General features: G+C 38.6%; 10 protein-coding genes and 1 long non-coding RNA gene across 20 annotated transcripts in view; 5 read left to right on the forward strand and 6 right to left on the reverse strand.

Annotated features, from left to right (window-relative positions):
• Window positions 1-3396: 3396 nt before the first annotated feature.
• agr2 (anterior gradient 2) lies at window positions 3397-6371 on the reverse strand. 2 transcript variants are annotated; one of them, XM_055021936.1, is made up of 9 exons: window positions 6308-6333; window positions 5692-5773; window positions 5107-5235; window positions 4937-5000; window positions 4809-4861; window positions 4640-4716; window positions 4296-4359; window positions 3713-3796; window positions 3397-3625 (listed from the first exon to the last, which is right to left on the reverse strand). In XM_055021936.1, the coding sequence occupies exons 3-9, from the start codon at window positions 5213-5215 to the stop codon at window positions 3576-3578; spliced, it is 501 nt and encodes a 166-aa protein (XP_054877911.1). In that variant the 5' UTR covers window positions 5216-5235; window positions 5692-5773; window positions 6308-6333; the 3' UTR covers window positions 3397-3575. The 2 variants fall into 2 exon arrangements, with proteins under 2 accessions (XP_054877911.1, XP_054877910.1); XM_055021935.1 differs by lacking the exon at window positions 5692-5773 and having other exon boundaries at window positions 6308-6371.
• Window positions 6372-10026: 3655 nt separating this feature from the next.
• On the reverse strand, window positions 10027-20210 carry ppp1r10 (protein phosphatase 1, regulatory subunit 10). The gene is made up of 19 exons (XM_055021858.1): window positions 20142-20210; window positions 19698-19983; window positions 16367-16475; window positions 16184-16270; window positions 15821-15956; window positions 15682-15733; window positions 15516-15605; window positions 15310-15438; window positions 15110-15215; window positions 14901-15004; window positions 14677-14807; window positions 13658-13817; window positions 13279-13422; window positions 12861-13107; window positions 12700-12775; window positions 12408-12614; window positions 12103-12226; window positions 11673-12032; window positions 10027-11533 (listed from the first exon to the last, which is right to left on the reverse strand). Exons 3-19 carry the CDS (start codon window positions 16471-16473, stop codon window positions 11376-11378), a joined length of 2418 nt encoding a protein of 805 aa, XP_054877833.1. The 5' UTR covers window positions 16474-16475; window positions 19698-19983; window positions 20142-20210; the 3' UTR covers window positions 10027-11375.
• A 1471-nt stretch (window positions 20211-21681) lies between these two features.
• LOC129352761 (uncharacterized) lies at window positions 21682-24753 on the reverse strand. Its single transcript, XR_008604932.1, has 2 exons — window positions 24642-24753; window positions 21682-22813 (listed from the first exon to the last, which is right to left on the reverse strand). It is a non-coding gene; the product is annotated as an uncharacterized LOC129352761 (long non-coding RNA).
• Window positions 24670-28065, forward strand: mrps18b (mitochondrial ribosomal protein S18B). Its single transcript, XM_055021861.1, has 8 exons — window positions 24670-24762; window positions 24857-24999; window positions 25070-25226; window positions 25583-25680; window positions 25760-25828; window positions 26437-26503; window positions 26579-26638; window positions 27781-28065. Exons 2-8 carry the CDS (start codon window positions 24919-24921, stop codon window positions 27978-27980), a joined length of 732 nt encoding a protein of 243 aa, XP_054877836.1. The 5' UTR covers window positions 24670-24762; window positions 24857-24918; the 3' UTR covers window positions 27981-28065.
• abcf1 (ATP-binding cassette, sub-family F (GCN20), member 1) lies at window positions 28061-46774 on the reverse strand. Of its 2 annotated transcripts, none has more exons than XM_055021860.1 (24): window positions 46606-46774; window positions 44980-45026; window positions 44808-44885; window positions 44372-44495; window positions 44250-44281; window positions 43727-43813; window positions 43421-43513; window positions 43248-43343; window positions 41984-42106; window positions 41685-41785; window positions 39619-39704; window positions 39404-39543; window positions 36969-37117; window positions 36152-36235; window positions 34848-34972; window positions 34418-34530; window positions 33923-34097; window positions 32443-32517; window positions 32192-32262; window positions 32083-32115; window positions 30546-30714; window positions 30401-30465; window positions 29325-29397; window positions 28061-28378 (listed from the first exon to the last, which is right to left on the reverse strand). In XM_055021860.1, the coding sequence occupies exons 1-24, from the start codon at window positions 46664-46666 to the stop codon at window positions 28212-28214; spliced, it is 2367 nt and encodes a 788-aa protein (XP_054877835.1). In that variant the 5' UTR covers window positions 46667-46774; the 3' UTR covers window positions 28061-28211. The 2 variants fall into 2 exon arrangements, with proteins under 2 accessions (XP_054877835.1, XP_054877834.1); XM_055021859.1 differs by having other exon boundaries at window positions 43248-43346.
• Window positions 46775-50860: 4086 nt separating this feature from the next.
• cunh6orf136 (chromosome unknown C6orf136 homolog) lies at window positions 50861-63882 on the forward strand. Of its 2 annotated transcripts, XM_055021960.1 has the most exons (8): window positions 50861-51045; window positions 52331-52516; window positions 56963-57661; window positions 58885-58973; window positions 59058-59258; window positions 60502-60571; window positions 61613-61659; window positions 62095-62162. In XM_055021960.1, exons 2-7 carry the CDS (start codon window positions 52418-52420, stop codon window positions 61619-61621), a joined length of 1167 nt encoding a protein of 388 aa, XP_054877935.1. In that variant the 5' UTR covers window positions 50861-51045; window positions 52331-52417; the 3' UTR covers window positions 61622-61659; window positions 62095-62162. The 2 variants fall into 2 exon arrangements, with proteins under 2 accessions (XP_054877935.1, XP_054877933.1); XM_055021958.1 differs by lacking the exon at window positions 61613-61659 and having other exon boundaries at window positions 62095-63882.
• A 4135-nt stretch (window positions 63883-68017) lies between these two features.
• si:ch211-152p11.4 (regulator of G-protein signaling 2) lies at window positions 68018-77964 on the forward strand. Its single transcript, XM_055021869.1, has 6 exons — window positions 68018-68359; window positions 70378-70910; window positions 73709-73758; window positions 73915-74048; window positions 77104-77270; window positions 77483-77964. Exons 2-6 carry the CDS (start codon window positions 70422-70424, stop codon window positions 77651-77653), a joined length of 1011 nt encoding a protein of 336 aa, XP_054877844.1. The 5' UTR covers window positions 68018-68359; window positions 70378-70421; the 3' UTR covers window positions 77654-77964.
• A 1713-nt stretch (window positions 77965-79677) lies between these two features.
• atat1 (alpha tubulin acetyltransferase 1) lies at window positions 79678-102835 on the reverse strand. Of its 7 annotated transcripts, XM_055021866.1 has the most exons (13): window positions 99788-100727; window positions 99195-99255; window positions 98861-98952; window positions 97918-97975; window positions 97726-97839; window positions 96404-96505; window positions 93154-93199; window positions 92244-92312; window positions 89039-89258; window positions 86038-86123; window positions 84579-84633; window positions 83921-83964; window positions 80612-80700 (listed from the first exon to the last, which is right to left on the reverse strand). In XM_055021866.1, the coding sequence occupies exons 1-12, from the start codon at window positions 99877-99879 to the stop codon at window positions 83922-83924; spliced, it is 1038 nt and encodes a 345-aa protein (XP_054877841.1). In that variant the 5' UTR covers window positions 99880-100727; the 3' UTR covers window positions 80612-80700; window position 83921. The 7 variants fall into 7 exon arrangements, with proteins under 7 accessions (XP_054877840.1, XP_054877837.1, XP_054877838.1 ...); XM_055021865.1 differs by lacking the exons at window positions 83921-83964; window positions 99788-100727 and adding an exon at window positions 102632-102835 and having other exon boundaries at window positions 79678-80700; XM_055021862.1 differs by lacking the exon at window positions 83921-83964 and having other exon boundaries at window positions 79678-80700.
• A 27547-nt stretch (window positions 102836-130382) lies between these two features.
• Window positions 130383-133520, forward strand: tnfa (tumor necrosis factor a (TNF superfamily, member 2)). Its single transcript, XM_055021952.1, has 4 exons — window positions 130383-130608; window positions 130711-130738; window positions 130962-131018; window positions 132947-133520. The coding sequence occupies exons 1-4, from the start codon at window positions 130432-130434 to the stop codon at window positions 133414-133416; spliced, it is 732 nt and encodes a 243-aa protein (XP_054877927.1). The 5' UTR covers window positions 130383-130431; the 3' UTR covers window positions 133417-133520.
• Window positions 133521-137080: 3560 nt separating this feature from the next.
• The window catches only part of gtf2h4 (general transcription factor IIH, polypeptide 4), a 16682-nt gene continuing 11262 nt past the window's right edge, over window positions 137081-142500 (reverse strand). Inside the window, exon 15 of the mRNA XM_055021880.1 lies at window positions 137081-137685. The gene's annotated coding sequence lies outside the window, so the exon portion shown is untranslated. The remainder of the gene's footprint in view (window positions 137686-142500) is intronic.
• LOC129352772 (uncharacterized) overlaps window positions 140507-142500 on the forward strand; it is a 6604-nt gene continuing 4610 nt past the window's right edge. Inside the window, exon 1 of the mRNA XM_055021888.1 lies at window positions 140507-141680. Within this exon, the coding sequence (XP_054877863.1) occupies window positions 140795-141680 (886 nt within the window). The 5' untranslated portion in view covers window positions 140507-140794. The remainder of the gene's footprint in view (window positions 141681-142500) is intronic.

The following is a 142500-nucleotide window of genomic DNA, read 5'->3' on the forward strand; positions in this document are numbered from 1 at the left end:
TATCTATCTATCTACCTATCTATCTATCTATCTATCTATCTATCTATCTATCTATCTATCTATCTATCTATCTATCTATCTATCATCTATCTATCTATCTATCTATCATCTATCTATCTATCTATCTATCTATCTATCTATCTATCTATTTATCTATCTATCTATCTATCTATCTATCTATCTATCTATCTATCTATCTATCTATCTATCTATTTATCTATCTATCTATCTATCTATCTATCTATCTATCTATCATCTATCTATCTATCTATCTATCTATCTATCTATCTATCTATTTATCTATCTATCTATCTATCATCTATCTATCTATCTATCTATCTATCATCTATCTACCTATCTATCTATCTATCTATCTATCTATCTATCTATCTATCTATCTATCATCTATCTATCTATCTATCTATCTATCTATCTATCTATCTATCTATCTATCTATCTATCTATCATCTATCTATCTATCTATCATCTATCTATCTATCTATCTATCTATCATCTATCTATCTATCTATCATCTATCTATCTATCTATCTATCTATCTATCTATCTATCTATCTATCTATCTATCTATCTATCTATCTATCTATCTATCATCTATCTATCTATCTATCTATCATCTATCTATCTATCTATCTATCTATCTATCTATCTATCTCTATCTATCTATCTATCTATCTATCTATCTATCTATCTATCTATCTATCTATCTATCTATCTATCTATCTATCTATCTATCATCTATCTATCTATCTATCTATCTATCTATCTATCTATCTATCTATCTATCTATTATCTATCTATCTATCTATCATCTATCTATCTATCTATCTATCTATCATCTATCTACCTATCTATATCTATCTATCTATCTATCTATTATCTATCTATCTATCTATCTATCATCTATCTATCTATCTATCTATCTATCTATCTATCTATCTATCTATCTATCTATCTATCATCTATCTATCATCTATCTATCATCTATCTATCTATCTATCTATCTATCTATCTATCTATCTATCTATCTATCTATCTATCTATCTATCTATCTATCTATCTATCTATCTATCTATCATCTATCTATCTATCTATCATCTATCTATCTATCTATCTATCTATCTATCTATCTATCTATCTATCTATCTATCTATCTATCATCTATCTATCTATCTATCTATCTATCATCTATCTATCTATCTATCATCTATCTATCTATCTATCTATCTATCTATCTACCTATCTATCTATCTATCTATCTATCTATCTATCTATCTATCTATCTATCTATCTATCTATCTATCTATCTATCATCTATCTATCTATCTATCTATCATCTATCTATCTATCTATCTATCTATCTATCTATCTATCTATCTATCTATTTATCTATCTATCTATCTATCTATCTATCTATCTATCTATCTATCTATCTATCTATCATCTATCTATCTATCTATCTATCTATCTATCTATCTATCTATCTATCTATATCTATTTATCTATCTATCTATCTATCTATCTATCTATCTATCTATCTATCTATCTATCATCTATCTATCTATCTATCTATCTATCTATCTATCATCTATCTATCTATCATCTATCTATCTATCTATCTATCTATCTATCTATCATCTATCTATCTATCTATCTATCTATCTATCTATCTATTTATCTATCTATCTATCTATCTATCATCTATCTATCTATCTATCTATCTATCTATCTATCTATCTATCTATCTATCTATCTATCTATCTCTATCTATCTATCTATCTATCTATCATCTATCTATCTATCTATCATCTATCTATCTATCTATCTATCTATCTATCTACTATCTATCTATCTATCTATCTATCTATCTATCTATCTATCTATCTATCTATCTATCTATCATCTATCTATCTATCTATCTATCATCATCTATCTATCTATCTATCTATCTATCTATCTATCATCTATCTATCTATCTATCTATCTATCTATCTATCTATCTATCTATCTATCTATCTATCTATCTATCTATCTATCTATCTATCTATCTATCTATCTATCTATTCTAACAAGAGAAAAAATGAAGTTAGTGCATCAGTTCAGCAGCTTCTGCCCCTATACAAAAATACAACAAATAAATCTATACAAACTACAGAACAATAGTTACCACTGAACAGTTCAAAGAATGGTTCATGTTTGTAAAATGGTTCATGTTTGTAAAATGATTCATGTTTGTAAAATGGTTCATGTTTGTAAAATGGTTCATGTTTGTAAAATGGTTCATGTTTGTAAAATGGTTCATGTTTGTAAAATGGTTCATGTTTGTAAAATGGTTCATGTTTGTAAAATGGTTCATGTTTGTAAAATGATTCATGTTTGTAAAATGGTTCATGTTTGTAAAATGGTTCATGTTTGTAAAATGGTTCATGTTTGTAAAATGGTTCATGTTTGTAAAATGGTTCATGTTTGTAAAATGGTTCATGTTTGTAAAATGGTTCATGTTTGTAAAATGGTTCATGTTTTGAAATGCCTTAGTGCATTTCTCAAATGCACTAAAATGCTAAACAAATCCATAAAGTTTTAGCATTCAGTCAACAGAATTCAATCTGTTAATTATGTAAAAATGCTAAACTGTGAGCATGTGTCTCAAAACCATTCATACAAACAGCAAAATGCCTATTCATTCCTTCTCCATGTTGAGAAAAATTCCTCAATAAGGTTGAAGAGTGAGGAGCAGAATGAGAGGAAGTCCATCAGAATCCTGTTATGGGTCACAAACCAAATCTGGATGTTGGACTTATGGAAACTGCCAGATGTCCTCAGCCTTTTCTGACTCTTCTGTTTTCCTCCCAACTATTTCCTCCTCAGCCTCACTCCTCTTCCTCTTCCTCTTCCTCTCTCTAGCTGTTGACCTCGTCTTCCATTGTAAGAAATGTAAAATTGTGTTGCGCTCTGGCTATATTGACCATTTGCTTGCCAACTGATGGTTCATGAGAGCCACCTTCAATCTAGTTCAGAAAACTGATTTATCAATGGTTGATCTATATATCTATAATAGATATTCTAACATGAGACGATATACAGGATCTAATGCTCCTGAATAGGAGAAAGTCAAAATTCACCTGGGAGAAATTTACCAATTCAGGTCGGATTTAAAAAAAAAAAAAAAACTCTGATGGACACAGAAATATTCTTGATACATTATGACAACTTGTTCAAACCTTTTGCATTTTAGGGCTGACATGACAAATTTATGTTTACATGTTGTAAAGGTTGAAACTATTTAAGGGAGACTCTTGTAATTCCACCAGGAGACCAAAGGGCTGTCTACAGACACCAGGAACACTGCTGGAGCACAACAAAAAAGACACATTTTTTGTTTTGATGTGTTGTATTGACAAACAGAAGAAGTATTTTATATTACAGTATATTTTATTTATGCAACATAAATCAAATATATGTCCAGACGATTAGCTTCACAAATTGTAAGAATAAAGGTTAGTGGTAAACAGAGTTTTATGTGATGAGTGGCGACAGACGGGGTGGAGTCTGGATCCTCACAGTTCACTCTTCAGGAGCTTCTTAGCTGTCTGCATGTTGCTGATCACTGCGGGAGAAACAAGAAGCACAATGATTTTGTGCATTTCAGCTGAATACACACAGCCTGCTGGTCATGCACATGTGCAGCACTTACAGAGGTTGATGTCACCTGTTTCATAGGCGTACATGCGGTTAGAGTAGCGTCCATTGATGTCAGCCCTCACGGTCATGGAGGGGTCTGTGGAGAGACGAGTCCTCAATAAGCGCAACTAGTCAAGCATCGACTGTGAGCATCTACTTTGAAGAGATGTCTAACAAACATCCTGGATTTGTGTAGGAAGAAAAAAATATTTTGCCACTTATTGAAAAGGCAATTTGGTGACAAACTTTGTTAATTGCCTGGTTTGGGATTTGGAAAATTAACATCTTTCTGTGTTTGCTGATTGTGTGTAAACTGGTGAAATGGCTTTTTATTCTTCCACCTTTAACTTCTTCAAAGTTAAACTATGGTTTAGTCAGGCAAAGGAAATACTGCTTATAATAATCCTAAAACAGTTCCCCCATGGATTGGAACAGGTGGGAACTGTTTAAGTTCCCACATGTTCCCACATTCTCTAAAGTAGAAGAGAATCATACTGGCAACAAATCCATAAAGTTTTAGCATTCAGTCAACAGAATTCAATCTGTTAATTATGTAAAAAAAAAACAAAAAAAACTTCCAGACGCAAAGCACTTACCAACAAAAAGGATCCGGGGAACATATTGTCCATCAGGGGACAGATGCTTGTCTGTGGTTTCATACTGGAAGGAAGAAAAACGGCATGTTTGAGTTTTTCCGGACAAAAGCTCTTTGTCTAAACATCAGCATCTGTTCAAAACACTTCTATGTATGTATGTGATACTTCAAAAGGCATAAATGAACATTTGAGAAAGACAAACAAAATCAGTCAGAAAACTGAATGATAACTGAATGGGTTGTACTTGAAGACTGCACCTCAGTGTGAAGTATGAAGAATGAGCCATTATGCAAATTTAAATCTGGTTTCCAGGGAAACCTGACTTGATGAATTGCACAACCTACCACGAGATTGAGAACGATGAAATCCTCATCAAGAGTTTTCTGGATCTCATTGTTTTCAGAGAAGACCTTCTTCAGTGCTGCAGCAGGACATGGACCAGAAGCAGAGGCACAAGGTGAAGGCACAACATGACCAACATGTTTCCCAACCACTAAAAACCCAGAGCTTTACCTTGGCTGTGTGGACAGTCCTCAAGGTGAAATATGACCATCAGAGGCTTGTTCCTGAAAAGCAGCACATTTCATTTACTGCTCTATTCAAGAAGATCTGAGGCCATCTGCATTTCAACTCTTTCTTACCTTGACCTTGACCAGTAGAGAGCCTCCTCATATGTCTGAGCCCAAATCAGCTGGTCACCCCATCCTGGAAACATATAACAATATTAAAAGTTGTAAGAATCTAGTTGGTCCCAGCATCTGTCAGCATCCATATTCATTCAGTCATGCAGTCTCAGCTGGTTGTTACAGACCTCTCGACAGAGTCTGTGGGATCCTCTTGCCAGTCTTCGGGATGTATTTGGCAATTGTGGAGGAAATGACCACCAACACCAAAACAGCAGAAAGCACAGCTTTCACCATCCTTGAGGACTACTTTAAAGCTAAGAGTCAATACAAAGAATACATAAAAATAAACCACAAATTTGGAAAAATCACAAATTAAAAAGAAAAACGTTTGTAGATTTATATAACCATCACACTCCAACAACCTACCGGTGTTTCCATCCCCTGCTGGAACCGTTTTGTTCATTTTGAAAAACATTTTTGCTATTTTTACACCCCACTTATTTGCCCAGTTTGAAAATTATAAGCAGTTTATAAATATTAATTTAATACGATTAAATGTTATGCTCTTTAATCTTCTTTAAAGATAAGAATCAATACAAAGAATACATGAAGAGCATAAATGCACATACACATTTTGCATCTATTTTTGAGTTATATTACTCAGTTGTGCATGAATCAGTGTTATTTTATGTCCTTATTGCATACTATATAATTCCTAATTTTTTAAAATATCTATTTTGCAATTTTTGTGTGTGTGTGAATCTACATGCCTCAATGTCCCATCACTTTTCTGCTGCTCCACCTGGATGTCCCCCCGTCCCCACCGTCCCCACCGTCTCCACTGTCTCCACTCTGGGACAACATTCTAATCTGTTATTTCAGTTCTCCAACCTCCTTACACATATCTGCATTGAGAAGTATTTTTTTGTATCTCTGAATGGCAGACACTAAGTGAATGCCAAAAAGACAAACCTTCAGACAATAAGAAGGTTTATAAAACTTCTTTAAAGATAAGAGTTAATACAAAGAATACATTAATTATGAGCCATTAATTATGAAAGACTCAGTAACCCAGTGAAGCTACAATCAATAAAGATCAATATATTCCCATAAAAAGTTCATCTTTCTGTCCTTTACTTCTTACAATTTTCAAATCCAAGAAACAAAAGGTGGAGCACCCACAGACACTACATCCACACCAATCTTTTACAGTTTTTTGTTTATGTAGGAAATATTGTTTCTCTTATATAAAAACAAGCTGTTGGAAAAAAACTAATTTCCTTTGTCAAACTTCCATTTGCTATCAGTGAATTTGAGAAGAGTTTAGCTATTAGATCTGAAAGGGAAAAACTGCTTCCTTCAGGTGAATTCTCCATAAAGACTCACCTTCGTTGTTTGTGATTGGTCGGACCAAAGCTCAGTGATCTCCTGCATACGAAAGCTCACCTGTTCCCTTTTTAAGCACCTGTTCCCTGAGGATCCGCCCACTTCTTTCTCACTGCTCCCATTCTTTCCCTCCTCAGCTTGAATTCCCAGGAATGCCTCAAAAGTTGGCAAACTGAACTCTGTTGGAAAAGTGGGATCTGAAATTTCTGCACATTTTCTTATAGAATGGCAGATGTTACACACTGATTAGTTTTATAACTATGTACTAAATAGAAATGACTTAAGCCAGTATTTCTTTGGATTCAGCTCACTGGAATACCAGATCATTTCTGTAAAGCATTTTTCACATATTGAGCAGGATTGATACTCTGTCAGTTCTGTTATTTAATCTTATCTTGCTCCCAAGTCATTGAGTGTATTGTTGGGTCACAGGAAGAGCTTCGCTCAAATCCAGGGACAAGTCAGCATCCTGGGCTGAATGATGATGGATTTACTGCACATCATAACATATAGTTAGAATGATAAGCCAGCTTGTTGTAACTCAATGTGTAGTTCATGTAGTAATCACATTCATGAAAATATTTCCGGACAAGAAAATCACACTTTTCTTCAATGTTGATTCAGTTAATCTTCTTCCAGGTCCATGACTGTTTTGGGGAAAGAGAAGGAGTTCAACGCCATTCTAATGATGAGTCAGCACTGGAAGACTCCGTCATAACTGGTTTTATGTGATTTGCCCGATACACAAAGGTGCAACTCAGTACATATTTGCTGCAAAGCACAGACTGTTGATTTGTCCGGGAAGACGGATGCAGACACGTCAACCTAGACAAACGAGAATCTCAACGTTTTAGGTTGATTGTTCATTTTCTTGTCTACATGTAATATGTCTACATCCACAATTTTACAAAAGTTAGTATTTTTAAAATGTTTTAGATCGTGTTAGTTTTCTTTTGCTATTACTATCAGGGGTGTCTTCACAAAGCCTGTAAAGAGGCAGCTCAGTGCCTCCATTGTTCTGTCCCAGGAAGGAGTGAGTCTCTGGACATCCTATCCACCTTTTACCCACCTTTTCCATCAACTCTTTCTTTCTTTTTTTTCCAATATGACAGTGACTGTCTCTACACTCAGTCTGAACCCCTGCTTCTCATTTTCTCTGCACCATACAATATTCCCTGCTATAAAAGCACATCCTGCTTGCTGCTTAGTTTTGCAATGAAGCTGTTCTACTGTGCTGTTTCCAAACCAAGGTCAAATCCATTGAAATAAGTTAGGCCTAAGTATTTTAGATGGAGTTTTCAAAAATAAAGACTCAGTTCTAGATGTGTTGACTGAATTCAAACCTTTACTGATAGAAGACAATAAAGCTTTTAGAATGCCTATTAAATTTAAAAAAAGTTTTCATTGTATTCTTATCTAAATTGGTAGAAAAGAAAACAGATAGAAGCATTTTAAATATTTTGTGGAACTTCAGCATAAAATTCCACAAAACTTTATGATTGTACCATGCATCATGCCCAGTTGGTCATCAAATGCATGAGCCTTGTCTCTTCAAGGGCTTCTTTGTTCAAAAAAAATACATTCTTCAAAATGACCCAGTGTTCTGATGGACCTCTTCACTAGCTAAGAACTAAAACAAACAAATTCTGTTAACAGTCACTTGTAACAGGATGCGGAAGCTGATTAGTGCTGAGGTGTCCTAACTTTTCCTTTCTGTCCGTTTTATTGTATGTTTTAGGAGTATAATGGTCAATATTTGCTTTCATGGGCTTGGTTAACATCTCTCCCACTAACGTTTCATATTTATCAGCTACACACAGCCCCACCTTGTGAAGACGGATCTGCTGCTGTGTGTGTGTGTGTGTGCGTGCGTGCGTGTGTGTGTGCGTGCGTGCGTGTGTGTGTGTGTGGCATAAAATGCACACAGAAGCTTGTTTCCAAAAATCTCAGGATTCTCCGGGGTTTAAGAAGCAGAGCTCTTTAATTTAATGTCTGATAGATGTTCACACGTCTTTTTCTCACTATCTGAAGTTAAATCAGACCAAACTTTTCTTGATTTAGGTTGGTTACAATTACCAAAATGATTTTTATAATTGCCAGAAAACATAGAACATTTCTTAGCACTACTTTGTAAAGTTCTTTGACAGCATTATTATAGTATTTATATTCTATTTTTTTATTCAGACTAGAATATCAAAACTGTATAGAATTCATGTGTGTGTGATCTATTATTGTGGCAGAATATGAAGTAGTGTGACTGGGTCCGGTGATTTTTGGATAATTGCTGCCACTGTACATATTTTTAACGTAGCAATCAATATTACAGTGTCCACAGATACAATTTTGTGAAATCATTTGGAATATACAGTTTCCATGCACTGTTTCAATCTGTCCACAATAAATTCTGGATCCCTAAAGTATTTGTTCACCCATCCAAATTATTGGAATCGGGTGTTCCAATCACTTTCATGGCCACAAATGTATAAACATGAAGCACATAGGTATGCAGATTATTTTTAAAAACATTTGTGAAAGAATGGGTCACTCTGAGGAGCTTGATAAATTCAAGTGTGGAACTGTGTTAGGATGTCACCTGTGCAACAAATTCACTCGTGAAATTTCCTCACTTCTAAATATTCCACAGCTGTATTATAATAAAATGGAAGCGTTAGGGAAAGACAGCAACTCAGCCATTAAGTAGTAGAGCACGTAAACAGACGGAGCGGGGTCAGTACACGCTGAAGCGCACAGTGCATAGAGGTCACCGTTACACTCTGGTGCAATGGTCTCAATCACTACAGACCTCCAAACTTCATGTGGTTTTCATATTAGCTCAAGAACAGCAGAGATCCTCATGAAATGGGTTTCCATGGTGACCAGCTGCATCCAAGCCACACATTACCAAGAGCAATGCAAAGCGTCAGATGCAGTGGTATAAAGTGGACTCTAGAACTGTGGAGGCTCGTTCACTGGAATGAAGAATCACGCTTTCTGCATAAGGCAACTTGATGGATAACTCTGGGTTTGGCGGTTGCCAGGAGAACACTTGTCTTACTGCATTGTGCCAAGTGTAAAGTTTGGTGGAGTGGGGATCATGGTGTGGGGATGTTTTTCAGAAACTGGACTTGGCCCCTTAGTTCCAGTGAAAGGAACTCTGAATACTTTGACATACCAAGACATTTTGGATAATTCCATGCTCCCATTTTTGTGGGAACGGTCTGGACCTGACCCCTTCCTCTTCCAACATTACTGAGCACCAGAGCACAAAGCAAGGTCCATAAAGACATGGATGGCAAGGTATGGGGTCAATGAACTTGACTGGCCTGCAGAGTCCTGACCTCAACCTGATAGAACACCTTTGGGATAAATTGGAGCAGAGACTGAGAGGCAGGCCTTATTGTCCAACATCACTATGTGACCTCACAAATACACTTCTGGAAGAATGGACAAAAATCCCCTCCTCCTAAATATTGTGGACAGACTTCCCTGAAGAGTTGAAGCTGTTCTAGCTGCAAAGGGTGATATTGAATCCTCTGGATTAGGAATGGGATGTCAGTTAAACTCATATGTGAGTCGAGGCAGGTGAGCAAATACTTTGGCAAAATAGGGTATGTTAAAAGGTAATTACAGACATTTCTTCTTAATGAAACACTTTCAGACAGCTGATCAATTGGAGTTATAGCGAACTTAAAAGTACAAGTTATATTTAGAACCTCCAGTTCAATATCTTGAGCTTTATTTTCTGTGGAATATTTGCCATTGGTCACACTAACCAATTTAACCTCAGATGAGGCTTCTAAATTAATAAGTGTTTCAGCATTTATAAATTAAATATGGTAAGTTTTATCTTTGTAAAAGTTAAAACCCATAAATATAAACAAAAAGATCGAGGACACCAACATGTTTCTAGTTTAAACAGTCTATAATCTGAGGTTAAATGTAAAAAAAAATAAAAAATAAATTGGTCAGAGTTGAATATTACTTCATTTCTGCAAAATAACTGAAAAAGAACTCACACACACACACACATATATATATACACTATACATATATATATAAATTATATATATATATATATATATATAGATAGATATATATATATATAGATATATAAATATATATAGATATATAATAGTGTGTGTGTTATGTAATCATACAGAGATTTTGTTCTAACAATAGAAATGAAGAATTTCACACAGGTTCAAAGGCCAAGACTGTATCAAAAAAATAAACAAAAAAGTTTGGAGGGAGCAACGTTTAACATTACATTCTCAAAGTCCCACAAGAGACAAAAAAAAATCATTGTTTTCACAGAAAACACTTGTTATACGTGACCCACAGATGGATACATCATCTCTAACACTGACAACACAAACCCTTTCTGGGTTCACATGAGAGTACACAAGTTACAGACTCAACAATAATGACCACAGTTATGCCAAGATTGTCACTTTAGAACCACAAATACAGGCATGCAGAAAATGTTCATGTCCTCTGCTCAGCTTTTTTAGCATCTGCTAGCATTTCATATTAGCGACAGAAAAAATAAAAATTGAAAAAAGCTGGACCTGCTTTGTTGGATTAGAAAAAAAATGTATATTTGCTCAGGTAAGCCCAGTACAACGTGACTGCGTTCTGTTTCACTAACCTTCATCAGTGAACATCCTGGAGATGGGATTAACTGAAAAAAATCCTACAGCAGCATAATATTTGGCACAAACTCCAAAGTCAAATTAAGAGGGATGTTTTGTTCCAAAAAAATTCTGAAAAAATATTTTGGTCAATGATATTCACGACATGAAGCACAGAGGAGAGCGATTCTATAAATAGCTGCAGCAACTCAAATATAGTGGTCAGGTCTTGTCTCAGTCTCACAGATCAAGAAAAACAATAAAACAAAATCACAACAAATACACTCGAGTCCCATCTCTGATCATGTTTCACAAATTCTGTTTGCTGTAGTCTCTCAAAGCGTCTGTCTGCAGAGGCAGATCTCAGTGATTCATCAGCATAACTGCAGTTAGTCTCCCACTGTGGTTGTAGAAGACATGGGAAGTGACAGTGTCCCCTAGTGGCCATGCTGTGGGTGCTGGTTGTGTTGGTTAGCAGGGTAGTTGGGTGGTAGAGGTGGGCCGTTCACACCAGGGTGGTAGAACGCACAGTTGCTTTCATATCTGCAACTTCCCTTCATCATGAAGTGACGACATACCGGCCTTTTGGACATATCTGTGACAAGGAAAGACCGTTACACAGTGACATAAGCTGGTTAAGCAATTCTGGATGGCTTAAAACTCTCCAGTTCAATCTGTATGTTGAATAAGAAGAGGTAATGTCATCTCAGAAGCCGTGATTTTAGCTCACGTACCATTCATGTTGTTGTGTCCTCCTCTGGGCCCTCCACGGCCCCTGCCTCTGAAACCCAGATCTCCACCACGACCCCGGCCTCCTCGGTGGAAATGTCCTCCTCTGTGTGGTCCTCCTCTCATGGAGTCCTCTCCCCAGTAGTTCCCGTTCTCTCCTCTGCCCTGTCCAGGCCGGGGCCCCATCATGCGAGGCCCTCCAGGGTTGTTGAAGGGCGGCCCATGGTTGTGAGGTGGAGGGGGATGGTTGAAGCGAGGACCCCCAGGTGAGCTGTTGGGTGGGTAACCGCCATTCATGGGCCCTTGCATGTGCATGTTGGTCATGTTGTTCATGCCTGGGCCGTGTCCCAGCAACCCCAGGTTGACTGAGCAGGAAGAAGACATTAGTGTGTGTCGTGGCGGGAAGGCGCAGGATGAATCAGGACGTGTGTTTACCTGGAGGTGGTCCTCCCTGCGTTTGGATCTGGCTCTGCTGCAAGGAACCCAGCAGCTGCTTGATCTTATCGGAGAAGTCTGGCTGCTTTATCAGCTCTTCAGTAGACTGACCACCAGAAGCTCCCTGATGATAGAAAACAGCTAGTTGCTTAGCTGAACAAGGTCTGTGTGTGTGTGTGTGTGTGTGTGTGTGTGTGTGTGTGTGTGTGTGTGTGTGTGTGTTTTGTGTGTGTGTGTGTGTATTTTTGAGAGCACCAGAAACCGTGCTTAAAAAGGAGTATCTGTTGTTCAGATCCCAGCAGTACCATGATGGATGAGAGCAGCTCCTGCACGTTGACCACTGGAGCTGTAGGGTTGCTTGTGGCGCTGGAGGCCTGGGGGCTGCGGGCGCTGCTGTTCAGGTTGACCATGAGGTTGGCTAGGACCGGCGGCAGCTTGGAGCTCTCACTCTGGGCCTGCTGGGAGGCAACGTCTGCAGGTTCACCATAGTCCTCATCCATCATAGACGAATCCTGTCGGGAACAACACACACACAGCTTAGTAGACAGCATGAGACATCACAGTAGTGACTGAGTGCTTGTGGTTCTGTGTGCTAACCTCATCCAGAGGAATGAGACAGGGGGGCATGGGTTCATACGGCTCTGGGTCTGGCTCATGAGGGCTATCAGGTACACTGAGGAACACCACAGGTTAGGCACTCAAAGCTGCTTCCAGTATTACAAGCATAGTGCAGACTTCTGTTTAATATGCACACTTACCTCTCTTTACTGAGGAAGATTTCCTGTAGGATGCCCATCTCACGCTCTCTCTGGGTGTGTTTCTCTGTGCTGTTGGCCCCAGGCGTCACCAAGCTGCCCGCCAGCGTCAGGGGCCTAGGTTGTGTCCAGGGGACCCTTTCTTCCATGGTGTCATGTGAAAGCCGACGAGCCATCTCAAACGTTTGCCTGTCCATCATAAGCTCCCGCTTGGCCGCCTCACCAAAATCTTTGATCTTGTTGACATTGACTGTAAATTAAATTTAATTAAACTACTTACAGGTACTAGAAGGGACAACAAATTCCTTCTTTTGCAATATATTTTATACAAAGCATATGTTTAGATTTTTTTTTTGCAGCTTTACTTTGTGACGCTGATCAGTTTCCTCAGCAGGAAGCGTGTCTATTAGTTCACACATACCTCTCTCTGTCTCATCCAAATCAAAATAGAAGTAGTGCTTGAGCTGCTCTTCCTCGGCCCAGTGGACGGTTTTTTTCTTTTTGCCCTTCTTGGTCAGGCTCTCCTCGTCTGCACGCGGTTCTGCCAAAGCGTTGGGCTTCTCAGCTGAAGCACATAGGAACAGACATTGGTTTACTGTGCAAAGTTATACTTATTTGTCAGTAGCATTTAGCGGTCAGCCAGATAGATCATCTAGTCCTCCAGACACAACGTGTTTCACTAACAGGTTAGGCTCAGACTGCAACACACTATTAAGGTTTGTGACAATAATTGTTTCAAATTAAAAAGTAGACTCTTGTACAATGTCAGTGAGATGTAGGACAGATTGTTTGAACCGTACTGTTGTCAGCTGTGTCTGGATCCTCAGCAGGAATTGGGGTCAAAGGCTGCTCTGGCTCCTGGTTTTCATCAGCAGCAATCGAGGAAGCAGAGGTTTCTGGGGATGCAGGTCTAGCTGAAGATGGAGAATAGCCAGCTTGTTTGCTGTCAAATGGGTTTGTCTGAGGACAGAAAAGAAAAGAACAGTTAATTAGAAGAAGAACTGCAGTTTTATAGTTTAAAACATTCAAGTTGAGTCCACATAATGAGCTGGAGGGACTAGTCTTGCTGTGAGAGACACCTTAAGAGACTGCTGTGACTCCATTACAAATCTGTGCAAATCTTTGTTGATATTCTGCTAATTTCACAATTCTGGTGTTTCCATTAAATAAAAAACAACTACAATGAATGAGCTTGTTCACGTGATAAGTCTTTAAAAAGCAAAATTGCCTTGAAAAAAGAAGTTAGATGAAGCCAATCTACCAGACTGAAACCTTTTATCATCCGTCTTTGGTAGAAGGAAAAAGACAGGAGAAAAACAATCTATCATGTAAATGAAAATTATTGAGCTTGTTTCAATTTATCATGCGATTTATTGGGTTATTGTTCATTGCGACAGGCATAGTAGCACCAGTAGTGTGGAATCCATAGCATAGCATCAGTAGTGTAGCATTAGACGTGTAGTATCATTACACCAATGATGCTGTAGCATATTGCACTATGCTAATGATGCTACACTACTAATGCATCACTAAACAAATGATAGTGTACTGATGTTACACTATCATCACTACACTTAGCATAACTACACTATCATTAATGTACAGATTCATCACTGTAACACAGAGTTACAATGATGTAACTATGTTACACACAATTGCCACACTACAGTGATCACAGTAGTGTGGCATGACTAGTGAAGATTTAGTAGTGCAGCATCAGTAGAGTAGTGTTAATAATGTAGCGTAGCATCACTACTGCAGCGTGGCCACCTTAACAAAACCAAGACTCCTGTTAGAGTCCCATAAACTCAGTCAGTACCTTGGTTGTTGTTGGTGAGACAGCTTTGATGTTAGCAGGAGTAGAAGCACCAGGCGGTTTCTTCTTCTTTATCTTAATCTCAGGCACTGGGGCCGAGTTCAGGGCATCCAGAAAGCCTGTAGCTTCCATTGCTGCAATGAGGGGAAAAAAACAGCTCATCTCAACACTGTTATTCCATTAACTAGGAACACAAAACTCCTTTGTTTTTCTGTGATTAAGCTTACGTGGTGCAGGAATTATCTTCACTTTGATCTCTTTGGTTGTGTTTGGAGGCATATTGAGAGGTTTGTATTTTTTCTCCAGAGGTGGAGGATCTGAAGGACCAGAACTATTGGAAAAAAACATTTCGTGTTCAATTTGGCAGACTAAACTGGATTCATTATGACATCACACAGTGGCATTGTTTTAAAAGACAAAGAAAAACTGGCCTTACCTCGGCCTCTTGAGTAACGGGGGCTTTATGATGTATTTCTCACCCAGCTGTGGTGCAGAGGACGTCTTTTTAGGAGGAGTTGGGTTGGAAGCCTCCATCTCCAGACCTATGCAGTACAGAAATACAATTATTACACATACACAAATATACAGTACATGCTGTGTAACACACAGGATCATTGTTGCTAAAGTCAAGCATACCTATGGAGCGAATCTTTGTATGGCTGGGTGCATGAGCTTTGGATTTCTCCTTCTTCCTCCCCTCATCTCCACTCTTTTCCTTCACATCCCTCACTGGCATCTTGCTCTCTTCCCTTTTCTTTTTTTTATCTTAAAGGAAAACAGCAGTGTGTTAAAATGGTAGACTTTACAGTATGTAGAAGAGTGAAAGATAAGTAAGTCTGTACCAGCAGGGGAACTGCCACTGCTCGAGACACTCTGAGAACGAATTGTTGCCATCCAACCGTCTACCAAAACAGCTGCCAACTTTCTCAATTCTAAGAACAAAGAGACTGTGTTAGCACCCACTAACACAAACCAGCTTTTATTTAGCTTAAAGTGAAGTAAACTGACCTTCTGTTTCTGCACTTTTGCTCAGCTGCTTCACAAGTTTTGCTGTGTTGTTCTGGGAAAACAATGAAAGTCCACAGGATTATTAAAAGTAGCTACATGTGACTACATGTGTACTCTGTTGGAAAAATAAAGGCATTACCTGTTTGAGATGGTCCACTTTAAGAGGCAGCTTCTGCAGTGTGAGCAGGATGAGCTGAAGCAGAGGGCTGTTGTTGGTGGTTTTTGAGTAGGTAAGCCAGGAATTGAGAAGCCTGTAGCCACCAACTCTGATGAACCTGTATGAAGGAACTGCTGATTTAACGAAGACTACAACAGTGTCAATCTCAGCTGTGGTTTACGTCAGGATCCATTTGTACTAGCACATTTATACACTAACAGCCAACTGAACACATTTAGATCTTTTGAGAGTAAGGATACTTATGTGTAGTTAGGAGTTAAATGGTACACTGTATAATGCAGGATTAATAACGACATGACAAGATATGGCATGTAGAAGTCCCACCTGTTAAGAATATCATGAGATTTTGTCTGCAGCAGCACGTTGAGGTACATACACCTACTGACCATCTTAGTAGAGGCTTTCATCAAGCTGCAAGGAAAAGAAAACAAGCAAAACTATGTTGGCACATTTATTAACAAAGGGGGGGCAGAGGGCAAAGAGGTTCATCAGACTTGAACTTCTCACCTAAACACCTTCGGGACTCCCTCCAGACTGCGCAGCTCACCATCCTTTCCCAGCAGGGTTTCAACACCTTTCAGAATCTCTCTGGGGTCAACTGGTCCCTTTGCCATGTCTGAAACACACGCCACTCTATGAATACACACACCAACAAGTCAAAGGCAGTAAATGTTACATTTTTTACACACATGTGGTACTGGGCTCTATTATGTCTGCCTCCCAAATAAAATCAAAGCTAAAAACACAGACTGTTTTCTAAGACCATGAATAGCAAAATGCTTTGTGCTCTTCCACCGGGGGCTTCAAGACAACTTCAACAAGTGAATTTGGACCAACAAGGTTAGAATAGAATGACATCTCTGCATCAGGTAGAATGCAGAGTCTCTACCAAACAGAAAAGACTGTCTGACTACACCAACCAGTCTGACCTTTGGTTCAAAGGTCAGACAATAACAGCAACATTAGTGGAGAAGTGCTCTACATCTTTCAGAACACTGAACATCTTAGCTCATCATTTCTCTGGTTTAACAGGTTCCACGGGTTGAGACATCCACATAAACTTACACTACTGTTCTGACAAGCACTGGTAGTTTTGCTTCATACTCAAGGCATGTAGTTATTCCCTACACTCATCTGAAACCAGTCCAACAGGAATATGAGTTCAAAGTACTGCACAATCTCTCCTCCCACCAATTTGGACACAAGAATAAACATAATCCCATGCAGTGTATATTGTGTGTGTGAGACAACATATTTATTCTAGTTTAGGTTAAAAGTACAAAGCGAGAGACAGTGTTTATAAAATTAATCCAAGAAGCACGTCCAACAAAAATACATTTTATTGATTTTTTTTTTTTTTTTTTTTGTTTTTTATTTCGGTTGAAGGGAAAAAAACTATTTTCACTCTGTTACACAATGACAAAAATTTGGACACACCTTCCAACTTATTTTCATAAAATAAGTAAATTTTTCTTAGCTTTGTTTGTTGATAGAAATTAACAAATACTACACTACCTACTCTCTAACATTTTCTAAGACCGAGGCTGAAATAAAACATCTCTCTCTGTTGACCACTGGTCTGACAGATACTCAGACCTGCAGGGAGCAGGATGGGTCATCGGTCCAACAGGCAAAGATTTTGATGACAAAAGAAATGGCACTGAGATACAATATTTTGATTTGCGAGTATAAATTCTAACAAGGTCGGAAAATGTAGAAGTCTTATCAACTTGCACCCTTCACTGTGTGATCAGGGGAATGTTTCATTAATAATACACAACACTTGAACTTGTTAGAAATAGGGGAAAAGGTGTTTGTCACCATCATCAGAAAAGGCCCATATTATTCTTACCCCAGGCAGATTTCATTTTGCACTTTGTTTCTTCTAGTCTGAAATAATAACTTTTTGGAGTGGCCCAGCCAGTCCTGGCTTGAATCCCACTGACAATCTCTGAGGGGAGTTTAGTTTTAGGGTGACGACCAGGAGGCTTACCAGCCTCAGAGACCTGAAAGTCTTACAGTGCAAGTCGTAACAATAGTAGGAAAAATGCAAAAAGCAGGTTAGAAATTTGTAAGACATTGATTGCTATGATGTCCAATTTTTTTTTCCATTGACTGATGTTATAAATATTTTTGTTAAATTTACAAGGAATGCATTTTTTTAATGGAAAATTTATAATTATTTAAAAAAATTTCCTTCACCTTTTGAGCAATACCCATCTCATTTCCTCAGAGAAACAAACTTCTTGGGTCAATAAAAATAATTCAAAATCCAAATTTGCCAGGGATATAAGTAGTTTTGGACACAAATGTACATTGTTACTTTTAGATTTTCTTTACCATTATTATTATGTCACCTTTAAAAAAAGAAACACAGAAAGTAGCTATTGTTTGACTTAATACTGCCACATTACGTGGCGAAGACATAAATGGCACAAGTGAACGGTTGTGTAACAAGTTTATGAATACATAAATAAATTTTTCAGTATTTGACCTTGTTAAATCATTTTAAAGTCATTATGTAGGTGATGCTTTAAAAGCATGCATTTATCTCTTAATATTAATAATCAAACTGTTTTTGTGCCAGTGTCTATTCAAGTGCAGAAGCCGTAGTCCTGCAGGAAACAAGTTGAAATGATAATGTCAGATTCATCAGATCTTACCCGTGTAACAGTTGTAGTAGAAGTTTTATATTGTCTCACACCTCCACAACACTGCAAATACCTGACACCCTGTAAATGTCACAATAGTTACACAAATGCATAGTCATTAAAATAGAAAACATGACCGTAGTTTAGGTGGGGGAAATGTTATGGGTCACATCATGGTGTTACTGCACATATTCAAATCACCTGAGTGGATGTATTGAGCAAGACTGCCACAGAATGTTTGCTACAAAATCAAGCTACCAAGGAAGAAAAGAGTTTTTTTCTTGAGCACAATAACTACACTTAACAAAACCCATTTCACAAGCACCCTATCCTTTGAAAGGCTGTGCTGATTTGTCCCAGCAGAGGCAGCCTACAAGCCTGCATCACCACTTCTCAACTAGGGGGAGGGAACTGCAGTCTGACTTCAGCTAAGTCCCACCCCCACTTAACCACTTCCTAGGTACACCAGTCCCTCATACAAACAATGGGTGTTGCAAACACCGTGATGGCCGATATCAGACATATGCACCAGCGTGACCAACGAACTAGATCACAGTCTATGCTCGTTCCGAAGACATTAGAAAAAAACAAAAATAATCTTCATCCGGAAAGATAACGCCGAGTTGTCCGAGGACGGAAAGCAAATAAAGGCCAATCCACAATGTTTGTGCTTCGATGTACGGCTGGGCCACCATCCTGCAATCTTTATCCACAGATTGCCGTCTACACCACGCTCAGTGTCCATGTTCTAGATTTATCGACAAAACAAATTTCTATTTTAATGACTATTGTGTCCGGAACCCCAATACTACCGCAATCTTTATGTGCAGATTGCGGTAGATTTGCGATCGTTGAAAGAACCTCTATGAAACGCATTTTTCCACATAAAATTTCCGAATTATGTATTTCCTTTCTATCCTTAGGGCAATCTTTATAAACAGATTGCTTATGAAAATGCTACCATTATCCTGTTTAAACTTTTTATTTTAACAATTTGTCCGTCCTGTCTCACACACAAAAGAACGAGGCAATGCGCGCCCGTCCTCTTTAGCGTGTGAGCTCATACTAGAATATATTTGCCCAGAGCCAAACTATTATACGAGCTGTTAGCTCGCTACCGATAGCTAGCCGTAACCTACAACAATTTCATTGGAGTAATGTCGATTTAACTTCAAAAATGAACTTACTATTGATACTATAGATCCTCAGCGTCTCGGCTATATTATGGTGTACTTTTTCAAGCACTTATAGCTCATAATTCATTTATATGTCGTCAACCTTCATGGTTTTAATTATCATCAGAAAGACTTCTTATGGACTGGGCTGTGCTAGCTAAACGCTAGCCTTTTCTTCTGGACCAACTGGAGGCAAAAATAGTAATCAAATGTCCATTACTTGAAGGGAAAAAAATGAAATTGAGAAGAGCTGTTTGAAGTCCTCGACGGCTCAGTCTTCGGCAAAGCAATTTCAAACCTGCAGAAATACACAAAAACCACAAATTCACATTCAACTGACTGTTAAACACCCCCGTCCTTGATAATATTAAGGGATTTTATTATCCTTAGTAGTATTTTTCCCATTTAAAATCCACTGGTGTCTTATCGCTCCCCAATTTTACTGTCTTTACTTACCTTTGACCAAATCCGCGAATGAGTTCGGAAAGGAGGGACTTCGTTTTTATACTGCATGACGTATTTGACGTCATGACCAATGTTTTTGTCCATATTAGCACAAACAAAATGGTGGAAAACCGACCTTGCTTCTTTGCTCAAGGACGTAATGGCGAATCTCACATGGTAGGAAAAAAAACCCTCTAAAAGACTCAAAAGTTAAAATTAAAGTTGGTTGATCTTGAATCACTCTGTACATAATCAAACTACTTTGATATTCTGATGATTAAATAAAGATTTTAATTATTATTTTATACAGAAATTCAATTTCAGATTCTTTTTAAAATGGCGACTGGTTTGGTGGTCACACTCATGCGAGGTAAAAGCGTAGTACGTCAATGGAAGCTGCCATATTGGGGAGGCACTCATAGTCTGGATTTCCCCTCTGGATTTCAACACAGCACCTGCATCCTAGGAGATTCCTCCGCAAGATAGTTATGTTATATGTTTTTATGTACAATTGAGATCTCAATGTAATTTATATACAGTGCAGAGCACAACGATTACTGGTCTATTTTCCCCCAATATTTTTTCAGATATCATCAAGTAGTCATACTATATCTAAGCACTTTTTAACAACACCTAAGCTATATATTTTCTTTAAACTCTACTGTGCTTGTAATACGATACTTTGTTGGTAAAATGAGATGTCATATGCAAATTAAGGTAAAAGCTAAGTAAAACTAAATAAAAACTAAACATTTGGGGTCACCTGCATTTTTTGCTTCTACACTTTATCTCAATAGCACCAAGACTTTTGGCACACATTTTATGACCCCAAAGAGCTTCACATTAAGTTCAGACGTTTATGCGCAGATTATTTCACTTATAACATGGAAAATATGCCAGTGAAACTAGCTAGTTAGCCTAGTCTGTTTACTCGCTGGTTCCACTAGCAACTTATTTTAATTATAACTTCAGAAAAAGGTCTTGTTTTTAGTAAAATAATCTACCAGTGGAAATAGCGAGATGGCACAGTCTACTATCTAGCTAGTTAGCATAAGCCGTTTACTGACTATTTCCACTTATTTAAATAAGTGGAAGACCTTAGGAAAGGTCTTATTTCACTTATAACATGGGAAAACATTCCATATTTCCTGTTCTGCTTCTGCCTTTGCAGAATAAACTTTGTGGTGATACTTGCAGATTTAATATTAAACTGGGAATTGATTTCCATCAGGAAAGGTCTTAGAGGCAGGCAGCTGGGGATTTTGCATTAGCTATATACTTTCTGATTCAGATCCATGGCTCATAAAATAAATACAATGTCATTCTTCTGTTCTTTTAGAGGTTCCAAATTTTAAAAATATGTTTCAAATTCCATCTAAATTAAAATGTTTAGCAGTACCTAGTGAAAATTTTTGAATATTCTGTCTGTTTCCAGGACCGATCCCTGCTCAACAGATTACTGATAGATGAATATTTACTGACACCGGTTGTTTAAGCATTAAGATAAAAAAAAAAACTTCCTCTAAACAACATTTGCAAAATATTCAACATGACATGTTTTAAGGAGCTTTATTTTATTTCACAACTGCTCTTTAAATCACTCCACTGTCACTGTGTTAAAGGGCAGAAACCCGTTTCCAATTCAGCTCCAGCTTAAATTCTCTCACACATAATCATCTTGTCTTCTAACGGTTTATGTTGTAATTGGTATAGAGATAGAAAACTAACCACAAAAAGCAATAAATAATAGTTGAAAATCAGAATTACCTCCATGATAAGGAATCTGAAGCTAGTTCTGCACTAGATGGACAGACAGAAAAGTATGAGTGAATCAATGTTAAAATATAGTTAGACAGAAACACTGAATCCACGTTGAAGCCTGACACTGAAATGATTTTGAAAGTGGTCGGTGACTTGCATGTTGAATCAACATTAGGGTTTCAACCATAACTGACACAATATCAATGTTGAGTCAGCCATCATCTGAAAGTGGATCTGCATGCACATTTGTGTTGATTTTGTATTGAATCAAAGTTGAAGGATCGATACTGATTCATGTCCATTTTTGGTCTGATAGCTCTACATCAGTGGTGTCCAAAAAACATGCGTCCTGCATGTTTTAGTTCTATCTCTGTTTCATCATTTGCCACCTGGATCAAATAATGGCTCATTAGAAGGTCTAAGAGGAACATTGACATGCTGAAAAGGTTGTTATTGCCAACAGGGAGAGAACTGAAACATGCAGGATGCTGGCCCTCGAGGACCAACTTTGGGCATTTCTGGTCTATATCATAACATACCATTAAAAGTTTCCTTACTGGTGTTAAACACACAATTGTGTTGGCAGACGATGGGCATTATGTAGTTCAAAATTTTCTGACATTAACATATTTCCAAAAAGTTGTGTACACAACTTAGAATTTGCAACATGGCATTAATATTACAATTTATTAAAACAAGCATAGAAATGGAGACATATTTGACTCATTTTTGGCTGACAGAACAAAATTCTATTGTTTCATGGAAGAACAGCATCCATGAGGTTAAGTCTGGTACTCTATGAACCAGGGAAACAGTATGAGTTGGGGTAATCCAAGTTTGATGTCACTTTGGATCCTTGATGCCTTCCTCCAGTCTTCCTGTAGTCCTTGTCAGTCAGCTTTGGGTCAACTGCAGAGCAGCAGCTGAAAAACACAACAATAAGAGTGAGGAAGATGATGAAAAAATATTTGAAAAATATTCATGTACTGGTTGTAGGTCTAAGAACAAACATAAAAACCGTATGCATGGTTCCACTTAGTTAAATTAATAAGAACACATCAATGAATGTTCAATAATATCTATCTTAATATTACCTGACAAACATGATCATACTATTAAGCTATTAAGCTGCAGTATAGGAAAAAAACAATGTAGTTATTTTCAATAACTATTCAGACATATTCCCATATTTTTTCTATAGCTTTCTGTCTAGTTCTAGTTGATTAAAAACATTATAAAATTAGCTAAAAAAACAAACAATTAATCTAAATTTGAACTCAGTGATGATTAAAAGAAATATGTCTGGTTTAATAAAAGCACAGCATGTGTGGCTGCATGGTATGTATAGTGTTAAAGCAAACTTTGGGCCAATGAATTTAGTTCTCAGATGCATGATTAGCCAGTGTTTGTTATACATATTTCTGTGATGAACAACCATCTTCATTTCCATTTTTTTATTTGACAGTAAATATCAATATTCCACTCACTGTTTGGTCATTTATTTTCAGGTTGTTCCTAAGAAATCCAGACATCTTGCACTACAAGCCAAGTCATGTTCTATGGTGGTATTTTCTCATTCCATCTACATTGTGGCAAATGCCTCTTCTTTTATTTTGTGGAAAGGAAAAAGATGAGCGCCTTTCACATCTCTAGCAGGATTGGATGAAGAGGTAAAATAGAGCTATTTTCAGTTCAAAATAGCCCCTTTACCACAGCAATCTGTTAGATATTTTTGGAGCAACTGGTTAACTGTATTTCCTGCTTTAATACAAATGTAGTTTTAATTTTAAAAAAATTACTGTTTCTTGAAAATAAGGTCATTGTGAGTGACTACGCCCTGCACTAGTGGCGTATTACAATATATTTTTGTCAGATGACATGTCATGACATGTCAACAGAGCGATGATTTGGGATGCAACAATCATAGAGTTTGATGGTACAATTATAGTCTGGGGAAGAAAAAACAATTTCACAATGATTGTAACGTGTCACTTATTTACCAAAATGGATGAATAATGTATTTGTAATCTAAGGCTTAATTGTCTTTCCCTTTCATAGTTCATGTTTTTAGACAGTTGTTGCCTTGTTGTTAACACATGTGTAAAATAAATATTAAAAAAATGATTTCTTTGGCTTTAAGCCTTTTTAAAATATTTGTGTTGTTGTGGTTCTATAGTGACAACAATAATAATAGTTTCTGTCTGTCAGTGCTTTTAATAAAACTCAGATACTTTACAAAAACATAATTTATGAATGTAGAAACTGAACTCATTTGTTTATTATATACTTAAATAATAACAAAAATTAAGTGACATCACCACTAATAATAATAAGTAAAAGTTGTCAGAGACATCAGCTGTTGGGGTCAGTTTGAAAAGACAGATTTTAAGTTTGTTTTTAAAAGAGAGGTGTGAGTGAGCCTGGTTTTCTGAAGGTAACTCGTCCTCTTTACAGAACCAGCTTTCTTTGTCACGTTGTTGAGCCTTTCCAGGTCCATGGTTCTGATGCTGCTGCCCCCAACAGAAGAGATGAAACTCTGAACAACAGACTTATAGAAGATCTGCAGCATCTTGTGCAAACCTTGAAGTCCAATCTGCTCTGTCGCTTCATGTGAATAGAAACTTCCAGAGACCTCCTGTCAGCTAAATCTCAATGTGGAATCTTTCATTTTTGTATTTTAATTTTATGTGAGACCCGAAGCAGTATAATATGTTTATATCAGTCACCTTAGAAATGTTTTCCACCGCTTACCCCGGTGACTGAGCGTTGACGCTCCGTTCGCAAACCACGCCTCCCCGGCACCATGAGCCTCTCCGGCTGGAACATGGTGCGCACCCTCTGACTGAAAGCGGAGACTGCAGCCCGTCCTCAGGTACCAGTTAGATACTCCACGATTAGAATCTGAATAAATAATGTGTGGATTTATTTAACGAATAATATAGTTGATTAATATACGTTCTTTTTAGAAAATTATTGTCCGTTTGAGACGACCTTTCACCTTTTACCTTACATCCCATGTGAAGACAAAATGGCCGCGTATGTCTTGAACATATCCAGGATATTTTCTCGTGAATTGATTTCAGCTTCATTCCAGTTTCATCGATATCTGGTAGGATATCCCCGCCAACATGGCCGCCATGGTTCAGATGGCCGCGTTTCTGATGTGATTTCTGTTTTAGTTCTCCCTGCAGCCGCCGCTGAAGCCTCCCCGCCTCTCTGCTCTCTTCACACACCAGTTCGGGAGTTCAGCAGCATGTTGGCAGGAGGCTGAGGTCCAGGCGGCACAGACTGCAGATCGGTACAAACAAAGACCCTGGGATTACCTGGACAGTGACGGTACCGGAGTTCCACCATATTGTGCCGTGACCATAGGAGGCACTGTGGCATTTTCAGCAAGACATGAGGGAGTCAATAAACCAATAATAGTAAAATACAACTTTACTATTCAAGTATTTATTATGTTTTTCTATTAGTAGAACATTCTGTAATAGTCTTAATATTAGTGGTCTTTTTTGGGCTTTTGCTTTTGTACCCCAAAGCTTGCGTTTTGGCGCAGCAGCGTTAAAATGCAACAGCGCCTCCTACAGTCACAGTATACGGTGATCACAGAATATGGCGCATCCAGCAGGAAACTCTAGATTCTTGGCCTTTGCTGCAGCTGTTGACTTGTCTATGTTACATGTGTTTGGCAGAGTATGTTGAGCGGTACGGCAGCAGTGTGGTGTGGGCAGGCTACAGGAGGAACCATAAGGGAGGCATCCCGCCCCAGAAGACACGCAAGACTTGCATTGTACCATTCCTTCTTTGCAGAACTGACTTCTTTATGCTCTGTTATTTAAATAACCATAAGTCTGTTTTTTGTTTTGCAGAGAGGAGACAAGATATGTGGACACCCCTGTCCAATTTGTAGAGATCCTAACATTATCATCCACCATCAGGTTGGTGAAGGTTTGACTGCATACTTGATCAAAATGTCACGTTTTCCATCCCTCTCCCCCTGCCTCCCTCACCCTTCTCCCCTACTGGGGTCAAGGGTGAGGGAGTTGTTCTCGACTTGCACCAACCGGTAAATACGGAGCATCTGTGTGAAAGCAAATCTACATGATTAAATTCGAAATTAAAACGAAAAGAAAAAAATCTATTTCAAATCCATTTTTGTTGTTTTATTTTTAGATTGCAATATGAAAATCCATTTTCATGTCCCAGAGTCAAAGCTTCCAGCTCTGTTTTTAGACTGAACCAGTAGTAGATGATGAGCCGTCACTTTGGTTCTGTGAAATATTTCAATGCAATATTCAGAGATTGTTACCTTTAAAGATCACTGAATGTTATTCTGTTACAGCTTGTATTCTGTTTTTTCTGAGATTTCTCTTATGAAGGAGGAGTTCATGTTTTCAGATGTATTCATCTCAACTAATTAAAATGACATTTTCTGTTAAATATATATATATTTTTTTTACAATGGAAAGTTTTGTCCAGTGTCGAGGAAAAAAAACTTTTGGAGCACAAACCGAACCAGAATAACTCCTGTTATCTTCGCTTGTAGAATGTGAAATTACTCCAGCAATTTATCAGCCCACACTCTGGAATGGTGTATGATCCCACTCTGACTGGTAAGCCATCATCTGACCTTTTAATGTAGAAAGTGTTTCAGCCACTGATTGTTCTGGTGGATCTCCTTTCTTTAGGTGTGTGTATGAAACAACAGAAAAAGCTGAATGAAGCCATTGACAAAGCAAGAGATGACGGTATGAAATTCTTAGCTTTTGTGAAACTCTGCATTAAGCCGACCAGAAACCCCAGCTCCATTTGGGCTCGCTTTTCCAAATGCATTGTATGGGCGGGAATTTAACATGTCATCTTATGTGTTACACAGTGGAGATCAGGAGGGCGCCATTAATATCAGAAAGGTTACATTTTTTCAAGTTATTTTTTCAACAGTGAATAAATGATTCAGCAAATCCAGACCACAGGAAGTTAATAACTGTTCAGTTTGAGGTTGTTCTTCAACCCTTATTAGTGCTTAAACTGTTTTGAAATATGAATTTTATCCAAAGCTTCAACTTCATAAATCCCCATCAATCCCTACCAACTTATTAGGTAGGGATTGATGGGGCCATCACTGCCATCATTTTAGATAGAGCTATCCTTTGTAAGCAGATATGCAATCAAATCTTTCTTAAAAATGTTCTCCATAAAGATGCCATAATAAATTAGACGTATATTCAATCTATAGTCTAACATGCCTGAAAAAATAATTGCTAATCAAGTATCTACATACTTGATGATTACGCCATCATACTTGATTACATCAAGAATGATGACATGATTACTTGATGAGCTCTCTGAACTCTGAAAAAGTCAGAGTAACTGAATCTGCTCTGGTGAAGTCACTGGTTTTTCCAGAGGCTCACACGATGGAATTATGCTGTAAAACCCCAGCTCCAAATATGACACAAAATTTAGATATTTGGATTGACCTGGGAATATTTTTCTGTTTATAAATTGGATCAATTTGATGTCTTACATAGTGCCCTTTAGACACCTTTTCTTATGAAACAGCTTTATAAATAAACAGACTTGAATGAATGTTTTTCTTGTTTACAGATGGCAAAACTTCACATATATCAAGTTCAGCAGTTTGCAGATTCCATGAAGTTGTAACCTCAATCACAGAATAAAAATCAAGTAGAAACAATTTTCTATGCATTTATAGAAAAAATAGGGTTTGAATAAGCAACTTACTGTAATTAAGTTGCTTTTTTTAAAGAGTACACAGAGCTCTAAGCTACTTTCCTATTGCGGTATCATTAGGAAGTGAAAGTTACCAAAAATCAACTTAAACTCGGTGAGTGAAAATAACAGAAAATCGAAATATTTCTCCTTTCAGGTTTACTTCCTTTTCAGATTCCACATGTGGATTTTTCAGGAGAGGATTATTGCAACACTCATGATGCTGTTGGACTCACATCCCCTCCACCATTCCTTAGCCCTAATGGACCCTGGTATAAATGGTATGGAGAAATATCGCCTGATGATAAGAAGGTGGATCAACTCAAGAAGATATACAAGGCTTATTTAAAACACTAGCGTCGTGAAAAATGCTTACAATCTACCAGACTTCAACATGCCTGAACATTCTACTGAAGTTAATAAATAAAATAACAAAATGCAAGTGGAAGATTATTTTATTAAGTTTTGACATAGTTAAAGATATTTAATCTTCCTGCTTATGTGAAGCGGGAGGAATGAGTGATATTCCAAATGTTCTGATACATATGATTGTAAATAATCCATAGTTGGGGTCTCCCCTGCAAGTGATCATGGATTGACCTTATTGACCATGGTTTCTCCAAGGGCCTCCAACACTTCTCTCTTGTAGTCATCAAAGTCTCCCTCGATCTGGTTGACGGTGCGGTCCTCCACCACCCACAGTTGGCACTGAGTCTCCGTGATGAGTCGCGCGTCATGGCTCACGATGATCACAGCTGCTCACAGGATCAGAGTAGAACTCAGATAAAATGAAAACAAAAATCAAGCTTCTCTGCCTTCCTCCTATGGTCCTGCCATCATCTCAACAAATACCCTGCACCATCAGAAACAACCAAACAGCCAGTTGGAGGGTGTTGTAGATTGGTGCTGTCAAACATAATTGTGTACGCGCTGCTCCCACCTTCCCCTTTGCTCTCTGCTACACTAAGGTGGGTTCACCACACCAGAGACGGTCATGAATGCTCAGGCTTGTTAGCATGGCTAATACAGCAGATAATCGCTTTTCTTGGAACAGTGAATTGTTTTTATGCCACCAGCACATTTAGTACAACAAACAGGTTGATCGACTGCTAAAACCCCCACGTGGCTCAGATTGGTTCTTTTTCAACAATCTGATGGCAATACCAACTCAGGAAGGAGGAGCTTGATTTTTTTCCCATAGATTATCTGTCTCATACTGTTATGACATGGTGACAGACTTAATATGTAAAAAACATTTTTGTAAGTTAAACACTCCAGCTTTTTACCATGGCTGTTTTTGTCTTTCCTGTACTACAGGATATTAGAATGATAAATTAAATGGACACAAAGCAATTAACAAATAAACAGGTACATCTTAGAACTGTCACTCATTTCAGAAAGTGAACCTCAAACTCATCACTCGGAGTGAAATGTTTGAAGCTATTATTTCTTGTCATTTAGGTGACTATGGCTTACACAACATGCCAGAAAATTAATTATTACATAAGTCAATTAAAGAAGGCTTAACATATATGTCAGACATCTAAAAAATATATTGACTGATATACACTCGCCCTGGTTGGGGTTCCTGCTGTATGAATTCTGCTTGAATGGGACGCAGGATGAGCTAACGCTGCTATCATGCAGACTCCTTTCTTTCCCAGGTCCTCACAGCTTATAAAAATAAATAATTTTACTCACCTCCTTTGTATTCATTGATGGCCTCTGATAAGGCGTCTATTGACTCAATGTCCAAATTATTAGTAGGTTCATCCTAAAAAAAAAAGTATATATTTGACTTCATTCAGAACAACAACCCCCAAAAAATCCTGAAGAATCCACACCATCCGTTCAGGTGGCGGGACTCAGGATGTCTTTGGGACCTCAAGTAAAAATGCAAAATATCCCAAAATAAAGGCAAGTTCCTCTCTCTGAGTACAGCAGCTTCCACATCATTCTAAGTGATCTGCTGAGGTTGGGGGTCACATGCAGGGTTTCCCCAAGAAAACCTACTGACTCGGCGCTAGGGCGCTCAATCAGCAACCAGAATGGCTCCACCGGAGTTTTGTGTTAAAAGTTGGCAAGAAATTGAAAATATGACAATTATTTGTTTATTAGATGACATTTACAATACGCTAGCTGCAAAGTCTTAAAAATGCAAAGAAAACATGCAATTAAAATGAATATGTTTTGTACATCAGTTAATTCTTTATGACAATATTCAAGTATTTGCTATATTAAGTTTCCAGTGTTTTTCTAAATGCTGCCATTTTATTTAGTAATGTCTACTAATTGGTGCAGTGTTTTGATTTTCTGGTTGTGATTGGCTGTTAGTCATCCAAGTAAATGCAATATTTTCAAGTGATACTCTGATTGGATGAAAAGGACCTGTCTGAGATTGGTTGGAGTGATTCAAATGACCATACACATTATGAAGTTCCATAACAGAGACAGTACAAACACTAGTGGGGTGGGTGGGGAGGGGCAGAATCCCCAGGACTGAACTTTGTGGATTTTCTATTATAATATAATCAAGTTTTACAGGTTCAAGTCTCCCACAGCTACATCTTATCCATCCTGACTGCATAAATATAATTATTCAGTGTTTTGGAAGCAAAGTGAATTTGCCCGATAATATCGTTTGAGCGTAATTTCATCTAATAACTCAGAGCAGATTCTCATAATTTTCACTTTTAAATTCTCCTCTCATCACTGGTATTGATAGATTTCAATAGAGCCTTTGATACTTTGATGACGAGACAGGAAGCAGCTATTACCAAGATAAGCACATCTGGTTGACGACAAGCCAACTCTGAAAACACAACTCTGGCTTTCTGGCCACCTGTTGGGAGAAAATGCAGAGGCGATTAAAAATGGCTCCTCTGAAACAAATGGCCATGTGGCAGCTACTAAGGTTCATACCAGAGAGTTTGGAGATCTGAATGGTGTGTGCATGACTTTCAAGGCCAAAGCGTCCAAGGCACTTCCTGCTATCCTGGTAGGGCAGGTTGAAGTTTCTCATAAGGTACTCTGTTGCCGTCTCCTCCATGTTCAATTGATCAGCATACTGCTGATTAAAGAACCCCACTTTCTGTCGGAGACAAAAACATGAAAGCGCCAGGTGGGATACAAGCAAAGAACATGAGGACGTTAACACCAACAACAACATTTATACTTGAGGACATTTAAAAAAGATCAGAACAATACATCAAATGAATATTCTTTTACCTGCCTCACTACACCAAGCTGTAACTGACTGTCTGCTTCAGGGTTATTGGTTAAAATTCCAGTTTAGGGGTTTATTTTCTTGCAGCTTGCATGTTGTTCACAAGAAATGTTCCCTTTTCTCAGACTTAGCTTGGTCTTTTAATGAGTTAATTCGCAAAACATGCGTATTAACTCATGGTGGGGTTAGGGTTAGGGTTAGGGTTTGAGGAAGTCCCTTCCTCAAACCCATCCGCCACCATATTGGCAAGGTCCCAATACAGTGCACCCTACAGCGATCTATGAAGTATGTACTCAATCAAAGTGAAGATAAGTTTGAGTGTGCAGATTACAAGCATGCAAACATTTCAGAATTGAAACAGTACACCTCTGTGTAGCAACTTCAACATCCAGAACGGCAGGCTGGTCACAGTTTAGACATTTGTGCACAAAAAATGTAATTCATTTTATTATTATGTATGAAGTTTTTCCTGTAATGACTTAACCAAAAAAATTCAATATATCAGTTTCTCTGTGTTTTGTGACAAAGATTTTGAGACATCTTTTTTCAGATGCAATTTCATTAATGTTTTAAAGATTTTCAAGACGATCTTCATCTCCTGTCTTCTGACTGGAGATGAAGAGTTAAATTATGATATTAATGATTTAATCCTAAATTTTTAATTCACAAATCCCGCTTTCTAAAATTCACCTCAATTTTTAATATTTTCAAAGTGAAATAATTTTATTTATGAAAGTGCTTAAACTCTGCAACAACACAAAAGCCCAATATTTTAATAACTTCCATGAAGATTTGAAATTTGTCTACCATTTGAAACATTTTCTGTTTACTTTCCTTACAGTTAGTTAGTGACTCTTCTTTTTTTATCCCTTCCTTTTTCTGCTCAGTTTATCATATCAAACTTTTTTTGCACTTTTTTGTGTGCTTCGTACTTTTTAAAAATTTTTAATAATGACAAAATTGCCATATAATTGCTTGTAATTACATGGCAATTCACAGAAATGAATTGTGGATAACCCACTTCGCCAAAGTCCGCCAAGATGCGGGCTTCGCTGATGTGTAGAAATAGGACCCAAAATGGGTGGGGCGAAGGCTGGATGGAGAGAATGTGGGACTCACTGCGCACTCAAACCCTCCATGAAGGCACATTTGAAGGACAGCAGGGCAGAACAAGAATGGAAATATGCGAGTATTGAGACTGGGCCTTCATGTGTTTGCGTTTATGTTACTCACCAAGCGGTGATTCTTCCTCATTTCACCCTTAATCTGTAAAAGAAAAAAGGTTTCCGTTAAGCTAGTTATATATAATTTAAAAAGAGGGATTTCATGTATGTGGTCTTACAGGATTTAATTTTCCTGTGAGCAGCAGCAGCAAAGTACTCTTCCCAACACCATTGGGTCCCACGATGCAAACTAATGGAGAAATGTGGGGAAATATAAATAGCAGAAGAAAAACTGCCACAATGTTCACATTATAAGCAAAGTAGTAATTCATATAAAATTCTCAGTCTTTATAATGCTCAATAAAGACATAATTAGCACCAATATCTAAATATGAGTATGAACCATCTCCTGCAGGATTTGGACACTCACTCCTGGAGTCCATGTCAATGCCAAAGTCCACATTTTTGAAGAGAGGCTTCTGACCCTCGTAGCCAAAGTCAACACCTGTATACAGTAAAACCTTGTCACACAAATATCAACAGACATGACACGGGAGCACACATAAATAAACTTATTTTGTGTGTATCTTTAAATTCCTGACAAAAGGTTTGCAGAAATATGATTGTTTTATTCCGTGGATTAAATCTGAATCCAGCACAAGGTTTCAAAAATATTTTGCATAAAATTATATTCTTAGGATGTCCAAAAAAGCCAGTATAAAGCCCTGCTTGCCCTGGTTAAGGCTAATTGTTTTTGAAAGGTCATGTTTTCATGCTTTAAAAAAAATACAATGGTTTCAAAACTTACTCTACTTTAATCTAACTAGTAGAAGGACCGGTTGGTTTGGGGAGGTGTGAATGTGTAATCGATCTCCAATGCAGACCAAAAAACGCGAACTCTGGTCCGCCTGGGTTCGGTTGAAGTGAACTCTGCCACGATTCAAATGCATACAAGGATGCAAGCGGACCGGGAGTGGTTCACAGTGCAGCATAGACATCATAAAATATGATTTGGTATGTTTATATAAATATGTATTGCTATTACTAAATAATATATTAAAAATCAATAATAGCTGTGCGCTTTGTAAAATGCTATTCATACAACAATATAAGAATATTCTATTCCTATTTTATTCAGTTTTCTCCACTAAGAATATATAAATATGCTTAAGTACCAATATAACTCAAAAGTACTTAAAAATAAATGTTCTTGTTAATATAGCTTTGATAGCTGTTTGAATAAGGTTTCCAGTAAAAAAAAAAAAGAAAAGAAAAATAAAAGAAGCGTGTTATGATCGATCAAATGCACTGATACTTCATTGCACCTGCCAAACATACAATGCTGAGTGGAGCGGTCAACCACTCCAAGATGAGGCATTTATGTAGTGCAGAGTATTCTGCCTTCTGCACTGCGAGTCTAGAGCCAGAGGGAGAAATGACTTGAGGCATTTCACCAAAGACAAAAAAAACCACACAAATCTGACGATACCCCATTTTTGTTTACATTTTGTGAAGAAGGAAGTTGCGCTCATGTCTTCTTCTGAGGTCTTTGTGTTGTTCTATAGTAGTTCCATGGCAGTGATGCCATGCTCAGCTGTGTTCTCATTAATAACAATAAATAAACGTCAGATGTTATTATATTGGGTTTTAATCAATATTATTGTAGCAGCATAAATGTGATAATGTCTTCTTTTAATTAAAAGCAACTGGATCTGGTTGATGATTTTGATTAAAATTTGCATGCTGATATTATGAAATCATTGTATTTTATAGTTATAGCCCTTTGCTATTCTCCTAGCAGCTGATGATTAGTCCAATAATTTCATTTTTGCTGGCTATATAACTGTATTTTATCCAAACTGCAGACTCCAGCTGGATGTGGAGAAGTATGGGGTCACAGCAGATCTTACTGTGCAGGCCCAGGATGGGTGGAGAGAGTGGAGGAGGGTTGGGGAAGGTGAACTTCACAGTATACTCCTTTGGCCTCTTGAGCAGCTCTGGAGCCTCCAGGCTCTCTTCCTCCTGAGGTCCTTTCTTTTTGCCCTTTTGCTGCTTCCTGGTCAGGGCCTCCTTAGTCTGTTTCTCCTGAAACATTGAAATCAGTCTGAATGAGCATGGTTAACAATAATCATCCAACTGTTCTTAACTAAGCCACTTTGTCACTTTATCTAGCAACGCTTCAGACAGATTTAAAACATATCGGCCAAATTTGTTATTTGTAGGTCAGGCTTTTAAAGACGGTACTATTATGGGTAGTGAAATGAGAAAAACCATTTGGTCAACCTATCGTGTTCCTCCATGGTGTTCCATTGCTGTATTCTATGTGGTGAGGAAATCACTGGAGATTCAAATTTGTTGTAATTTGCACCACAAATATACAGTAGATGAAAGACAGCCATACTCACAGCCTGCTTGGTGGACTTGCCTCCAGCCTTCAGCTCTTTGAGTTTCTTCTCCTGTTTGTCATACTGTTTCTGCAGCTCCTTCTGCTTCTGCACGTACATTTTCTTGAAGGTCACTTAAAACACAAGAGGGAATCAAATATTTGAGGGACGTATTCTTTGTCATGTGTTCATTTAATGAAAGTTACTCAACACCCCTACATATTCCCTACCAAAAACCTTCTCTGGTTTTCCAAACATTTTCTCTATTTCTGCAGAGTACTGCAGTCCGACACCAGCTCTTTGTCTTCCAGAACATCAGTTTAACACATTTAATGTCAACGAGGAGCAGCACTACAATGTTCCAGCACTGTAGCAACTACTCACTACACATTCAGGAGCTTTCAGATAAAAACATGAAACTAACATAGCCGAAAGCATGTGTGATACTTACAATAGTTTCCTCTATAATAGTAGAGTTTTTGGTTGTCTAGGTGGATAATATCAGTACACACATCATCAAGAAAACTCTGGTCATGGGACACTATGAGGAGAGTCTTCTTCCAGCTTTGAAGGTAGCTGTAAGTTGATTTGCAGGGGAAAAAACAAAAAAATCAAAAGTTTTCATACCATTCAGAGCAGAAAAAGTCAGAGAAAAAATCATTATCACAGTGGGAAGCTAATGAGAACTACATATGCAAAACATTTTTACAGTAGATCAGTGATACAGAAACAATGCTTCCCTATTTCCTCAGAGAAAATTTTGATTTCTTGTGTTGTTGGGATTTAAATCTAAATGAATAATCCCCCAAACAGCGAGCGCCATGAAAAATATACACACACTCTGAGCTTCTCACATTTAGTGATTTTACAACCATAATGTATCATAATGGGATTTTATCTGACACATTAACAGAAAGTGGAACATACTGTTGAAATAGAAGGAAAATACAAAAAATATTCACAAACAAAAATGATCCTTGTATTCAGACTATTTTAAAGCCCAGAGGAACCTGAAATGCACCGATCTAATACCAATATCTGCATCACTCCTGAAATTTAAAAAACAAATTCTAGATTGGGTATCAATGACTATTAACTATCCATAAGGGCAGATCTATTCAGTCTAACTCTACGGGTTTAGTGACATCATGCTTTACTTTTTATTTTATATTATATTTAGAACTCTTAGTAACACTTTCTGAGGGTTTGTTGTCATTTGGTTTTACATGTTTGACCAAAGCAGTCAACCTGTAGTTTTGGAAAGTTTCAGTCAGTTATTCATTTTACATTGGCTGTTTTACTTCTAGCTTTGACTGGGCATTTTAAAGTTGTTGTTTTTACATGTTTGACCCACCAAAAATGTATAGCCAGAGGTGCAATAGAATTGTCCAAATCAATAAAATGACCTAGTCAAAGTACAAAAATACACAAATTTGAGAACTTGTGACAGGACTCGAACACAGATGTTCAGTCACTTATCCAATCAAGTATTCACATCAGGGGGCTTCATTTAAAGGCACATCACACTCCAGATGTTTTGTTTTCCATTTTTTTCTCCCAAAAGTATAGAGTGTGTTGAATTCCAGTAGGGAGTCGGCCTTGTATTTGAGTACATATTCCCTATTTTTCTACTTCACTGCTATCACACAGAAAACAAAACTCTAAAAATGAGTGATTGTTCAAGGGGTATGAAGACTTTGGCTTCCTGTCGATAGTCTGAATGTTATTATCTGGAATGAATGAAAGCTTCAGTACTTGTTCAGCCAGATGACAGCGTTCAGGTCCAGGTGGTTGGTGGGCTCATCCAGCATCAGCAGGGTGGGCTCCATGAACAGGGCTCTGCACGCACACACACACACACACACACACACACACACACACACACACACACAAAACACACACACACACACACGCACACACACACACACACACACACACACACACACACACACACACACCCACGCACACACACACACACACCCACCCCACCCACCCACCCACCCCCCACACACACACACACACACACACACACACACACACAAAAACACATACACGCACACACACACACACAAAAACACATACACACACACACACACACACACACATGCACACACATTAACAGGAGTTAAAAACAGAGCAGCATGATGTGCAGGATCAGAGTGCAGGTGGGCGATAGAGAGCTAAGTTTTATTGCAATATTTTGTGGTACTATTGTGATAACGTCAAAAGTGACAATAGTAATTATTTCTTTTTTAAGTAACAGCATGAATGTGAATACAAAACACAATTCTTTAAGACACCAGTCACCTCACGAAGTGTAATTTCTACCACCAGACTGGACACACAAGCTGGGTTTAATCATGTTTTCAAATTTATTGATATTTGTTGATATTCTCTATGAACAAACAGTGAAGAAGATCATAAAGATAACAATACCGACAGTATAAATGTTTTGGGGGCCTATTTAAACATTCATTTTAATTCATAAATCAAAATTGTTATCATGACTAGAAGTTTATCATGATGAATGATAAACAACATAATAAATGCCCACCCCTAGATTAGAGCATACCTAGCAAGGGAAACTCTCATCCTCCATCCTCCTGAAAAACGCTTGGTGGCTCTGTTCTGCATCTCAGGGGTAAAAGACAGACCGGCCAGGATCCGCCTGGCCTTGGCCTCCGCTGCTGCAGCTCCAATCACCCTCAGCTCTTCATACACCTGGCAAGGAGGAGAAACAAGGAACATTTGTCACTTTTTAACCACCAAGCTCTTTAAATCCTCATAAATAATCTCCATAAAAAACTGAAGTACAGCCTCTGAAAATAAATAATTTTAATCATCAGTCATCTGGTTGGATCTGTGTCATTTCTCTACACAGAGAGATAACAGCTTTCATTAAAAACTCTTTATGTTAGAAACATGCGCGTTGACAGCTGGTGGAAGATGGAAAGTGTCATCAGTGTGGCAGAATGTTATCTTGTGACAGGGGGGTAAAATGACTGGTTTAATCCCACTTGTGATAGAGAGTTGCTGATGACATTTGCTTAGGATTTCCAGACGTTCTCTAAGAAAAGCCTGTTTCCATGGTAAAGTGTGGCCCAGTTCTGTGCTGGTAATAAAAATAATAAAGATTCTTTATTGATCCCCTAAAGGAGGGAAATTTAGTTTGTCCCAGCATTGCGCATAATAACAATAATAAACAATGAGCATATAATGATTGTCCTAAGGTCATACATATTGCTCAATACATTAATTATATAATCAACATTTAAAACACACCGCTCTTGAGACTATGTATGAATTATTCAGTCTGATAGCCTCGGGCAGAAAGGACTTTCCGTAGCGTTCTGTAAGCACATGTGGGCTGCAGTAATCTTTGGCCGTGTCTGCTCACCAGGCTCCTATAGAGGGGATGGAAGGAGCTATGCTTGATAGCTCTGATCTTCTTCAGCATTCTGTCTTTCATCACCTCTTCCAGAGGAGCTAGTTTGATCCCTACAACTGACTCAGCCTTTCCTATCAGTTTAAGTCTGTTTAAGTCTTTCACCGTCATTGCAGCACCTCAGCACACCACTGCATTGAAGATGGAACCAGCCACTGATGACTGATAGAACATGAAGAGCGTCCTACTGCAGATGTTGAAATACCTGAGCTTCTGTAGAAAATAGAGTCTGCTCATGGTCTTTTTGTCGCGCACATTTGTGTTTGCAGACCACTGTAGCTTGCTGTTTAATGTAACACCAAGGTACTTGTAGGACTGAACCTGCTCCACATCTGTCCCTGAGAACAAATGTATTTTCTTGTTCCAGAAACTGACAACCATTTCCTTGGTCTTGTTTACATTAAGAAGAAGTTGGTTTTATTTGCATCATGTCACAAAATTATCCACCAATGCCTTGTACTCCACCTCCTGTCCCACTTCCACACACTCCATAATAGCCATGTCATCCGAGTACTTTTGCAGATGGTAAAGTTTGGAACAGTACTTAAAGTCTGCAGTGTAGGTAGTGAATAGCGACAGCACAGTTCCTTGAGGAGCTCCAATGTTATATTTTTAGATGATCTGATTTGCAGCTCTGTAATCTCACATAATGGGGTCTGGCTGTCAAATAGTCAATGATCCAGGTGATGAGTGACGCATGTATGTCCATTTTAGCCAGCTTCTCCCACAGTAATCCTGGCTGGATGGTGTTGAAGGCTGATGAAAAGTTAAAGAAAAAGATGCAAACAATGGTGTCCGGTCTGTCAAGAGAGGAATATGTCCTCTGCAATAAGTATATAATTGCATCATCCACTCCTAAATAGGGCTGGTATGCAAACTGAAGAGGGCCTTGGTCTGCATCCACCTGTGACCGCAGATGTACCAGAACCAGCCTATCCATAACCCTCATAAAGTGAGAGATCAGAGCTATGGGTATATAGTCCTTCTGTGTTTTGGGAAATATCATCTTTGGAACTGGAACCAAGTGCAATGTTTTCCATAGTTTTGGTACTCTATGGAGCTTCAGGCTCAAGTTAAAGAGATACTGCAGGACTCCACTTAACTGACCTGAACATGTATTTAGAGCTTTAGGGCTGAACCACGGAATTTCCCAGGGTGACTTTTCTCCACCTGTCTTTTCACCTGGTCAGCAGTAATTGTAAAACTACAAGCAGACAATATGTGAGGAGAGAAGCTGTAACTAGGAGCTGGAGAGTCAAACCAGTTAAAGAACTGGTTCAACTCATTTGCTCATTTGAGATTCCACCCCAGCAGGGCAGTTAGCTTTCCTCTTCAGTCCTGTGATTGCTCTCATCCCAGTCCAAACCTCTGTAGCATTTTTATTTTCAAATTTTTCTTACAGCTTTCTCTTATACACAGCTCTGTATTCACAGTGTGGTCTCATCTGCAACCAGAGCCGCAGCAGAACATCAGGGAAGCGTTGTGGTCTCTGAGTGCTGAGGCAGCAGCAGTCTTACTATGAGGCTCAGTAATGAGAAAAGCAGCCCAGAGGTCAGGCTCACCTTCTCCAGCCTCTGGGCCACGCTGTCCTCTCCCTTCTCCAGACGAGCCTGGAGCATCTTCTCTTCCTCGAGAAGCTTCAGGCGGCGGGTGTCAGCTTTCAGCACAGCTTGCACTGCGGGGGTGTCATCAGCAATCACCTCTATCCATGACACACACACAGTCAGTGGGCACCACACAGCTTCAGGAAGGAGAAAAACATCAACAGTTCACTTACCCTGTTCACACAGCAACACGTCGATGTTGGGGGGGATACTGAGAGCTCTGTTTGCTATGTGTTTTAGTAAGGTGGTCTTTCCTTTGCTAGAAGACAGAATGAAGACAAGATGGTCCTGAATGAGAGAACTGACTGAATCTTAACACACAGAACCCTAATGACAGGTTAACACATGAAACCTGTCAGGATTTCTACACTGCACATAATCAGTGTAGAAATCCTATAAAATATAACAATAAAAACACTTAGTGATCAACCATTAGTTTCACTGTCTTCAGCTTTAAACACATCAATTCCATAATTATTTTTCAATATTCAGCAATAAACTAAACACGTAGCATTTAAGAAAACAAATTAGAAAAGAACTCATTATAGTAGAAAAAGGGCCTAAGAAGTTTCCTTAATAAGAGAATGTTCAACATTTTTCTGTCAGATGTTGTAAGTGGACAGAAAGAATACCCTGCAGTGCAGTGCAAGGCATTCTGGGTAAATACAACCAAGAAAAACATGTAAATCTAGAGCTAGAGCGATAAATGGCTCATAGTGTTTTACCAAAGACAAAATAGAAAGCTACAATTACTAAAGTCTGATGCTACTCCATTTTAGTTTGAATTTTGTGAAGAAAGAACTTGAGCTTATGTCTTCTTCTGAGGATTATGTTGATTCCTTCAGTAGGTCCTGGTGCAGCGCCTCCACAGGCTTAGGCTCTGCACTGTGATTAGTTTGGATTGTTTAACTCAATGCAGTGAAAACAAACCACGTCAGCTAGCAGATGTTGCAATTTTGGTCCCCAATCAAACTGAGTCTACCAGACTCTGAGGAATGAATAATCAATATCAATGAAATATTTTATTTATTAATCAAATAAAACTATCTGTGAATATGAACTTTTTAAACGTGAAAATACCCTAAATAAAAAAATTAAAAAAACAAGGCAAACAAAATAAAATACTTTGTGTTGTAGCTAAAATATCCCATTTACAGGAACAGAAATCTGAAAATCTCTTCCTAATAAAATGACGCTAAATGTCCCTCTGCATCAGCTCCAGTTTCTGAGGGGCCTTGGTGGAGAACAACCAAGGCCTGACCCCTGCTCCAATAGCCTGACCTCTGCTCCAACAGCCTGACCTCTGCTCCCATAGCCTGACCTCTGCTCCAATAGCCTGACCTCTGCTCCAACAGCCTGACCTCTGCTCCAATAGCCTGACCTCTGCTCCAATAGCCTGACCTCTGCTCCAACAGCCTGACCTCTGCTCCAATAGCCTGACCTCTGCTCCAATAGCCTGACCTCTGCTCCAACAGCCTGACCTCTGCTCCAATAGCCTGACCTCTGCTCCAATAGCCTGACCTCTGCTCCAATAGCCTGACCTCTGCTCCAATAGCCTGACCTCTGCTCCAACAGCCTGACCCCTGCTCCAACAGCCTGACCTCTGCTCCAATAGCCTGACCCCTGCTCCAACAGCCTGACCTCTGCTCCAACAGCCTGACCTCTGCTCCAATAGCCTGACCTCTGCTCCAACAAAACACAGAAAGCTGATGAGACAGCACATCTCCATAGCAACATGACAACAATGCAATTACTATGTTGGGATTCAAATTCAAAGCTACTTTATTTATCCAGAGGAAAATTTAATTCTTTGTTGCTGGACTCTCACCATGTCAGCAGCAACAAGTTGCACCTTTACTCTGCTGTTTAAACTTAAACTTTCATCAGTCTATTTAATAAAATCCTATGTTAGGTAAGCACAAAGTTGGCTATTAAAATTCACACACACACACACACACACACACACACACACACACACACACACACACACACACACACACACACACACACACACACACACACACACACACACACACAATACTGAATCTCATAGTTTAGCAAAAAATTTGAGAATGTTTTAAGAGTTTTTAAAAAGCAGTGCACTGATTGTATTTTCCTGGCCGACACCGATCATTAAAAAGCCTCACCTAGAGGTGAGACAAAAAATAACATTTTCTATTCTATTGATCAGAATTTCTATCTATTTTTTCACATCAAATAGCAGGAAATAAGTGTTTACCCATTTGGTCCAACTAAACCATATCTTCTTCCTGCCACAATCAGAAGGTCAGCATTGACAAAAAGCTCCTTGCCATGAGCAGATATGCTGAACTTCTCCAGCTGAAAGACACACAACAATCTTCAGCAACTGCTTCTGCTGTACACACAAGCTTAAAGAACAAAAGAAGCTGGTAGGAATTTTAGAATAGACTACAATTACCTTTCAAAAGTTTCTTTGGTCTTTGTTTTATTGTGTTTTTTTTTGTGGAACATACAAAATAAACCTAAGTCAACAAGTTACTAAGGTGAACATGTTACCTTAATGTCTGAGGCATTCTCCAGCATAGCTTGCCTGGAGGACAGCTCAGCCTGAGATACGGAGAAATCTCCTTCCAACGCATTTTGAGCTCGGACACTTGCCACCTGACGCTCATATTCCATCTGGACAAGCACATTAACATAAATATGGAAATTGCAGGTTTCTAATTGCAGCAATGTTTCACTAGAGGTAGGAGATCAAATTTTAGTAAACCAATAGAAGCTTGATACAAAAATAAAACCACATGAAAATGTGGTCATTTAGGAATATTTGAATGAAATTGTTGAAATTTGACAGTAAATAACGTAGAAATCTGTTTGGAGTTGTTTTCAAACAGTGATATGATAAAGTACCCCCGCACCGCCTCCTAATTTGTTTTTCTTTTTTTGTCGCAGTTTACTTTTTCAGAACATCAAGCCAATTTAAATATTAGTCAAAGATAATAGAAGTAAAAACTAAATGCAGAAATATTCATATGCATTTAACCAACTCATAATGTTGGTGAAATGAAAAAAAAGCATCAAACACAAACGTGTGCCACGCTGTTTGCAGCCTATTAGAGCTGCAAACAGTTTTGCTACCTGCTAAGAGTAGTATTCCATTAATTTAGTTATTGCATTATAATTAGATGTGTTTTACAGGGGTCTGATTATTTGTTGTTCTTTGTCACAACTAGCAAACATTAATAAATAAAGTCTACCATTCTGTTAAAAAAACAAGTTAGACAGAAACAATTACACTGGCAGGTGTTCTGACAAACAAAGAAACTGATCTTGGTTATATGCACTTCCTATGCCCTTTGCACAGACAGATGGTGGGTGTTTTTGTGACCCTGCAAAAAACACAGAGAACTGTTGGATCTCCATCTTTGCAGACAGTCTTGGTCTCCTACAGGAAATGAACTAACGACCTTCATAATAGAAATGCTGCAATGTGTATGTTTCATCAACCGTTACTGTCACATTATTCTGAAATCATCATATGTTCTGATTCAGAAGGTCAAGGGCAAACAGTTGAGTAATTGATCAGTGTAATCAATAAATAATGGTAGTGAACAAAAATTTTTTCAACACTTTCTTAAATCTAAACAGTTACATATAAATTATTCTGTCAAAAAAAAATCCTTTCTGTAGTTACTGCACCTCCATTTTTTATAAACAACTCTTCTGAGAAGTACTGGTGTGTAGATTGAGCATTTGCACCTTAAATAGCCTTGAGCTACAATAGATTTGGAGTAAAAGAAAGATGATTTGTAGAAATTACCTGCTTTTTTTTCTTCTTTTTCTCCTTTTTACTCAGGTTAGCAAACGGATCATCTGCTGCCTCCTTGGCCTGTTGTGCAATGACATCCTCAGCGCTCTGCTGGCAACAGCAGAGACACACAATCACATAGGGAACAAAGCAGGTGGCAGGGGAGCTGTGGAGGCGCAGCATACCATTATACTGTCACTTCCTTCATCATCTTCCTCATCGTCATCCTTATTACCAGCTATGTTCCGTTGTTGCTCAGCTGCTTTTCCTTTTCCTTTCTGTGGAGTTCAATTGCAATTTATTTTGTTTTTGTTTATACTAGACTCCGGTCTGCAGTCCAAGTCCTTCATGTGACACTTAAGAGGCATGTTAACCATGACAACCTCACAGCAACCACAGCCTTCTCAGGCCAAATGTCATCCGCCCCTGGAAAGCGCTAATTCTCTACGAGAACTTCAACACACACTTATGTTTGAGGTCTAGTAATGTACCTTCACTACAGGTTTATCGTCATCATCATCCAGATCTGGTTCATCATCACTCTGTCCTTGGCTGAGAGCAGCAAAGATGTTTCCAGTCTAGAAAACACCAGACAGACATATCAGGACTATGCCAGACACTTCAAAAGAAGCCACTCACACCCACACATGTTTGTGTGGCTATCTTTGTGGGGGCTTTGCATTGACTTTCATTCATTTCTACTGCCTAAACCTTACTCTTATAAAATAGCACTTACAATTACATGCCTAACCCTAACTAAATTCATACCTTAGTCCTAAATCTGACCCCTTTTGGGACCCACTGCCCCCACAAGGAGCAGTGGGTCCCCTCAATGTAGTGCCAGGAAACCACACACTCACTGCATAGGAAACCACACACTCACTGCATAGGAAACCACACACTCACTGCATAGGAAACCACACACTCACTGCATAGGAAACCACACACTCACTGCATAGGAAACCACACACTCACTGCATAGGAAACCAAACACACTGTTCCTAAGAGACAAACCATTTTCTTGTTTCCTTTGCTGGTTGTGACACCTGTGGAAACAAAGTCAAGTAAATCAAATAAATGTTTAGTTAGAAGAACGTAGCTACCCTCATGGGAATCATCAGAGGAAAACATCATACCTGGTTCATCTTCCTCATCACTCCCTTGCACTGAGAGATTTTTCAAGGTCAGCATGACATCCTCATCATCTTTCTCACCCACATCCACACCTTTTCCTTTCCGTCGTTCTTTTTTTTTCTGGGGCTAAAAAGAGCAGTTCCAAAAATGATAGATTGTGAATATTCAGACAGTAAACACGAGGGGGTGCAGTTTGCCTCAGTAATGGTGACAGACTGTTCATCAGCTTTGTTAGCTTGGCCAGCCTGGTTCTTTGGTAGCTGGTGGTCAGAAGCTAACTATGACAGATGGAATTGAGAATGGCTTATCTAGATTTGAAAAACCAAGCATTTTCTTCATCAGGAAAAAAAAACACATTTTCAGTTGTCATGGAAGCCATATACTCCCTCTGCCACACATAATTCCCTGTTTTGTGTTCCAGTTAATTCAGTTCATTACCTGTTTTGTTTGATTGTCTTTCCCAGCAGCCTCATCAACCTTCTCAGGTTTGCTTTCAGTTGACAGCTCTTCAAAAAACTGTCAAAACATTCACATTCACAACTGAGTAAATGAGATACAGTTCATTTTCAAAGAAGATCTGCTATGAGATTTTTGATGAAGATCTACTTACACTCTTTTTCCCCTTTTTGTCTCTCTTTCCTTTTTTAACTGTTTTTTCTGTGGGACGATTTGAGATAAAATTACACTCTTAAAAATTCAAGAGATCAGAGAATCCTCTTATAGTTGCCAAACTTTCACAGTGTGATGATCACTGTGAAAGTTTGACAACTATAAAGTTTGGCCTGCTTCCTCAGGCTGATAAACGTAGCTGTGTTGTCTTTATTTTCTCTCTTTATTTTTTCTGCCACATACTAAAATGGATTAAAGTCATCTGAAGTTACATAAAATTCAATATAATCAAAGGTTCAAGAAAAAATACTGTCATATACTGTCATAAATTCTATTTGGCATCCTTTTAAAAATCAGCAAACAGAAAGGAACTATGAATATTTTTGACTTTTTAACATGTTTAAGACTCGAATACACATGAACTGAAACTTTTTGCAATATTGGAACTGGAAGACGTTTAAAATAATCAAAATAAATCAACAAGCCTTCAGGCTGGGTATTCAAAGAAAGTTCTTTGCAGTCCCAGAAATAATCATACTAAATATACAAGTAGTAAAAAAAAAATTATGATTTGGGTGAATAAAACAACCATAGAAAAGGTTTTAAAGTATAAATCAGAGACATACAATCTCCTAGAGAACAATGCAGTTGGCAGAGGAGATATTGTGTGTGTGTGTGTGTGTGTGTGTGTGTGTGTGTGTGTGTGTGTGTGGTGTGTGTGTGTGTGTGTGTGTGTGTGGTGTTTGTGGGAGGTATAGGCAAAGTATTGAAGCTCTAACTATGAGATCCATGTAATTTAGTTTTAGGTAGTAAGTCACTTAAATAATATTTGTTTTGTAAGAATGTATTTTCCCCATTTAAATTAAATTCTGTTATATCTTTGTAATTTGTAAAAAGCATTTATCTCAAACTCTGACACAGGGAACACAGAGACACTCATGATAGCCAAGCCAACAATACAGACATTGTGAGGGCATTTTAAAGTGGCCATGTAACCTGACATTTCTGTTTGGGACTGAGGAAAGAAGCTGGAGTACCCAGAAAGAACCCATGGATACAAGGGTAGAAGACAAACTGATGACAGAATTTCAGTTTTCATAGAAATTCTGTGGTAATATGTAATACATTAGGAACGTATTATATTCCTAATACATCTTTACCCTAACCACTGCAGCATTGGGTTTTCTTAAGACCGGTTGTAGATCATATTATCTGAACCTGGTACATGATAAACTCATAATCATAATCGCAATGTAATTAATATTTTTTTTTAAAGTTAAACGGATCCATTGGAATGAATGATAGTCGAGTGTACTATCTTAAGGTTTTGTCTGGTGAAGAAAGAGTAATTATGCAAAAAAAAAAAAAAATTTAATAGTAGCAGTAGAGTTATAAGAATACATTATCCGCATTGAAAGCATCTTAACTGGACTCGGCCAAAAGCTACAAGAAAGCATCCAGGCCAGGAGTTAGAACGGTCGTTTTAAAACTGGTTGTCTGCTGACATGAACAACAGTCTGCTACTATTAGTGATTACGATAAATCAACTGAGTTTTCTTTGACTCACAGCTTGCTAGCTGGATTGCTATATATCCTTTACCCAACTTCACACAGTCACTTTTCTCACCTGCCCCAGGAGCGACATCAGTGTCCACCCATTCTGTTTCTTCTTTCGCTTTTTTAGGCATTTTTTTTAATTTAACTGCGAATTTTCCTGAGTATGACGTTGCTTTAATTTCTATCAAATAGGCTCAGCTAGTCTCACATGTACTGCGGCCTGATAACCCAGTGATGCAATATCGGGTCGCCAAAAGCAGTCGGCGGAAACACGTGACCTTAGAATTTACAGCGACGCGTCAACATGGGCGCCATATTGGATAGGGAAGGAACCCAACGACCACAGCTGCTGCAATCTGATTAAAAGTAGTTAACACATCAGGATACCTCTGAACACCTTCTATTGAACCCTTCTCAGTCTCCTCCGCCCAGCAACTCTTCATTTCTAGGTGCATTTGTAAATATATGTTACACATTTACATTAAAAATGAATATTATCCAAACCAGGACTTTTTAGGATGTTTCTGTACCTGTTGAAGTCAGGTTCATGCAAGAAACTTGTTTCCATTCTGTACAATGGTATTCTATTGTCTAAACAAGGTGACACAAACTACATAAGAAACAAGTGGGTAAAAGAAGGAAATTTATCTTTCTCAACTGAAGTCTGGGAACAGATTAACAAGTTACACTGGATGACCTTGAGCTCCAATACATGGAAGTTGTTCTGTTGGAAAAACTCTGTTTGATATTTTGTAACTCCAGTTCACACAGAAAAAACATTGGGGAAGCAGCGACTCATGTTGGACTCTGTGGAACAAATGAAGCAAATCACCACCACATCTTCTGAGGTTGTCCGGTGATCAAAGTTTTTTGGGAACAAATATATTCCCACCTAAATAATATCTTCACTGAAAAAATCCCATATAAATGTGAATCCCTATACTTAGAAAACATTTCATTTGATAACTGGACTCTGGAAGATAAAAAATGGTGTTAGTGCTTCTGGCAGCAAGCAAAAAGACAATCACTAGAAAATGGTTAAAGCCTGAAGCACCTACAGTTGAAGACTGGGTCAACATTGTACAGGACATTTAAATTCTGGAGAAATTGTCTTTTTCTGTTCAAGGTCAAAGGGAATCATTTTTCAGGATCTGGTCTAAATGGACTAACTATGTAAAATCTGTAATTCCTGTGGACTAAAGATGTCTATCACATGCATTTCAGGTGGTGCTACATAGAATATCCTGGTTCAGAACTATGGCAACTCTTGATTGTGTCTCTCCCCCAACCCAACATGAGAAAACCCAGACCAGACCCACTCATCCTTTTGTTATGGATGTTCTGTTATTATACAGAAAACCTGGATTGGCTTATGTTATTCCTTTTCATGTTCCCATTGTGATGGAAGCTAGATTGTATAAGTAATTGTATCCTGCTTTTCCAAATAAAAAATTTAAATATGAAAAAAAAAGAATATTATCTGTTGTGTCCTTGGGCAAGACACTTCCTAGTATCTTATTATGCTTTTGCCTGCTGGTGGGGATCAGAGGTCCCAGTAGCACTGGGTTATGGTAGCCTCACTTCTGTCAGATTGACACAGGACAGCTGTGGCTACAATCTTGTAGCTTGTCACCATTAGCATGTGAATGTGTTTAAATGGGTGAATGACTAAAATGCAGTGTGAATCACTCTGGGGTCCTCAGGACTTGATAAAGCACTGCACAAGTAAGTGTTGTTTACCATTTTACCAGACATTTATTTTGTGCCTTATGAAGTCCTATGGATATGATTGAATTTAGGTCATGTGCGTTTTAGAAAGAGTTTAGAATATTCGGGGGCGGTTCATTTTCATTTCCAACTCAAAATGTGCTCGGATGAAGTTACTTTCTCAAGAGGTCCCACCAAACAGTACCCTTTCTCTCTCCATCCATGTGGAATCGCTACCTATTAACATAGGTAGCGATTCCACATGGATGAAAGCAATAGTTTTTTACATTATTACATCCCATCCATCCATCCATCCATCCATCCATCCATCCATCCATCCATCCATCCATCCATCCATCCATCCATCCATCCATCCATCCATCCATCCATCCATCCATTATCTGTTCACCCTTGACCCAAGTGGGGTTGGGAGTTGCTGATAGCTACCTCCAGCTGCGTTCCAGGCGAGAGGCGGGGTCACCCTGGACAGGTCGCCAGTATGTCAAAGGGCAATTACTACATCCCTTATTGATCAATTTCTGTCCAATTAGGTGTTGCCTTGGCAATAGTCAAGTCGTTTTGGAAGACTGGATTTCTGTATTCTTAGCAACAAAACGCTCCTTTCCTGTCCATCTTTTTCTTTCCTGTTTGTTTTATTGGGTATAGAAGACAGATCCTTCCAGTTTTAAACAGATTAGTTCCACAACATCACAAATCTGACCTTATAAATTCACACCACATGTTCAGTATATCAAACAAGGACACAACAAACAAATGTGACCTTATCTTGTATAACTGCTTCATGTTACTTTTACATCAGTGCCTTCCCCGGTGTAGAACTGTTTTCAGTTGAACCTGAAGCTGCAGTAGATCTACAATTCACAACGAGCAAAAAGTTTGTGCACCCAAACAAACAAACAGACCCCTGAAGAGCCTGGGGAGGCAGACTAATAGTATCTTACATGACTGAGGGCATTTAAATGATAATTATACTTTTTATTTATCAGTACCTTTCACCTTATAAAAGCTGAAAGGTTTTGTAAGCTATCCAAGAGCTGGACAGCCTATAAATAAAGCACCTTACATATAAGGTGCTTTATAAATAAGCACCATATAAGTAAGGTGCTTCTTTATAAGCACCTTTATATTGTTGACAACATAAAGAACACATTGTGAGCAAAGGTTAAAAACTGCTGCAAAGAACATCATGAAATACAATTAAGTGTTAATGGTGTGACTTGTGGGAAGGTAATGTAGGGTTTGATAGTCCCAGTGAGATTTGAGGAGGAAATTGAAAGTGGGCAAAGATGATGTTTGGAGATTAAGTTTATTCCAGGGTTGGAGAGCAGAGTATAGCTAAAAGACCCAAATTGGACAGATGGACATACGGCTTAGAAAGAAGAGAGTCAAAAGACCAGCAAAGGGTGCAAGGTGAAAGAGATTAGTAAGATAAGGAAGGGCTAGGTTAAGGAGGACTTCGAATGTTAACCAGAGTTTTTAACCCAATGTTTCTGAATCAGTTAAAGTCTATGTAGGAATTTGTGGTATACCAAAGAACAGTGCATTACAAAAATCAAGTCTGGATATGATCAAGACCTATGGCATAAATGGTGGTGGGGGTAAATGAGACAGAGACAGTTGATGTTATAGAGATGATCACTTCCACCTCTTCGTCTTCTTGACAATTAAGAGTTCTTTTCACTGCTGGTGTGAAGTCAACTTTAATGAAACTCTTTGAAGTTGTCCTTATTACAGTTTCAGTTTCCTGACACCAACACCATCGCCAATCTAAAACACAACGTAAACTTAGTGAGATGGTGTCAAGAATACAATATTGACACAAAAAAAAACATAAAACATATAAACATACCTCGCTGGCTGACCCTTCCTTTTGAGGCAGAAATGAGGTAATTAAAATAAATTCTTAAACTTAAATTATCTTCCTTCATTCACTTGCCAATGCATGCTGTTATATCTCAAGCGTCTCTGGTAACCTAGCAACGTACTGATTCCACTTCCTACCTTAATATTCCAAAATAAGAGTCTTAACAAAAAATATAAATAATACAAAATAAAACGTAAATTAAAACTATGGCAGTAAAAAAGATTAATTTTGAGACTTGGAAGAACAAAACAGCTGTTTTGATAATCAGGTCATACCAATGGTTTGTATAGATAAATCACTAAATATTGTCAGATTTGTAATAGTAGAAAAAAATAATGATCCCAAGGATGCACATGACAAAAAAATGAGAAACAGTGCCCTTGAGGAGTTTGATCAGATGTGGAATCTGTAAACTGCCAAAGTGCGGTCAAAATCTGAACTTCAATGCAAGATGGCCAACTTCTTGTCTGGTGTAGACCGATATTTCTCCAACTTTTTCAGGCTGAGGAGTTAACCCATTTAACAAACACTCATGGACCACTGAACTTTAAATTTCCCCACAATAACACAAGATGTTAATGCTACCTGAAATGAAAATATTAGTCTCTTGATAAACTTATTGTTTGGATATTTGCAGTAAGTTCAATCTCCTGTTGGTGGCAGCACCGAACATCACTCCAAAGAGGTTTAAGAGAAAGAAGAAGAATTTGCAAATTTCCTACATCAGCGAAAGCATCGTCGTTACGTTACATAGTGCAAGGACATGCTCAGGGGGAGTGACATTTGTTAAAGTTATCTGAATTACGTAGCCTCTTGCTGTCTCATCCGTCCTGGTGTTGCTGTAGTTCTGTGGTAAAGAACAAAGCTCTTGAGACGAATGTGAGCAGCTTTCCGTTCGTGGAAGGAACAGAGCAGGAGGTCAGTAAGCCGGATTTAGGGGAGACTCAGCTGCTTCCTTAGCTTAGCACGAAGCTAGCTACCGCTGTTCGTCATTGACTGTCACTGTTGACTACTCTGCATAGCAGCATGGTTATGATTTTGTTTCTCCAAATATTCAACCAGATATACAGAACTTAGAAAAATGCAATAGCTTTATATTTAACCTGAATCCATGTTGGGTTTTTATACACCAACAGCTGTCATGTGTAGGTGTTTTAAACGCTTTATATGTGACCAACATGCTTTTTTCTTTTATTATACTGCATTTAGGGCTTAGTAGTTAGTAGTTATCCACAGATAATGTGGATTCATTTTTATATACAATACTAAGTCCTTGTAAAACGTCTAAAATTCAAATTCAGACGTATTGTAAGTCATTTGATCATTTCTTTTATTAGAATTTCAAAACCAAAGGTAGGGAGGGCAAAAGGTTTAGTCGGTTTTGGAATTAGGACGCTGGAATTTAGAATGTATTGTATTAGTATTTAGCAATATACAGTTAAAGCCCAAAATATTCATAGTTTTGGCAGGATTAGGCCTTATTTTTCAATTTTGCTATTATGTTCTTACTACTTTAGAATTGTGGCTCTGTTGCTGTAGTTCTGATTTGTTCATTGTGTATATTTTATTTTCTTGCTTTTTGAACGTTTATATTTTGTTTTATAATTGTAAGAATTCTTGCTCTTTTTTTACTTTCATATAGTTGCTATGATATGTTTAGTTGCTATGACATTGCTTTGTTGTTTTTTTTAACATGAAAATTTTATGTTATGATGGTCATGAAACTGTCATACAGCAACAGTCTTCAGTTAGAAGCTTTTTCACATATCACCAGTCCAGGCTTTCCTACATTGGCTTCCGGTGCCCTCTCAGATTAATTTCACAATTTTACTGCAGGTTTTTAAAACTTTAAATTGCTTAGGTCCTCCTTATTCACAAACTCTGACACCTACATACTCCCAATGAGATTTGGGTAATCAAGTAATCAAAATTTCCTAGTTTTCTCTCTGTCCAGATTAGAGTAAAGGGGATTGCATATTTTTCTTTTATGGCTCCCAATCTATGGCATAATCTGCCTTTTTCTATTAGTTATGCTCATAGCTTACCTGGTATAAGTTGCATCTTTACACAAATTTTTATGTTAGTGTTTTTAATAATCATGAGGATAACATTGCCATTGTATAGATGGCTGTGGTTTAATAGTAGAAGCAACCCTAAAAAGTGCAGACAGTGGTGTGAAAATCTGACTCTTCTCTGCCTTTAGATTTGAGCTTCAGGACAGCTGGCAGCTCTTTGGGCTCCCTGCTTTGCAGTGGTCTCTGGTGATGTGCAGCTGGTGACCCCTGACTCGATGGCTGTGAGCAGAGGAGGGGTGGCTCTCTGGATGGGTTGTCTCTGCAGTCAGAGCAGAAGGAGACCGGTTCAAAGATGGAGCCGAGGTCTCATCCAGGTAATTTGTTGGATTCTAAGATCACTATACATTTGACATCTACAGTTCTGCTCACCATCACTGGCACCCCTTCATGTTTTGCATAACTGAGTGAAAATATTCAGAAATAAATGGAAATGTTCAAAATGGGGAGCAGAGTAGTGGAAGAAATACTGACACCTCCAGGTGTTAGGTATCAGTAACTTAAACTCAATGTTTATGGCAATAAACTTACAATTTTGCAATATCTCAAAAATAAAAAAATGAGGTGAACAGTTGATTAAGATTTTCTGGGATAAACTGGAGGGACAGTTTAAACAAAATTATTTTTTACTGCCTCTCTTTTGATTGGAAAGTATCCTTCCCAATGTGAACTCACATCCCTTATTTGCAAACATCCAACTGGTGATTTTTATCAATGCATCTCATTTAATTAAACACACAAGTATTATATACCTGATAATCAAAATGCTGAAAACTAAATATTTGAAATTAGTTGTGCAACAATTGCAGTTTTCTGGCCGAAAGGTTGAAAATTGCAAAATTGTTGCTGTTTCCAAAATTATTGCTGTTTTTTTGTCTGACTTGCCACTGGAAATGGTCTTGAATTTTAAAGTAATGGTACCATGTGTCAAAGCAGCTTTGGATTGTAGTATGTAGGATGAAGATGGAGACAAAGAAGAGGTTGAGGGGAGTGCCTTGTGCATTTTTAATATTTTATGTACTCATGTATAAATGCGTTGCTGCTTGGACACCTTAATTTCTCCTGTGGAAGATTAATAAAGTATTTGTTGATTGATTTGACAGGCAGAGCCAATAACTAAATGGTGCAAACTGAATTTTTTTTTGTTTTTTTTAGATTAACATCATGTTATTCCTCTTTATAAACATACCTGTAGTGTAGCTTTGATTCTTTTGTGCATATTTGAAAAATCCTTCAAATAGGGAAGTGTGGACCTAAGAGAAGAAACGAGCAGCACAGATCTAAATCACAATTTTTCAAATCCTTCCTATTTATATTTGACAAATCCAAATAGGATTATTTGGATTTTCCGAATAAAAAAAATCCAATTACAAAAAATAACAATTTTTTTGTCTGAAAAAAAAAGTTCCAATGACATAATTTACACATTAAGCAGTTCACAGTAAGCCCAACAGAATAAAATTTCATAGAGGCGAATAAGGTGATGAAGAAAGACATCTGGAATGACATTCACAACTGACATTTTGCCATGGTTGTTGAATGACAACCATTCAACACTTGCTCTCACAAGGCAACGCCTGTTCCACCCAGCTCCTCCTGAGACCTGAAGTCTCCAGCCAACCTTCAGCCTGACAGAATCCCCAAAACCCTCTATATCAGAGGTTCTCAAAGCTTTTGAGACCAAGATCTACTTTTTTTCTCACCAGCCGGCTGAGATCTACCTCATGACACGAAGACATAAAAATTGTTAATTAAACCCTATTGACTATTAAACCCTATTAACCTATGAATATGAATATACATCAGTTATATCAGAAATGATAAAGTTATAAAAAACTTAATGCAATTTCTTTCTCAGCTAGATTCTGACACTGGGAGCAGGTTACTGATTTCTCAGTCAGAAGCTGGTTTCAAACCTGAGGGCAGCAGGTGTCAGTTATAGTAGATCTGAAATTTGGTTAAAAACATGCAGTCTGTTACGATATCAGGTTTCAAGACTTGATATTTAGTTATCGATTATTAATAAGTCTCTCATGAACACAGCGGTGGCTGAGAAGCTCATTTAAACTCCTATTTTGATAAGCGTGTCAGAAGAGGAAGTGCTGGTTTCAGCGTCCTGGCGGCTTCAGTTTGTCACCTACTACCTGCTGCAGGAAGGTTTTGAGATCCACTCAAAACCTTCCTGATCGACGTATTGAGCACACCTGCTCAATATGGGCCCCTAGAAACAGTATTTGGAAAATCATTGGTGGAACCCATTGTATAAATTACTTGTGAGTCCAACGCTCCATAGAACTACTGTAAACAACTTTATGGAGAAAGGCTGCTGTGATGACCGCCTGAAGGCAATGTTTCAAAGAGGAGTTTCTTACAGACAAGGAAATACAATTTCAAGACATCAAATTCAAAATTCTAATAAGGCATATATGTGATATAAACAGCATTTTTATTACAACTGAAGACCCTGATGATGAATAAGAAGTTTGGATTCCATGTTCCCTCACCCGGACGTGGGTCACCGGGGCCCCACCCTGGAGCCAGGCCTGGAGGTGGGGCACGTTGGCGAGCGCCTGGTGGCCGGGCTTTTACCCATGGAGCCCGGTCGGGCTTAGCCCGAAGAGGAGACCTGGGTCCCCCTTCCCATGGACCCACCATCTATGAGAGGAGCCAAAGGGGTCGGGTGGAGTATGTGATGGGTGGTGGCCGAAGGAGGGGGTTCTGGCGGTCCGATCCTCGGTTGCAGAAGCTGGAGTTCGGAGAGGCCCTGGAGAAAGACTTCCGCATGGCTTTGAGGCGATTTTGGTCCACCATCCGGCGTCCTAGGAGGGGGAAGCAGTGTAGTACCAACACCGTTTACAGTAGGGCTGGTGTGCTGCTGACCTCGACTCGACTTTGTGGGCCGGTGGGCAGAGTACTTCGAAGACCTCCTCAATCCCACCGACATGCCTTTGAGGAAGCTGAGCCTGGGACTCTGGGTTGGGCTCTCCAATCTCTGCGGACGAGGTCGCCGAGGTGCTTAAAAAGCTCCTCAGTGGCAGGGCCCCGGGGGTGGATGAGATTTGCCCGGAGTTTCTTAAGGCTCTGAATGTTGTAGGGTTGTGTTGGTTGATGTGACTCTGGAGTATCGCATGAACATCGGGGGCAGTATCCCTGGATTGGCAGACTGGGGTGGTGGTCCCCCTGTTTGAAAAAGGGGATTGGAGGGTGTGCTCCAATTATAGAGGGGTCACACTCTTAAGCCTCCCTGGCAAGGTCTATTCGGGGGTCCTGGGGAGGAGGGTCTGTCGGATAGTCAAACCTCGGATTCTGGAAGAGCAGTGTGGTTTTCGTCCTGGACGTGGAACACTGGACCAGCTCTACACCCTCAGCAGGGTCCTGGAGGGTGCATGGGAGTTCACCCAACCGGTCTACATGTGTTTTGTGGACTTGGAGAAGGCGTTCGACCATGTCCGTCAGGGTGCCCTGTGGGGGTTCTCCGGGAGTATGGGGTACCGGGCCCTTTGATACGGGCTTTTAGGTTCCTGTATGACCGGTGTCAGAGTCTGGTCTGCATTGCCGGCAATAAGTCGGGCTCGTTTCCAATGAAGGTTGGACTCCGCCAGGGCTGCCCTTTGTCACCAATTCTGTTCATTACTTTTATGGACAAAATTTCTAGGCACAGCCAAGGTGTTGAGGGGATCCGTTTTAGTGGCCTTAGGATTGTATCTCTGCTTTTTGCGGATGATGTGGTCCTATTGACTTCATCGGGACGTGATCTGCAGCTCTCGCTGGAGCAGTTCGCAGCCGGGATGGGTATCAGTGCCTCCAAGTCTGAGGCCGTGGTCTTGAGCCAGAAAAGGGTAGAGTGCTTCCTCCGGGTCGAGGGGGATGTCCTGCCCCAAGTGGAGGAGTTCAAGTATCTTGGGATCTTATTCACGAATGAGGGAAGAAGGGAGCGGGAGATCGACAGGTGGATTGGCGTAGCGTCCGCCGTGAAGGTGGGTTTCTTCCGTAGGGTGGCTGGGCTCTCCCTTAGAGATAGGGTGAGAAGCTTGGTCATCCGGGAGCGACTCAGAGTAGAGCCACTGCTCCTTCACATCGAGAGGAGCCAGTTGAGGTGGCTCGGGCATCTGGTCAGGATGTGTCCCTGCTGAGGTGTTTCGGGCACGTCCCAACAGGAGGTGGGACGTGCCCACCTCCAGGGAAGACCCAGGACACGCTGGAGGGACTATGTCTCCCGGCTGGCCTGGGAACGCCTCGGGATTGTCCCGGAAGAGGGAAGTCTTGGCCTCCCTTCTTAAGCTGCTACACCCACAACCCGACCCCGGATAAGCGGCAGACGATGGATGGATGGAAGTTGTTATGTTGTGGTATTAAAACTGCAATGGACAGGCGACTTGTCCAGGGTGTCCCCGCCTCTTGCCCATTGACTGCTGGAGATAGGCACCAGCACAGAGGGACTGTCTGTCCATCTGTCCCTTTTAGGGAAGTTCTTTGAGAGGGTGAAACCTAGATGAGATGAGTGGAAAAGGACACCAAGGGTTGTAAAATAAACCGCTAGTGATGTGTGAGCTGTAACTTCAGGTCAGAGGAGAGAAGACGAGGACAGTTGGTGGTGGAATGAGGAAGAACAGGAAAGCTTAAGTCCACAGAGTTTGTGTGTAGAAAATATTTGTTACCTTTAGTTAGCCCAGCAAAATGTCAGGTGTTTATATCAGCACATGAAAGTTTGTGTAAAGGAAATCTTGGATAAATAGTGTTGAGTGTTCAATTCTCTGTCGTAGGTCTTCCACTGGCCGTGGATGTGTCAGGCGTGTCCACTAAGCAGTGCAGCTTGGGCTCTGCCCCTCCCCAACAGCCTGAGGTATCAGAAGCCAAGGCAGCCGCTGCTGCACCACCCGCTTCAGCACCCGCTTCGCCACCCGCTGCACCACGCCAGCCAGCAGAGAGACGGCTGCTACGAGGAGGACTGGGAGGAGTCTCATGGCATGTGTGTGCTCGTGCCTCAGGAGAGACTGAACAGTCTGCACACACTGATGAAACTTCCTGCCTTCAGTCACATTCAACCTGAAGATGTGATTACTTTGGAGAATCCCAGCAGATATGCAGCATTTTCCTTTCAACTGACCACTGTGGACGGCAGCAGGGAAGACGACATCAGCATTGACAATGTCCAGGGAGGAACAGATGTTATTCAGAGAGACTTTAGCTGCTTCACAAAGCTGCTGGAAAGAAAGGATTGTCTGGTGTCATTTATGTATGACTCCCAGTTTTATTGTTTTTGTTGTCCAAGCACACACCTGGGTGTAGGTGGATTGATAAAATCCTGCCAGAACCATGGACTGAACAGGACGGAGCTTCTTCTGCTGCCACTGTCCTCTGTATGTTTGTGTAGCCCGCTGGGGCCAGGAGAGGTCCTGGGGGATGGAGACAGTGAGGAAGAGGAGAAACTGGGCCAGATGTATGAAAGGCTAAGGCTAGAGGTGAGTTATTATACATCTGTCCCAACTTTCCATCTTTCATATCTTATAAACACACAACTACACACACAACCATAGGCGCCAATTCCATGTTTACTTCGGAATGTGAGAAAGAACCTACACTTTTCATTGATTTGTTAATAACCACAATAACATGTCCTGCAATTTGAGCACCATAAACGTGCTCCAGATTACTGGGTTGGACAGCACCTAAAAACTAGTGAGATTACCATGCCTTAATTTATTTCCACAAACTATACAGAATGAGCATGAATCTATCACAAAAGTGGTTGTAACGTTCTTATTTATTGTCCAATTTCTATCAATTATGGCTTAGTAAATTAAAGTTGCAAAAATTGCAGATTGAAAGGTAAAATGCGTATTCTCCCTTGATATAAGTTTGGTTTCTTGATGCAAGTGAAGACTAACCAACCTTGTTTGTACTGGACAATTAATTTAGTTTTAGACACCTGTAATTGCTGCTGTAAGCGACATAGTTTGCTAAATACTTTGACATGTTTTATCATATTCTGACATTCTACAAAGTGAAGTAGGAACTGTTTCCAATTTTTGATTATTGAACTCTCCTAAATTACAAGCGGCTACAATGCACCACAAAAATGCAAAAACAGGTTTTTTGCATTTTATCTACATTTTTAAATTCTAAATGTATGGGAAAAAAAGTCAACAAATAATGACAAATATCCCATAGTAGATATTTTTATCTAAAATTACAAGTTATTATTATTATTTTTTTAAAGTTGTGAAATTTATTCCTCTAGATGAGTTTTAATTGACTGTCATGAAAGTAAAAAAGGCTCTTTGGGCTGTAAAGTTGCAGACTGCTGGCCCACACAGCACAGTATTTCAGTGTTGTTGACATTGGCTTGAATAAAGTCAAATATCAAGGATCTTCCTTGTTTCTTTCTTTCTCTCTTTCTTTCTCTGACAGGATAGTAAGTGATGATTCTGAAGTTTTGTGAATCACAGGTCATCTTGAACTTTATCTTTGTATGCATCACTTTCAGAATGGCCATTTTAACCTGCTACAATGTAATGAACAGATGGTCTATTAGAGTGAATGCTTGGTAACTCCTGGGTTAGAAGCTTCTCAATTGTCATATAGTTTCAGTCCCATGGGGAAAGCTGGTGGGAAAACTGCTGGTACACTGTGTCAGATCGATATGAATTGTGTTCTAATTGTGTTTTTTATTGTTTTTTTGCAGCTTCCAAATTTCTTTATGACAGACCACGACTACACCATGTACTCGAATGATGTGGAATTTATCAATGGCTTGCTAAATATGAAGACAAGGTGACTGCATGTTCAGGCGGGATACTCTCAATGAAATATGCTCCCAACAGCAACAGTAGATTTTTGCTCATTCTGTGATTGTAGAGGTCTTATGGGGTACCGACTCACACTGTCCCTGTGGCGCTTCCTGTCCCTGTGCTACTACGCTGAGGCTCGGCTGGATGTGCTGAAGCTCACCAAGCACATGGAGGATGGGACCATCAAGGCTCGCTGGAGGATCAAGGGCCTTCCCTTTCACTCTGTTCTGCTGCGCTTCTACCGGAAAGACAAGTCCCACCTCTACAGGTGACACAGTTCATTCAGCCTAGATACTAGTTCACTACTTTTATTTCGCAATGCTTTCACTTGTTGGATTGTTGTTGTCATGAGAGCCCACACTAGGTGATTCATGGTTATTACTGCAGTATCAGCCAGTACAATTTCATAACTGGTTTTTAAATGTTTCACATCAAGATACAAGTTTGTAGGTAACTATCATTTGCAGTGATAAAAATGATAGCCAACAGAATCCTAATGCCTAGACAGCGGATTCAGTAATGTACATGAACAAGCATTTCTGATCCCCAAACCAGCTGTTACAGGGTTTCCCCCAGAAAAGTTGCTAAGCCTGGTGGTCCACCGTATTTTTGTAATAAAAGATGTTAAGATGACAGGAAATGTAAAATATTACTGGGTAATTATGTTACTCAAAGACATTGCTGACAATAGTTACTCCAAAGTTATAGAGTCTTAAAAACAACAAATAAAATGATACAATTAAAATAAATATTAATTATTTGCACTTTTGTTCAATCCAAATTGAGTCAGCAGCTGCTGAAGGCCCCCAAGGCCTTCAGGGGCCCCATAAATGCAAACGTTTGTTGAATTTTTAACATTTGTTTATTCAGAATGACAATGCTGTTAAATTTGAGTGAATGGGATAAATTAAAATATTTTACATTGTTTAAGATTTACATTTCAGATTTTAAGGAGCTGGAAAGTTTACTTGTGAAAGTTCATTGAACAATCTTCATTGTTTAAGTTACCATAGCTACAATCTGATGCTGGACTTTAATCTGGGGTTTGAGCTCTGTTTGTTCACAAACACAGTTTAGTAAATTACAATTAAAACTTTTTTTTTTTAAGCTCAGACAATTAAGCTACCCTTTTCTCCCAGAATTTAATAAATCTATGTTGAAATGCTGTTAGTGGTGCTGATGTTCTTAGCAGAAATTAAAAAAGCAATACTAAGAAAAAACTAAGCTCCTCCACAACCTCAAACACCGGTCCACTAACACACCATCTAAAAACACATCCATAAACTGTATCCGTGGAGACGGCCCACCAGGCTTGTATTACGCCTGAGAAACCAAACTAGTTCCTTTCGCCATAGAAGTCTTTTACTCTGAAGGGGCATCTCTTCACATAGCAGTTCTTCTCAGAACATAACATGCTTAGGAGCGTTCTGATATCATACTGAATTCAATACCTCATCTGGCCAGATTTTTGTCTTTCTAATCCCACTCATTCTGAATATCATCTTTTCTAGGTCATTTGATGCATTTTCAACTTTTTACATTGGACACGACGGACTCATTCGTTGTCACAAAGTTGAAAAGGTGAGTTAGTGGTTTCTATTAAAAGGCCTTTAAATATTCAGATTCAAATCAGGTCCCAGAGTAAAGCACCACAAAATGTTTGGAATTCTTGGCTTTCTGAAAATATTTCATAATTTACCAAAACCTTTACAGGTGAACTAATTTGACCTAGTCCAATTTTTTATTTATTTATTTGTTACTGTATGTTTATTGATTGTGTTTCATTTATCAGTCACATACAGAACACAAAACGGAACAAAACTGTTGACAAGGAAAATTACTTGCATTCTGACAAAGACGAACAGATACAGGGTGAAAAGAGCATACAGATTTACTTTCCAATTTTTTGAGCAGCATTTAGAGTGACAGAATCTAGTTCATTTGCGCCGTCTCTTTTTGTAAAGGTCCGATTGCAGTCTCAGCATGAACGTTAACTTTTCCATTTTGTGGGTTTCTTCCACCAGTTCCAGTCAGTTCTTTAGCGTTGGTGGGTCAGGTTGAAGCAATTTCCGAGTGATCGGTTTTTTGGCTTTAGCACTGAAGATTTTTAATAAATATTTGTCACTCATGTTCAGACCTTCAGGAACGGCTCTGAGCAGCAATAACATGGTAGGTTGTTGAAGTTTAAGACCCCAAATTAATTCAATCTTCTCCAAAACATCCTTCCAATAAGTCTTGATCTTTATGCAGGACCAGAAAATATGGGAGTGATTTTCCTCTGTGTCCCAGCACCTACTCGTCCAATTTTTTAAAGGCATGTGTCCAAATGTTAAATAGTTCAATACTTAAGGTGTGGCTACAATAATCCCAAGAGTCTGATCCAAAAATCAACCACTGAATGTTCTGGATCAATAACAGTTTGTTAACATGCACTTTCATTATGCTGATCAGTCTGTGGCGCCTTGAGACCAGTCTTGTTTACATATTCAGAAGAACTGAGCTAACCAGCCAGCCAAAGGGAGCCAGTTCCAATGGAGACAATAGTCTATAGATCGGGTAGACCTGAATTTCCATCTGCCCTAAAGTCTAACCAGTACATCTCTGTTCCATCATACTGATCAGGCAGCTTGATGAGGCTCGAAACGGCTGCCGACATCTCAAGAAGTCAGGTATCCACCAACTCCAAACAGCAGAAATCCTGTTTCATGAATCCAAAAAAATACAGATCCTCCAGATCTTTCAGGAATAACATACACAGGCAAAAATATTTGTAAACATCCCAAAAGTCCAATATGTATCCTGTTAGGTATGACTGCAGGATAAGCAGGCTCTCCTTTTACCAGTTTTCGCGTTGAGAAAATCTGATCAGTTGCATTGAGAGACCAGTTAACCATGTCCATAATTTGTAGAGTCAGAGGATGTGCAAAGAGAGGCTCCAAAAAGCCTCTCTATTTTTGGAGAGGCTTTTTCACAGCGAGAGCTAAAATAAAAAAACAAATACTGTTGTTTAGTTAGTGAAAGGATAGTTGAATGAAATGACTCCTGTGCTTTTGTGGAGCAGATCCTGTAACTGTTTTGTGGCCTCCTCTCCTCTCCTGTTCCAGGTGATGCCGGCCCAGCCCCCCATCCTTCCCAGAGTAACGTCCCTCCTTGCGGGAGCTCTAGTGGCACTGGGGGTGCAAGAACACAGACCTGCTGTCAACCTTCTCCCCCCCATCCTTTCCTCATTGCGACAGAGCAAAAATTGACAGTAGTAAAATAAGTCAGTGAAATGAATGTTTGATCCTGAAAATGTCCATTCATCCTCATCTCTAGTGTAGCTTAAAATGAAACTACAAACAGCTATGTTTGTTTCGTGCTCCCTCTTTGTTAGATGAGCAGTCATGGCTTCTCTGCTTCATCTGTTTCAGTTCAGCTGTCCACTTAAACCCTTCCTTTGTTTTTTGGGTTCAGACATCACAGGGTTGTCAGTTACTACTCTGCTGCCAAATGTTGTTCTACCAGAAAAGCTGCTGTTCTTTCACAACTATTAGAAGCATTAGATTTGAAAGCTTTCTCTATTTGAAGTTTAGAAATAAATGTTTACATGTTAAAGATTAGCTAAGCAGCTTCAGAACAAATGTTCTACTTGCTATCAGAATAAGTAATAAAAGAATGTTGACTAACTGATGTCCAAAAGAATATTATTCAGTTAACCCTCCCCATTTCCTCTGTTATTTGAAGATGTTTGCAAAGTGATTATTTTGTCCCTTTTTAAAAGTTTCCTTTTATAATTTAAGTAATGAAAACATCAAGCTAGCATAAACGGTGAGAAAAAGTAATCAAATGTAAATGGATACATTTTGAACTGTGTGGTTGAAATCGCTGCCACAAGCTTTGTGTTCCTATCGCTGCATGTAAAGAATTTTTTTTCTTATGACAACAAAAATCATCACAGCTAGAGTCTTTGTTTACCTTACTGGCATTCAGTTGGCTCTGTAGAAGTTATGGAAATTTAGAATAGCAGATTTCTGAATATCAAGCTCTGGCCTGAGAAGAAGTCACGTTTGGACAGCATTGTTTTATTTTTTGCTAAATCATTTCATATTTCCTAATCTGCCTGCAGTCCATGGAGTTGGACCTGTCCTCACACATTTTGTCTGGATTGTTTCAGTGAGCATAGCAACTTAGTGGCTAGTTTGTAACTAGCCGTCAGAAAACACATATTTTGTGTACAGTATTTTTAGCTAATTATTTAACAATTGACATCTTCACCGCATTCAGCCTACAAGCTGGTACAACAGCAGTCCAAATATGGATCAAAGTTATGTGGAAATAAAATTTTGATATGGATCAGCGCTGTGGCCAAGACTACCCAGTTTCCAAGCCTTTACTGCTGCGTCTATAAAAGTGATATCTTAATAAATACATTTAGCAATGTACATATCTTTACAATACAAATTTATTTGTGCTTCAACTGTAAAACCAGTTTGTAGGTTAAAAGATGTATTCTTCACTTCCTTTTACCTACATTAAAAGTACACAAATAAATAAATGCACTCTAAACGTTCAACTCTTTGAAGCTTCCTGTTGGTTCTTAACATTACTTAAAAAGAACTTACTTGACAGTCTTTAGACAAACACAGAAGGAGTTGAGCTATTTATTACTGGTTTTTGTAACTGCTGGAATTTCAAGCCCTCATCATTCATTCTGATTCATGCTTTACAAAACCAATAGATTTTACTTTTACAAAATAAAAACTAAAATCTATAAGTTTTAGTTTTGATAGCTGTGGTTCACCAATGACTTGCTGTATTAAACAAATTTCCAGATCCAAATGAACTCTGCATGTTCTAGAGTAAACTCTAGTGTGATTCCTGACTGGAAGAATAAACTTGTTTGATTAACATGATTCCTGTCTTGGATGTACTTGGGAGGACATATACAGTGCATATCAAAGAAAAATCAAAGGTGATGTTGAATTTCTGTCAATACTTTGATAGCAAAATTCTTGTAATGGGGAAATATTAAATGAAACAGAAATGTTTAAGATATTTACGAAATGAAATTTCAAGAGTATGTCAAAATTTTGTATACTTGTTGGTACAATGTTTTACTGTTGTAGTGCTTCATCGAGGTACATCAAATTGTAAGTAGGACAGGTCTATGTCCCGTTTTTGTTCTTCCAGCAATATCTATTTGCTGTTTGAGAAGAAAAATAATGGCCATTAGAAAGACTATTATTGTACCATTCCACATGTGTTGGAATGGTACAATATTTACAATGAAAAGATTTTTTGATCTTTGTTATTGGACTAACAATATTTAAGATAGGCCATAATATCATCTGGAACATCTTATTTGTGACAGTGGTTATTGTAACATTTTAAACATTTTATCTGAGAAAGTACTGGCATTTTGTGAACACAGCTCTTGTTTTTCATCTGAGAAGCCCACCTTTTCCAGGGCTCTAACCATTCCCACTACTCCTCCATAGCATCTGGGACACCAGTAGAAACATGGGGTTTGGAGCGATTGAGGGGATGGAAGAGATTAAATGAGATTCACCCTTAAGTGTTTCAATGTTGTTGGTCAGGTGAATTTTGGCCTGGTCCTCCTTTCAGTCCAATTTTGTGCAGGACTTGAGGACTGAAGGCAGCCTTTGCTGCTCTTTGGCATTAATGTGCTTCTTGGTGTGTATTGGCAATGGCTTATTACCTTGGTGGCTTGTTTTGTTTTGTTTCTTACTGGAAAACTACACACAACTCATCTTTGGTGTTCTGCATAAAACTCCCAAGGATGGAGTATGATCAGTACACTGTACTGCACTTTTTTTTAAATTGGTAAAGATAAAAAATATTGTAAAAATAAAAACATGCTAATGTTTACAATGTTGAGGACAATTGAGAGAGCCCACAGACTTTGACATGCGAGTTGTGTCCCAAAACACTACAAAAATCAAACAAGGTAAATCTGGAAGACCTGTTTTGTCTATGGGCAATAATTAAATGTAACTTTTTAAAAAAAATCCTGATTCTATAATACAAGTTCCTCTTTCAACATGTGTGTATTCAGGCACAATAAAATAAAGACGGTTATCAATAAAATCTAAAGAAAGAATTAACTTACTCTACCATATCTCTGAACAAGATCAGTGGTTTATGAAGATAAGAATCCAGGTGAGTTTTTAGTTTTCAAGGCTACATCTAAGCTTTTCATATAAAATTTAAAATCTCAGAAAATGACTATCACTATTTATCGCAAAGTCAGATAACATTGGGATGAGAGAGCCAAACCCTCAGTCTGGTTATTTATGACGCACATGTCGATCCTGGCCAATGAACGTTACAAGCTGTTTACTTCTTCAGCCAAATCCTTCAGTCCACAGATGGATGCAAGTGGACTAGCGCCCCCACGGGCCAAGTTGTGTCAAAGGAACTTACTGTGAAACATAGCGGTGAGTGGGACCATGTATGGCAAGCCGTTTTAACATAAATTCGGTTTCGTCCGACTATCCGTAATTACATATCTGAAAATGCATTTTGACTCGACAAAACTACATTTTGACTATCCGGAATGGTAATTTAAGATATCTGCATTTACATTCTGACTAGTAAGAATAATAATTCAAGATATCTTCAATTACATTTTGACTAGTCAAAATTCCTTTCAAGATATCTCAAATTACGTCACTGGATCTGTAATTTGACGAGACACGTATCCGGAATTACGATTGAAGGTATCTTGAATTATCAGTCAAAATTAAAATATTTTTAAATTTTTTTTATTAATTAACAATCATACAAAATCACGTGGCATACACATACATGGAGAAGTCAAATTTTACCGGCTTAAGGCACACATATAACTAAAAGATAATAAAATAAAGAAAAGAAAAAGTTAGATAAAATTTGTCAGACATCAAACAGGGATTACAGAACAAAAACAAAAAACAGAAAAAGACGGACTCAAATAAAGTCAGGTAGTTATGAGCGTCCAAAAGTTTAATTCCCTGCTTGTTTTTGATCAATTTTGTGGTTCTGAAGTGGTTCTCCATCAGAAGGTTTTTAAAGGCTGGAAAGTCCAGTTTTTTATTTCCCCATTTACAGAGTGGATGAAGAATTTGGCGAGGATCAGCAGATTGTTCAGAACCAGGTCGGTTTTTGTGTCTTTGTGGGTGGTTCCAAATATTACCTCCTCTGTTTTTAAGGGATGATGAAGGAAAAGTTTTGTTGAGATCCAGTCCTGAAAGTTTCTCCAAAATGATTCAGTTTGCACACAATAGAAAAAGATGATCTGTTGTTTCAATGTCAGTGTTACAAAAGGTACAAATGTTAATGTCGAAGTTGAATCTTGGTCTTAAAAGTTCCCTGGATGGAAAAATGTTATTGAGAATTTAAAAATGAACTTCTTTAGCTTTAGGGCTCAGAGGATATTTAAGGTAAGCAGTTCTCCACATATTAACCTCAAAATCAGAAGATAAATTTAAAATGGAGTTTTTATTTGGTCGGACAGGAAATATAATATTAGTTAGATGCTGACGCATCCGTTTGTTAGAATGACTTTTGTCCAAGAGGTTAAATCCAAACAGTTGAAGAGCTGGAAACTGAAGGTCAGCTGATTAATGTTTATATCTGACTGCAGAGGGGAAGGAGTTTAATACCATATGAAACTGAGTGCATGAGCAAACCAAGTTATACAATAAGCAAAATTCGTCATAAGACAACCAATCTCCACTGTCATTAAGAAAATGTCTTATGGACCAAATACGATCTAAATACAGAGACTTATTTCTGTGTGACACATATCTATTGTTCCAGATGGGAGTTTGGTGAGGAGTAAAGCTGTTCATATTCAAAACCTGCTTGTGAAAAGCAGATAACTTAACAGCAAGTCTGTTGACATCAAAGTCACATCTAAGAACAAAATCCATGCATTCAATTTTTTTAAACAAACCTCTGGGGAGACAAAACCATATCCTATTTCCATTCATTAAAAAAGATTTCAACCAATTTACTTTTAAGACAGCGTTTAAACATTCAAAGTCAATAGCTTGTAAACCACCATCTTTAAAATCTTTAACCATATTTGCTTTCTTTAAGTAGTGGACTTGATTTTTTCAGATGAAATTAAAGTTCAACTGATTTATAGCTTTATTTGTTAGGTATGGCCATAGAATAAGCTGGGTATATGCACGGGGACAGCGACTCCATTTTGGTTAGATAGGTTCAAAATGACAATTTTAGATATCTGAATTAAGAATGACATGGAAGCCCCTTTGTGCTGTCCAAACAGTTGCCTGCAGAATTTTATGTTTCCTGCACAAAATTGTCCATAAATGCCACAAATTAGAAAGACCTCGGCAATGTTGAGAACGCAAAACTTTATGAACTATAAGACTGCTAAAAAATTGAATTGAAGTCTCCATACAAATCAATGGTAAATCTGACGTCATTTCGACTAGTCAGAATGTAATTAGAGATATCTTAAATTGCTAAAACGTCTAGTCATAAACAATTTGAGATATCTGGAACGTAAAACCGAATTTATGTTAAAAAGGCTTGCCATAGCGGGCCTTCACCTTCGAGAGTATTTTTTTCTAATAAACTTTATTCAAAACTTCTTGAGATAACAGTGACATCGGCCAAGCGAAACAGAACAGTACAGTAAACATGCTGCATAAAGAGAAAATGAAATGTACTTAAGTGCATCTGACAAGTTAACACAAAAACATTTTACAAAGACCAGAATAATATCTTACATGGACTTCAAGGAGTAGTACCGTTTCTGCAGTCAACAAGTAACTGATTAATTATTTTAACACGTATTATTAAACCTCCGTTAGTTATGGGGCTTGTTAGAACCCACAGAGTCTCTATGAAAAAACAAGTCACAGTTATTTCGATTTGTTCATCGCAGGTATTCATTATCTCCAATCTGAGGGGCCTCTGAATGTAAAGGTGTTCAAACAGCTGATGTAACAGCGCCCCCACGTGTTGAAGACAGAGTGACCCCCTCTTAAACGTCAAACCACTTTCCTCTCTGCCCAGATGACGTCAGCAGAAGTCTAAATTGTTTCTGAGTGCGTTTCTGTCAGCATGGCCAGTTACTAATACTTGCATACACTTGATCTAACAGTACATTTTAGTGGAGTGTGAATGGGGACAAGTTGAGACAGAGGTGAAGGTGTGGCGGCAGCAGGAGGAGGAGCATTTAGTGTCACAAGGAACATTTGGAGAACCTGCTGTCCTGCAGTCGGTGAGGAGAGGAAAAGCTTTCTGAAGGAAGAGGAGGCAGCAGCAGGGCTTCATTACTTCTTGGAGATTTTCAAACCACGTCCTGTAACCTACTCGCCGTAAAGAAAGTTTACTAATCTGCTACACAAGAAGGTAAATCAACTCTGCGGTTCGTCAATGATTGTGATGCGTGAACCCAAAAGAGGAAGATACGGTTCCAGTCCCAAGTGCTGTTTTTTTCCAGAGACTCTAATTAAATTCAATCTTTGTTTCAGAAAGTGGCTTGGAAAAGATCAGACTGTCAGTGTTGCTGTCAGTGTTGCTGTCAGTGTTGCTCTCAGTGTTGCTGTCAGTGTTGCTCTCAGTGTTGCTCTCAGTGTTGCTGTCAGTGTTGCTGTCAGTGTTGCTCTCAGTGTTGCTGTCAGTGTTGCTGTCAGTGTTGCTCTCAGTGTTGCTGTCAGTGTTGCTCTCAGTGTTGCTGTCAGTGTTGCTGTCAGTGTTGCTCTCAGTGTTGCTGTCAGTTGCTCTCAGTGTTGCTCTCAGTGTTGCTCTCAGTTGCTGTCAGTGTTGCTCTCAGTGTTGATCTCAGTGTTGCTCTCAGTGTTGCTGTCAGTGTTGCTCTCAGTGTTGCTCTCAGTGTTTGCTGTCAGTGTTGCTCTCAGTGTTGCTGTCAGTGTTGCTGTCAGTGTTGCTCTCAGTGTTGCTGTCAGTGTTGCTGTCAGTGTTGCTCTCAGTGTTGCTCTCAGTGTTGCTGTCAGTGTTGCTGTCAGTGTTGCTCTCAGTGTTGCTGTCAGTGTTGCTGTCAGTGTTGCTCTCAGTGTTGCTGTCAGTGTTGCTGTCAGTGTTGCTCTCAGTGTTGCTGTCAGTGTTGCTCTCAGTGTTGCTGTCAGTGTTGCTGTCAGTGTTGCTCTCAGTTTGCTGTCAGTGTTGCTGTCAGTGTTGCTGTCAGTGTTGCTGTCAGTGTTGCTCTCAGTGTTGCTGTCAGTGTTGCTGTCAGTGTTGCTCTCAGTGTTGCTCTCAGTGTTGCTGTCAGTGTTGCTCTCAGTGTTGCTCTCAGTGTTGCTGTCAGTGTTGCTGTCAGTGTTGCTCTCAGTGTTGCTGTCAGTGTTGCTCTCAGTGTTGCTCTCAGTTGCTGTCAGTGTTGCTGCAGTGTTGCTCTCAGTGTTGCTCTCAGTGTTGCTCTCAGTGTTGCTCTCAGTGTTGCTCTCAGTGTTGCTCTCAGTGTTGCTCTCAGTGTTGCTCTCAGTGTTGCTCTCAGTGTTGCTCTCAGTGTTGCTCTCAGTGTTGCTCTCAGTGTTGCTGTCAGTGTTGCTGTCAGTGTTGCTGTCAGTGCATCATTGATAAATTATATGAAGAAAGAAGTTTAGTTGGTTGCAACTCGAGTGCTGATGACTGAAAAAGCCTTTCACAGTAAGACTGGGTTTAAGGTTTGATAAAGTCAGGAGAGATGACAGACAGATTCCTGGGTTAAGTCATGAAGTTAATTTTCAGTGTTAAACTTTATTGGAGTCTTCCTCTAAAAGAGGAAGACTCCAAATTTTAAGTCTCATCTATAAAGTAAACAGTGTCTGCCTCCCAGACCAGGGAGTAACTAAGTAACTAAAAAAGCAACTAAGTTAATATTTAGTATAACATGATCATTTCTTTCAGCAGTATTTCAAGAAGTACCACAGAGAAACAGTGTGCAGAAATACTCTGAATGTTAGAGGGTGCCCTATGTTTTTCACAATTTTGTATTTCTCTAAGATACAGAATTTTGGAACTTTATTATCTTTAAGGGATAATCAAAATTTGCCTAATTTAAAAGCATGAAATATTTTCTTGTACGTAGAGTGAATCTGTGTGATTATGAATTTCACTTTTCAAAATGTGGTGCTAAAAATATTGATTTCTTTGACAATATTTTATTTTTATATACTCGTAGTTCTAAAGGATTTATGAAAATTATCTTTGCACTATTGATTTTTCACCCCTTAAAGCTCAGTCATTTGTTTTTCACTGTGACTATATTATGCTGTATATTCATGACCATGATGAAAGGGTTAGGGTTTGGGCTTAAGAACCAATTTAAATGAACAAATGATATGTTTTGTCAACTTTTCAGCAATATCATAAGGTGTCTCACCTTATGTTTCATGGTTTTCAATAATGTCTTTTGCTTTTTTTTGCAGCACTTCTGCCTGACAGTTTTAGGTTTTCAGTCATAAAGAGAAACATGCGCAGATTCAACTCTGAAGGATCCCTTCTGGATCTTGATACCTTCCAACAGTCACAGAAGAAGCCCGAATATGGAAGCAAGAGGATGTCAGTCACAGGCAGACCTCATTTGAAAAATGATGAACACGACGTAGGGTCAGCTGGCTTGATTCCCAGCATTCAGGAGCCGATGCAGACACCCAGCGAGGTTAGGAGGAAGGATCTGATCAGAGAGCAGAGCGTCAGTGTGGAGAACCTGCGTGAGTTCGGGAAGCAAGAGATGGACCACCTCAAAGTGTGTGCGATCAATGAAAGCTGCAGGGCTTACAGTGACAGTCAGCTGGCTCCAATGGCTGAGGACGTCATGGACGGTGGGGAAAGAGAAGGCCAACATGAATCGTCTCTGTCAGTCTTCTCCAACCAATTCTCCTCAAAGTCCCAGGAAAAACACCATCACAGGGCCAGACTGTCAGCTGCTAAGCTACACCTCAAGAGTCTCTTTGATAAGGTAGGACGGTTACTACATTTCCACTCACTAACATCTCCTATCACTGTGTAAGAGCTAGGCCTGTCGTGATGGACGACAATCTGTCCCAGAAGTTATTGTGATAAAGAATAATCAATATTGTTGAAGTGACCCAATGGTAATGGCATTATAATGCAAGAACACATTCTCAAAGAGCAATGATTACAATTCTAATGAACATTTAACACTGGAAGTGGAAGACATTTAAATATAAAAAAATAAATAAACAAAACAACAAATAAAATGAATTATGAAGTGTCTATAAACAAAGTTGTTCTTCAAGACAAAGGCCCAAGTTCAGACAAAAGGACCAGAATGAAGACTTGTATCATCTAGTTAAAAGAAAGAGAGAGGGGAAAGAGTAACATTAAATCATGGAAGTAGAAATGATTGTTTTCATTTATTATGGGATTAATTTATTGATTATTTATTGTGCCAGGCCTAGTAAGAGCTAGCATTTAATTCTGATACAAACTAGTGGCACTGCCTTCTAGTTTTATGTTTAGGTTTTACTGGAACTCAGTTTTAAAAACTAGCTTCTAACTTTGGCTATAAAAGGCTTTATGCTGATATGAATGTTGATGTATCAGCGTGTGAATGATGGATGTGCTGTGACTTCATAGGGGCCACTGTAGCTCAGTGGGCACCGTTCTAATCAGAAGGTCAGAGGTTCCTTCTGTCACATGTCAAGGCAAATAACTCCAAATTGCTTAGCGATCATATCGGTGTGTAAATGTGTGTGTGTTTGTGAATGCGAATGGGTAGCTCGAGTGTAAAGCACCTTGAGTGGTCAGACTGACTGGAAAAGCACTAAGTTGAGTCCATTAACCCTTCGGACTAGTTAAAGTGCTATACATGTAGCACATGTGCAGGCCATTTACCAAACAGGTAGTAATCAAAATTGTAGTTTCAACCAGGCACACAGAACAATGGAGAGGAAAAACTATTGCAGATGTTTCCTCTAAAAGAAAGGCTCACTAAAGAAAACCACAAACCTCATGAGAGATGGCTAAGTAAATGACTTTCAGCATTAAGATGTAAATGCAGAGAGGAATGTGAAAAATTCAGATAAAATTTTCATAATAAAACTAAAAAAATTATTCTATAAGCCTTTTAACTAGAAACGAATGAAAACTGTTGGACAAAACTGCAACAGCAAAGCCATACAGATTAGGTCAGTGTGTTGGACTCAATGAAATAAAAACCATTTTATGAGCTTTCTGTTCAGTAGAGCAACACTATAATTACTCTATGATAACTAAGCAGACTCAGTTGTTCATTAGTGATGAATTATTTTTAATGGTTTCCTATCTGATCTATTAATCTCATTGTGTTGTGAAGGGATTTGTGTTTCAGTTCTTTGAAAGTCCAACTGCAGTATTTCAGCCTGGTTAAGGTCTGGACTTTCACTGGGATGTGGTAACATTCTGATTATTTTCTTTTGTAGACATTCAGTTCTAGATTTGCTGACATATTTCAGATCATTGGCCAGTTAATGACCCGACTGTGACCTCGTTGTGCTCTTTGTGGGCTGGTTGGCAGGCAGAGACTGAGGGTCTCCTGATGGGAACATGAAGTGGTTTATTGCTTTTGAAGAGTTAATTTATTTATTTATTGTGATAGGCTTTTGTACAGGCCCATCATAATAAATAAATCAATGAATCAGATGATAAATTAAACGAGCTTAATTTCCATTTGCTTGACTTATTATTTTTCTCCTTTTTTCTCTTTCTGCCAAAAACTGGATGACAAAAGTCTTCAATCTTGTGCTTTGGCCTCAGCTAGGCCTTTTCTGAAGGACAGTCTTGAGTCCATAATTCATTTATTTCTGTTGTTTGGTTTATTTTGTGTATTTTATTGTCTTCCAGTTCCACTGTTAAATGTTCATTAGAATTTAAAGTTTATCCATCTTTGAGAAAGTCTTCTTGCATTATTATGCCATTGCTGTAATGGCATTAAAATATAACGCAAAAGCATTATATTGCTTGAAAATGGTCTCAAAACAATATTATTGTTTATGGCAATAACTTCTGGGATAATTTATCATCTAGCAAAAGTTGTTATTGTGACGGGCCTACATAAATCTTTGCACAAATGTTACCAGTGACCATCTGGACTTTCACATTCCCTTAAAAGTGTTACATTAAAATGATATATTGAGTCTCTAAATACCCATATTTGCTACACAATTTAAAATATTCCCTCTTGGATCAGTCAGTATGTCAGCTGTACAATAAGTGCAGATGGACAAATCTGCATACTGACTGAGTCATGAGCTGAATTCATCTTGATCAGCGGACTAGTTTAAAGCGCTGAAGTGAGGAAATGTGTCTGCATACATTCTGCCATTTGCACAATCATCTACTCTGTTCCTACTCTGCTGTTTTTACACATCTGTTTTTGTGAAAACTGTGTTGTAAATAGTTTCTTTTTCAATGTTAAACACACATTAAGTACATTATTGGAAAAGTGATGCGACTCAGTTGCAAGTTAGATGTTTTTATTTCTAATAACTGCACATAATTATTTTTGTTGTCTTGCACAATATATTATTATTACTATTATTGAGTTATATTTTAGATACTTTAAGAACATTTTTATGTGAACCTTTATATCAGTTGTATTTCCCTTTTGTAGAACAGCAAAGGCTATTCAAATATTATTGTCTATTTTTGTTCTGTATGTAAAAACTACACAAACAAATTCACTGTGAAACTTTGTAAAAGTTTCTTTTGGAAGTGACAAAAGATTTTCAAATAATTGTTTGGGTTTTGTTTCAGAGTCCACATTCATCAAACTCAAACTTGTATAATGCAGAAGAGAAAAACAGGTGAGAATCTCACATAATTTTTCTTCTCGCCTGCAGATAATTAACATCTGTAATATGAATGTCACTTTCATTGTGAAACAATTTCTTGTATTGCTATTTGTCTTTTGCTTGATCTATGCTTGCCTGTATGAATCCCTTGCTTACCCCCGATCACAGTGCGTCAGAGAGGAGGTCTCGTATGCATTTCATGCGCCAGTGGAGTCAGGTGGGCCACCACAGCAAGGGGCGGATCAGTCACAACATGCTGAAAAGTTGGGCCGAGTCTTTGAACACTCTGCTGTCCAGTCAAAGTAAGTTCCAAACACAGTACTGACTCTAGCAGGTGACGAGGATTTAGGCAGACTTGCAAAACTAGTTTAATTCTGAAAACCTGTGAAATCTTTTGTTGTTGCTGTTATCTGCTCAAGCTTCCCTTAAGTTAAGAGCTGCATGATAAACAAGAACACACGCTGCAGGAAAAGGCCAAACCAGACAAAGCTGGCCACAGCCAGCTGTTTTACACAGGAATCAGAGGAGCTGTGTGGTTCTAGTCTAGGACTCAGATGCTCTGTTCAGCACAACAGATTCAATTTCAGACAAAGCGACCATCGAATATGATGTGCAGCCTGAAGCTACAAGGATGAATATGCATGCTTGAAGCTTGCGTATTTCCTAAATTTAGGAAATTTCCTAAAATTTAGAACTTTTGGGATCACTAAACTGAGGTTTTAATGTCCATAAAATTTCCAAATTGATACAGAATAATCTAGAAAACTCAATAACTGATACCATTGGATTCTTTCTAATAAATATCAGAAAAATACAAGCTATTACAGTGTTTTCATTGTCTTAATTAGGGCTTATCAGTAGCAGGTGATCCAGCACTCATATGAATTAATGCATCCCTCTCCAAAGTTGCTTCTAGCTCTGACTACTCATCTTCAGGCTGTGTCCACCTCTTTGTTAACATTCATCGGTTTTAAGCTGCTATTTCCTTTTCTGCTGGTGCAGAGATGCACAGGGACCACTGGTGATTTGGCTGCTTCACTCTTGATGGATCAAGCTGCCACTGAATGTTTACCTGGGTCAGTTTGTGCCAGAGAGGGGGCAGCACTGCAGAGTTACTGGAGGGGATGGGTCAGAAGTGTGAGCAAAATTTACAATTGCTTGTGTTTTGTAAACTACACAGATGGTGGACACACCAATGTCACACAGTAACAGCACACATTGGTGAGGATACCTGCCAGTTCAAACTGCCACAGGGTTTAGAATAACCAACCAGACTGTCCTGTAGAAAACAAAGAACTGGTATCACACAACCACTTTCCTTATGTGGAATGAGCTTAGTGAGGGAAGAGATAAAGGAAAGCTTCTGATTGCTGATCTGACCACTTTGTGTTCATCACCATAAGAGCCAGATGTCAGGAACAGGTGACTGAAAATTTTCTTCGTAGCTTGACTAGGGTCAACTTCAGAGAGGGGTCATCAGCCCAGCCCTGGTCTCTTACAGCATCTGGCTTAATGTTCACTAATATTGTGTTTCTTTTAATCTCTGACAGTTTTTGCTAAAAGGTGGATTCTGTCTAACGAGTTGTGGATTAATTAGGCATATACTGAACTCTGATGATTTTTTTCAGAATTCAGTATACCTTTTTCTGTTGTCATGATAAACAACACAAACATGTTGTTTATCATGACAAAGATAATACACAGGCGAGTTTAAAGGTAATTGTTGGAGTTTATGGAACCCCTGGGAGACATGGATGATTTTTTTCCCTTTTGCCTTACCTTAGTCAGTTCTAGCTGACAGTTTTGATTGTGTCTTTTTTGTGTTGGAAGTCTGAATAGTTTAAATGGCTGTTTTCATTTGCAGTTCCATCTCAACCTTACACAAACAGACATAAACATGCAGTGAATAAATCAATTTTCTTCAGTTTTTTGCACCAATAAGTTAAGAATAAATATGTTTTAAATGAGGCTTCTTAAATGTGTGTATATATTTGAATTTTTAAATTGACATTTGTGACAAAATAGTCAAAATAGACCAGCTTAAAAAATAATTTTTAGCATTTTATTCACCTGGACCTTCTGTCTGACCTCTGTGGAAAACCTTCTGATCATTGTGATTTAAGGGGAAAACATCTTGATTTTACTTTGCTGTCATTTATAGTTTTCTTTTATATGGAAAGGAATATTCTATAACTTGATTTTCATGTTTTAGTATTACCCATATGTGTGGAAAAAAATCCATTAAAGCAATATCTGTTGTGCTTAGAAGAAAGCAGGTCAGTGAATCAGAGCAGATTTGACTGAGTTAATGCTTTGAGTTGCAGTTCAATTTTAGGTTGAATCAACCTTGACATATATAAAAAAAATCATTTTGTTCTATCACAAGTATGTAAATAAGTTACTATACTAAAAACTTCAGCCACTTTGGCCAGTATACACCCTGTCCCCTTTTCACATTTTGTTACATTACAGTCACAAACATTTCATTCTTTTTTTGGTTGTCTTTTTCTACATTTTATAAGACAAACACCAAGTCAGCATAGTTGTAGTCTACCTTTCATCTTCCTGCATTATTTCACTCAATTAAAATCTGTCTTCACAGACAGTCTGGGTTTTCTCCAGTTGACTTGGATTGTCTCTAGTATACTTTTCTACTGGAGGTAATCAATCAATCAATCAATCAATCAATCAAATTTTATTTGTATAGCACATTTCAGCAGCAAGGCATTTCAAAATGCTTTACATCATAAACACAAAAACACAAAGTCATGCATCATGGAATCAACAACACATTGTTCCATCATTATATTTTTAATTGATTACGTTTCAAATCAAACTCTAAACAGCTGGTTTTTAGTCGAGATTTAAAGGAAGTCAGGGTTTCAGCTTTTTTACAGTTTTCTGGAAGTTTGTTCCAAATTTTTGGTGCATAGATGCTGAAAGCTGCTTCTCCTCTCTTGGTTCTGGTTCTGGGGATGCAGAGCAGAACCAGAACCAGAACCTGAGAGTCTGGAAGGTTGATACATCAACAGCAGATCTTTAATGTATTGTGGTGCTAAACCGTTCAGTGATTTATAAACTAACAACAGTATTTTAAAATCTATTCTTTGAGCTACAGGGAGCCAGTGGAGGGACTTTAAAACTGCTGTTATGACTCTATCTTCCTGGTTTTAGTGAGAACAGGAGCAGCAGCTTCTGGATCAGTTTTGATTGATTTGTGGGACAGGCCTGTGAAGACACTGTTACAATAATCAATGAGACTAAAGATAAACGCATGAATGAGTTTCTCTAGATCTGGCTGAGACATTAGTCCTTACATGAGCTGAAACCCACTTATGTTTCTTCTGCCACTGCTAGGTGGTGTTTCAGTCTTTGGAGCATTCCTGCGTTCTGAATTCAGCGAGGAGAATCTTCAGTTCTACCTGGCATGTGAACAGTACAGACACTCATCCAACAACTTCAGTCTGCAGAGAAGAGCTAAACACATCTGTGCCACCTATATCCAACCTGGTTCCCCCCGAGAGGTACCACACTGCCTTCACACTGCCTTCACACTGCCTTCACACGAAGCTTCAGCTGTTTAGACAATGTAAAGCTTCTTTATGGCCATAGAGTAGCCATAAAGAAAATATATTAACATGTTTTCTTTTTATTTCTATGTGCTCAGTTGTTCTTCTACAACCATTAAGGAATTTATTAGCAAGAATCATACATTTCTGTGTTTGTTCTCTTGCAGGTAAACCTGGATAATAAAACTCGAGATTTGACTCTCCAGCTGCTGCAGGCTCCTTCTTGCAGCTCTCTGCTCCCAGCACAGAAACGCATCTACTCTTTGCTGGACACAGATTGTTACCCACGTTTCCTGGAGTCAAACATCTACCAATCTCTGCTAAAATATGCTGAATAGAAACCTAACAAACAAGACGTTCTGAGAGGCTCTATGATCTCCACACTAAAGAATCCCTTTTTTGTTTGAGTTTGAGATAGATCAATAAGGAATTATTAGCAAAACCTGGTTTGCCCAACTCTTAAGAAAATGGTAGCAAGTAACTGTGCTCCATTCAATAAGACAGCTAAAGAAGAGCCTCACCTTTATCAAGTCCTCAGATAACTGTACTATACTGAAACTGTCCATGTTGACAAATCACCATCAGAAATTGCTATACTGTACTTTCATTAAAACTGAATGCTCATTCAATAAAACTAAATGTTTTTAAATGAGTGTGAGAGGTTTGGTTTATGGCTGAGACCTTTGTGATCTAAGCCATGAGGCAACAAGTAGAGATTATGCAGCTGTTTTTTGAATTACCTTCCAATTAATGCTTTAGCAAAGAAAACAAATCAAAAAGTTAACATTTTTAGTCTTTTAGCTTTTCAATATTAATTTTATATAATTTAGGTCTCATAAATAACCTGCACATAATGGTGTCCTATGAAAAGGTAGGCACCGTTCAAGAAGACAAAACACAGCTGTCACTGTCTGTCGGTATAAATTTGTAGGTCATCTTTAGAGTTGAATCCAGGCTGTGTGTCATTTGTGAGTGTTATGGAGCTGGAAGTGCTGAAACAAAATGAAGCAGGTTTACCATATTGGTTATATTGTAAAAACAGATTTTAGTCAAAATGTATAAATAATGCACTATAAAGTATGTATGAGTATATGTATATAAAACCATTATCTTAGGATCTTGACTGAAGAATGAAATTGCTAATTTCTCAGAAATTTTGGCATATATATCTACCAAGCTATTTTCCTGCCATCAGCTGAACATAAACTGAATGTTCTGCAGTTGTTTCTAAACATTAAGTCTGAACAGCTCTGGATCATTGAGCACTTCCTGGGTTTTGTTCTCTGTTTACTGGAAAGAAAAAAACAAGTCAAGCAGGAATGAGCTGTTCAAAAGGTTAAAGTTTGTCAGTGCTGCTCAAATAGGAAACTTGAGAAACCTGAACGTTTCCACTCAGACTTCAAATTAGCTCAGTCTTAGAGAAAAATACGTAACTCCAAAAGGTGCACAAGTAAAATGAGCAGCACAGATACAAAAAAGGAAATATTAATAAGCAAGAAATTGCTGAAGAAGCTCATTCATTTCTGAAAAACAAAATATTTCAATCTTGTTGGTGTGGCATGCACTTTTAATTTTCATATCAGTCTCTGATCTCAGCTAACATTTAGATTTTCACATTTACCGTTTCTGTTCCATCTATAGGCATTACTCCACATCACAGGGGTTCATTTCCTTTAAACCCCTGGAGCAGGGCTGGGCAACTCCAGGCCTCGGAGGCCGGTCTCCTGCAACTTTTAGATGTACCTCTAACACACCTGAGTCACATGATGAGGTCATTAGCAGGACTGGAGAACTTGACTGCACTTAGGAGGAGATTCAGCTGCTGGATTCAAGTGTTTTGGACAAGGGACACATCTCGAGGACCAGGATTGACCACCTCTACCATGGAGGAAAACAGTGTCAGATTTCTCAGCGTTATACTGACTTTTCTGTCCATATCAGGCAGATAAGTTGAATGAAGTATGCTAATGGGCATGGTAGTGGCTTTTATTTTAAAAAATGTTGTTTCGACAGGGCAGAAGTTGAATAACCCCAGCAGGATGAGTAAATGAGCATCAGCAAAGTGCAAGTGTAAACAGCCAGATGTTGGCAGGAGATAAGCAATAGTTCCTCATACTTAGAAAACCAAGTTACAGGCTGAGTTAACCCAGAACACAAAGGATGGTTGTCACGATGACGTGTTGCAGGTTTGGCTTGGTTCATTATCATCACTCTTCATCACTCTTTACTGGAACAGTGCAGTGAAAGGGTTTGTTTTTATCATTCAGCAGATTTTGTTAAGATAGTAAGAGGGTCCATGATTACCACTTTTGTCAACATGACAACTTTTTGTTAGTTATTTACAAATAATCCACCAACTGAATAAATAAACCAAACAATACAAATATTGTTTTGTATTAACACCGTAAAGAATTGGGAAACAAATCCACACTATTAATCCTAATAAAGACTTTCCAACTATACCTGACTCACTGACTCCAAAGCATTGGAGAAAGCTTCAACACTAGCTAATAAGGTACCATACAGAGGTCAGGGGTTACAGTGGAATTAACAGTAAAGACTTTAACAGTACAGTCTGATAATTCAACAGGACTTCACACTGCAGTCAGTCATTCATCAATTATTACACACATTCACACACATTAATGGTGGTTAGCTACCTACTAGCCACGACTGCCCTGGGCAGTCTAACAGACGGCATATAATTACACACACACAAATTCACAGTTAAGGAGAATTTAGAAGCAGCAGTTAGTTCAATTCATAAATTAATCAAAAAAAGAACATAACTTACTTGCCTTAGTTTGAATAGGCACACTTCTATTCACAGGTTATTGGAAACTGTGGAGTTCCAATAACAACAAACATCAAACTCAAGTATTTTGGCTTCACTGAAACTGAATTTAAAGTAAAAATGTTGTAGCACAGTATCATGGAAGTGTGGCTGTTCAGTTGTAATAGATTCAGAACTGCATTCAACAACCAACTCAGAAACATTGTTTTGGAACATTCTGCTTTATTTAATACCGCAGTCCGGCTAAGTCATGTGTGGCGACTGTGTTTATCTTGTTCATCCATGTTAGATGTTCCTGATCACCAAGGACGAGTGCTTCTGTAAACCTGATTTTGCTTGACCCACTGTGCAGTGGAGTAGTTTCCTCCCACTGTCCATGACCAGTCTGACTGTTTTCTGGAATTATCTTTCTCTAGAGGTTTGTAGTTGCCTTCAAATGAGCTCTGTTTGTTGTCCAACATTTTGGTATCGTCTGATGTTGCATGGGACTCAGCGGCTGAATCCAGGTGCTTCTTTGTGCCATCTGTGGTTGTCAGGCTGTAAACATCATCACTCTGAGGTCCAGGCAACGCTGCTAGGCCATACTGGGCTCTGCTCAACAGAGAGACAATACTGGAGTCATGAGGACAGAAGGAAAACAAACAAGCTGTTTGAATATTTCTATATGCTATCTGACAACTTCACTAAGATAACTGCTGCAGCATGAATGTCATTAAAAATCCTTTTACAAATTCTGCATTTAATAAGCTTATTGAAATGATGGGAGATATGAGGAATGCTCATTTAAGCTCTCAGCCAGCTGAAGGGTGTGTCAGTGTCTGGCCTTGAAGGCAGGCAGAGACATGCCAAGAGCAAGACACAAACATTCATTCAGGAGCTTGAGCCTTAACGTTTTGTTATGAGTGGAGCTCCACAGATGCAGATCTGTTTGCAGTAGCCAATGTCACCAGCAAGATGATAGCAGCCCAAGCTTAGCCACCAGCACAAGACCTGAATTTGTCATTCATTGCAAATTCTAGGGAGGGTCTAAACCACAGTTTAAAACGAAACATTGTCAAGCAAATCTGAGATCATCCCACTTCCCCATGCTGGAGATTTTAGTTTAACAGTGACAATAAATAAAGCTATCTTTAAAATCAATCACACAAGTGACATCTAGACCCAACAGCAGACTTAGACTGCAATAAAAATAAATCTGGTTGTGTGTGTTGTTTTTGTCTCCAGCTTGCAGTATAAAGATAGCTGAGACTATTCCTTGTTTCAAAGCATGAAAGTTTTAAAGGATGAAATCTAAACATTTTGAGTAATTAGATAACATTTAACGTGAAATACTTCTATCAATATTGGTTTACTTGCAAGAATACCTACATTTATACTTACACTTTTGGGGACACAAGTAAAGCAAGTAACTGTAACTTTGGTATCAAATAATTACAATAATAGATTATTCCTAGTTTCTTTTCAGAACATCTAATAACTCACATTGTGATTATATAAGAGTAATAAGTTATGTTTATCATAAAATTATAAATGAATACTAAATCAAAGAAACTAAAAGGGTTATGAATGTGATTTTGACATTGAACCTGAAATGGTGTAAAACATGTAACTGCAATTAAAGATCACTGATGTGTTGGAGGTAGATAGTAGGTGAAAGGTCAAGGGTGAAATGGGAACTAATATGAGTAGAGATGATCAATGCCTTATTTGGAGATAGATGGTTGAACAACTTAAACATTTCAAAGAAAAGACATGAAAGGGACATTGAGCAACCCTGAGACATTAGCACAGACATCAGGACAAAATGTCTCAAAGACAGTGATGGATATGAGTTCATCTGTCCAAGCAGTCAGCCAATGAAATAAGCACAGCAACAGTGTTAGCCAATGAAAATGCACCAAAATGGTGGATAAACCCTATATAAGGGGAGAGCAAAAGAGGAATCTTTGGTTGGATCCTCCAGGCAGCTTCGAGCCAAGACCAAGATGGACAAAGAACTCTGCAGCTGAAGAAGAGCCGGGGCCACAGGGACGAAGACTGTCCTGCACACGGGGACCAACCCATCAGCCCCGCAACATGTGGCTTCGAATTGGACTTCTCTCATCGGCTGGGTTCAGACCCCAAAGACAAAGATAAAGACAAAGATGAAGATCAAGGAAAAGACAAAGACCCAAGTCCTGTGTGACCTCACCATCGAAACAGAGATGACAGCTCATCAGACCAACAGAGATCCCTGCCTTCATCAATCAACTTCCTCTTCCTCCTGCAACACCTTCTTCATCATCAAGCCAGTTCTGGGGTTCAAAACACCAAACTCTGTCCGTCTCTCTAAAGGTTCCCTTTTTAGTTCTTAGTATCAGCGTTAGGGAAAGATAGGCTAGATGATTGATTTTACTTATTTAGAATAGAATAGAATAGAATAGAATAGCATTTATTGTCATTGAACAGGATTCAACGAAATTCTATTGCAACTCCCGTGCAAAAAGTCAAAAAATACAATATTAAATAAACAAATACACAATAATAATAATATATACAACTAAAATTAACTAAAGGCACTCAACCACACCAAAGAAGAAGCAGCAGGTCCAATTATGGTAAAGTGCAGATGATGTGACAGTGCAAGTGCAGAACAATATGGCTGTGTGGGGGTGGGGGGGTGTATGTGAGGTTATGATATGTGTGGGAGGGGGCGGCAGGGAGTAATGGCTCTGACGGCTGTGGGGAAGAACTGTTTCTCAGTCTGTTTGTTGTAGTCCGTATATTCCTGAACCGCTGGCCTGATGGCAGCGGCACAAACAGTCTGTGGCCCGGGTGGCTGGAATCCATGGCTATGGATCTAGCTCTCTTCTTGACCCGGCCTATGTAAATAGAGTCCAGGTCCGGGAGGGGGCATCCCACAATGCCTTGTGCTGTTCTCACCACCCGTGTCAGTTGTTTCCTCTCCAGTGATGTGCAGCCACCGTACCACACAGTCACGTTGAGGCAGAGGACGCTCTCGATCGTCGCCCTGTAAAAGTTCACGAGCAGCCGTGAGGAAAGTCCAGCCCGTCTCAGTTTCCTGAGGAAGAAGAGCCTTTGTTGTGCTTTCTTCACCAGGTGGGAGGTGTTGGTATTCCAGGAGAGGTCAGACGTGTGGAGGCCCAGGAACTTGATGTTGTCCACACGCTCCACCTCTTCTCCATCTATGAGAAGGGGAGTGTGACCCGTCCTCCTGGACCTTCTGTAGTCCACAATGACCTCCTTGGTCTTCCCTGTGCTCAGCACCAAGTTATTGGCTGAACACCACTGAGTGAGCTGCTGAATCTCCTCTCTGTAGTGGGTCTCGTTGTTGTCTGAAATGAGACCCACTACTGTTGTGTCGTCCGCGAACTTGACGACTGTGTTGGTGAGGTGGATGGCAACGCAGTCGTGTGTGAACAGGGTGAAGAGAGCTGGGCTGAGAACACAGCCCTGCGGTGTGCCTGTGTTGAGGACCAGGGGGGACGATGTTGAGCCACCTATTCTCACCACCTGAGGCCTGTTGGTGAGGAAGTCTCTGATCCAGTGGCACAGTGAAGCAGGCAGCCCCACCTTGAGTAGCTTCAGCACTAGCTTCTCTGGGATGACGGTGTTTTTGCACGGGAGTTGCAATAGAAATTTCGTTGAATCCTGTTCAATGACAATAAATGCTATTCTATTCTATTCTATTCTATTCTAATTATTTCTGCTACTTAATTAAGCTGTACTGACCCTTGCAAAAATGCCTTACTAATAAAATATTTAACATAAAGAAAATCTAAAAGATGTGGACATTTAATTAATGAGTCACCTCAAACTTCTTTGATGGTAGTAAAATAGCTGTGATGTTTGATTCTGGGGAAGAAAAGTAGAAAATGTTATATAGGTTGCTTTAGCCCAAATCTAAAACAACATTCTTGGGACTCGTCAGAGTCACTAAAACCAACCAATAACAAATAACATATGCAAGTTGTAATAAAGAGAAGGAGCGACCGTTAACAGATGTGCTCTGTGGAACCAGTTGGCTGCAGGCTGCTCAGTCTGGCTAATTCATAGGGGGGAGAAGGGTGAGACATCTGGATATAGGTCGTAGAAATCAGGCGAACTCCAATCTCGATGGAGTTTACTTCAGTTCTGGACAGCAGATTTAGGAAACTCAATTTACCCATTAGATGGAGAGCTGGTAGCACATCTTCCCTCTCAGAAGAGGAAGTGGTGACTGAGAGAGTAGAGAGTGAAGGAAGGGGAGGGGAGGATGTCGCACAATGACAACATCCTTAAACCTAACTTTAGCTATAAGTGTCCAAACTTATTCCACACACAAACAGCAGTCTTTTTCTGTTGAAATGTTTTTTGCCACATACACTTTCTCTGCACACTCAGTCTAATTTACTGTCTTTATATAGCCAACTGTCAGAGCTGTAAAGTGCAGTAAATGTCCACTCAGTGGTGTGTGAATACTTGCCAACCTGTGTTTGTTTTTCCAACCCACTGCACAAGTCTGACCTCCTGTTGGTGTCCGACCTGGAGGCAGAGGTTATTTACCCATCAGGAGGTTGAAAACTCTGGAGGACCAATTCTGACAACTTATATAACTTATACAAGCATTTGTTCTTTTTACATTGCCTCATCTCTTTTTTTAACTTTTCCTTATGCATTTCTGCCTCCTTATGTAAATGAGCAGGGCAGTGCCTATTGGTTAGAATTAAACTATACTTGGCATCAACAGAGGTGGCCAGCAGTTTATCAGTTTATCAGTGAGCTGAAGCTTAGCAACTTTAATAGAAAATAATGCTATAAGTCCAGACTTAATTATTATTTTTTTGTGTGGACGCTCAGATAGAATGTGTGTTTCAGTTTCACGGACTCAAAGGTTCGCCATTAGACTTTTTATAGTTTGGATGAAGCAGCTGCAGAAGTTGAAGCGTTAAAACCCCGCCCTCCTCATTTGCATAATGAGCCAGAAATGCATAAGGAAAAGTAAAATAAAACGATGAGGCAATATAAAAAGAACAATGTTTTTGTGTTACATAAGGACAACGCAAAAGAAGACTTATACATTTCTGGACAAAAACGTGTTTGAGAAAAAGGAAAAACAACATATATGTAATGACTGTATGCTTGTCAGAATTGGTCCTCCATAAGAAACCACCTGTAGGTCCATTATACATGATACATTGTGCATGTAGTTTTCTTTTTCCAAACAGGGAGTCACAAAGAGTGACTCTAATGTGGAAAGTTGCTAGGATGAAATTAAATTAACTCAATAAATATTAGTTACAAAAACACTTCACACCTTCCAACTCTAAAGGCCACAAAAAATGTTACAAGTATTTACATTTTATGCTATTGAATTATTGGAAGAGTAGCTTTTGTTCTACATTTTTAACACATGATCAGTTTCTGAAATATTTAAACTCAATCAGGGTTCAAGTATCCAAAAGGTTAACCCAAAATTTCCAAAACAAAAAATAGCAAAAGAGACTAAGTTCTTTTTGTTCACCTCACAAATTTGCTGAAGAGTGCTTGAGGAAAGTGTTTCCAGAAGGTCAGTTATTGGAAATCTCAAGTCCTAAAACATTCCCAATGAGATTTAGGTGAGGGAAAATTGCTGGATGGTGCAGCAAAGGGATGCTCTTCTACTAAATGTTTTTCTCAAACATAAAACTTCCGATGTGAGTTTCTGAGGACACACAGGTCTTTACAGGCTGTGTGGTTTTTGGTCTCATCCAGAAAAGATTATCACTGATTCTGGACCAAAGACAATGACATCTGTCTTTTCTGCATGAAGTTGAAAGAAATTCTAATCAATTCACTCATGAATAGTTTGGATACAATAACTCAATGACTATGGTAACCTGAAAACCTGGACTTAATGACTAAAAAACTGTTCACATTCAACATTTCAAATGACTAATCAAATCTTACCTGAGTTTCTGTCCAGGAGTCCATCAAGTCTGATGTCCATGTGTCGACTATACAGACAGGATCTGGCAACTAAACCTTTTTCGCTACTGGAGAAAAGTGCACAGAAACCAATGATACAAACAGAACAGAAATGGTGACAAAAAGCCAGGAAAAACAAGTCAACTAAGGGATGGGGGGAAGCCAAGCAAAATAAATAACAAATAAAAAAATAACTCAAATGTTTAAAACCGAAAAAACAAAGGTTCAAACATAAGCTCAGCTATATACACACACCACTTCATTAAGCTGATGCGTATGATTACTTTTATGAATTTACCCTGAGAACTTTGGACATCTCTGATGACACACCTTCAAAGTTGCATGGGAGAGACAGGGTTAGCGGTCCTTTAAAAAGATAATTTAAAAAGTGGGTTCCAACTGTGATCACACTTTTCAGCAGCCCTGCAAGTGATTTCTGTGGGCTGGCAAAAAGAAGTCTCTCCAGACTTCAGGCAAGATATGTGGCTTGTATATAGCTATGGAACATTGAACCAGATCTTTGTCATTTCAGAGTTCCTGAGGTAGTTACTGGAGTTTGGTTGTGATGTTCATAATTAAACCAGGAGAGGATTTATACTGTGTCTCATACAAAATGATTAATTTTGTATGTCTTGCCGCAGAAATGTCTGTATGATTGGCACCATGTCCAGCTTGCTCCATTATCAATTGTACTAAGCCAGGGATGCCCTTACTGTTTGTGGGGTAAAGAAGTAGTAGTGGAGGGAAAGAGGGAGCCTAGATTTAAAACCTCAGGGTCAGTTTTGTCTTGCTGCAGAGAGTTTCTTTCTTTGGGACAACAAATAAGGGATGAATCAGGCTTTCCTTCCTGAACTTGTTACCTCAGAGAATTAATCCTCAACAAGCAGACACCAACTTTTACAGATAAAAAGAATAAGCAATCTGAAAAAAATTATTTTATTTTATTGATACAAGTTTATGTGTATTTGAGATAAAACCAAAATCCTATCTTAGAATTTAATGGGTTAAAAAAGACAAGCAAAGTTGGTTCACTGCGCAAACCTTAGAACTGAAATTAATATGGGAATTTGTCATTCTATTCAAGTCTGAATCAAATCCTTATGCTAAACAAGCAGCTTTTTTGTTCCTAATCAGGAAAAAAACAGTATCAATATCAAGACAGTAGAACAATTGTTTGAAACAAACATCAGTTCCAGGGTTAATTAAAACCCAGCTGAGATCTACTGAGGGAACTGTCAATTAATTATAAGACAGACATGAAAATGGTGTTAAAAAGAACAAATTATGTAGAATGGAAGAACAAAAACACGATAGAAGACAAAAGAGAGAAAGAGATACACTATTACTAATCAGTTATAAATTTTGACAAACAAGGTGATCATGTGACCAGTCTCAATCTGCATGGTGGACTAATGGAAAAACAGATTGTTTCCATCTTCAAAACCAAACCAAGAAGCTTTTTACACAGGATTTATCCAGGTGCCCATAACATCACATTCTAAATCCTAATCAGCAAAAACACAAAACCAGCAAATCCAGTTCTGTTTATCTACGTATTTAACATATAAAGCCTGGTTTATTATGTAAAAGGTATGTGTTTGGATCAGATGGACTGGCGCATGTTTTCCAGTAATGACTCTGGGCTGGGATGGAGCATGAGTCTCTGTTAGAGCATTGAGTCAGTGGCCTCCTATCCATAATGTGTGACCCAAAAACAAATGCACTTGTAATGTTCCCAACCTCTTAAAGCCTTTGCATATTCAGCAAGAATTCAATCTCTTTTCTAGAGCAGCAAGAAAAATCTTTGTCATTTTGTCACAGTAATGGTTTTGCAGTAATTTCCTGTAATGCCTTCCCTATGGAATAAATGTTTTCATGCCACACTCACCCAAATTTAAATACTACTGCAAATCTGACAATATTTAATTTTTTAAATGTACTAATCACTGGCGCCACCATTCTATGACCCAGTTATCCAAACAGCTGAAAGAAGTTCATTTTATTGTTTTAAGTTCAAAACAATTTCCAAGTTTAGTTTATTAACTTAATCAATAACATTTAATAAATACTGCTCAGGCTGCGAGATTCTCAACACACTAATAGTGCAAATGATTCACTGGCAACTGATCACAAACCCACTAAAAAAAACTCAAAAAACATTTTCCACACAAAGAACAAAACATTCAGCCCGTTGCAGTATTACATTTTAAGACTCAATGTTTGTTTTGAAATGATTAATAAACAGCTAATCTAACGCCATGGTGGTTGAAATTTAAACATCTGCTCTACAGTGATTTGTCAGAGTTGGTGTAGGTGTTGCTTCTTTATTTTGCAACTGAACCGAAACACAGAATTTCACATCACATCTACATGTAAACGCTATAAAAGTCAGATAACTAAACTACTTACCTGTCCCTCGCTATTTTTTTTTAAATGAAAAAAAAAACAAAAAAAAAACGTACAACTGGAAGATCTGAATGTCAATAGTGCCCCTGTCAACAACTTTGTATAACGGGGGACGGGAAGAGGAGGGACACCAAACAGGCTAGGACCGCCTCTGTTTATAGTTTGCTTATGGTTTTTAAACTGAATGGAAAAGTGATCAATAATTTTTCCTTACAAAAAGAATCAGGGTTATTGCTGTATTTGCTGCTTTTTACTCCTAATTTTTTTCTGATCACACATTCAAATATGACTGCAACATCCATCCAGATGTTGTCTTTACAGTAGAGATTATGAAAGCTATGCCCACATAAATTAATTTTATTGCAATCATTGCAGCATCAACCTTTAATAAAAACACGTTTATGATCACTGTCTTATTAATCTATTCATTTGCTTTCTGAAACAGTTGAAGTGCTATGTGTGAATGTGTGAAAGCAGCTTCATCGTATTTTGAGCCATAGTAATATATATATCAATAAAGTAATGGCACATAAACAGATAATGTGGAACAGAGTAATTGTGTGCATTCAGCTCTTACTTGCTACGTCTTGTCCTGCAGCAGTCCATCAAAGGTGAATGTGCGCTCTGCTCCCTGCTGTCTCCAGCAAATGCTGCATGTGTTACACATGGAAGCTCTCCTCTCCCAGGCACCCTCCTGGGAGAGGAGCCCACACTGGGAGACTGGGAAGATACTGAGCGGTGAGGAGACTGGGGAGCAGCAAATGGCCAAGGAAGTGTCCTCTGCTCTTGGAGTACCTCTAGAAAAAAACACAAAACAAAATTTAAATTTTAAGCAAATAAATATATACACGTCATAGGAAAAAGTTTGGGCACCCCTGTTAATCTTAATTATTTTCATCTCTAAATATTTGGATGTTTGCAACAGCTATTTTAGTTTGATACAACCAATAACTTATGGGCACAGAATATTGAAATGAGGTTTATTGGACTTAAAGAAAATGCGCAGTATGCATTAACACAAAATTTGACAGGTGCAAAAATATGGGCACCTCAGCAAAAAAGTGACATTATTATTTAGTAGATCCTCCTTTTGCAAAAATAACAGCCTCTAGTTCAGTGGTTCTTAACCTTTTTTTAGGTACCGAACCCACCAGTTTCATATGCGCATTCATTAAACCCTTCTTTAGTGATAAATAAAATATGATTATTTTTCCAAATTCAAGACATAGGTATATATTGTTTTTTTTTTACTGGTGCACAAAATGAGTCATGCATGAACATCACCTTGCTCCAAGAACAAAACCAACAGGTTTTGTTCAATCAGGGTTATTGCTATATTTGCTGCTTTTTACTCCTAACTTTTTTCTGATCACACATTCAAATATGACTGCAACATCCATCCAGATGTTGTCTTTACAGTAGAGATTATGAAAGCTATGCCCACATAAAAACGTAATTTTATTGCAATCATTGCAGCATCAACCTTTAATAAAAACACGTTTATGATCACTGTCTTATTAATCTATTCATTTGCTTTCTGAAACAGTTGAAGTGCTATGTGTGAATGTGTGAAAGCAGCTTCATCGTATTTTGAGCCATAGTAATATATATATCAATAAAGTAATGGCACATAAACAGATAATGTGGAACAGAGTAATTGTGTGCATTCAGCTCTTACTTGCTACGTCTTGTCCTGCAGCAGTCCATCAAAGGTGAATGTGCGCTCTGCTCCCTGCTGTCTCCAGCAGAGTTCAGTTTGATGGTTGCCGAGCATGGACAGCCTGCTTCAAATCATCCCACAGATGTTCAATAATATTCAGGTCTGGGGATTGGGATGGCCATTCCAGAACATTGTAATTGTTCCTCTGCATGAATGCCTGAGTAGATTTGGAGCGGTGTTTTGGATCATTGTCTTGCTGAAATATCCATCCCCGGCGTAGCTTCAACTTCGTAACATTAGTCTCAAGAATCTGTTGATATTGAGTGGAATCCATGCGACCCTCAACTTTAACAATATTCCCAGTACTGGCATTGGCCACACAGTCCTAAAGCATGATGGAACCACTACCAAATTTTAAAGTTTTTTTTTTTTGGAGTGCTGTGTTTTTTTTTATACAACCTTTTTTATGACCAAACAACTCAATCTTTGTTTCATCAGTCCACAGGACCTTATTCCAAAATGAAGCTGGCTTGTCCAAATGTGCATTTGCAGACCTCAAGCGACTCCGTTTGTCGCGTGCTTGCAGAAAAGGCTTCTGTCGCATCACTCTCCCATAACAGCTTCTCTTTGTGCAAAGTGCGCTGAATTGTTGAACAATTCAGCGCAGTGACACCATCTGCAGCAAGATGATGCTGCAGGTCTTTGGAGGTGGTCTCTGTGTTGTCCTTGACAGTTCTCACCATTCTTCTTTTCTGCCTCTCTGATATTTTTCTTGGCCTGCAACTTCTTAACAAGACCTGTCCCTGAGGTCTTCCATTTTCTTATTATGTTCCTCACAGTTTAAATCTCTGAGACAACTTTCGTATCCTTCCCCTAAACAACTATGTTGAACAATCTTTGTTTTCAGATCACTTGAGAGTTGTTTTGAGGTGCCCATGATGCCACTCTTCAGAGGAGATTCAGATTGGAGAACAACTTGCAATTGGCCACTTAAATAACTTTTCTCATGATTGGAAACACCTGCCTATGAAGTTCAAATCTTAATGAGGTTACCAAACCAATTTGTTTTCCACTAAGTCAGTAAAAAGTAGTTAGAAGTAGTCAAATCAATACAATAATAAGGGTACCCAAATTTTTGCACCTGTCAAATTTTGTTTTAATGTATAGTATATTGCACATTTTCTGTTAGTACAATAAACCTCAATTTAATACTGAAATATTATCGTTTCATATTTGAAACAACTGTTGCAAACATCCAAATATTTAGAAATAAAAACAATTAGGATTAATGGGGGTGCCCAAACTTTTTCATATGACTGTATCTGATTATGGAGAACTTGGAAAAACAGTGAAGTAATACATATTTAGGTTTCATGGCAAATAAATAAACTAGACTCAAGTTAAAAGCCAAAGAAGAATTTCCGCAGTTGTCCATGAAAATGATAAGTAGATAAAGCTGTGTGTGAAAAACAAACATTGTTGCTGCTGTCACAGGGTTTCACAGGGCAAATGGAGCAACACATTGAATATCAGCATGAGCAATAAAAGGGGAGCAGTTTACTGGATCATCACCAAGTTTTATAAAAGCCCAACCTGCTGTTTCCAATGTAGTCAATATCAATTTGATTTTATAACTTACTCTGTCAGGTTTTATATCTGACAGATATCAATGTTCCAATGTTCCAATCTTATTAAAAAGCATTGAGCAGTGCAAATCTGTTTAACTGCATAAAGTAGTGCTCTCAAATATAAATGATTGTTTTTTTCTTTTAGAGAAGGGTTGGGTAACTCCAGGCCTCGAGGGTCGGTCTCCTGCAACTTTTAGATGTTTCTACTTTACTTCAGTCAAATAATGAGGTCATTAGCAGGACTCTGGAGAACTGGACTGCACTTAGAAGGTGGTTCAGCGATTTCACTCAGCTGTGTTGGACCATTCCTGTTTTAGAGCGACTCCTTCAGTAAAAAAACGTATGAAGCAACATAAATATTTTATGTTATATTTGTAACCCACAGCTTTTCACATGCATGATTCAATAGCAATGAGGCTATGGAATGGAGAGGGCCTCCGGTATTCAAGAGATCTTCAATGATAAACTTATAGATAACTAAAATTATAATTTACCTTCTCTTTCCATTAAAGAATAAGGCTTAATCTCTCCATCAGCCTTTTTTACTCTTCTCAACTGGGACACTGTAAAAAATAAAAAGTACACTCAGCTCGGGATGGAAGGCAACATCTTTTTTTCATAAATTAAGTTTCACTCTAAGTCAAAAAGATTAAAATGCATAAACTGGCAGGTTAAAAACCAGGTTGATATTTTGTAGCTCTTTGAAATTATCATATGAATTGCATTGTAGATAACATGTTTATTATTATTATTACTATTACTATGGAAGACTTTGTTCCATCTTCCCAGTTTCATTAAAGTGCCATTGACATCTTCATACTTACAGTAAGTCAAACACCAGCAGAAGAAGAAGCTTCTGAGGTGCACATAGCAGATGCTACAAGGAAAAAGAAATTCTGGGAAACTGTGTATTATACTTATTCTACTCAAGCTGTTTTTGGTTCTTGATACAAAGTGCAAATATAAAACTTGTAGCTAATTATAAGGGAAGAAAGTCAACAACATGATGAGGCTGAGGAACATGAGAAAATGAATAAGCTCCTCCTAAAAAACAGCATGTCTTCTCTGTAAGGAAAAACTAAATTGTATGTAGAAATTAGGTTAAGTTGTTATTTTTTTGGAACTGAAATTAAAGCAAAAATACATTTGAGTTGTCATCAAATAAAGAAAGTCTTACATTAGCAGAATGAAAAAAGGGAAAACATTTAAATAATAATAATAATAATAATAATAATAATAATAATAATAATAATAATAATAATAATAATAATAGAGTACATTGAAACAAAGATATACCGACAGGAAAAACTGAAAGCAAATCGGTTTGTCACATTTTGAAAATGACCGTCATATGGCTTTGTTCATGAGCAAAATGTGGCACAAAAAAAAAAAGTTAAAAATTACCTGCTCTTTTGTGGAAGAAGTCCTCAAAGGCAACAAAGTTATTGACCTGCACACAGTGATAAAATAGTTACATCAAACAATGACAATGTTCATTCTGAGAACAGCACATTTATATCACAGGATACATTTAATGGAGCTTCCAGCAGCTGTAACACAACAAAACATCCCATGGATATTCCAGCATGTTCACCTCCTGAACTAAATCAGATGAACAAGCTAGTTGAACTTAACTGTAAGTTTCAAAAATAGATTTATTTACCTGACCGGTTTTCTACTTTATGGGGTTCTACCAGATGACATCTGGGCTGTTATGTTACCACATAAAACTGACTTACTGAGTGAAAGAAACCACTGAAAACAATAAAGAAAAATGTACCATCTTAATTCAATGAGCAGGAATCTTGTAAGTCTTCCCACTAGTAAGTTGGACTGATTTCCAGCGAAAGCCGGAGTCTACAAAGGTTTCCTTTGTCTGTTTAGAACCTTTATGGACAGAATGTCTGGGCAGCCATGGTGTTGAGGGGTTTTGTTTTGGTGGTCTCAGGATTGAGTCTCTGTTTTTTGCTGTTGAGATTGTAATCTTCTGGAGTAATTTGCTGCTGAATGTGAAGGAGCCTGGATGCAAATCCAGTATCTCAGAACATGGTCTTGGAAAGCTGGAAACTGGTAGAATGCTTCTCCAGGTTGTGGACAAGGTCATGCCCCAAGTCAATCGATAAGCAGAGTGATGTGGCATCTGCAGTGATGTGGGCGCTGTACTCGTCCGTTGTGCTTTCTGTCTATCTATCGATGTTATCTATGTTATGTATGTTATGTATGTTATGTATGTATGTATGTATGTATGTATGTATGTATGTATGTATGTATGTATGTATGTATGTATGTATGTATGGATGGATGGATGGATGGATGGATGGGCAGGACTTCAGTGATGTCATTAATGTGCCACAACGTGTTGAGTAATGATGCACAAAAAATTTGGTACAGATTGGATGATGTATCAGGGAGATATGACTATTCCAACAAGGAAATTCTTGAAGAAATTTAACCGGGGCCTGAAAAAGTGTGCCTGTCGGTTTGGACCCAGCGTTCTGATGCTAAACATTAGCATCAATGCTAAAGAAAGCTGCAATGTAATCAAGAGCATGTGGAGAGTCACAAGAATGTTCACTAACATGGACTTGCACCATTCAGTATGTTAAAAGTAATGTATAATCTAAAATGAGCCAAAATGCTAATGTGAGCCTACATGCTGTCAGTAGCATGTGGGGCATCACTAATATGATGTCTGTAATTGACTTCCTCCATTCAGTATGCTAAAAATTGCTAACAAGTAGGAAAAATAGCTAAAAGCTTATTTAAGGTAAAAAGCTAATGCTAATGCTCTGCCTAATCTGAGTGAAAAAGATTATGCAGGATAATATTATTGCACTGCCTATGGCAATGCACTAGTGGGGGGCAGTGAAATGCTAATGTTTGTGCTATTGTTCCTAACCTGAGAGAAAAATATAATGCAAGCTGATATCATTGCAGCGCCTGTGACGCTGCACTAGCCAGAGACGAATCTTAAGGCTTTTATTTTGAAATTTTCAGTAAGTTTCATTTTAAATGTCCAAACTAATCCCATGATAAACAGTGAGTGGGTTAAATCAGTTATAAAATGCCAAAAAGGGCAATAATCTCATTAAAAAAAAATTCCAGGGCTTTTATTTTGAAATTTTTATGAAGCTTTATTTTTAATTGCCAAACTAATCCAAAGTGTAACAGTGGTTTTGTTAAAAAATGCAAATGAATCCCATGAGAGCAATTACCTGATATAAAAAATGTCAAGGCTTTTATTTTGAAATTTCAAATAAGCTTCATATTAAATGAATATGAATGTAACAATCTTATGTGTTACACTAGTTAAGTCAGTTATATAATGCCCAAAAGAGCAAAGACATAATATAAAAATCTCAAGGCTTTTATTTTGACATTTTAATTAAACATACTTTTATTATGTTTAATTAAAATTAATTAACACTAATCCTGTGTGTAACAATGGTTGGTTAAAATCAGTTATGAAATGGCCAAACACAATGAAAGGCCACCTCATTCCTCCTCACTAGCAACTGACAGTTTCGCCACATTGTAGTTCTGACAATCAGTTCTGACCTCTTTTGTAGGCACTGAGTGTTCCGCCATGTTGTAGTCCTAACCTGCAGTAATTGTAGTTCTAAAGAGGTCAACTGTCATGTGAATGTGAGGCAGAGAGGTGGAGAAAGATTTCTATCTTTGTGAGACACCCAGTCAGTTTTAATGAAAAAAGAAGTCCGAACAACTCCTTCCCGTTTTGGAACCGTGATACTTATTGGAAAACCGTTTGAAGCGTATGAGAGCGCTATTTGTCGTCTCCGATAGTCCCGCAATTCATATCTGTAGCTCATTCGCAGTAATTGCAGTAATGAGAGAAAAATGGTGTACACTGAGGTCTGAAATTTTCCATAAAAGCATGAAAATGAATAGCTGAGAGCATCAGTTACCCTGGCACATGATTTCGCTCTGAAGCCCCTTGACAGAAAACCGTAAGCCCTTGCAAAATTTGGAAAACAATTTGCCGAAGCAGGCATGCGTAACGATGTAATGACATAGTTTGATATCGATCGGGCGATATTTGTGGGCGTGACGGCGATTTCAAAATTTATTTGGGGTCAAAATCGCACTACTTCCCACACTCTAATCACTCTAGAGTCAGTTACTCTCTAGGTTTTGGCAGTTATGCTCCGCGGTTCGGCAGTTGGAAATTTTGCTCTTTTTTCATTTTTTACATCGCCATCGTAACTCCGAATCCCAATAAAAGTAATAGCTCCCCGTTTTGATATCACTTTTGTGGGTGGGCACGCAGCAGTATGAGCCGCATTCCGGTTGACGGAAAAAATTAAAAAATAAAGATGAATTCTATTAGGTGAAGAACAATAAGTTCCTGTCATGCATTGCTATGGACAGGCCCCAATAACCTATCAACAATTTTGGGCGGAAAACAATAAGAAGAATTCCTTCAGATATAACAGACCTTCCCAACGCTTTTGTTGCTCAAACTAATAAAACAGAAGCTTTAAAAATGGAAGAAGAGGAGAGAGTGAAGGACTTAATGTGGAATAAAGATTTTTAAAAATCTTGTGAAAGTAACCTTTACTTTATTTTCTGTGGTTGTCATAAAAAAGTAGAACCATAAAAGAGATATTGACAGGACAGACATAACAGGTCTTACCTGAGGAACACTCTGCCTCAGATTGTAATGCTTAGCCAGGAATGCCAGCAATTTGGTGGAAGGTCTGTCATATGCCAGCAAAACTGGCTCCACGTTCTGATGCTACAGCAAAGAAAAAATGGACAATAACAGTTACCCTGCAGAAGAAAACTATTCTACAATAATAATCAGAGGGATATCGTTTTTCTTCAGAAGTTTATATACATTTACTTAGTTCTTGGTAGAACTGCGTTAAAAATGCATGATTTAGGTCAAATATTTTAGATATACTTCCTCAAGCTTCTCCGCACAGTTTTATGGAGTTCTGGTCTGATCTTCCTGACAGAACTGATGGAACTGAGTCTGGTTTCTAGGCCTGCTTGTTAGCTCACGTCATTTCAGTTTCCTACTGCACAGAGATCAAGGCTTTGTGATGACCACCCCAAGACATTTTACCTTGTCATCTTTATGCCTCTTTTCATACCACTTAGCTTTGTTGAATCCTTGGGGTAATTAACCATTGAGCAAAGCTTTAATTTTCTAGCCTTTTTCTTGAGAAGCTCCTTTAATATTTCCACATTTTGCAAAGAGCCCAGTCTCTCATGCAACAAAATACCACACATTACGGTTCGGCCCCCCTGTGCTTGACAGTGGAGATGGTGCTCTCAGGTAATTACATTATTTTTCTTAGGACTTCAGGAGTAAGCAAAGTAGGTACAAAACAAAATCTACTTCAGTTAGGGTGGTAAATAGAGTATAGTTGAAAAACATTCAATCAGTGATCCAAACTGTGGTCTGTTTGGTGACCACCACTATAATGTGAAGTTAAGTCTTCCACATAAATTATAAATGGCAAATAGTTAACAGTCCAAGTCCAACTCATGAGAATACATGCAATTTAACACAATGAGTCAGCTTCAGCACACAAAAAGGTTTAAGTATTTAGTCACAGCATGTATGCATGAGGCAGCTATAGTTAGTGTGTATGTTCTTCTTCAGCTGGAAAAAGAGCATACACACTATCCAACCAGCAAAATGATTTTCCTAGACAAGATGATAAACTTTTCTAGAACTTCATAAAGTGGAATTGTTTGCATTTATGTCCCCTCTGTGTAACCCTCTCTTTGGGACAGTTTTTTTCTCATTCCTGTTGAAAATTCCTATTGTATGACTGATATTTGATCACCTAACCATGTCTATTTTAAATAAGTCTGGAACAGCTATTTGCTAATTAGGATACAGAATAAGACCTGTTGATCCCCCTGCTGGCTCACATGCATCATTACAACTCTTATTCATATTTTATTACCAGATTTTTATGATGAAATATCTAAAAGCTTTACCTGTAACATAAAATTGAATAGTTCTAGCCCATAACCATGTCGCTGTAAGTTTTCTGCAATGTAGAAATCCAAAACACACAGTGGCTCTACTTCGATATGCACACCATTTCGATCCTAAAACAAATAAGAGTTAAAGAACTGTGATTTGGAATTTAAAAATTAATAACTATCAAAATAAAGTTACAGACTCACAAGCAGAAATAACTTCTTGTAGCCAACCTTCAGAAATCCCACAACCACACCCCGTCCTCTGTGTGTAGAATACATAAAAGAGAGTTGCTGTGAGTGCAGAGGAACATGAGACATGAGCATAGCTGTCAATAAAACCAAACTTCAATATATTTTAATGTAATTAACATCATTTTACAACAAAAGTCACTTTAGACCAGTTTTCAAGTAAAACCCATCCAAGTTCTCACAAAATGAAATGGGAAAGAGATCAGATTTTATTCTATAAGTATGCAGCCTTGTTCAATCCAGACATACATCCACCCACTTCAATTAGAGATAATATTAATAGTTTATTAACAATATTGTATGAGTAATGGAATTACATGAGATCTGGAATTTTCATAATTGAAATACTATTAGTGAGATGTTAATGTTTGTATTAGTCATAAGTAGCCAACTGTTCTAGCTGACCAAATACATCATCAATATGCAGAGCATGAAGTCATGACACCTGATCACACCCTGCCAAAAATTACTTCCAAGGAGTCATTTTTCCTTTGCAATATTGTAGACACTGATTCTAATAATTGTTCTTCAAAATATCTGAACTATAAATAATATTTATGAAATGCATATTTTCCCAGCTAGGAAAGCCAAGACATCATAATGAATGTTCTGAGGAATTTTCTGCTTTATCTCGTTGGAATGGATAAAGCAAGAAAATATTAAGCACTTGGAAAAGCTTCACCTGAATCCTGTTGAGATTATTCCCAGCAACTAATTTAAATAAATTCTACCAGTTCTAATAAGAAAAATAGAAATATGTTCTAAGACTTTGTTCAGACTGCAAGATTTGGAAGAAAGAAAATGAGTGACAAAAAACACATTAAATTTAAATGTTATGAACAGATTAGTCCATGAAACAATAGTGGAAAGAGAGTGAAAGCAAGGACATGGGGTTTACCGGCTGCTGTCTCCATCCTTCATCAGATACAGCTGATGCTTCTGGAACTGCAGCTTGGAAGCACTTGTTATAGGAGCTGGGAGCTCTTGTGCCTGTAATCGAAACAAAGAATATACATGGTTACATCCAAACATTTCCATAAATTTTGCTTTCCTTGGTCCATGTTAAGCAGGTGCATGCAGAAGCATATTTGCAGTGAACCTGTTGCCAATATGTGATGGGGGAAGCATTTTTGTAAGAAATTAGAGATATTTGTTCATCAGAAGACCATTTTACTTGAACAAAAAACATCAATCCCCAAACAACCCCCGCACACAAAAAAACAGGAACTCACTTTTGCTGAGGCTTTCCCAAGTTCATCAAGAACTGTTGCAATTTTGACCTGAAGATCTGGCCTATGAAGTTCCACACAGCAAAACAAACATGGAGAAGCAGGATTCAGCTTCTATGCACCACAAATCTAGAATAAACTTCCAGAAAACTGCAAAACAGCTGAAACACTGAGTACCTTTAAATCAAGACAAAACCCCACCTTTTTAGTTGCATCGACCAACATATTTGATGTGTGTGATTTTGGTGATGGCGCTCATTAAAAAAATTAATGTTTCTTCTATTGTTGCCTGTATGGTGGTTTCTTCATAACTTTGCATTTTGTAGTTTTTTTTTTTTTATTTAAAGCAGTTTGAACTGCCTTGCTACTGAAATTTGCTATATTAAATAAACCTGGAGGGAGGGATAGATGGATGGATAAATAAATATACAGAAAATCAGATTTTATTGGTGAAGTTTCTGAGACCTTCAAACACTGCTGACTACAGTCCAGACTTTAAAAGAAGGTGATTCAACAGTGATTTTCTGAAGCCAAGTGAGCAGCACAGATAAACGGATCAGTTATTTGCGTAAACACATCTTCATGTTTTAACCTACTTTTCTTTAGATTGGCGACTTGCAACAAGATTCTGGTCCAGAATGGAGATCCTCTCAGAGAATAACTGATTAATGTCAAAAGGAAACTCCATGGCGCAGACCTGCTGATAGCTGTGATACTACAGTGCGAGGCTGAAGGAGGTTAGCTAGCTGAGAGGTTTCAGTCTCACTAAGCAACCACTAAGCAATTTAGCGAGTTACTTCAAAGATATTCACCGCTTAACGAGTCGAAACCGAAACACCACAAACATTTAAGACTGCAATTTCTTATTCTACAAGAAACTAAATAATGCTGTTTCATCTACAGGGGTTATTTACACCGCTGCGTCATTGTGTCGCTAAGGCACAGCGTCACTCCCAGCGTTACCGTAATAAGCCATCAGTTATTGAAAGCGCGGTCCTTGTTCTATTTTTTGCAGACTTGCAGTCAACATCTCCAAAGGGACGTCAGAGCAATACACAATGTAGTTATTATCATGCATACAAAATAATTCACAGTTCTATGAACTTAACTTATTTCTTAGTAATTGGCCTAAACATTGTGAAGGAGCAGAAAGTTCTGGTTTTACGGTAAATGGACTACAGGAAAAGGACAGCAACCCAGGCGGTGATCGATTCTTAGTTTTAATGATATGAATGTTTTAAAATCTGAGGTCTCGAACAAGAACATTTGCATCGACACTGTTAAGCATGGTGTAGAAAGAGACAAAAGGCCATTGTGTTCGCATAAAATGGATGCATGAATGCACACGCGCTCTCTCTCTCTCCTTTTCTTTCTCTCTCTCTTCTCTTTCTCTCTGTCTTCTCTCTCTCTCTCCTCTGTCTCTCTCTTTCTCTCTCACTCTTTCTCTCACTCTCTTTTTTTCTCTCCTCTCTCCTTTTCTCTTTCTCTCTCTCTCACTCTCTCCCTCTCCTTTTTCTCTCTCCTCTCTCTCCGTTCAGCTCGCTGTTCGCTGGGGATCCGTTCGAGTTGTTCGAGTTGTTGGTCGGCTTCTGTGCTACTGGAGGCTCAGGTTGAACGAACTCGAATGCTCCCTGTTAACTGAGCATCAATGAGGTACCGTGTTCCCGAACCATCTGGACCCCTTTCCATCCTTCAGACTGTTTGGGATCGAGAACTGCTCTGGTGCTTTACTGGATTCTGTGGATGACAAAGGAGTTTCTCTGGAAGGAGCTTCTGGAAAGTCGTTTTATCGGCTGATTATAAAGATTCTTAATCAAAACAAGCTGGATGGACGCAGCGACACGGTTTGGAGAAATCATCTCTCCTTGGCACCTGGCCTTACGTTATATAACGTAAGGCTTATATAAGGAGGTCGTTATATAAGCCTCCTCTGATGAAAAAGCACGCGGACTTACATTGGAAGATACTTCACAGCATTGTAGCTGTTAACTCTTTTGTTTCTGTTTTAAATCCTGCTGTAGGAGATGGATGTCCGTTCTGTGCAGAGAGAAACGGTGTTTCATGCTTTCTCTGACTGTGTTCGTCTATTAGTTCTTTTTGCGCTCCTCCGAGCAAATTTTCATGGTTATGGGGAAACTTTCTCAACGCGTGTGTTTATTTGTGGGTTTAAATTTACACATCAGGGAAAGAGGAAGAGTCAGGTGATTAATTTTCTGTTGGGACAGGCTAAGATGGCCTTGTACATATGTAGAAGGAGGAAGATGGATGAGGGGTTGACTATTGTTCATTTAGTGAAGTCCAGGCAATTGCTTGAATTTAATTTTTACAGGTCAGTGTCAGATCTCCATACTTTCAGTTACATTTGGAGTTAGGACGTGATTTGTAGTGTGATAGGGGGGGACTTTTTTGGGGCAGGTGTTGATGTAATTTATTTTGATTTTATTTTTTTCTCTTTGTTTATTGTCTTTTTTTTTGTTTGTATAATTTTGGGATAATCATGTTGTTTATTGAATGAAAATAAACGTTATATTTTAAAAATTAAAATCTCTGTCTCTCCTTTTTCTCTTATGGCAGGGGTCACCAACCTTTTTGAGACTGGGAGCTACTTCACGGGAACAGAGCAACACGAAGGGCTACTTGTTTGATAGTCTTTCTAATTATATATATATATATATATATATATATATATATATATATATATATATATATATATATATATATATATATATATGTCAGGACTACTCACAACAGTTATCAGTAATAATTTACCATGGCAGCTATGGTTAATTGCTATTATGTGATCAGAAGTTCGACTCCCTTTTGGAGCTTTTCTCTGTGATTCTAAACTGGCCACAAGTGACTGAAATAAACAAAAGCAAACTGATGGATTGTTGCAGTAACACCTACAGCTGTACAGCACTGAGTACCTTGAAATTTTCCTTTAAATAAAAAAGAAAAGAATAGTTATTGTTTTATTATCTAGCCATCTGTTCTATTAGCAAAATTGTGAAAAATAAAAGATCTTCTGTGTCAAAAGATATTATACACACACAGCTGTGTCAGTCTGATGGGTGAAGTGAGGAACGCCAAACCTTAAGTCTTATTGGTCAGTTTGCTTTTGTTTATGAATGAATGAATGAGTTGGGTTTGAACCTCCCGTTGTTCTAAGATCAGCCTGAGCTTCTGACAGTGTGCGGTTTTAACGGGTTGCCGGTTTATTAGCTTTTTTTTTTTTGTGGTTTTGCAAACCGAACAACTGACAGGTCACCCGCTGGCTGACCCCAGCAGATGTAAAAAAAAAAAAAAACAAAGGTCTGATGTAACTGGATCCGATCTGCGTTGTGCTGGTTTGAAATTTAAATTACACTGACACAAACTATCATTGCACCTGACCTGCAAGAGCACAAACACCTCTCCAATGCGCAAAAATTAGCACAAACCTAAACCACAAGAGCAGCGGACTTGTTTTCCCAGACGATGCTAAATAATAAAGACATGGAAGCGAAGCCTCCTCATGTGGTTCACAGAAAGAGGTTGGTGTTGATTCCCAGGTTCAGGTGTTGATTCCCAGGTTCAGGTGTTGATTCCCAGGTTCAGGTGGTGGTTCCCAGGTTCAGGTGTTGATTCCCAGGTTCAGGTGTTGATTCAGGTGGTGGCTCCCAGGTTCAGGTGTTGATTCAGGTGGTGGTTCCCAGGTTCAGGTGTTGATTCCCAGGTTCAGGTGGTGGTTCCCAGGTTCAGGTGTTGATTCCCAGGTTCAGGTGGTGGTTCCCAGGTTCAGGTGTTGATTCCCAGGTTCAGGTGTTGATTCAGGTGGTGGCTCCCAGGTTCAGGTGTTGATTCAGGTGGTGGTTCCCAGGTTCAGGTGTTGATTCCCAGGTTCAGGTGGTGGTTCCCAGGTTCAGGTGTTGATTCCCAGGTTCAGGTGTTGATTCAGGTGGTGGCTCCCAGGTTCAGGTGTTGATTCAGGTGGTGGTTCCCAGGTTCAGGTGTTGATTCAGGTGGTGGTTCCCAGGTTCAGGTGTTGATTCAGGTGGTGGTTCCCAGGTTCAGGTGTTGATTCAGGTGGTGGCTCCCAGGTTCAGGTGGTGGTTCCCAGGTTCAGGTGTTGATTCCCAGGTTCAGGTGTTGATTCCCAGGTTCAGGTGTTGATTCCCAGGTTCAGGTGTTGATTCCCAGGTTCAGGTGTTGATTCCCAGGTTCAGGTATTGATTCCCAGGTTCAGGTGTTGATTCAGGTGGTGGCTCCCAGGTTCAGGTGTTGATTCCCAGGTTCAGGTTGTTGTTGCCGCTACACCCCCCCCCCCCCCCCCCCTTCCTTCACTCTCTACTCTCTCAGTCACTACTTCCTCTTCTGAGAGGGGAGATGTGCTACCAGCTCTCCATCTAACGGGTAAATTGCGTTTCCTAAATCTGCTGGGATTTACCCTATCCAGAACTGAAGTAAACTCTGTTTAAGCTGGTTTTTGAGACCGGATTCGCCTGACTACTAACGGCCTACATCCAGATGTCTCACCCTTCTTCCCCTGTGAATTAGCCAGACTGAGCAGCATACAGCCAACTAGTTCCACAGAGCACATCTGTTAACAGTCGCTCCTTCTCTTTTTTGCAACTTGCACTTGTTACTGAATCAGGTTAGTTTGAGTGACTCGGGCGAGTCCCAAGGATGTTGTTTTAAATTTGGGCTAAAGCAACCTATAAAACATGACCTACTTTTCTCCCCCAGAATCAAACATCACAGCTATTTTACTACCATCAAAGAACTTTGAGGTGACTCATTAATTGAATGTCCACAACATCTTTTAGATTTTCTTTATGCTAAATATTTTATTAGTAAAGCAATTTTGCAAGGGTCAGTACAGCTTAATTAAGTAGCAGAAATAATCAAATAAGTAAAATCAATCATCTAGCCTGTCTTTCCCTAACGCTGATACTAAGAACTAAAAAGGGAACCTTTAGAGAGACGGACAGTTTGGTGTCTCAAACCCCAGAACTGGATCGATGATGAAGAAGGTGTTACAGCAGGCGGAGGAGGTTGATTGACGAAGGCAGGGATCTCTGTTGGTCTGATGAGCTGTCATCTCTGCATCGATGATAAGGTCACACAGGACTTGGGTCTTTGTCTTTGTCTTGATCTTCATCTTTGCCTTGGTCTTCATCTTTGCCTTGATCTTCATCTTTGTCTTTATCTTTGTCTTTGGGGTCTGAACCCAGCCGATGAGAGAAGTCCGATTTGAAGCCACATGTTGCGGGGCTGATGGGTTGGTCCCCGTGTGCAGGACAGTCTTCGTCCCTGTGGCCCCGGCTCTTCTTCAGCTGCAGAGTTCTTTGTCCATCTCGGTCTTGACTCGAAGCTGCCTGGAGGATCCAACCAAAGATTCCTCTTTTGCTCTCCCCTTATATAGGGTTTATACCCGCTTTCGGTGCATTTTCATTGGCTAACACTGTTGCTGTGCTTTCTTTATTGGGTAACATGTTTGGACAGATAAACTCATATCCATCACTGTCTTTGAGACATTTTGTCCTGATGTCTTGGCTAATGTCTCAGGGTTGCTCAATCTTCCTCCCATGTCTCTGACACGTGTAAGTTGTTCAACAAGCTATCTCCTAATAAGGTCTTGGTCATCTCTGCTGTCCCCATTTTACCCCTAACCTCTCACCTACTATCTACCTCCAACACATCATCAGTGATCTTTAATAGCAGATACATGTTTTACACCATTTCAAGTTCAATGTTAAAATCACATTCATAAACCTATTAGTTTCTTTAATTTAGCATTCATTTATAAGTTTATGATAATCACAACTTATTACTCTTTTATTATTTGATATCAAAGTTACAGTTACTTGTTTTACTTGTACGTTTTTCCACAAGTGTCAGTAAGTATTGTTATAAGTAAACCAATATTAATATAAGTACTTTACTTTAAATCTTATCTAATTACTCAAAATGTTTAGATTTTATCCTTTGAAACTTTTATGCTTTTAAACAAGGACTGGTCTCAGCTATTTTTATACAGCTGCAAGCTGAAAACTTACTTCCTCTTTTTCCAGGAAACCTGCTCTTCCCGTCTCATATCTCTCTCTCTGACTATAATTTCTTATGATTAGATATAAAAATGAAGTATAATGAAAGCTAAGTTTGCAGGAGACAAAACAACACACACAACCAGATTTATTTTATTGCAGTCTGGGTCCACTGTTGGATCTAGATGTGATTGGTGTGACTTATTTTAAAGATAACTTTATTTGTTGTTACTGTTAACTAAAATCTCCAGCATGGGGAAGTGGGATGATCTCGGATTTTTCTTGACAAGGTGTTGATTCAGGTGGTGGCTCCCAGGTTCAGGTGTTGATTCAGGTGGTGGTTCCCAGGTTCAGGTGTTGATTCAGGTGGTGGCTCCCAGGTTCAGGTGTTGATTCAGTTGGTGGTTCCCAGGTTCAGGTGTTGATTCAGGTGGTGGTTCCCAGGTTCAGGTGTTGATTCCCAGGTTCAGGTGTTGATTCAGGTGGTGGCTCCCAGGTTCAGGTGTTGATTCAGGTGGTGGCTCCCAGGTTCAGGTGTTGATTCAGTTGGTGGTTCCCAGGTTCAGGTGTTGATTCAGGTGGTGGCTCCCAGGTTCAGGTGTTGATTCCCAGGTTCAGGTGTTGATTCAGGTGGTGGCTCCCAGGTTCAGGTGTTGATTCAGGTGGTGGCTCCCAGGTTCAGGTGTTGATTCAGGTGGTGGTTCCCAGGTTCAGGTGTTGATTCAGGTGGTGGTTCCCAGGTTCAGGTGTTGATTCAGGTGGTGGTTCCCAGGTTCAGGTGTTGATTCAGGTGGTGGTTCCCAGGTTCAGGTGGTGATTCAGGTGGTGGCTCCCAGGTTCAGGTGGTGGTTCCCAGGTTCAGGTGTTGATTCCCAGGTTCAGGTGTTGATTCCCAGGTTCAGGTATTGATTCCCAGGTTCAGGTGTTGATTCCCAGGTTCAGGTATTGATTCCCAGGTTCAGGTGTTGATTCCCAGGTTCAGGTGTTGATTCCCAGGTTCAGGTGTTGATTCCCAGGTTCAGGTGTTGATTCCCCGGTTCAGGTATTGATTCCCAGGTTCAGTTGTTGATTCCCAGGTTCAGGTGTTGATTCTCAGGTTCAGGTGTTGGTTCCCAGGTTCAGGTGGTGTCAGACGTCCAGAGAATGAGAAGGGGAAGCAACAATGTTTTTCTACTCTACTTTGGCTAGATTAAATTGTTTAACCCACAGTCTTAGCAGCAAGTATCAACCGCCAAGTGACCCATCAACTCTCTAGTTCGGGAAACATCAAAGCTCATAAACCGACGACCCGCCAGAACCGAACACGGTATAAAGCTCCGCCTGGATCCAAACGACCGCTCTTAGAACTGCGGGAGGTTCAAACTCATGTCATTCATTTTTGCCTTACAGAAAAAGCACCATACCACCAAAAAAACAAAAATACATTTAACAAAAAGGTTTGGGCTTTGGGTGCTCACCCTCAGAGACTCAGACAGATGTGTGCCACATATAAAATGTTTTGGCACAAAATATCTATTTTTTTCTTCACAATTTTGTTAATAGTAAATAGAGTTAAATAATAATTCCAGAAATTATTCTTTTTTTTTTTTACTTCAAGGAAAATGTCAAGGTACGCAGAGTACAGCTGCAAGCACTGCTGCCCTCCGATCATTTCCTGCAGGCGCCTGCAGGATAATTTCTGCAAGCGCAGAAACTGAACTGAATTTTAACAGTTCAGTTCAGTTTCTGCGCCTGCAGTTCAGCAGGCAGTTAACTGGCAAAGTTAAAGTTCCGGCTGAACTTTAACAGTTCCTGCTGGAAAGAATTTTATACATAAAGCTATTTATTTTAAACGTTTTTATCATTACCTTCTTTTGAACTCTAAATATAAACAAATGTAAATGTAAAAACATTTAATTAGATAATTTTTGGTAGTGCTCCCTAATGATAATGGCTATTTTTAGAAGTAGATCCGAAGGCGACTGACAAGGTCCTTTTGGGCAACCAGGTGCCCGCGAGCAACGTGTTGGTGACCCCTGCCTTATGGTTTAATGTTCTTGATCCTATATTGTAGGCCTTAAAGTTGCCACAAGGTGGAAGCAAATTAAACTAAGAGTCGGTTACAATATAAGTTATAGGGTTTTAGTGTATGGATGAGTTGATCTTTTCAGGTTTTAAAATACAAAAACGGCTCCATTGCAAAATTTTCCCATGCTATTATAAAAAGGAGTAAATCTAACTGGGAAAGTTATTAATTATATTCTCCTGAAAAATCCCAGATAGGTGCATAGTTATTCAAAATTCTTTTATTTGGTTTGCGTTATTGTTTGTATTCTGAATATTCCTGAATTCTGTGTTTAATAAGCAGGGGACATTGCAGTCGTCAAGAATTTGGATTGTTTACACTAAGACTAAATTGTTTGAATTACCTACAAAATATACAGTACTGTCCAAAAGTTTGGACACAACCTTCTCATTCAGTGGGTTTCCTTTATTTTCATGACTATTTATAAGGCAAGAAAGCCACTTATTAACCTGACAACCTGTGAAGTGAAAACCATTTCAGGTGACGACCTCTTGAAGCTCATCAAGAGAATGCAGAGTGTGCAAAACAGTGATTTATACAGTTACTTATACAAGTGAGGAGGTAGACTGAACACTGTGAGATTATTTATACAGGTTAGCAGGTAGACTGAACACTGTGGGATTATTTATACAGGTGAGCAGGTAGACTGAACACTGTGGGATTATTTATACAGGTTAGCAGGTAGACTGAACACTGCGGGATTATTTACACAGGTGAGCAGGTAGACTGAACACTGCGGGATTATTTATACAGGTCAGCAGGTAGACTGAACACTGCGGGATTATTTATACAGGTTAGCAGGTAGACTGAACACTGCGGGATTATTTACACAGGTGAGCAGGTAGACTGAACACTGCGGGATTATTTATACAGGTCAGCAGGTAGACTGAACACTGTGGGATTATTTATACAGGTTAGCAGGTAGACTGAACACTGCGGGATTATTTATACAGAGCAGGTAGACTGAACACTGCGGGATTATTTATACAGGTGAGCAGATAAACTGAACACTGCGGGATTATTTATACAGGTGAGCAGGTAGACTGAACACTGTGGGATTATTTATACAGGTGAGCAGGTAGACTGAACACTGTGGGATTATTTATACAGGTTAGCAGGTAGACTGAACACTGTGAGATTATTTATACAGGTGAGCAGGTAGACTGAACACTGTGAGATTATTTATACAGGTGAGCAGGTAGACTGAACACTGCGGGATTATTTATACAGGTGAGCAGATAGACTGAACACTGCGGGATTATTTATACAGGTGAGCAGATAGACTGAGCACTGTGGGATTATTTATACAGGTTAGCAGGTAGACTGAACACTGTGAGATTATTTATACAGGTGAGCAGGTAGACTGAACACTGCGGGATTATTTACAGGTGAGCAGGTAGACTGAACACTGCAGGATTATTTATACAGGTTAGCAGGTAGACTGAACACTGTGGGATTATTTATACAGGTGAGCAGATAGACTGAACACTGTGGGATTATTTATACAGGTTAGCAGGTAGACTGAACACTGCGGGATTATTTATACAGGTGAGCAGATAGACTGAACACTGTGGGATTATTTATACAGGTGAGCAGGTAGACTGAACACTGTGAGATTATTTATACAGGTTAGCAGGTAGACTGAACACTGTGGGATTATTTATACAGGTGAGCAGGTAGACTGAACACTGCGGGATTATTTATACAGGTGAGCAGATAGACTGAACACTGCGGGATTATTTATACAGGTGAGCAGGTAGACTGAACACTGCGGGATTATTTATACAGGTCAACAGGTAGACTGAACACTGCGGGATTATTTATACAGGTGAGCAGGTAGACTGAACACTGCGGGATTATTTATACAGGTGAGCAGATAGACTGAACACTGTGGGATTATTTATACAGGTGAGCAGATAGACTGAACACTGTGGGATTATTTATACAGGTGAGCAGATAGACTGAACACTGTGGATTATTTATACAGGTCAGCAGGTAGACTGAACACTGCGGGATTATTTATACAGGTCAGCAGGTAGACTGAACACTGTGGGATTATTTATACAGGTGAGCAGTAGACTGAACACTGCGGGATTATTTATACAGGTCAACAGGTAGACTGAACACTGCGGGATTATTTATACAGGTGAGCAGGTAGACTGAACACTGCGGGATTATTTATACAGGTGAGCAGATAGACTGAACACTGTGGGATTATTTATACAGGTGAGCAGATAGACTGAACACTGTGGGATTATTTATACAGGTGAGCAGATAGACTGAACACTGTGGGATTATTTATACAGGTCAGCAGGTAGACTGAACACTGCGGGATTATTTATACAGGTCAGCAGGTAGACTGAACACTGTGGGATTATTTATACAGGTCAGCAGGTAGACTGAACACTGTGAGATTATTTATACAGGTGAGCAGGTAGACTGAACACTGCGGGATTATTTATACAGGTGAGCAGATAGACTGAACACTGCGGGATTATTTATACAGGTGAGCAGGTAGACTGAACACTGTGGGATTATTTATACAGGTCAGCAGGTAGACTGAACACTGCGGGATTATTTATACAGGTGAGCAGGTAGACTGAACACTGTGGGATTATTTATACGGGTGAGCAGGTAGACTGAACACTGTGAGATTATTTATACAGGTGAGCAGATAGACTGAACACTGCGGGATTATTTATACAGGTTAGCAGGTAGACTGAACACTGCGGGATTATTTATACAGGTGAGCAGATAGACTGAACACTGTGGGATTATTTATACAGGTCAGCAGGTAGACTGAACACTGTGGGCGGCTGTGCTTTAGATCCATAGCTTTAGGGATGAACTGTTGTGCGTATTTGATAAGATGCCTCTTTATTATCAACTTTCATATAATTTCAGATTTTTGTACAACTTTTCTTCAGGTTAACTCAGAAAGTGAGCTATTATTGTTACAGGTTAATTTTCTAAACTACAGAAAATTTATTGTTAGAAAAACTCAAATTTGAAAAATTGGACTGATATTGATATGCAATAGTAATACTGCTGTTACGTTATATTTCCTTATGTTTGTTTTATCCAATTACTCGATTAATCATAATCAATAGATTACTCGATTACTAAAATATTCATTTACATTAGCCCGAGATAGAATCACATTTCACATCTGGTTGTCATGAATCTGCAACCTGAATCTCTGGAGACACAAGTAATATATGTATGTATGTCATCATATATTCCTGTGCTTTTTGTGTAATTCATTTTAAGTGTTCCCCAAGAAACACACTGACTACAATGTCCCCTGTGGTAAATCTAGTCTAGAACCAGCCTCTAAATAAAACAGTAAAGACAATTATATAGATTTTTTTTTAACCAGCTAAGGGCTACCTCTATCATCAGCACCTTTATTCAGTTAGCAACTTGTAATGCACAATATTATGCTTAGCAATTTTTTTGCAATGGGTAATATAGTACTTAATTTCGAATTATGTTTGTGATATTTATGAATAGAAAATTGTGTACAGCATTTACTTTATATATTTGAATATTATTTTGTTGTTCAGTACAAAATGTTGCAAGTGTGCAAAATATTTGGATAAATAATGGTTAGTCTGATCCTGTTAATTACTCATTGCTCTGTTTTGAAGTTTGATTAGTGACTGTTGTGTTGTTTTGTAATTACGTTCCTAAATCTTTCTGGAGTCACTTAAATAAGGTAAAACTAAAGAACAGCACAGAATGTTAGTGTCAAAGAATGTTTCTTTGCAACGAAAAAGGTGTTTCGTTCTGAAACTATGACAAACCTACTTCATGAACTGTGAACTGAAATAGTTAAACCCCGACTCCTAATGTTCACTTTTCCATAGATGGACAAACATTCTTGTTTGAAGAAAAAAGACCAACAGCTGCAAAATGTTTAGATAAAAATAATGGTAATGCAAATTCTAAGTATGATTTTCAAATTAAGTTATACCTTCTGCCTTGATAATAAACTGATTTAAGGTTTAGTAAAATGCTCTTAAAATGTTATCTTGTCGCATAGAGACGTTGGTCACTGGACAAGACACGTAGAGGGAATACAATTAAATAGCAAAAGAAGACAAAGTGATTTCGATCAGTAACTGTAGTATGACTATTGGATTTAAAATAGCAATGCATTAGATAATAATAGCGTTACTTTGTAACAGAAGAAATTGGTCTAACCTTTATTACCAGCAAAACATGAAGGACCCAAAGCCACAACCCATTTCAATACTTAAAGAAGAAGATAAAGAGTTTAATTTAGATTCTGAAAGTTATTGTTATACTCCTAATACAGAATAGTATTAGGAGTATAACAATAACATTTAGATCAACACAAGTGGATCAAAAGATTTGGATAATGGGAGTTGTGTTTATTTTTCCAAAATGTTCTCAAATGCTGGCAATACTCTTAACAATACAATGACTAAAGGATGTTAGAGCATATATTCATTTGTCCAGATTTGAGTTAATCATTGCAAAGTAACATACACTCAGAGGGGAGACCAGATGTTCTACAATAGAACATTGTACAGAATACAGATGGGCCTTGAAGGGATATTTTTTTTCTCTACCAGTACATATTGCTATAAATGAAAACTGCAAAACATTGAAATATGGGCATGAAAATCAATTTCAGTACATAAGAAATTAAAAGGATAATCAAACAGAAGGTGAAGGAAAAGTGGCAGAAGTAGCGGGAAGAACAAAAAGGAAGACACAATGGAAAGTAGATAAGATGAGAGATGGGGGAAGGCAGGAGAAAATAATACAGTAATATCAAGACTCACATTTGGCCACCCTGAACAGCACATTTAGAATGGGGGGAAATAACATGAGAAATTGTGGACTTTAGCAAAAGACAGTAGAACAATTGCACATTATGTTATACTGTAAGAAATACAATGTTGCCAGTCCTGCAATGGAGTGGTGACTGTAGACCTGCCTTTCATCCATTCACCACTGGAGACAGGCATCCTGCAAAGTAAGCCTGTTAGATAATGGATGTAAGAAATATGACAATATGACATATATTTCTATTCAAAACCTTGAAAATATTTAAGCTGTGAAACCATTCTGAACTTTTAGCAGCATTAGAACACCAAATAGGAATTTCAGGCAAAAACAAATTTTAATGGTCCTAAGTTGACCGTAAAAGTGGAAACCATTATTAATTATTATCTAACAGTTATTGTCAGAATTATTGATACAGCGGTTGATGAAAATTTATTTGACTTCCTGAACAGGTAAGGGGAAATTATGAAAATCTTGAAAATAGATTACCCACAGTCTTCTTACAACAAAAATACCATTGTGGAGTATGAGAATAGATCTGGCATGACAGCACTTGATCCTTTACTTCCTTACACACTCAAACCAAGTCTCTTCTCAAATCAAAGCCCTATCAAGTGAGTATGTGTCTGATGTCACAGACTGATCCACCCACTGATGTTTCTGTGAACTGCAAGAAATTGCCAAATTAGGTGGGGAATCTTATGAAGCTGTCCTCTATGAGACCTCAACTAAACCTGTCCTCCAACGTACCACAGGGCTGTGTGGTCCAAAAAGTGATTGTAGAGGAAATAGCACAAAATAAAGCTCTTGTTTCACAGATAAGTGCCTCTTTTTGTTTGAGGCACTTATCAGGCAAATTGTGTTGTCATAGTCATGAGGCTGATTTCAATACTTTGCGCAACAGCTTTCAGTCGACTCCTCTCTAAAACAACGAACAGACAGCACTACTTCACCAGGGACAGAAGTAGTGCTGTCCCTGGTGAAGCAGACCACCAAAAAGATAAACGACCTTCATTCATTGAGCTACTGCTTCAGATGTGAGTTGAAGAGAGCAGAATGAAAAAAACACTTTGCTGCTGTGAGACCAAAAGTAGCCTCTGACACTATTGCTGCAACCTCTGACCTCTCTGAGCCCACAATGCAAGACCATCTTACTGATGTGACCCCAAATAAAGTTAGCTGAAAAAACTGAAACCCCAAAAAGTAGTTCAACCTGTTTACCAAAATGATCTGGTCACAGAATTCAAAGCACACCTTACTGAACTTCACAGCTATCTGGTTCACAGCTATCTCACAAGGAAAAGTTCTATTGCACCTAAAACTAAAACATAAACCAAGACTAAAGTTCCTGAACAAATTGTGACAACTGTAGAGACAACTCAAAGCTTTGGTGTTGTTGTGAATGTGGCAAGGATGGTCATATTATTTCAATGTGCTCCAATGAGAGAAATCCATTCATTGTCAAAAAAGTTTCTGGAAAACAAACATTTCTGAGTGTGAAAAGTCAAAAGGTTTGACTGAAATGTCGGTGTTCATTCTATAACTTTTCTGAGCATAATCTCACAATTTCTGAGTTTTTTGGAAGAAATTTACCATTTCTTTTTTTCTGTGTGCAGTGGCTCTAAGACATCATAGTATGATAGTCGTGGGCCTAAAACAAGCCTTTAATTTGACTCTTGTTGCAGTTTGATCCATTCCATGAATTGTTGGCCTGTTCAGAAAGTAGTTTTGTGCAGTGTTTTTATCATTTGTATACAAATGATAAATGTTAGGGTTAACACCTGTTAAACATACATTAACAAAGACAGAAAAGACAAAAGAGTTAGATTCTTTTTCACTCGCGAGGAGAACGGACAGAGATGTGCTTCAGTTACAATCTCCTACCGCTCTCAAGCACATTTTGTCTGCTCCTCTATTTTATTGTTTCTAGGATCCCTAATCACAAGGACACTGTAGCTCTAAAGGGAGGGGGCAAACAGCTACAGCGTCAAATGTTATTCACTAACTAACACACAATCATTCTGTACTAGATAATGTCCTTCCAGGCACAAAGATTAAATAAAATATGTAGTGATCTTAGCAATGATGGTTTTATTGGAGGCCAGCAACTCAACCGAAGCAGAGCTCTTCACCAAGAGGTAAACCTGCAGGAAGATTTTGTTTCTGCTCTCTGTCAGTGAGGCCTTCTGAGAAGAATCAGAGTAAATCAACAATACAAGAAACATTCTTAATTCTATAATGAGATTAACTTTAAGGAAAGCATCAATTAAAGATACATTATAAAGATCAATGAGAATAACAAATAATTGATTAATAATATCACAATTTCTCCAACATTTCCCCCCTGTTTATCAAATATTTGTTCTAATTCTCATATCCTTCCTAAACAGCCACTACAAACAATTTTCAACTAGGAGTTCATTTTTAAGAAAGCAAACATGTTTACATTCAAGGTTTATACTCAGTCCAAAACTTAGAATCAGGAAACACATCAAAAGAGTCCTCATCAGAGCTTTCTCTGTCAGACTCAGGTTCTCTCGCCAATAAGGAATACATCGGCATCATCTGGTTCCCCATGGGCTAAATTGCTGTAGTGATGAGACTATTAAACAAAGAACGCAGGCAAGGAATACAACAGCATCCACACAAGGTTAGAATGGCAGCAAAGACAGCCATTGACACTAAAGCAGAGGACACAAGGGTTCGGTTCTTTCCAAAAACATTCATCCAGTCGTCCCACCTGGAAGTATTCACTCCAGAGAACTCCTTCATCTTACCATTAAGGGTACGGAGCCCCTCAATGGCCTTCGTCAGGCTGCCATCAGCCGCTATATTGTTGGGTAGAAAAGTGCAGCATCTTTCACCAAAGACTGCACACACTCCCCCTCGTTCAGCCAGCACCATGTCAAGTGCAATGCGGTTCTGGAAAGCCATCAGTGATGTAGCGGCCAGCTGCTCATGCACCGCCTCGAAGCCTGCCTGTGTCCAGTTGCCCAGTTTTTGTACATTGTAATGGATGTAGTTGATTCTGTCAACGTTTTTGTTTAATGTACACCACCAACAAATTGTGGACTCAAATCCTGCTGCAATTTGGTCGGCCAATTTATACTCATCTGGTACACCACGGGGAACACCAATGGCATCGATGTATGTAGGATCATTGTTCCTCCAGGTCAGGTCTCGCTTCTGCAACTGACATCACTGCTGAGGCACAACATCAGTTAAAGCATGAATTAAATGATCAGCAGTCATAGGATAAACAGAAACAGGCAATAATAAAGAAATTAATGCAGACATCCCTGTTACCTTCCTAGGTAATCTATTAAAAGTTTTGTCACCACTGCACCACCACCAGACATCTGCACGAAAGACAGGGTTAAATTCATTGTTCACAGAGAGAACAGTCAGATGTTAAAAACATCATTTGTCATATATCAAGTTTAATCTCTGTAGTTTGCCGACGTCATACTTGCCCAGGAGACTAAAACAATGATAACAGAACTAGGTGGAAAACACACCTGAATACTCATCCTCATTCTGTAAACAGTGTTACAAGAAAACATTTTTATTCGTGACGTGAATTGTTCCCAGATGAAAACACAAAATAAAAACAAAAAGATATATTCACTTGTTATTTTCATTAATGTGCAAGTTCGTTCTGCTCCTAAAGACACTACAGGGTTGTGGACAATCTTCACCAGTTTTGAGACGGAAAAACTATTTGGTTTAACCCCCTTTGTAACCTGGACTTTGCCCTGTAGGTCGGTGAGCGTCTTGAGCTTGCTTCCCAATTACTTTTGAAATTAAATTCCTTTTTGCAGTGTGTTAAATGTATCCAAGTTGGCTTTTCCGCTGCATCTGGGTTTTTAGTGAAATGTTCAAACCATTTAGAAAAGCATCAATTATTTCTAAACAATACTTTTGTCCTTCACTGTTATTCAATTCTATGAAGTCCATGTGCATTACTTGAAATGGATATTGCAGAGTAGGAAACTTTCCTCTAAGTGATCTTAGATTGCCCTGAGAGTTATGTTTTGCACATATCAAACAGGTCCTACAGAATTTTTTTTTAAATAAGAAATAAATCCATAAGTAGTGTAATGTTGATGTATCCTAACATCCCCCCTGTTGAGACATGCGAAACGCCATGGCTCAATATTGCAGCCCACTTATACAGATTTTTTTTCTTGGTAAAATAGGTTTAGTTTCATATAATTTTCCAATTTTGCTACATTTTTTGTCCATAAATCCTTTTCATTTTGAGGACTTAATTGTTGCATGTCTCTTAAAGTTTCTTTTATTTATCTCTCCCTCAGCTGCTTTTTTTTATTATTATTTTGTCTTCGAAAGCATTCCCTAGGGACACCTTATCTGTCCCTGCAGTGTGCGCCGCACATTTACAGATTGCTAGTTGTTTTGGTAGGTGCACGGCTTGTAATAATTCTTTTAATAATTCTGCATGTTACTTTTAATGTTAATGGGTGGAACAGAACTATAGGAGCTCTAACTTCTACTGCCATAGAAGCAGCAACTACAGCTCTCACACAATGTGGTAAGGCACACGCTACACTATCAAGTTTTGAAGAAAAATATGCTATTGGTCTCATTTTACCACCATGCTGTTAGACTAGCACCGAGGTCATGACATGACCTTTACAATCCACCATCTGAACAAAAGGTTTTTTTTTATTGATAATCTGGTAACGCTAACGCAGCGCTTGACACGAGGGCCTGTTTTAGTTTGCAAAGTGCTTCTTCTGCTTCATCCGCCCACAACAAAGAAGACATTTTTAAGATCTTTTTTATACATTAATTTATTCAGAGCTGCCACAATTTCTGCATAATTAGGCACCCAGTTTCAACAATAGTTAGTCAACCCCAAGAAGGACATCATCTGTTTTTTTTTGTTTGTGGTTTTGTATGGTTTGGGAGCTTGGAGAATTGTCGTTTTTCTATCCTCCGCTATGGTTCGTCCTCCTTCACTCAAATTATGACCCAAATATTTTACTTTTTGTTTACACAGTTAAAGTTTATTTTGTTAACCTTATGACCTCTTTAGCTAAATGTTGCAGAAGCGCTAAAGTGTTTTGCTTACAGGTTTCCCTGTCTGGAGAAACCAATAAAACATCAACTATGTACAACAAAACTTGGCTCCCTCCTGGGGGTTGAAAAGTTTACATACTTGCACTCATTACTTGAAAGAAAAATGTAGGGCTTTCACAGTAGCCTTGAAGTAGTCTGGTGTATGTGTATCTTTTCCCTTCAAAAGTAAAAGCAAACCAAAATTGGCTCTCTTTCTCAATTGGTATTGAGAAAAAGGCATTTACTGATGTCTACAACCGTGAATACTTTTGCATCTGATCTAAGAGAATTCAACAATGTGTGTGGATCAGTCACATGTTTTGTGTCTGTGTACAGATAGGTCACAGTTATCTTGGCTGGGGTGACCTTGTTGAGTCTCGCTTCATAGTTCCTATCAGGCCCAGGAACTGTTTTGAACCAAAGTGTGACATGCAAATCATCAGGAGACTTTTGATCCTGTAGGGCAGAAATGGCTTTATGCCCCTCTGCCAGAAGTGTTTGTGCAGTGTTGTGTGGGGGTTTGTTGGGCACATCCAATGAATAAAAGTAATACAGTTCCCTGTGTCCCTGGACAACAAAGAAATCCCCTTCTTTTATTCCTGTAGCTGATCTTGACATTTTCACCACAAATTTTTTACCCCAAGAATGTTTTCTCTACATGTTGTTCTACATGCACCCGTGTCACAGAGGAAATTTACAGGTCTGCCATTTATTAGGAGAGTTATTTCAGGTCTTATGCTGTCCATAGAAAGTAAATCCTGAAGATTTAACTGGACCTCTTCACTCCCCAATTTCTCTGATCTTAATCATGCTGACTGTCCTGTGTTTTTTGTTTTCTTTTTCTCGGGCAATTTCTGGCTAAATGTCCTTCCTGCCCGCAACACCAGCACCCCGAGTAACTGTGCCTGTAGTTTCCTCTCCCACGTCTCCCTTTTAAACCTCTAAGGTTCTGACCTCTGCCCCTAAAGCCTTCTCTTCCTCTCCTGTCCTCATAAAACACTTGTTCCTCATCCTGGAAAAAGGCTCCTGGAACCTTTTCCTTTTCTTTTGTAATTTCTTTCTCCCCACTTTCTCGTTTTTGCGCTACTTCTAACCAAAATTGTACATCATCATACCCTTCCTCGTACAATTTTTATTTGAATTTGTTTTTTTTTTTATCCTGATCTTTAATAACTTTCCAGTTATTTGATTTTAGACTGTCTGTTGGCTTAGTTTTACTTATTCATTTCCCCATTTTTTTTTTTTTATTTAAATTTGGACCAGTTTTTGCCGACTCCTAGGGAGTCCTAGAAACTGGAGATCTGATTCAGTAGGCCAGCAATTGAAAAGACCTGTTGTGGTAACTCTCACTTCAACTCTTTCGAGTGGAGAGTTCTTGCCTGTGCATCCACAAGAGGTTTGCTGCTCACAATCCTACTGTTTTACATGAGATAAAATACCAAGTGGTATTTATACCTCCAATCACGCTCACATACACACACTTTTTTTTTGTTTCACGGATTTGAAGCGCTTGTTATCGCCGTCCATTTAACCACGGGTATTCGTCGGGCCCCGTTGCCCACAACAGGTGGGGTTCGTAAGATCTCAAACCACGTGAGGTTGCAAAACCCCGAACCAGGTGAGGTTTGCAAGTCCTCGTCCCAGTAGGGTTTTACAAGACCTCCAGCGAGGTAAGGTTTACCAACCCTTATTTTCTAGTTTATTTTATTTTTTTTTTGTCTTTTATTTATTTTTTTTTATCTCTTACATACTGATACGGAACTTAAGCGCCTGTTTTCGCCGGACTCCGCAATCCGTTTAGCCTGCAGGTACTAGTTGAGCTACTGTTACTGCTCACAATAGTACAATTAGTAATTGGGCTGCTGTTACTGCCCAAAACAGTGCAGGTATTTTGTTGGGCTACTGTTACTACCCACAATAGTACAATTGTTATTTGAGTTGCTGTTATTACCCAGAACAGTGCTGGTATTAGTTATTTGAGCTGCTATTACCCAGAACATTTCTAGTATTAGTTGGGCTGCTATCATTGCCCACAATAGTACAATTGTTGGTTCCCCAGAACAGGACAAGGCCTCCAGCCTTGAAGCACCAGGCTCCGTTAGCCTATCCACGGATTTTGTGCATTACTTTTACCTGTTAGAGTCTAGAATTGACAGGGTTTTCACTTGTGCGCGCAACAACCTTCAGTCAAAGAAGAAGTCACTCTTCTCTCACACAGAAGAATGACTTACTCTCTAAAACGTCATTTGCCACTTTTTAAAGAAGAATCACTCACCCTCTCTTGTCTTTCCCTGGAGTGTCGTCAACCTTCAGATCCCAGCAGGCAGGCCGAGCCCAGTCCTTTAACAGGTTCTCTTGCCGTGCGCACGGTCTTACTGGGGTCCGCCACACCTGCCGGAATCTTTCCAGTATATGACCTCCGGCTCGAAGGACCAAAAATGTTAGGGTTAACACCTGTCAAACATACATTAACAAAGACAAAAAAGACAAAAGAGTTAGATTCTTTTTCACTCGCGAGGAGAACGGACAGAGATGTGCTTCAGTTACAATCTCCTACCGCTCTGAAGCACATTTTGTCTGCTCCTCTATTTTATTGTTTCTAGGATCCCTAATCACAAGGACACTGTAGCTCTAAAGGGAGGGGCAAACAGCTACAGCGTCAAATGTTATTCACTAACTAACACACAATCATTCTGTACTAGATAATGTCCTTCCAGGCACAAAGATTAATAAAATATGTAGTGATCTTAGCAATGATGGTTTTATTGGAGGCCAGCAACTCAACCGAAGCAGAGCTCTTCACCAAGAGGTAAACCTGCAGGAAGATTTTGTTTCTGCTCTCTGTCAGTGAGGCCTTCTGAGAAAGGAATCAGAGTAAATCAACAATACAAGGAACATTCTTAATTCTATAATGAGATTAACTTTAAGGAAAGCATCAATTAAAGATACATTATAAAGATCAATGAGAATAACAAATAATTGATTAATAATATCACAATTTCTCCAACAATAAATAAATCTTTCTGTGATTATCATATTATAATGTAATTATATTTTATGTTTATGACTCCAAACCATACATGGATTTGATTTTTATATGGAACAAACCCGTAAACAGATCTGAGTAACAATAAGACAAGCAGTAATCAGAACTGGAAACAAACCCAAAACAATTCACGATCTGACATTGAACTGCTTTAGTATTTGAAAATATACAGGTGATATATAGGTAATGGCAGAGGAAGAGACGATATGACTGAAAAAGGACATCAAAGTTTAAATTATGGCTAATACTGACAGCAATTAAAATGTGTTTCATACTTTGGTTCAGGATAGCAACAGGTCCTTATACATTTAAACTAATACATCATTGATAGACGTATCTGCAGAGGGAAGCCTGATCAGAGGAGAGCTACAACCAAAGATCTGGGGAGAGTTTGATTACATTATATAGTTTTGAATTTTTGCTGTCACAAAAAAAAAAAAACTAAATAATGTTAGAAGTTCGAAACAGTGAGATAATTTCTTAGGCCCTTTAAACTGTCAGTCTTTGCTAGATGTGAAAGTTTGTTAATGTGGAAAATGAAAATGTAAAAGCTCCATGGTTCCGAGTGAAACAGGAAACCACCGGTTTCAGAGTTTCCTGTGGCCTTGTTTCATGCAGATCACAGAAACAGCAGAATCACCCCACCTCTCACTTTCTGACTCACTAAGAATCTAAAGACCGACTAAACAGGTAAAGGATTGGAGCTCTAACAGAAATCCTGTGTCACCTTATCACATCATGATTTTTCATGATAACATGTGGGTTAAGGGGGATTACTGAAATTTCTATGTAATTAGTTGTTTTTAATATCTTGTTTTAAAGATATCAGATTAAGAGGTTCTTGCTCTTTTTACTGTAAATTAAATTATTTCTGTCTCACACAAAATTCTGGGACAGAGAAAGGACAAGTCTGTGTTTGCTGTCAAGAGATAACATGCAGTTTTAGTAGTTTGGGGGAAAAAAAGGTAAATATAATCATTAATCAATCACATTTTATTTGTATATCACATTTCAGCAGCAAGGCATTTCAAAGTGCTTTACATCTTAAACACAAAAACACAATGTCATGCAACATAGAATCAACAACACATTGTTCCATCATTAAATTTTTAATGGATTACGTTTCAAATCAAACTCTAAACAGGTGTGTTTTTAGTCGAGATTTAAAGGAAGTCAGGGTTTCAGCTGTTTTACAGTTTTCTGGAAGTTTGTTCCAAATTTTTGGTGCATAGATGCTGAAAGCTGCTTCTCCTCTCTTGGTTCTGGTTCTGGGGATGCAGAGCAGAACCAGAACCAGAACCTGAGAGTCTGGAAGGTTGATACAACAACAGCAGATCTTTGATGTATTGTGGTGCTAAACCGTTCAGTGATTTATAAACTAACAACAGTATTTTAAAGTCTATTCTTTGAGCTACAGGGAGCCAGTGGAGGGACTTTAAAACTGCTGTTATGTCTCTATCTTCCTGGTTTTAGTGAGAACAGGAGCAGCAGCTTTTGGATCAGCTTTGATTGATTTGTTGGACAGGCCTGTGAAGACACTGTTACAATAATCAATGAGACTAAAGATAAACGCATGAATGAGTTTCTCTAGATCTGGCTGAGACATTTGTGACAAAGGGAAGGGGGAAGAAAGGGAGAGAAGAAAGAAGGAAAAAAAAACCCTTGGTATTTTATTCTATGTTGCATGCCTTTGTGTTTTGTGTTTATGATGTAAAGCACTTTGAAATGCCTTGCAGCTGAAATGTGCTATACAAATAAAATTTGACTGATTGATTGATTGATTAGTCCTCTAATCCTGGAGATGTTCTTCAGGTGATAGAAGGCCGACTTTGTAATCGTCTTCGCAAGGTTCAGGCCCGAGTCCATCATGACTCCCAGGTTTCGGGCTAATCGCTAGTTTTTAGTTGTAATAACTGAAGCTGTGCATTGACTATAGATCTGTAGCTCTAGATCTGTAGCTCTAGATCTATAGCTCTAGATCTGTAGCTCTAGATCTATAGCTCTAGATCTATAGCTCTAGATCTATAGCTCTAGATCATTCCTCTTTAGGTCCAAAAATAATGACTTCAGTTTTGTTTCTGTTCAGCTGGAGAAAGTTTTGGCACATCCACACATTTATCTGCTCTAAGCATTTATTCAGTGATTGGATGGGGTCAAAGGTCATCTGGTGACATCTTAATGTAGAGCTGAGTATCGTCTGCATAGTTATGGTAGCTAATATTATTTCCTGTTATAACCTGAGCTAGTGGGAGAATATAAATATTGAATAAGCGGGGTCCTAGGATTGAACCTTGGGGTACCCCACATGTGACCTTTGACCTTTTTGATAAGAAGTTTCCCATTGAAACAAAGAAATCCCTGTTCTTTATGTAAGATTTAAACCAGTCGAGCACCGAACCGGATAGTCCAACCCAACTCTCCAGTCGATTCAGTAATATGTCAAAAGCTGCACTGAGGTCCAACAGAACCAGCACTGTGGTTCAGCACTGTCCGTATTTATATGGACATCATTGAATAAGTCAGGGGCAGGTGGCTTAAATGTAGTGAGGTCTGCTACATGAGTGCTAAGGAGGGACGTGCCGAGGCGAACCTGTTGATTCAGTCCATCTGTAAATTTAAGAACGTCTGTTCCGGAAGACGTTTTTTCATCGGTATCTATTGAATCCTGTGAATGAGTGGAGGAGCAGAGAAGGAGGGGGGAAGGAGGAAGGGAAGCAGTCGCTCCGTCTTCAGTCGATTTATAGGCTTGTTTTGGAATATCGTGCTCCAGACAGCATATGATATGCAGAGGGCTCCATCCTAGTCAGACATCCTTGACTAGGACCTCAGTGAATCATTATTTTATTATTTTTCATCTTTTGTTATATATTGGAAAATATAACGCATTTCTTGACAGCTTCTGGTATGCAAAGACTGAAGAAGTCTTGACTTTTAAAGAGAAATCTTTAAAAAGTTTCCCCTAACCGTTTGTGCTAATTTACGCAAACATTCATGAATAGTTTGAACAAAACCCTGATGGTTTCTCAAGGATTCTCTTATCAAGTCCTACTATGAAAAGAATTTGTGGAAATAATTATACCAATTGTCAATTTTGTCTTTTTCTTATCTATGAAATATATGTTAGATCAAACTGACTTCTGTTTCATTAGTGATCATATTAAGATTTGAGTATATTGGACTGGATGTCGTTGGACATAACTGAGTTCTATGTCATTTGAATTCATTGAACCCAGTTTACATCCTATGTAAGAAAGTCAACAAAGGATTCACTGTCATCTAGGCCATTATTAACCCTGATGATAATGATATCTTGTGGGTGAAAAAAGTTGATACTATGGACAAAAGCTTGACTGCCAAATTTATAATTCTGTGGGAAAGCTGAGGTCAGAGGTATAATTATTGTTTCATCAAACTAATAATTATCTGCCTTATAAAGTTGCTGTCTCCTTATGGTTATGATCAGAGTCATATTTTCTTGCTATCATTTCAAAGAGAATGAAATCTTGCAGGAAACACATGGGGTTTTCCTTATCTGAACAGAGATCTACACTGACCTGAAACCTTTCTTTGTCTCCTTTTATGTGGTTGGCATAGTTTCATGGTAAATGATTCATGACTGATTCCCCCGAATTTTCATTGGCAATGTGTACAATGGATAAAATGTAAAATCCCTTAACCTGAATTAAAAAGGGCAACATCACTCTGACCAATGAGGTGGAAAGAGGAATATCTTATGCCATTACCTATTGGGTCATTAGAGCCAGTAACATTAAAAATATCAACAAACTGAAAAAGAAGGTAAGTTTTGTTCTGGGGACTTTTTTATCCTCTGGAGATGATAATGTACACAAGGATTGTTTTATGTTTTTCACAAACAAAATGAAAAGCATTGTGGGAATCTGTGGTTAAAAATTCACAACAACTAGTTTTTGTTTATTACCAAAAATGCCACCAGCGACTTCAGGATCAGTTAGGACTCTAACGGGTTAGGATACTAAACAGCAGCATGTTTCAACAGACAAACTCTAAATAGAAATGCGCACGAATATTATAATCCAGGACCCTCTTACTGCAAGGCAACAAGGGTAACAAAAGCCCCACTGTGGAGGTGGAGTATATAACAAATACTATAAGACAAGATTTCCTAATGCGCTGTATGATTTTCCATTTGACAGACTGTTGCCTTGCAGCAAGGAAGTCCTCAGTTGGAATCTGGCTTGTGCTCTTTCTGGATAGTTTGCATGTGCATGTGTGCTCAACAACATAACTTTTAAAATGGACTGTCTTAATCATTGTTAGTTCCAAGAATAAGTGGGGATGGACAATGGCTCAATGGAAGTTTGTGTCAATTTAGATTTTGATCTTCTCCTCAGAGTCACAAGAGGTAAAAGCACATTTTCTCTTCTTTTTATCTTCTTCTCCACAAAAAGATTTCCTTTTTGATCAATGTAAGGTGTCCTGAGATGATTTGCAGATAAGTTGTGAAATTTCTTTGTGAAGAGGAAGATGAGAAAAAGAAAATCTGCTGTAATTTCCTGTGTGACTCTGGGGAGAGAATCGGGTCTTTTTTTAAGCTGGCGGGACTTTACTTGTACCATCTTAGAAACAGGAATAAGCACTATGATGTGACACAACAGAAAGGGATTTTTTTATCAAAGCAACTTAAATTCTAATTTAAAATAAGGAAGAAGCGATGTTTGAAAGTGAACTGAGACCACAAGATGGGCAGATTCTGGAAAGAACACATCTCTTTCACATCCTTCCTGTGTTGCTCTCAGGTATCCCCCCTCCTACTTACATCAGTAGGAGGGGACCCATCAGTAGGAGGGGACCCATCACTGGAAAAGTATGTTCACTCATTCTTACAGTGACATTTGAATTCATACAATAATGGAATACCAGTGTTTTATGGTTCATTTTGATGGACTTCCTGCACATCTTCTCAAAATGCTCCATCTTAGTCTAACTTTCATGCATGGATTACTGCAATATACATATTTTAAAGCTTAAAATCAGTTAGGATTATATGGACAGTGTGTATGGTTCCAGTTTACAGGATTTTAATAAAGCCATTGATGTTCTTCAAAGAAAATGATTTTCTTTTTAATCAATAGGAAGGAATTACTGCATTATCTTGACATTTTTGACATAATGTTGATGGTGCATTATAAGATTTAACAGTGGGACATTTATGACTGAAATTAACAAACTAAAATGAGTTATCGTTCATGACAATGAGGTTCAGTATATATGGAAAGTATTCGGATCCCTTTAAAGTTTTCACTCTTTCACTCTTTTTTTTATTGCAGATATTTATTAAAATCAAAAATGTTCATATTATTTTTCATGAATATAGACTCAGCATCCCATCTTGACAGGAAAAAACAAGAAATGTAGAAATTTGCAGGATCAATTCTTTGCAAATTTGAGCAAAGGATCAGATTTAACAGGCCGCAGTATGTCAGGCTGAAGGACACCGTGTCTGACACTGTGGTCAGCAGCACAGGAGCCCCTCAGGGCACAGTGCTGGCCCCTCTTCTCTTCACCCTGTACTCCTCTGACTTCCACTACAACTCGGAGCTGTGTCACATACAGAAGTATGCCGATGACACAGCCATAGTCGGATGTATCAGGGACGACGGAGAGGAGGAATATCGCTGTCTGGTGAGGGACTTTGCTCTCTGGTGCCACACAAACCACCTGGAACTCAACACCTCTAGGACGAAGGAGCTGGTTATAGACTTTGGGAGGTCCAGACCAAAGCCGAGACCAGTCGTACTAGAGGGAACTGAGGTTGAGGTCGTGGGCTCCTACAAGTACCTCGGGCTGTGGCTGGACAGTAAACTGGATTGGTCAAAACACACCAGCCACCTGTATGGGAAGGTGCAGAGCAGGATGTACTTCCTGAGGAGACTGCGGTCCTTTAACATCTGCAGCAAACTGCTGTGGATGTTCTACCAGTCAGTGATCGCCAGTGTCCTCTTCTACACTGTGGTGTGCTGGGGAGGCAGCACATCCAAGAAGGACACGTCCAGACTGGACAAACTGATCGGCTCTGTGGTCGGCATGAAGCTGGACTCTCTGGTGACGGTGGCAGAGGCGAGGACACTGAACAAACTGCTGGACATCATGGACGATAGCAGCCACCCTCTACACGCCGTCATCAGCAGCCAGAGGAGCCTGTTCAGTGACAGACTGCTGCTTCCCAAGTGCCGGACCAATAGATTCAAGAACTCCTTTGCCCCCCACGCCTTCAGACTGTACAACTCCTCACTGGGGGGTTGGAGGTGACACAGGACAGAGGGAAGAAGGAGTAGTTTTTCTACAAATGTGAACTCCATATTTATCAGGCCAAACCATACAGTGCAATACCATATCACTGGTCAATCTATCCACCAAATTGCTATAATTTCCTTTTGTGTTGTATTTATTCTTTGTTTTGTATTTAATTTGTATTTTTTTGTATTCTTTTGTGTATGCTTACTGTGTGCCACATTTTTGCCTGTGAGCTGCTGGTAACTATAATTTCCTGAGGGAGTCTTCCCAAGGGATCAGTAAAGTCAAGTCTAAGTCTCTAAGTCTACTGACCTTCAGTCAATACTGACCCTGAGTATTGAGGGTCAGTATTGAATAGAAGCCCCCTTTAGAGCTGTACCTTTAGAGCTGGTACAGCCATGAGTTTTCTTGGGAATGATGTAACAAGTTTTTCACACCTGGATTTGGAGATCCTCTCCAGTTCTGTCAGGTTGGATGGTGAACGTTGGTGGAGCCATTTTCAGGTCTCTCCAGAGATGCTTAATTGGATTTAGATCAGGGATCTGGCTGGGCCAGTCAAGAATGGTCACAGAGTTGTTCCAAAGCCACTCCTTTGCTATTTTAGCTGTGTGCGTCAGGTCATTATCTTGTTGGAAGGTGAACCTTCGGCCCAGTCTGAGGTCCTGAGCACTTTGGAAGAGGTTTTCTTCCAGGATCTCTCTGTACTTTGCCGCATTCATCTTTCCTTCAAGTGAAACCAATCGTCCTCTCCCTGCAGGTGAGAAACATCCAGAAAGCATTATGCTGCCACCACCATGTTTCACTGTTGGGTTTGTATTGGACAGGTGCTGACCCTGGTATGTGTGGTTTTGTCCACACATAAAAACCGCATGCATGGAGAAAACCACACATACCACTTAAAGTTAGTACCAAAGAAAAATCCAATCTTCGTCTTGTCAGGCCAGAGAATTTTACTTCTCATAGTCTGGGAAACTTTTATGTATTTTTTGGAAAATTATGCAGGATTTTATATGTCTTGCATTGAGGAGAAGCTTCTGTCGGGCCACTCTGCTATAAAGCCCCGACTGGTGGAGGACTGCAGTGATGGATGACTTTGTGGACCTTTTATCCCATCTCCATCTCTGGAGCTCAGCTGCAATGACCTTTGGGCTTTCATCCCATGGTTGCTCAGTTAACTGGGCAGCTAAGACTAGGAAGAGTTCAGGATTCCTCAAACTTCCTTTCATTTAAGAACTATGGAAGCCACTGTGCTCTTATGAACCTTGACTGCTGCAGAAATAATTTTGTAACCTTGGCCTGATCTGTGCCTTGCCACAATTCTGTCTCTGCGTTCCTTGGGCTTCCACCTCGTGATTCTTATTTGCTCTGACATAAACTGTGAGCTGTGAGGTCTTAAATAGACAGGTGTGTGCCTTTTCTAATCAAGTCCAATAAGTTTAATTAAGCACAACTTCTTCATTGGTTTCTCTTTCTTTTGACTTTTTAGTGTTACTGCTACTGGTGTATATCAGAAATCTTTCCATTCTGACCAATTTCTTCCTGATAGGTTATTTTTTTATTAACCCTTCTGTGTATCACTGTTCCTGCTATAAGCCCTGCATTATAAAATGACAGATGTAAATCTCTGGATTGTGCAATCGTATTTGCACAGCTCATTGTGCCTAAACTTTTAAAGTTGTGCAAGCAGTCATCAGCTGTTTTTTTGCGGTTCTGAGTTATTTGGTCAAATTTCTGTCCTCTGATGGGGAGTTTTGCAAGGTCATTTGATTCTTTGTTTCTTTTTCCCATTAACTTGTAGAAAGCTTAAGAACATGGTCACCTGAATCTTTGTTGCATGTAAAATGTTATTCTTCCTTTAACAGCAAAGCTTTTGTAGTTTTTCATTTAACAATCATTACTTTATTATCATATCCATTAGAGGTACATTGTCTAAAATACTGACTGAAGTGTGGCGGTAGGATAACAGTTCAACATTTAGTCAGTAAGATTTGCAATCATTCTGCAGACAGTTGTCATGGATGCAATGTGTTTCACTAGAACTATTTCCAATGTCTGTTACTATTATTTATTATATTTATTTATTTTATTCTAACTCTGTTTTGAGAGCCATGTCAGTTAACAGTTTGGTATTCCATGTTTTACTGAAGATGACTTTGACATGTAGACATGGAGCTGACCAGAGAACCTGTGAGTGACAACTGTCTCTTCTTTAGATCTTGACATATTATCTATATTAAGTTAAATATGTCAGGACAGAGGCAGGCCTCATGACAGATCAAAGTGATCAATTATCAAATTGAACAAAGTCTTGACAATTGCCAGTGATAATGAAAAGATCAGCAAAATACAAATTCTTATTCTTCATTTACACATTTTATCTGATAATGTCTCCATAGGTGGATTTATACATTTAAAAATGCACAGATGTGGGACCATAAATGCAAAACATGATTGGTCCTTCCTTCCAAAATACTCACTCCTGTGAATGAGAAAGATTCATACTGACCTGATGTTTCCTGTCAAATATTTAAACACAACATTTAAACACAACTAGACAAATGATAAGAACTAAGTTTTGCTCATAATTGAAATACTTTAGCCTGTACCTTAAGTTAACCTTTCACAATGTAGTGATTTAATTCAATGTTTGCCTGTTCCACATCAAAATCAAATTGCTCACCTCACAAAATATTTGTACTTTATGGCAAATTAAAAAAAAAACAATCACCATAAAATGAAGCACAAATTTACAGATGGACTGAATTTAATATCCCTTTTCTTAAAGCTGTTCTGATCCATCAACATGCTGTGAAGAATTATGATACATTTGAAAACATTTTCGGTCAATTATCAAAATAATTTTTATTGATATATCATAGTTATTTTGTGCCATTTCAATTTGATGCAGATGGAATACAAAAGACAACATGAAGCACAAATTAAATTTACATTGTTCTGTGATCACAAGTATCTGAGACTATCTACACATCTTCACGTAACACTGACTTCACTGAGTTTCTCTACAACCGTTCTCAGGGTGTTTCCCCCTTCACATGCGGGGAGCAAGGGCTTCCTACAATACACCAAAGTATTTCCAAATATAGAACGTACTCGTTGACTGTGTGTGTGAAGGGGGAAACACCCTTCACACACACATACACACACACTCACACACACACACACATATGCCCACACACACACACACACAACTTGTATACTGTACACATAACATACAAGTTGAAAGGTATTTTTTTTTCAATATCCGTATGATAAACAGTGGTAATTAAACTGTTATTGCATCATTTGGAGGAACTTTTTGGATCTCTGAATTAAAGGAAGGCTCTATACTAGATGTGTCACAGCCTTACATTAAGGTCTGTCTATTTCAAACTTTGGGGAAGTGACATATTTCTCTCTGAGTAGAACATCAGAAAGATTTCATTTTTACCACTGTAACAGAATTTATGCAGACACAAAGTTTTTGTGATCAACACCTGTTGATGACAATGTGAGTGTGTGTGTGTGTGTGTGCCTGTGTGTGTGTGTGTGTGTGTGTGTGTGTGTGTGTGTGTGTGTGTGTGTGTGTGTGTGTGTGTGCGTAAGAAAAAGAGTAAGTGTTAGATTCTGCTAATTGTGTGTCTGTTTTGTGGTGTAAAATGGTTACAACACAGGTCTGTGTGTGTGGTTTAGGTATAACTCAGTCAGAGGTTTGTGTAGGCGTGTTCTGGTCCACATGAGCCTCCCAGGTTCTGTGTCTCTTCCTTATCAGCTCTCCACTTATTCACAATGAGTGACATCACTGGAGTTTCCACCAAAAAAAGCTTTTAAAAGACAGTCTCACAATGTCAGTTGAGAAGAAAAAGAGGAGTCCTCTTACTATACATTGACTGTTTGACTTGGATTGAAAGCAAGAACTTACTCAGAACAATGGAGACTGAATGCAAGGTATCACTGGATGCAGATGCCAGCACAGGGACAAGTGATCAGACATCCACGAGAGTCAAAACATTTCCAGTGTCCAGACTGACCTTGGCCCTGATGGCTTTCACTCTCTGCCTTGCTGCTGCTGGTGCTGTTTTGCTCTTCTCTAATGCTCGTGTCAAGGTGAGTGTTGTCTTCAAAAAGGGACAGAGGCCTGCAACTAATAGTTACATCATCTGATCCCACCAACACTAACAGTGTCTCTTTCTCTGTCCTCTGACATAGAGTGCAGGATCAGACGAGGGAAGCTCTGGTGAGTAGTTCTCCTTAATTCTTTGACACATTGAACAATTATAAAGTTGTACTTAATAGCAGCATCTATTGTCTAATCTATGTTTTACAAGTAAATATTATATACCTTTACTTCTATGCATTATTTTGTTACGTAGAGATTTGTTCCTTAAAGAGATAATGTCCCAGAAAAATGCTATTTTGCATCCAGAAGAGGGTTGACATTTTTTCCTCTGATTTGACAGCTTTTCATCACACCTTAAGGCAAATTTCAAATGTGAGAGCAGCCATTCATCTAGAAGGTAAGAACCAGCCACCTGCAGGTGGTCTTGGGGCTGGAGAGGGCTTGATCCCCTGCCACTTTTACTCTTGATGCCCTAAGTGCCCTTCTTCAGTTTTATTGCTTTATTTTTGTTTTCTTTTCAATAATGTATTTATGTTTTATTGCATTTTTTATTGGGACAATAGTATTTAGTTAAACATAGCAATTTAGCAATAATAAATTACTCTGGCTGCCCTTTGTCTAATAATGACTCTGAATGGATTCTCAGCTCCTCTGCCTCCATGTCGTTATGACACCAGGCCAGGATGAGTGAGGGGAGCTGTGCCCTCTCTCAGATTATGGGCAAGAATATTTTTTTTCAACATACACTTGTTTGTAAATAAAAACAAACTGATGTTGAAGTTTTTATTTATTTTCACAATTATTCTCACAGTAGCGGGATAAAATCATCCTCACCTTAAACACAGAGATGGTTCAGCTTCAGCGAAAACTTCTGATTTAATTTATCATTCTGATCCTCTGCTGGACCAAATGCCCGTTTCGCTCCAGGCAGCCTGAGTCAGTCTCACTGTTGTGCGTCAGAATCAGATATTCTGATATAAAGAAACAGTAACATGGCTGTCACCACGAATCCGACGCACCTTTTAGTTCTCTGCTTCACTTCAATCTAACATTACTACAAGGCGGGTTTGCAGTTTGCACTGCTGTTGAGAATTCAGAAAAAATATACCCATGAAGCCCAGGCAACCTAAACAGTCTCTATGGCGCTTATTATGAACTGAACAGTCAGTAAACAGAAAAGTCTCGTCTGACGGTCTGTCCCAGCTCCTGCCTTATCGATGAACTCTCCATTGAGTTCATCTATAACTCATCCAGCAGAGAGATGTGCAGCGCAGTGGAGGAGCGAGAGCTGCTGATTTACTGTGATGTATTTGTGAACAAATTGAGCTCAAATAGAAAGATTAAAGATAGCATCAGATTGTAGCTATGCTAACACATCAATCAATCTATCAATATGATTTTTTTGTACTTAGGGTTAGACAAAGTAAACTTCCTAATTAATTCCTAAATGTTCTTTTTTTTCTCTGCCAAAATCATTAAATAAAAATGAATAGCATTGTCAATCTCAACAAACATGCTAAAGTTTTAGATCTATGGTCTGTGTTACAATTCAAGCATTTATAGGATCTCTAGACTGTAAGTAGACCTTTGATAGATTTTTTAGGTAGAACTATGAAGACACTGTTACAGTAATCAGCTAAACTTAAATGCATGGATGTTTCTCCAGATCTTGTTGAAAGACAAAATCTAATGACAATAATTTCTCTCAACCTTACAATTCTAGATCTCAGAGATGCTTATATAGAAAATTATGTAGAGTTGACCCCTCTGAGCTTTTCTGTTCTTTAAAGCAGCCTGCAGCAAAGTTGCAATAAAGATTAAACAGTCAGACATTATTAGGGATTATTAAACAAAAATAGCTCCAAATTTGCTGGTTTTATAACATGCTTCATAACCAGTGACCTTCTCTCCTGTGGTCTGTCTCAGATCAACACAAACCTCCAGCACAGTCAGCAGCATTGTGCCAGTCAGGGAAAACAGACTAAATTTGCTTTGATTGTCTCACATGACAGTGAAATAATATGATCCAAATAAATATTGCACTCTTGATTAATATTAGTTGTTGTTATTTTGTTATACGGTGTTTTAAGATTTTGCTCAGCATGCCCCCACCCCTCCAGGTCAAGTTCAGGGACACAGCCCTGATAAAAACAAACTGCAAACTACATTAAAACCAGAGGCGAACAATACCGACAATTCTGTTTGTTTATTCAGATAAAAGATATTTCCATGATTAGATTTACCTTTGGTAATTTTTCACTGTGTTACAGGAGGGTTTTAATTATCTGATATTCATATTCATTTTCATGCCTGTGTTTTAAACAGGAGAACACGACCCCACCATAAAGACATCAGTGAAGTGGATGAGCAAAGTGAACCAGGCACACTCTCAAGGAGGTCTAGAACTAAAAGACAATGAGATTTTGATTCCTCGGAATGGCCTCTACTTTGTTTACAGCCAGGCGTCGTTCAGAGTAAGCTGCAGTAGCAATGCTGATGACCTTACTTCCAATCACATGATCCACCTGAGTCACACAGTGAAACGCTGGTCCAGATCCTTTGGCCCGAATGATGAGAGGTCCTATCGGACCCTCTTGCATTCAGTTCGTACTGTGTGCCAGGGTACAGCCAGCAAGGATCCAGACTCGGCTGAAAGCTCCTTCTCTGCAGTATATATGGGAGCAGTATTCGATTTAAAGAGTGGAGACAGACTAAAGACGGTTATGGAAGAAAAGATGCTTGAGAAACTTGAGGAAGAGGAAGGGAAGACTTATTTTGGTGTCTTTGCTTTGTAAAGAGAGCTTGAAATTATGACAGGAACATACATGTAGTGGCAGAGTAGAACTGATTCTGTTGCATAGAACCAAAAGAAACTATTTACAGTCAACTAGTGAGTGACAAAAAGGCCTATTAGAGAACTAATATCCATTTTGATCTGTAATCCAGGATACATAACTATTTACTAAGATATGTCATTATGTATCACTTGTGTGTTTTTGCTGCTAACTAATTGTTTCACTACAGCCTGGCAAAGATGTGTAAACATATGTATTTATTATTCTAATTATTTTATTTATTTAAATATTTATTCTGTTTTCTCTTATTTTTGTAAGTTGGTGTATATTTCTATTGACTAAGTCCTGTTATATAGTGTGGTGTTTGTGGTGCAAAACACTTGAATCCAGTTTTTGCAGAGATTACAAATGGATGATTAGACTTCAGAGTAGTAGTCTTGTTCTTGTTCTCACCTGTTCATCGGTTGATCAACCAGTCAGGATGAGGGTTTTATACTTTTTAATACAGAATGATTTCTGCAGAGGCTGCTCTATTCCCAATGTAACCACTGAGCTGCCAGAAGAAAATGCAGTTAACAAATATATATAACTAAAATAGACATATAACAATACACATCTAACTTTAAAAGCTGTGTGATCAGTCGTCTTATGCAGACAATATCAAACTGAAAATGGTCAAAACATGTTATTCAACAAACAAACAATGTCATGATTCTCATGCTTGGTTCTGTATATTTCTGTTCTTTTGCCTTCAAAATGTGTTTGATAGCGTTTGACAACAACAATTAAAACTTCTCAATGTTTGATAGTGTTCAGCAAAAATATTTTTAAATTAGGCTACATGGCTACTGCATTGATATGCAGTAGCCATATTAATGCTAGCTCATTAATATATCAATGAGCTACTCTAAGCTGTAGTTGACAATATTTTGTTTGCCGCTGATAATTTATGAAAATAAAACAAACAATATTTTGACATCAACTTATAAGTTGTATAAAAATTTTCTAATTAAAATTGTTTGAAGACACAGACAAAGACACTTGGTATAAATTAAATTTGTATCCATTGTAATTACACCCAAGAGAGATTAATTTAATCAATTACATTAATTGTGTGTAGGGCTACACCAATTGCAGTTTTCTTGCTAAACCCAGTTACCGATCTTTAAAAGGCCTAACCTGCCAATTTTGATTTTGGCCGATAATTTTTTTTTTTACTGAAATGTCGCTAAATGTAAATGTAAAGTGGCTGAGATTGCAAGAGTGGGGTGAATATCGTTAACTGTAAAGGTTCAGACATGACCTGGTGGGCCGGTCTGTCAGTCAAACCTCTCACTGCAGAGCAGAAGAGGACAGAGGCTGATTTTTAAACCTTTGCTGATGAAGATAAGATTCGTGGATAAGATGGGCTTCACATGTATCAGTCGATCACAATCCCCCATATATATATATGTAACTATCACTTTTAGAGATGCAGCAAGTTTATAGTAGGTGTGTGAATGATCTAATAATGACTGACTGTTGACAGCAGCAATCCACATCATTAACAGAACTAGAGGGCCCCAAAACCAAATTTTGCTTAGGAGCCATGGAGGCCTGAGCTGGCCCTGAACTGATGTTACTAGTCTTTTTAAGTGGAATGAAAACTGACCGTGAAGAATTTGTTTAAAACAGTATTAAGCTATACTTGAATAGCTTAATACTGTACTAGAATAAATAAATAAAATAAAATAAAAATCAGGTTTTAGACAGATTAGCTGTGTGTAGAGCAACAACAGCCTTTGTGTGGAAACTGTTTTCTAGTCTTTTTGCCCTTGACTTTATTGCTCTGAAAATGCCTCCATGAGGGAAAGAATCTGAAGAGGTGGTGGCCAGGGTGTGAGGGGTCCTTGACGATGCTGCGGGGTTTCTGTAGGCAGTGAGTCCTCTAGATCTCCTGGATCTCCACTTGGGATGGAAGAGGGCAGCTGCTTCTTCTCTGCTGCGGTACAGCTGGAGAACCACAGTGAGACGCCATGGTTCGACACAGACTCCACAGAGCATCAATAGAAAGACACCAAGAGCTCAGTTGCCAGGTTGTTCTCCCTGAGAATCCTCAGGAAGTTCGGTCTCTGCTGTGCCTTCTTCAGGACTGAAGTGGAGTTATCATTTCAGGTCTTCACTGATGTAGGTACCCGGGAACCTGAAATTTGGCACCATCTCCACCCTGTCCTTATTTAGAGTGATGGGCCGAATTTCTGGTTTACACTCTTAAAGTCGACAGTCAGTTCTTTCAATTTGGAGGTGTTCAAACGGAGGTTGAAGGTGAACAGTAGTTCCACCTCCCCTCTGTATGTGGTCTCATCTCCCTCCAGAGATGAGCCCCACCACTCAGCAAACTGCAGCAAACTGTGTGATGGTGTTGTTCGGGTGGGTGGTGCTACAGCCATGGGTGTACAGGGTGTAGAGTAGGGGGCTTAGCACGCAGCCTTGTGGAAAGTCGGTGCTGGTGCTCAATGCTGAGGACAGCTAGGATCCTACTCTCACCTTCTGGGAGCGGTCTGCCAGAAAGTCTGTGATCCAGCAGCAGGTGTTGCAGGGGAGATCCAGGTCCCCCAGTTTCCTCACCAGTCTCCTCTGAATGATGATGTTAAAAGTTAAGCTGAAGTCCAGGCAGAGCAGCCTCACCTGGTTCCTTTGCTGTTCCACATGTGTCAACACTCAGAAAAATTTGACCAATGGTTACTCAAAAAAATTGAGGCAACAAAGTGACACGTAATATAATTGAGTAGATTTTATGTTCTACAATAATGAGTAAAAAGTATTGAATATTTTAACTTAACTTAAAAAAATCAAGTACATCTTAATAAAAGCAACAGCTGAAATGTGTTGGATTTAGTAATATCAAGCCAAATGATAAGTTATATTGACAAAAAATATTCAGTAAATCCAACTCAATTTTACAAGGAAAAATTATTTCTATTTACGAAGTTTCTGAGAAAAAATTATTTAGATTTACGAAATATCTGTGAGAAATTGATTCATATTTACTGATAATCTAGGTGAAATTAATTTATATTTATTAATTAAGTGGCTGAAATTGATTTAGATTTACTAAAAGATCAGCATAAAAATTATTTGGATTAAGTAAATAATATAAATGATATCAACTCATATTTTAGCACATTATTGCTTAATTCAACACATTAACACTGTTGTTCTTAGTCATCTGTAGCTAAAATAATTGATAAATTCTAAGTTGTTATTTGTGTCATAGGACTTTAAATCTATTCAATAATATTGAGCGTCACTTTGTTGCCATAATTTTTTGTGTCTAATTTACACAATATCCTGACCAAACTTGAGTGGCATCAAAAAAGGAATTGATTGATGCCTGGTTTCAAAATTAGTGAACTGGACTTATTATTTTGTGTCCATTGTTGGACACAACACGGTTCGATCGAACCGTTATACCCAGGATTTCTGTCGGCTAATGTGTCTCTCAGGTTTTGATAATGGGCCGACAATCTGCGACATCAGATGGTGCAGCGTGCGCTGGGCATTACACTAAGGAAATAAGGAAGGGAGGGTCAGTGGAGAGCACTGGAGTTGAGCCTTTTTTCATTCAGTGTCATCAACAGTAAGAGAAAAAGGCAGGAAGAAACGATATAAACGATAATTGAAATGAGGTCGATAGTTTTAATTTATTGTGCGATTAATTGACTTATCGTTTATCGCGACAGGCCTACATGTGACAGACCTGAACAGATCCAAAGCCATATAACAGGCCGCACATATGAGAACAAGGGGTCAGAAAGGGTAGTTAACTGTAATGTACTGCAAGAAAAAAAACACATGCAGAAATCCACTGAACTGAAAATTACCCAAATTTTAACTAACTTCACAGAGCATTTCACAAAGTTTTGCGTGTTGGTTTTGACAGTGACTTGTCTATTCCCTTTTGTTTAGCAAGGGTCCGTTTTCTTAAGCCAGTAGTTTATTCCTGAGGCTGTTCACTTTTGTGGAGAGCTTTGAACTATCCAGGCCGAGGAGAAGTTTCTGAAACACTTCAAACGTGTATCTGAGCTCCTTTGGATAGGCAAGACTCATAGCATACACCAACCCAACGAGCAGGGAGCAAGCCCTTGGAAAGTTACCCAGAGCAGTTAGAATTTTCACGCCGTCCACCACGATACCGATGTCTGGATCCTCTGACGTGTTAGCTTTGATGTTGTAGATCTTCAGGCTTTGAACAGCAAGGTCCTGTGACACACTGTCTTTATCAGCATCCTGTAATAGCAAGAACATTGTGCATATTAGACAGTACAGCCAAAGGAGAAGGTTCCATTTCCCAAATTGCTTACAACTGTTTGGACAAGAAAATCTGGAGTTTGTCAGCCGTTTCTTGTAATGCACTCTATTTATGTCAGTGTTTTAGACAAATATGAGATAACACACACACAAAAAAAACACACAGAATTAAAAAATGAAAAAAGACAAATATAAATCAATCATAATAATATATTATATTACAATATAATCAATTATACAATGATGAGCTGAACAGTTACAAATATTTCTGAATGAAGTTTTTGAAATTAAATCAATCCATCACACTATTATTTCTTCCTGGCACTGTCTTGATTAATATCTTATTCTGCATTGCCTCAGTCTTTCTGTAAAAATGTCTTTGTATTCACAAAGCAGCGTCTTGGCCATAATTTCTTAGCTCGCTTTTAGGGACAAATTGCAAAGACTTAAAAAAAATCAAGCATTCTTAGGAAAAAAAAATTACATAAATTACTGTCAAGTTTTAAATTATGCCAGTTGATGAAATGAAATTGAGATAGCATTCTGCACTAGCACTTAAAAATTCCTTAGTGGAAAATAAAAATTTAAACACTCTTAACAGAGGACAATGATATAGCTTGCAAAGAACTACTGGGAGAAGTACAATCATGACTATTTTGTGATTTGACTTTCCCTAACCCTAAAATTTGGTTAATTCAGCTCAGTGAGATTCAAAACTGCCCAAAGTCTTTTTTATTATGTATAGTTTGCTCTAATTTATTTAGTAAATATCACTTAACCCTGATCACACTTTTTCCAGTGTAGTGGGATCCTCCAAAGATCAGTTGGTTCTGTATGCAACTGGTAGGGGTTGAGTTTGGGTAGCAAACAAGAAGTGATGTGACTGGCCCAGTTTATCAAAACACTTCATGATGATGGAGGTTAGAGCCACTGGCTGGTGGTCATTGCCAAATCAGTCCGCCTTGTGCCGGGAGCACACACCGCAGCCAGAGAGGTGGATCCAATCATTTTCAAGGCGCTTCTGATTGATTTCTCAGTAAAACAACTCACATAATCATATCAACAGCTGTTGTTAAAAAAAAATAAAAATCCTCTAAAATAAATAAATCTGATCTTGTGTGGGATTCTTCTTACAGGGCTTTGTGTTTTTTTGAATTGCCAAGAGTGTCAGCCTTTTTCCAACTTTTGTCATTTACAAATAATAACTTGACTTAGCCTTACAAATAATAACGGCTTTGGTGTAAAGAAAAATAACGGTTACAGTCAATACAAATAATACTGCCCCAGGTGGCCGATGAATGGCATAGACAATCAGACTAGATGAAATATAGGATGTAAAATTAGATTACCTTTAACAGAAACTGAATTTAATGCTTTCAAGAGTGTCAAGCTTTATTATTAATTATTAATTTCTGTGTGTGCCTGAGGTGGCTTCCTCAGCCATTTGTCGGAAGCCCAACAGATGAAGTGACTATGGGAAGGACAGAACCAAAGTTCTCTCCTTCCCATAAGGAAGTTAGATGCATCATCTAAGATGTTGAAGGAATGGCTACAGCATATTATTCAGAAAAAATGATCATTTTGACTCCTCAAAGCAAAGACTGCTACTCTGATAGAACGTCAAAGCATTTTCTTTGCATTTCACTGTAAAGTACATCTGTCCACACTGCAAAACTGCAAAATCTTACCAAACATTTTTGGTCTACTTTCTACTGGATACCTTCGTACATGTGAAATGAGACAAGCTAACTTAAAGGTAACTTATTTAGCAACATGCAGAGCAGGAGTGTCAAACTCAATTTTGTTTTGGTCCAAATCAACATCTTGACAGAATCTATTGCTAAAACTCATTAACAAAATGTTAAAGCATATAAATAAATTCTTAAAATTCAATGATATTGAACATAGGAAGTTAGATGTATCATCCATTATTGTAATAAATTAAATTTGTTTCATTCAAAAGAGGGGGAACAGATTATTTCAGACAGCTGAAATAGGTAGAGCAAATGTTTACAAATTATCAATGGTAGTTGTGTGTGATCTTATGATTGAGCCACATGTGTTTCAAGATGATTGGTTAATCCCTGTTTTATAACAAACATTACAGGATATGAGCTGAAATATTGTGTTCCTCTTTGATGTTTCTTAAGGCATTTCTATTTTCTTTGAAGAGAGGAGTTATGTTCTCATACATCTCAGAATCAGAGAGATATTTTAAGGCAAATGCTAGAACTTATTTTAGACCAATAAACAACATTAACGGGACAAACAGCAAACAGAACTATCTTTCATCCAGTAATCTGCAATACTTTAGAATGACATGCTGCAAAGGGATTTTCCAGAAAGTCTACACTCACTTTTCAGAAAGTCTATTTTGAGTCCTGCCATCAGCTGCCTTCCATCCTTTATATCAGCAATTTAAAAATGTAAATACAAGTGATGTGTTGGAAAACGGTGTTTAGTGACTAACTTTTATTTGACAGACTAAAGTGAACATCATGACAAGTTGTTAAAAGACTGATTCTCTCGGTGATAAAAAAAATAAAAAAACACGAAACAGTGTCAGAACCACCTACAGACCAGAACATGTTTTAGTTTTTTAACAACTGCTTTCGATTAAACTGAAAGTTACAATTTTGATTTGATTATGTGGTTCGACAACTCGATCAGAGGGGCAGAGAAAATGGCCGGAACCGGAACCGGAACCTCACCGAGGTCTCTGGCTCCAGTGCGCGCTCCCGACACGCGGGAACAGGTCTGTCGCACACGCGGGAAGCTGCAGGTTTGTTCACGTTCAGCTTCCGTAGCTCCGTTTAACCACCTGTTCGATTTGGTATTGATGACGTTGCTGACGTCAGCTGCCTTTGGCCTATTTAACACCTACTCAAAATAGGCTGTGACGTGGCCAGATACATGAGCGGCTTTACATTGTGACGTCAAGTCTAATTTGTTATTGCAATTGGCATCATTTGCATCAACTTCTTCACCAAGTGAGCAACTCAGGTACATTTACTTTGGAATATTTAAGATAATTTTCTTTGCTCCAGAAAGGATTCCTGAGGTGAATTTCAGTCAACAATCTGACAAAATGAGTTACTTATCTGGAGCTCGAAACCTCAGTGGAGATGGACTGGGATTTTACAGTAGCACTGAGTCCAATCTAAGACTCAACACTGACTTCAGTGCCTTAAAGAATTATGGGGTTCAGCAGAAAATTGGAAGATTGACCTCTTTCTGTCCTAACACACAGCAGGATAACTGCTTCACAACAACCAGGATGGAGTCAGTGGACGAAACCAGAAGATTTGCCCCAAGGGGGCCAATGGCTGACAAAGAGAATCAGAAAAGAGGAAATATAGGATCTGAAACTAGATCACCTTTAACACAAATTGAACTTACTCCTTTTGAGATCAATTTACCTCCAGTATCCTTGGCAGATTTCATGAGCCCAAACTGGAACCGGTTTGGATTCAGACAGAAGCAGGTATGTCCACTGTCATTACTTGTGAACTCAGCAAAGTTCTTTTCTCAACAAGGAACCAGGACATGTCCAAACCAGTCTGCTAGATGCCCCATCACTTCTCAAACTTACAGAGACAATGGGATAAAAAAAATAATGGGTACTAGTGTCAAACCAAGAGATGGAAGCAGTTCATCAACAGATAATGTGGTGATTAATTCATCTTCTTGTGAAGTAAATAAAAATTCAGGAAAACAGAAGGACCAACAAACTACAGCAAAGACCACAAACCACAGGGATGAGCAAACTGACAGACTCACAGTTATACAAAAGAAAAATGTGAAACAAGAGAATCTGGTGTCCAAGCTTTCTTCTAACTTCATGTGTGTTGCTGTTTATCTGGATGAGTCTCAATATGATGATGACGACCAGCAAATGTCCAGGGATCGAACTGAACCAGAACCTCCTGCTCACAACCTGAAATGGCCATGGAAGATTTTCAAATACATTGAAGGTATTTTTGGCAAGGCTTGCAAAGACATGTCACAATTTGTAAACCGAGCAAGAAACATTATTGTGGCCAGATTTCAAACATCAAGGAACAGATTTGCAAGTTGTTTAAACACAGCTCAAATGAGAATCAGAAATGAGTTGCTTGAATGTTGGAACGTCTCTACTGCAATAAAAGAACATTATTCTTTAGTAGGTAAGAGAATCTGTCACCTTGGTTCTGAGATCGCTACATCATTCACTTCTTATTTAAGGATCATTTTCAATGACATTGAAGAAAGATATTCAAGCATTCAAAACAGAGTGGTACAGTTCTTAAGCAGAGTGAGAGAAAGAATAGATGCTGCCGTTGACACTGTCATAGCTTTTACTAACATTGCCCTAACAAACATCATGGAAACTTTCCAAGCAGTCAGAGACGGAACTGAATTGATGTTCTTTAGGCTGCAAGATGAACGAGTTTGTTTAATTGACAGAGTCCTTGAGCTAAGTTCTGACTTCAGTCTGGCAATAGTTCAAGGCTGCCAGGTTGGTTTTGATGTCTCCTTCACATTTGTTGCTGAAGTATATCAATCAATTGGGAGATATCTTGTATATTTTTTAAATCAGATCACAACAAGAACCAGGATTGCTTTTGACACAACCAAAACAAACATTTCCACTTGTGTCAGTACATTTCAAGCAAAAGTATATGCTGCTCTGTGCACGCTTAGTGTTTGGAGTGGCTGGGTAAAAATAGTTTTTTATAGGCTCTATAGATCCATTTTAAATGCATATCTTCAAGTTAAGGCTGCCTTTGACAGAGCCACAGGGAAACCTCCAAA

The sequence above is a fragment of the Poeciliopsis prolifica genome, unplaced genomic scaffold, assembly GCF_027474105.1.
Source record: "Poeciliopsis prolifica strain line A6 unplaced genomic scaffold, Auburn_PproV2 SCAFFOLD080, whole genome shotgun sequence".
Taxonomy (NCBI): Eukaryota; Metazoa; Chordata; class Actinopteri; order Cyprinodontiformes; family Poeciliidae; genus Poeciliopsis; species Poeciliopsis prolifica.

Coding starts and splice junctions, on each gene's coding strand:
- agr2 (XM_055021935.1), bottom strand. CDS start 5,215: ATGGTGAAAGCTGTGCTTTCTGCTGTTTTGGTGTTGGTGGTCATTTCC. Junction 5,001..5,106: donor CCCACAGACTCTGTCGAGAG/GTCTGTAACAAC, acceptor ATATGTTTCCAG/GATGGGGTGACCAGCTGATT. Junction 4,717..4,808: donor GGACTGTCCACACAGCCAAG/GTAAAGCTCTGG, acceptor GTCCTGCTGCAG/CACTGAAGAAGGTCTTCTCT.
- ppp1r10 (XM_055021858.1), bottom strand. CDS start 16,473: ATGGCAAAGGGACCAGTTGACCCCAGAGAGATTCTGAAAGGTGTTGAA. Junction 15,734..15,820: donor AAGTGGACCATCTCAAACAG/GTAATGCCTTTA, acceptor TTGTTTTCCCAG/AACAACACAGCAAAACTTGT. Junction 15,439..15,515: donor CAGTGGCAGTTCCCCTGCTG/GTACAGACTTAC, acceptor TTTTCCTTTAAG/ATAAAAAAAAGAAAAGGGAA.
- mrps18b (XM_055021861.1), top strand. CDS start 24,919: ATGGCCGCGTATGTCTTGAACATATCCAGGATATTTTCTCGTGAATTG. Junction 25,829..26,436: donor ACATTATCATCCACCATCAG/GTTGGTGAAGGT, acceptor CTTCGCTTGTAG/AATGTGAAATTACTCCAGCA. Junction 26,639..27,780: donor TGACAAAGCAAGAGATGACG/GTATGAAATTCT, acceptor TTCTCCTTTCAG/GTTTACTTCCTTTTCAGATT.
- abcf1 (XM_055021859.1), bottom strand. CDS start 46,666: ATGCCTAAAAAAGCGAAAGAAGAAACAGAATGGGTGGACACTGATGTC. Junction 34,098..34,417: donor GCAAGTCCACCAAGCAGGCT/GTGAGTATGGCT, acceptor TCAATGTTTCAG/GAGAAACAGACTAAGGAGGC. Junction 29,398..30,400: donor AACCAGATGTGCTTATCTTG/GTAATAGCTGCT, acceptor TTTTTTTTTTAG/GATGAACCTACTAATAATTT.
- cunh6orf136 (XM_055021958.1), top strand. CDS start 52,418: ATGGCTGTGAGCAGAGGAGGGGTGGCTCTCTGGATGGGTTGTCTCTGC. Junction 52,517..56,962: donor GGAGCCGAGGTCTCATCCAG/GTAATTTGTTGG, acceptor TCTCTGTCGTAG/GTCTTCCACTGGCCGTGGAT. Junction 58,974..59,057: donor TTGCTAAATATGAAGACAAG/GTGACTGCATGT, acceptor CTGTGATTGTAG/AGGTCTTATGGGGTACCGAC.
- si:ch211-152p11.4 (XM_055021869.1), top strand. CDS start 70,422: ATGCGCAGATTCAACTCTGAAGGATCCCTTCTGGATCTTGATACCTTC. Junction 70,911..73,708: donor TCAAGAGTCTCTTTGATAAG/GTAGGACGGTTA, acceptor GTTTTGTTTCAG/AGTCCACATTCATCAAACTC. Junction 74,049..77,103: donor CACTCTGCTGTCCAGTCAAA/GTAAGTTCCAAA, acceptor TGCCACTGCTAG/GTGGTGTTTCAGTCTTTGGA.
- atat1 (XM_055021862.1), bottom strand. CDS start 99,879: ATGGAGTTTCCTTTTGACATTAATCAGTTATTCTCTGAGAGGATCTCC. Junction 98,953..99,194: donor TTGGGAAAGCCTCAGCAAAA/GTGAGTTCCTGT, acceptor TTTCGATTACAG/GCACAAGAGCTCCCAGCTCC. Junction 80,701..84,578: donor GGTTGGAAAAACAAACACAG/GTTGGCAAGTAT, acceptor TCTGTTGAGCAG/AGCCCAGTATGGCCTAGCAG.
- tnfa (XM_055021952.1), top strand. CDS start 130,432: ATGGAGACTGAATGCAAGGTATCACTGGATGCAGATGCCAGCACAGGG. Junction 130,609..130,710: donor TCTCTAATGCTCGTGTCAAG/GTGAGTGTTGTC, acceptor CCTCTGACATAG/AGTGCAGGATCAGACGAGGG. Junction 131,019..132,946: donor AGCAGCCATTCATCTAGAAG/GTAAGAACCAGC, acceptor TGTTTTAAACAG/GAGAACACGACCCCACCATA.